Genomic DNA, 121,896 nt, shown 5'->3' with positions numbered 1-121,896 from the left:
TGTTTTTTTGGGTTAGGTGGGAGACGGGGGCCCTGGCCTGTGACTGAACCTGACGCTCTGACAGCTGTTGTTGACCTGAACCCTACCCTCCCCCTCCTCCCAACCAGGGGATTTACCATCCACTGGGGCCGCCACTCCCTGCCTACTGTGGAGGAGTTTGGAAATAAACACATTACCCAGAGAAAAACGAGGGAAAAGGCATCTGTAAGTTTTCAATAGGATTTATTTCACTCAGTGGAGAATAGAAAAATAGGATAAAGACAAAAACATTGATGGGAAATCTAGAGACGATTTTAATTAATTGCTTACATATTTAAAAACAAACAAACAATTTAAAAGATTTGCATAAAGAGCTTTGTGCCTTCTGTTTCCCTGCAACAAAGAGAAAAGTATTGTTCTTTGGGTTCAAGTTAAGGGCAATTTACTTATATTTTGTTGCTCGAACTACGGCAAACAGAAGTCCCTATAAATATTACTTTTTTCCTGATATGCTGAGTGGCCTTTAAGAGTGCGGCTCATGATTATTAAAACTGCAATACACAGCAAACAGAAAAAGCTGAACAAAAAGTACCACCAAGTCAGTCGCCAGTCAAATTTTGTTCAATAAAAATTTAAATTCGTGCAACTACATTTAACAAAACGTACCACTTATTTCATCTTCATTATATTCTCATCTTGAGCATGTTTTTGTACAATTATGGATAACAGTTCCCACAGCAGTAACTGTGACCTCCGTCTATGGACTGGCATTGGGACGGGCATACCAGTACATCCATCTCCGATGCTCCTCCTACACGGTAGTGAAAGTAAAATGGGGCCCAGACATTTGTAAGGTGAGCGGTTGGGTCATTGCTTTGGATGATGGTTTTGGTCACAGGAAGTTTAAGTGCTTTCCACGTCTCTTTGTCTTTTTGAGGTCATTTGTGATCCCACCTCCCTGTATCTGTGTACCTTGTTTCGTCACTGGCAAAATCAATATTTGATCTCCATTAAAAATTCCACATCTAGCCAACCTTTGGCTTTGGACTGGTGGAATGCATAGTTGCACTGGTTAAAACTGCAAATGAGTTCCATCCAGTTCATACTGACTCCTCTTTGGGGGGTTTAGTCTCTCAAAGCTAAACCAACTCACAGGAATTTGAAACAATGGAAGTTGAAGGAGGTGGAGAGAAACCAGGAAAAGAAAATGTCTCTTTCCAAGTCCTGATGGATACCACAAGTTACCACGTCTCATCGAAAGATGCTTTTCTACAGTGTCTGTTTGACCTTGTGCACTAGCTGAATTCTGGCATGCCGTTTAAGAGCAGCTGTCTACTCACGTTCTCCTCTCGCACACTATAATGCTTCCTGTCTCGTCCCCAAGTCCCTATTTGCACATCTTTGGATTTTTTGGCTTCCTCAAAGCCATTGCGAAGGGTGGAGCTGTTTCAGCCCGCATTGTTTCATCACTGTCTCTCTTCATTCGGCACATTTCTCCACACTTTTCCTAAAAAGATTAAGTACCTCTGCATAAAGGTCCTTTTTATTTTGGGAGGGGTATATGGTGGGGTGGCAGGGGAGGATGAGAGGAAGAAAAGAATAGTTCAAAGGGGGCCCCCTTCATGCCTTTTCTCCGTCTTTACCTCCTCCTTGGAGCACTGCCTCTGCCATATGGAGAAGCAGTCAAGAGTTTTAATGGCCAACTCTACGAGGGAGGTTTAGTAGAGTCGTAGGCTCCTGCTGCGGATGGGTTTCCGTTCTCCTGCTTAGGGGAGGCGCGGCAGGCGGGCACACTGAATGGCGAGGAAGTGCTGCCGGTGGAAGGAGGGCGGGTCTCGGCAGGCAGGGGGTCTCTGTCTTTTGGGCGTATAGCAGATGGCGGCAGCGGGAGGGCCAGCGGGAAGCTGGTCATGTAGAATATTCTGCCAATGCGTCGCGCCACCTGAGGAAACAGCCACATGCCAGCGTTATTTCTCACCATACAGTCAACAGGAAATACACAAGGATGTACAGTAACAACGATACAAGATGACTGCTTTCATGTCAGCTCAGACAAATGAATATGCAGAAAAAACTTATACAAAACAGAACTGCAGTTATTTCGAGACCCGCATTTGGAGAATCTAAGCTGTATTTGCCTCTATGGAAAACTTTGATCCATCTTGGGTGATCCGATCACAAGTGGTAAGCCAATACACATTGCTGTTTACACCTTGTGGTAACGCGTCTCCTGTGACCACTTATGATCAGATTTCAGTGGGAGGGTCTCTGATTTAATGACTAAATTTATCACTCGCTACCTCAGTGTGTTACTATGTGTCGATGAAAAATCGCAAAAAAAGAAAGCACAAAAAAATTGCCACACCATTTCTTCCAATTATATTTGAATTTTAAGCACAAATGTTTTGGGAAGAAATCTTCGAATTCCTCCTTGGATGTGTGTGCTTATGTTATCTCTGTCACTGCATGTTGATATCAGGCATACTGAACAAGTTCCATGAAGCCTTTTGCATGTATATGAGGGTGTTAGTTTAACTTTGGGCAATTTCATATCCCAGAGGATGATTTCTGTTAAAACTAACAAATGTTTATTTAACTTTTTTTTTCTTTCTTAAACGAAGGCCACATTAAAATGGGCTTAAATATCATTTATTCATTTATTTTTGGTACTTTAAAAATGCCTTTTATGTGTATATTTGTCTATTTTAGCTTTGTCCCATACACAGACTTTAATATTACACTATTATAAAAGTACAAATTATTACATGTATAAAACTATAAAGAGTGAAATACACAAACCATTTCAATATTTATTGTGTGAAATATTTATTTAAATTTTGAAAATAAAATTGACTTCCACAGCATAATTTTTTGTTTTTTCAATAGTAAGTGTACTTGTTACCCGAGTTTTTAAAAAAGTGTCAGTGAGGAGCATGCTTGAGATGAGAAGAAAAATCAAGGTAAATATCACTTGAGAGCAGAGTATTAATATTGTGTGTCACTGCCGATCAAGCTGATATTTAGCCAAATTATGCAAAAAGTGTGAAAATATTTAGTTGTGTGCATTTATGATACATAAAAATGTTAGCTATGAAATTAACCTTACTAATAGCATGACAAAGGAGGTCTGCCTTTTTATTAAAAAAATGTCATCACCGTCATTTCCTTCATGGGATTCTATTAAACACAATACAGAATCGGAGTAAAAAATTTCATTTCAGCAAAAAATGACAAATCCTCCTGTTATGCATGTACACGCACTCTTGGACATTGTCAGTAGACAAATGAAAAAACTAGTGAGTGTGAATTTTTTTTTAATATTTTATTTTCAACAAATTCACAAGACCAAAAGTGCCCAAAGGTTTTTGTTTTTTTATCATGGTATTTTTTCATTTAATTCCTGAGCAAACTTTACAACCCTTGTTTTAGAGCTGTGGATAATTTACAGGTGCACAGGCGACCCTTCACTGTTTTCTGGGATGCAAGACAAATTACCATTTATACTACATGCATTTTCTACCAACTTCAAATATGGTTTGAGTGATCAAATCACAAAATGTTTGGGACACCTGTATTTAGCGCTGTCCACTTCGGAGAACCCGAAACAGATCTTAATAACAGGTGTAAAGGGGGTCTTGTGTAGCAGGTCATTTATTTACCTGAGAGCGGATCTTGAGTGCAGGCCCCAGTTTCAAACCCATGTTGTTAAGGAGGTGGTCTTCTGTCAGCAATGGAAGAGTCTCGCCATCAATGGCCTGCTCTCTGAACACCTGAAAGAGATGATCTGACCTCAGCTGACATTCATTAACTTTGATCAGTTCACTCTATAGTCACACAATTCACATGACTCTCAATCTATGGGGAGACTCATGCACGCAGCATTTGCAGTGAAATGTGGTGCGCTGTGGTTGATGGTGGGGTTTAGGTGATGCGTTGAGCATGCAACAGACTGGCATCCAGTGTGGTGTGATGTGTGAGACGACAGAGCTGTGAGTGAGAAAGATAAGAGCAGCGCAGAGCGGCCTTCTAACTTTTTAAAGAACACTATAAAAAACTAAAGCAAGCTATTATTTCGGTCTAATGTCATCTACAAATTTGCAGCACTTGTGATCTTCGTTCTGTGCTGTAGATCTCCAATGGCCCCTGTTAAAGGCAGGGGAGAGGAGGGGAGGCGTCCAACGCTCTGCTCCTGCTCTTGTCCTCACCTGTGTGTAATCCCCACAGCCTGCTAGGCTGCTGATGAAGCTGCACACCTCCTCCACACTCCACTTGCTAATGTCCTCGGCTGCTCCCGCCTCTTCTCCGTCCACGAAAAGACCTCCCATGGCGCCTATGGGCCCGGCGGGCAGAGAGGAAGCAGAAATCATTAGAGACAGAAAGCCTGCTGTTCCTGCTTGCACCTGCATCACGCTCTGTTTTTGACCCTGCCTATTACAGAGTTTAGTAAAGGTCAGCGGCAGGGCCCCTTCCTGGGGGAGGTCTCTCAGCTGGAGAGAGATACTGCAGGTAATGAGTTTCAGATAGCTGAAGTTGCTCACTCATTTGAGTTGGGTGGGGACAAACACTTCAGCTACTTGCCTGATGTAACAAGATATTAATGCAGTGTCAAACCTTATGTGCTTCTCTGATATGTTGATATGGCTTGTATTTTGTATTTAGTTAAGGGAGTCATAAATCAAAAGTAATTGTTCGGCCAAAAATAAAAATTCTGTCATCATTTACTCACTCTCATTTTCTTCACAATGCAAATTGTTTCTGTGCAACACTAAATATGTATAAAATATTTAGGTAAATGTTCATGCTGCTCTTTGTCCATCTGACAAAAGTGTATGACAAATGCTGCTGTCCATCAACAAAAAAAAAAAAAAAAAAAGAAAAAACATAAAACTGCTCCACTTGACTTCTGCACTTTATTCCAATATCTCTTAAGTCATACGATAGCTTTGTGTGAGGAACAGACCGAAATGTAAGTAATTCACTGAAAATCTTGCCTTAAATATCATGTTTCCGCACTTCAAAAATGACGAACCAAAGTTTGTGTACAGTTTGTTCTCCTGCTTATTCTCCCCATTCTGTGTGCTCTGCTTGAGTTGCGTGACTGTATGCAAAGAAAGAAGTTCTTGAAGTATCATGAACATGCCAGATATAAACAGGCAGAAGCCAAGGTTTTCAGTAAATAATTACTTAAATGTTGGGCTGTTCCTCACACAAATCATATGGCTTCAGAAGACTTGGAATATAACCCTTGAGTCGTATGGAACAGGTGGTGTTTTATGGTACTTTTTTGTTGCTTGACAGCTGTTACCTTCATAGACTTATGTTTATATGCAAAATAAAAGCCTGGACATTCTGGGTAATACCTCCTTTTATGTCATACAACATGAGGGTGAGTAAATGATGATGGGCAAATATTTATTTTTATGTTATTCTTCAGGTAGGTGTGTTTGTGTGTATATCTGCTCTGCTCTCAGCTGTTCCTTCGGTCTCATCCTGTTATTAGTATAGTTGTACATCTTGTATACTAGTCCATTTATATGTATAAGCCAAAATGTTTTTGTATGTGATGTATATGTTCAGGTTTAGATGAAATGCCTGTGTAGAGTTTATCCAGCCTCTCTCTGAGCTGGTCACTTCCTCATTAGTAGACCCATTTTCCATTAACCGGCTCTTGTCTGTCTCTCTCTCTCTCTCTCTCTCTCTCTCTCTCACTCACTCTCAACAAGGAATAGGCCTACTATTTGAGCTCAGACACATTGTTAAATTTGAAGAGCAGGCACATGGTTGCACTGAGTGTGTTTGTATGTGTGTTTTAAAGGAAAGTTGCAGAACTGGAATTAGAGGAAATATACTTGTGGATATGGAAATGAATGCCTCTAAAATAAAGTCTGGGACTGTGCCTGTGTCTGGAAGCTGAAAAATGTTGTCTTAACAGGCAGTATCTGGAGACTGGAAGTCAACAAGGCACCTCCGAATCCAATGTTTGCGTAACATTCTGTCAATTACGATGTCTTCATCTGGCCCATTTTTTGCAGCATACAGTAGATGTCTATGGTATCTCACATTGTGAGTGTGGTTCAGCATTTGTTTGAAAGAATAAAAATGGTGTCTAAAGGAGCGGTTGAAAGATGTAAATCAGTTTATAAATGTCCATTCTTATTTATCAAGACATAGGCATTTTAGTAACTAAATATTTGCATGGGTATCTCTAAAGCTCACTTGAATTTGTTGAAGATCATTAGACATGACATTATAGTGCCTTGGAAATCAGTCTGAATTCTGAAACTTTAGTCACTACCTTCATATACAAAATACTACCTGTTTCAGTGACTGACTACCTTGGGCTTCGGACATAGCCAGTTAGATCTCCAATGGATAGGATTCGATTTTCTTATCTTATGAATGTTATAGACTGTAAACTCACCGCTGTGAAAGTAAGGGCTGGTATATGGAAAGGTGAAGGGCAGCGTCTGTCCAGGCAGGGTGGGTAAGGTTGGTATAGTTCCTGGTGGCAGATATTTGGCCTCACTCTTGCTCAGTCCTGATGTGAAGAGGTGGTGGGTTGGTGACTCCTGCCCAGTGGAGCTACAAGGGACACTGAGCCTGCCCGACCCCTCTCCCAACTCCTTCGCCCCTTCACTAGACTTGGTCATATCCTTGCCTTGGCACACCTCTGAACTGAGCCCATGTCCATCCACTTTGGAAGTCCTCTCAGGCCTGTCTTCAACCTCTGCATCATTCTCAGAGTCTTTCATGTCCTCATCCTGTCCCTCGTTGTCTTCGTCCCTTGTACAGCCCTCCAACTCTTTATTCTCAGACGACCCCCCATGTTGGTCCCCCCGGAGTGGTCCTCCTTTCCTCAGGCTCTTCCTGTTGCTGAGGTCTTTAGAGGAAGTGCCTGCTGCTGCCCCCTGGTAGTTGAGGGAGAGTAACGGGGTGTTGTTGTGGCGTAAAACCAGCATGGCGTTGCGGCGATTGAGCTCCTCTCGGAGCGGGTGGCCCTCTGGGATTTCCTGAAGGCTGCGCAGAGCAGGGTGTTCGGCGGGTAACCCGGGATGCAAACCCAGCGGGTCAGCCAGCAGTCGCTGCCTGTGTAGGTTCTCTAACTCCTTCTGCCTCAACAACTCAGCAGACATTTCCAACCTGGAGGAACAAATGGCAATCAGAGAGGCACAATGAGGCAGCTTTTGACTAATTGCATAATATCATGAACCAGATCACAGTGTTTGTGCGCATCATTAATTAACTATATCCTGGGTTCCCACGCCTTTTGACCAATTAATTTCCATGACTTTTCCGGACAATTCTGATTACTGGTGAAGGATATTTGATATGACATTCACAAATAAGCAATTTCTAGCTTATTAATTTTTTTAGAACAGAGAATAAAAAAAAAAAAAACATACACTAGTAAAATTAGTAAAATTTTCTATGAATTATCCATTACTTTTCCAGGCCTAGAATGTTCAAATTCCTTGATATTTTCTGTCTTTTTCATGACTAAAGGAACACTGTAACACTGTTCCTTTTGGTTTAATACAAACAGTTGCACATTCTACACTGTGCTAATTTAGTGTAGAATGTGCAATTTAGGGTCTGTTGAGATGCATTTCTCTGTGTCAGAACTGATGGTCAAAGTCGCAGTTCTGTAATAATACATTACCTAGCAAGGTTCTGTTTACGAAGAATCTCTTGTTGACGTGCAAACATCTCTGCCTGAGCAGGCTGCAGGAAACCATAGCCTATCGCACAACACAGAGAGAACATTACATCTTGCAGGACAGGGATATTTCATATATTCATCCGAAATAAAACTATCCTAAAACATATGTACATACTGTAGATAAAGTATGCATCTATACAAATAAACATTGTCTGTTCACAGACACCATACTAATATACACTTACACTTGTATATTATTCATGGTATATGTGATGAACAGTGGCCCCAATGTATGAATGTATTTGCAATATATGAAATATCAAACCAAGTGGCCTCTATTTTAAATAAATCTAGCACAAATACACTATGTCCATAGTTCAGATTGACACCAGTTGGTTAAAAGAAACTGAAAATAAAATAATTAAGAAAACTGAGTTGTGAGAAAAGCTCTAGAATCATATATATATATATATATATATATATATATATATATATACAGTACTATACACTACCAATCCAAGCTGTGGAGACATTGGTACCGTTGCATCTTTGTAACACTGATTTGTATGAATTATATATTTTATTTATTTTTTAAATGTATGTTGCTTATTTTATGTATTGTCTTGTATTTTAATTGGACCCTGAGTCTGTAATAAAGTTTTGAATTTGAATTGAATATATGTATACATACACTGGCAGCCAAAAGTTTGGAATAATGTACAGATTTTCCTGTTTCGGAAGGAAATTGGTACTTTAATTCACCAAAGTGGCATTCAGCTGATCACAAAGTATAGCAGGACATTACTGATGTAAAAAACAGCACCATCACTATTTGAAAAAAGTCATTTTTGATCAAATCTAGACAGGCCCCATTTCCAGCAGCCATCACTCCAACACCTTATCCTTGAGTAATCATGCTAAATTGCTAATTTGGTACTAGAAAATCACTTGCCATTATATCAAACACAGTTGAAAGCTGTTTGGTTTGTTAAATGAAGCTTAACATTGTCTTTGTGATTGTTTTTGAGTTGCCACAGTATGCAATAGACTGGCATGTCTTAAGGTCAATATTATGTCAAAAATGGCAAAAAAAGAAACGGCTTTCTCTAGAAACTCGTCAGTCAATCATTGTTTTGAGGAATGAAGGCTATACAATGCTTGAAATTGCCAAAAAAAACTGAAGATTTCATACAAAGGTGTACACTACAGTCTCTAAAGACAAAGGACAACTGGCTCTAACAAGGACAGAAAGAGATGTGGAAGGCCAGATGTACAACTAAACAAGAGGATAAGTACATCCGAGGCTCTAGTTTGAGAAATAGACGCCTCACATGTCCTCAGCTGACAGCTTCATTGAATTCTACCCGCTCAACACCAGTTTCATGTACAACAGTAAAGAGAAGACTCAGGGGTGCAGGCCTTATGGGAAGAATTGCAAAGAAAAAGCCACTTTTGAAACAGAAAAACAAAAAGAAAAGGTTAGAGTGGGCAAAGAAACACAAACATTGGACAACAGATAATTGGAAAAGAGTGTTATGGATCTTAACCCCATTGAGCTTTTGTGGGATCAGCTAGACTGTAAGGTGCGTGAGAAGTGCCTGACAAGTGCTACAGGAAGCGTGGGGTGAAATGTCACCTGAGTATCTGGACAAACTGACAGCTAGAATGCCAAGGATCTCCAAAGCTGACATTGCTGCACGTGGAGGACTTTTTGATGAGAACTCTTTGAAGTAGTTTAAGTTAATTTTTTCTTGTTTTTTTCTTTCAAATTGTAATAATAATTGTTCATGTTATTAGTGTCCTGACTATACATTGTGATCAGTTGAATGCCACTTTGGTGAATAAAAGTACTAATTTCTTTCCATAAGAGCAAAATCTGTACATAATTCCAAACTCTTGGCCACCAGTATATACTATATATATATATTTTTCTTTTTACAAGCTTAATTAAACCTGAAGTTAATATGAGTGTGTGTTAATGTGGATGTGGCAGAAGTGATGCTCACCTGGGGCTTGGCAGAGGGCAGAAGGCATGCCCAGGAATGGGGGACGCAGATGAGGCCCCAGAGCGATGTGAGGAGCATTCTGCGGGGTCAGCAATGGAGGAGGGTGTGAGATGTCTCTGTGTACACACAAAAACAAACAATTATTAACCAACTGCTACTGTTTTTCTACTGTATACAGATCAACATCTTACAGCACTAGCACTGCAACAGTATTCAGTGTTTGAATACTGTTAACTTCTATTACTGTAGTCACTGGATGTGTATCTTTGGTAACCTGCTTAAAGTCAACATAAACCAGCATTTTACTTCCCATTTACTGTGTAAAGTATTGTGTGGCAATACAGTAATGATACAGGTTTTGTACAGTCTGGTATGGTTGTGTGTTATGTTAATGATAGGTTTTAGTACAGTCTGCTATGTCTATGTTTCATTACAGTAATGATACAGGTTTTGTATAGTCTGGTAAAGTTGTGTGCTGCTATGGTAGTGATAGGATTTGTACAGTCTGCTATGGTTTTTTGGCATTACGGTAATGATGTAAGTTTTGTACAGCCAGGTATGTTTGTGTGGCATTACGGTAATGATGCGATTTGTATAGTCTGGTATGCTGCCCCACATAGGCAAAATACAGTAATTATAGCAACACTGAAACTGAGAAAAAAAAGTCTTCAAAGCTATTTGGTTATAGTGTGGATTTTGTAGTTACTGTAATTTTTACTCTCTGTTTGCTCTGAATATGAGCATAGTTGAGCGAAACCCATCTATCACAGGACAGATCATAATCAAAATGTCGATTATGTGGTGTTATGGTAATGCTGTGTTCCCTTCCATTGGTTATTTTTATCACTTCCTATGGTGTATACAAGCCACAGTAGCCCCTCATCAGTTCTGTCACGCTACGGACAGCAGCACTGTTTGTATCCTGGGCCTCCCCCAATCTCCACCATCATCACCTCTCACTCCTGCTTTCACCACCCTCTTGCTCTCCCTCGCTCTGTGGCCCTGCCACTCTGGTAATGAGGCCTGAATGCACAATCAGAGCATGTCATACTCTGACAGCTGGGGCGGCCCCCCAGCCTCACTCGGGCTACAGGCTGAAGCACCCACTAATTAACACAGTCCTTCCTCTTCCACCCCAACACACACACCCCTCCTTTACCTGTCTCTCTCTGCCATATTCAGCCAATAAAAAGGTGGCGTGTCGCATAGCCTCAAGGACTGGAGCTTTCAAGCTTCAAAAGGATGCAAGATCATCATAAAAGTATGCTATATTTGTTATATTCCAAGTCTTTTGAAACCATACGATAGCTATGACTGAGAAACAGATTGAAATTTTGGTCGTTATTAACTGAAAATTTTGAAACTCTATTTTGTGAGTTCATGAGAGTAGCAATGTCTGTTTTGTGAATGATTTATTTTTATTTTTTTTATTTATTTTTTTTTTATGATTCTTTTTAATGAATCAGTTGATCTGGTTCACAAAAGCAGTCTGAATGATTTGTTCATGAATCAGACTGATCCAGTGATCCAGACACCGCAATTACCAGCTCACTGAAGGGGAAAATTATCAGTGTTTTATGACATACAATTCTGTCTAGTTCTTACACAAAGCTATTGTATGGCTTTAGATGACATAATGTAACACATGAGATTCATGGACCCCTTTTATAATACTTGAATTTGTGCTTCTTTTTGAAGCTTGAAAGCTTCAGTCCACATTTTTGCCAGAGCAAACAGCACATTATTCCATATTTCTCCTTTTGTGTTCCACAGAAGAAAGACATACAGGTTTGCAACGACATGTGGGTAAGTAAATGATAATAGAACTTTCATTTTTGGTTGAACCACAGTATATCCTTAAAGCTTTTTACTGCCGATACAAGCCCTTCCATTTACTGCACGTCTTCACTAAGCCCCCAACACAACTCACACATCCATAAATATATGTGAAACCCTTCATACCTAAAGCAGGCGAAAGAACAGCACGGTTGCTTTGTACTTGCAACTGAGCACCGCTTGCTCCAGGGGGAGAGAGACTGAGCAGCGCAGCAGAACACAAACACATAAACATCCAAACAGAAAAGGCGAAAAACAAAACCATCTGAAACCAAAAGAGAGGAAGAGAAGCCATATTTTGCTGTGCTCTACTAAATAGCCCTTGTGTGTGTTCATCCTTGAACAAAAAAACAAAGAAAAAAATCTAAAGATAGAGGGAGAGAGATGTAAAGAGCATGTGTGTGTGTGTGTGTGTGTGTGTGTGTGTGTGTGTGTGTGTGTGTGTGTGTGTGGGGGGAGGTGGGGGGGTAAGACACAAAGGTTTTGGGAGGGGAGATCATCGATCGATTGTGCCGCTGTTGAAATGTTAATGCTAATCATATAACCGCTTTCCGCCGGTGTCTCGCACTTCTGTGGCAGCTCCAATTAATCTGGAAGAAGGCAGCGCGTGACCTTGGGGCCAGGAGTCGGGCCGGCAGCCCAGCCATGCTTATGTAATTACACTGTGAAGTGTGTAATCACCTGGCCTAATCCCTCAGGCCTCACAATTAGCCCGGGCAGCGTTGGCCAGGCCTGCCAAACTCTGCGCCGCCCTGCGCCGCCCACAGATGAATAACGGTCAATTAAAGCTGCATGACTGGGGCCGCGAGCCGTCCGCTCGATAGTAATTAGCTGTAATCATGGGGAGACATGCCCGGCAGACGTGCTTCTCCTTTTATAGGAAGCAATTTTGGAATGAGGCAAGCATTAACCATTTCAATCTGGGTCTTTGGCCCACAGAAAGAAAAAACTGGGGCCAACAGAGAGAACAAATTAAAATAGGGAGATACGGTGGAGGGCCGAATCTATTTTCAACAACAACAACAAAAATACTAAAAATATACAATTGATAAAAAATTTTTATCTGATGTGCCAATTAATCAAATTAATCACAAATAATCACATATATGTCAATATTTACTGAGAAAGATCCCAAAATAAAGATAATTTATTATATAATATATTAAATAATTATAAACAGAAAATATTGTAAATGTTATAATTAGATAATTCAAATACATTACATCATGTACATATATTGTGGCAGCAGACAAGTTAAGCTTGTCTACAATCCAAAAAGAGGCTTAAAAATCAAATTATTGTTTGTTTTATTATTATCATTGAGCATAACCCTATTATTAATTGTTGATCTATGTACTCGTGCATCAGACGGGCACTTTTGGAGGGTCTCACTTTGGTTGCGCTGCGTTTCACTAGTTTTCAGCATCTTTAGTCGCAAGCTCTGTGTTTTTAGAACACTATGTCAAGTTAATTGCCATTTGAAACATTGACAAATGTGTCTTGAGATCCCTGTATTCTGTTGTGTTCAATCCAGCTGTCTTTAAGTGCAAGAGCGTATTTCTGAAAGGCTCAGCTGCCTGTTGATCTTGTTGGTTTGACGAGGCATGTTGCCTTTACAGCTGGAGCTGACTGCCCCCTACTGCCACATCAAGCTTGAATTGCTCCAATGGTAGGAGCATACCTTATAACAGAATTTATGTAGACATTAGGGGTATGATTGTGTTAATTTTAATGTGTTATTTTTCATATAATTAATCACACTAAACTAAAGCATTACATCGACAGCCCTAATTTAAAGCTACAGTGTGTAATTTACGCTCCACTAGAGGCACCAAACCTGCAAAAATAATTGCTGTTTCCAAGCAGGTTTCTTAAACTCAAACAATATACCATTGTTTGGCCAAATAGATAATCCCAGCCCAAACTCACAGCACTTTTATGACCTTTTCCAGCTAAAAGAACACTGTTTGAGGCTTTACATGATCTTACACATTGTATATTTATTAAGCATAATTGGTGTATTGTAAATATTGTGCCAGTGGTGGGCCTGTTCAAACAAACAGCAATGTAGAAAGTGCCACAGAGCCACAATATTCACACTTTTCAAGGACAATCAACCCAGTAATGGCTTCCTTTTAGTTGTTTCTTTGCATTAATTAGGGAGCATTTTAAAGGCTCAGTTAACTAAAAAATTAAAATTATGTTGTCATTTACTGCACTCATGTTGTTCCAGAATCGTACACATTTATTTCTTCAGTGTAACACAAATGAAGATGTTAGGCAGAATTTTAGCTTCAGTCACTTTTCACTTTCATAGCATCTTTTTTTCCATACAATGAAAATGAATGGTGACTGAGGCTAACATTAACATCTCCATTTGAGTTCCATGTCATCAGGTTTGGATCATCAAGAGGGTGAGTAAATGATCACAGAAATGTTATTTGTGGGTGAAATATTCCTTTGAAATAACACGTTAAAATGTTGCTCCATTTATTTCCGGCACATCAACTGCTTACCGGCTAAATTACCCCTACATCTTTTACAGCACTGCCTTCGTCCCTCTACCCTTAACAGTCTCTAGTTCTCTCTCTATCTGTCGATCTTTCTCTAGCTGTCTCGCAACCTAGCTGGTGGTAGGGCAAGTAGACGGCATTTGTGTTCACTGATGTGTGACGACCTGTCAGAGTGGCAGTGGCGTCACTCCCTGCCTGAAAGCAACAGCCGTGTGGAGTGTGTGTGTGTGTGTGTGAAGGTGGAGGCAAAGCTCTGAACTGGCCAGACGAGAGAGCAGAGCGGAGCTGACAGGATGGCCCTTAATGAGAGGAGCGCGAGGGATTAGCAGCTCGCCACACCGCACCCGCCTCACCTCAACTCGAGGTGGGAACACATTTGCACAGGAAGCACATTAAAATGCATAAGGCTTTTCCTCAACACCCCCCCCCCAAAGACTGCTGTCTGTTGCTAGAGTTGCCCCACATGCCAAACACATTAGGATCTGCCTTGCAGATTCCCTAAATGCAATATGCCATTTAAACCTAGACAAATGGCCGGCCGTGGCTGCAGGACTATTGATCTTGGTAATGATTTGTTTTTAACTATAGCCACTAATGGGCATCAGATAATCAATTATGAAGAGTCGATAGGAAGGTGAGCTTGAGATATGGCTTCCGGCCCACCGTTTTAGCCAGGCAGGCTCTCTGTCGATGCTTATGAGGGGTTAGCAAAGTCACACAAGAGCCAGTGTTAAAAGCTTGTAGCCCATCCAGACCTCCAGGACTGCATTGTTAGGAAGCAGCCCATGAGTTGCTGAAGCAATAAGCCATAAAAGGCTGTGCATTACCATGATTTAACCAAAAGTAAGGCATGTTCTGAGGCATCAAATGAAGTGGATTTCCAAAAAAACCCTTTTCTGTTGTAAAATCACTATAACTCATGGACTCTAGTGGCTTATTGCTTTCATAAAACAGTGGCAACATCAATTTAATAAAAGACACCAATGTTCAATAAACAGTTACATTTATTATTAAAAGTGTAATATTTTTCAATGTCAAAATACCATGTAAATCTCCTATTCCAGCTTAATTTGCAGAGACAACTAAAAGCAAATAATTCATAGGTTGTCTCAATGGCGCTTTCAAAACATTCTTCTGTTTGTTTGAGCATCCCAACCAGCCTGACACAGCAGAAGAAGAAACCTGTCTGGAAACTGTGTAGTGGGGAGGGGAACAGCGTGTGTCGTCCTAGCGACCCATTCTGTCCTGAGCCCTATAAATGCCTCCTGACAAGATCAAATCGAACAGGGATGTAAAGAGGTCATACCCAGAGGTCATACCCACTGGCACATCCCATTAAGTGGATTTTCTAGTCTTTCCATGGCCTTTGCGCCAACTTCTATTTTCCCTCCCTTTTTTTCCTCTTCTGGGAATAATTCAATTTTTTTCTTTTTTTTCAGGTAGTCGCCCACTCCAACACCCATGCAGTATTCATTATAATCGGATGTTGGCTTCATCATTAATGTACAATATTCATGTTATTTTAAAGCGTAGCATTTTTTTGGTATCCGTGGTCTTAGAGTGTGCTTCTGAGGTTTCCACTCAGCAGAGGGACATTTATCAATGAAAACTCACACAGACACTAACAGACACAATAAGATCCAATTTACCATTCCCCACAATCTTGAGTCAAGAAAGCATAACTAGTGATTTCAGTCACTGGTATGGGACAGGTATATGACGTAAAAGTGACAAATGATAATATCTCTTTCATATTAATCTGACTTAACAAGAGACAATTTTTTTTCGGTCACTTGCTTTCTATTTTGCTTTGCACTCGGTAGCTCCACCCACAGTGAAATGCCATTGGTTCTGATTAACATAACCACATGACATATAATACAGAAATAGAGAACAACAGTGACCACCCACTTTTTCAGCAGTTGTGCTTCCGGAAGTATTTTTTCCCCATTCAATTTCTCCGGGTTCCATTCAACATTCTGGGTTCAATACAAGTTAAGCTCAATCCACAGCATTTGTGGCATAATGCTGATTACCACAAAAATTCATTTTGACTTGCCCCTCCTTTAAAAAAGCAAAAAATCTGGGCTACAGTGAGGCACTTACAATGGAAGAGAATGGGGGCCAATTTTTGAATGTTAAAATTTCAAAAGTATAGCCACAAGACATAAACATTATAAGTGTAAACATGATTTTAGTGTTATAAAATCACTTAGTAACTATTTCTGTGTAAAGTTATAGCCAATTTTACAACTTTGTTGCCATGATGATGTAATGTCAACAAACACTAAAACCGTAAAATGACTTTAAAAATGAATATTTAAACAACTTAACAGCTCAAATAATACACAAGAAGAATTAATGTAAGTGCTTTTATTATAACCTGTAATTTTTGCATTATTTAAAGGAGGGACGAGTTGAAATACATTTTTGTGGTTATCAACATTATGCCAAAAATTCTGTCGATTGAGCTTAACTTGTATTGAACCCAGAATATTCCTTTAATTCCTGAATTCTTTAATAAAAAATTTGAAACTATGAGCCAAACAGACATGCTTGGTGTTGGGCAATTATTTCAAAACATGATTAAAAAAAAAAGGAAAAAAAGAAAAAAAATGTATAACACACTGCCTTGTGGCTAATACAGAATAATATACTATTTGTTAGCAACCTCAAAGCTCATGGTAGATTTGTCTAAAATAATGTATACATTATCGCTAAAATCAATTAACCCTTCGCTAAGCTCCGCCCCCTTAGTTACAGTTGCTCGCTCTGACAAGCTCTGCAGAACTCCCCATTGGAATGAATGGGAGTTTGCCGTGAAGGACGCGGTTTTTGGCTAAATATTCTCATAAACGGAATGGATTATATTTTTACGTGGTCTGTTATGAAGAGTGACATTGTAATGCATATTTATCTGAAGTTTTTTGTAAAATAAATTGTTACATTACACAGTAATTTGATTAAAAACTGTGGAGACTGTGAATTAGAATCAAGGCAAACGATTATTACAGTCACTTGAGAAGAGAAAAACATTTAATAACGATTACGCATCTAATAACATTAGCGTAAGTGAACAGAGCTGTTTATAACGTCTCATAACACACTCATTTATATGCTGTGAACTGTTTATTTACTATAGATTTATTATGACTTGAATCAGTACATAAATGAATAAACTTTCAGTTAATAGCTTTAATTTACCTTGGAGCAAATGTAGGTGTTGTTGCAGATGTTATATGTTCATTTGGGAATGAGGGCTGACACAGTTTAATCCAAATCATGCTCTTTTCCAGATTTATTTAAAGATTATTTTGAAAAATGAAAGAAAAACACTGTGTATCTCTGGGTAACTCGAGTCACTATTACAAATGACGCAGCAACAATGTGTTTTAATGTTTTTTTTATTTTTTATAATTTTGTTAAAATCCTGCTTAAAAGTACTCAAACACACATTACTTCCATAGGCTGTCATTGGAAAATAGCAAACACGTGTCCGAGTTATGGCGGCAGGGCAACAGTTGCTAAGAGAGGATTGGTCAGAAGCGCTTTTAAGGCGGGGCTTAGCGAAGGGTCAGTTCCTCTATGGAGAAAATTTATTGGATTTTTACTTTATATTTTACTTTTTTTTTTAAAAGCTCTATTAAACATAAAATATGTTGTGATTGGCTATGATTTTGAAATGTTCAGTGATGACAAAAAATAACCAATGCTTGAAACGTTCATGGATAGTTAGAACAAAGTCTGAAACCAAGTCAGCAGTATGCAGTAAAAGTGTGCATGAGGGTAAAATGTGTAAAAGAGATACTCTATCATTGAGTAAGTTTAAGCTTTGACTGTGTGTGTGCATGTATATATTACCGCTCAGGGAAGTGCGCATCTCTGTGCTGGGGCAGGCCCTGTTTGCGTCGTTGGCTTGAGGAGCTGCCTGCAGTGGGGACGTGGGCGTCCATTCCTCCAGGGTTTCTAACGGCAGCCATGGCTTCCTGACGCACACGCAACAGCTCTATGAATGGAACGAACAGACCAGTTAAATTCAGAAACCTGTTCTGTCTGTGTTGTCAGAGCCAAATCTGTCAGTCTAGCTCAGAACCAACACAGTAAGTCAAAAAGTTCCAGTCCAGTAGTACCAGAGCAGGATCAGTAGGCTGACACACGGGCAAAATTAAAAATTCACCCCAAAATTTGTTCAAGTCGTTTCAGAAAAAGTCCCGAGGATCCTTTACAGAAACAGAGCCGATGTTCATAACACTAAGTGCCCTTGTTCACGTGGTTCCATTGTTAATGAAGCAATAAGGGATGAAAATGAGTGAAAAATATGCAGATGAAGTATATTGTTCATGGTAATTCAGTGTGAAAATGGTGGTTTGGTGGTATAGATAATATGGTAAAATAGAGCCATAATGGATTATTTAAGACAAAAAAGTAACAATAAAGCATATCAAAATAAAACAAGATTTTAACATTTTATGAAGATACGTAGGGACAGTACAGTAGTTGCCTGGGCATTGCCGTGTGGCTGCTAAAGTGTTCTGAAAGGTTTTTAGTGCATTGCAGTTGCTAGGGTGTTCTGGGTGGTAACAAGGTGGCTGCTTATTCACCCAAGTCAAAGTATGAGTATGAAAGTATAAGTAATAGTAATTGAGATGCTTGCTATTGATGATTAGCTCAAATGAAAGCCAATAAAATAAAGCCAAAAACTACCTTACAGGAATTTAGTATGTTTAGTGTTTGTTTGAAATAACACGTTCTCTGTGGGTAAAAATGTGAGCGAGCCGCTGGCCTCTTCCTTGATCCATAGATGTCTGACCAGCCCATTCTATCTCCAACATTACCAAACAAACAGTGTCACAACAGGAAGCACACTCTCTAATGAAAGGGTGTTAAATAGAAAATCCATCCTGCATGCATCCCCTCTTCCTCTCCCTCGCACTCATCTCTCGCTCTCTCTCTCTCTCCTCTGGCCCTTTTTTAATTAGACGGTTCCCCTGGGAGCTGGCGGCCATTTCCGAGGCCAGCGTGTGTGCCTGAGTGATCGGGTCGGAGGCACCGTGACAGATATTAATGTGCACAGCCCCGCTGTATTGATCTGTTTATTGCACTGCCTCGCGGGGGCCCGGACTGACAGCGGACAAACCTCTAACAGCCCGTGCGAGGGAATAAAAGAAAGAGAATTAAAAAAGGAAGAATCTACACTGTGGAAAAGCAGAAATGCTGCTTGTTTGGTCACACGCTCATTCCAGATGACCAGAGAAATTAGCAGTCTGTCTGCAGACATGATACAGCATTATAAAACAGTAAAAAAAGAAAAAACTCAAAGCAGCCCTGAAGCCCCATTTCTTGGTTCTACTCTATTCCTGCTTGGTTCCCAGGGATGAATTATTCTCTTTTACCTGCACCACAGCAAGTTTGCACAGGCTCACCTGGGGCTGCACATATGAGCACACCACTCATCCAAACAGTGACAGCTTGACACCAGTGTTACTGCTTCCCTCCCACACTCACCCTGCGTCCTCTGTCACACCCTGGGTTTGCATAGTCTGAGTTAGTGTTAGCGTGGAATCCTTGATAGAATGTTCTGGCTTAAAAACAAATTAAGCTAAATTAACAGCATAATGTTGATTACCAGATAAAATACTTTTGACCTGCCCCTCGTTTATTAAAAATCAATCAATCAATTTCAGTGACAGTAAGGCACTTAAATAAAAATAAAAGTGAATGGGGCCAGTGCATAAACACTAAAATACTGTTTCAAAAGTATAGTCTCAAGACTTAAACATTATATGTGTTAACATGATTTTAGTGTAATACATTTGCTTACTAAACTTATCTGTGTAAAGATACATCCACAACTGGGTTTGCAGGTTTTTGTCATCATGACAACGAAGTTGTAAAAGGATTTGTAATCCAGATTTGCAATGTAGGATTTAAAAAAAAATTATTTTATAGAGATTACACTCACAAAGAGCAATTTCTAGCGATGAAATATTTAGAGTGGAGTGTAACTAGAAAAATGTACATACACTATAAAAATTTCCATGACTTTTTCAGGCCTCTAAATCACAATTTTAAAATTCCCTGAATTTTCCAGGTTTTCCATGACCGTGGGAACCCTGCATAGATACGCAGTGCTCCCATGGCAAAGCTTTAGCAGGCCTTTGGCCGTATCTACACTGCAGCTAAATATGGTTGTCACTTCTGTTCTGGGTGCTTAATTATGTTCTAAACACACAGAGTTTGGTTATTTATTGGAAGTGACAACCGCATCCTACAACCAAATTCACTCCAGTTTCAGGTTGAAACAACCGAATTTGCACTAAATCCATAGTGTGAACAGAATTAAACTGAACAACTTGTTAATGCACCCATGAAACTTGTACACTATATAGTACAATATAACTTATCAAAGGTGCAATGAAACAAAATGACAGAAACAGATGTACATGTCCTGGGTAACCCAACGATTAACCACCACTAGGGGTAACCTAAACATTTCGGTCAAGAAAGAGCATGCCGTTTAAAAGCAGTCGCTTAATGAACGCTTCTTTTAAAAACACCGTTCTTTTACCAACAGCAGTTTACTAAAAAAGGCCTGCCTTTATTACATCTGTGGTTGCAAATATTTCTTCAAGCAAAAATAGCTAACATCCATAAATAACCCAACTTTCTTGTTTAGAAACGCCAAACCATTGCTATCACTACGCCAACGATTGTGCGTTTAGCAGTGTCTCCTGTATTCAGTACACATACCGAAGCATGATTTAAGGGATTCACTTAGTTGTTATATTCTCAAAACTTTGCAATATGTACATGGCCTTTGAGAAGTTCTGTATTGCACAACAGGTCCGCGTGTGCCAGGAGCCTGTGACAGGCACAGAACTCATTGGGAAGTCTTACAGACTGCCATGGAGGTGTTAAAGTGAAAGACAGATCCAAGGGCAGTGAACTTTGGAGTGGAAGGCAGTATGTTTTCCTTTTTCCTGAGTTCTTAATTCCCTCCCATTCCTTTAATCAAGGAAGAAAAGAGGGATGAGGGGAGAAGGTTATGTGTATGTGTGTGTGTTCAAGCTCCTAGCAACCACATGGCCATAGCTAAAGGTGCACAACACCTTATAGACCCCCTCCAAATGCACAAACTCACACAAACCTATCCATGCCTCCTTCTCGGCCCTTTCATTTCAGGGCCTCCACTTCAAACACATGAAAGGATGCTCTGCAGGGATCCAGGCGAGAAAGAAAGAGGGAGGAAAGAAAGTGAGAATATAAAAGCAGGGCTGTGCGTTGAGAGTTCTGGAGAAGTGTGTGCGTGTGTCTGGGGGGGGATTGGTCAAAGGGGCCCGGCCCTACTCTCTGCCTATGTCAAAGGGCCCTCGAAGTCTCTACTGTATAGAACCCAGCACTGCATCAACACTTCCAGACACACTTCAGAGGCTCGCATAAGAGGGTGGGGCGGGCTCAGTGTTGGTGTATAAAGGAGGAGGCATAAGCAAGGTGCAAAGATAAGAAAAAAGGTGCTGGATAGAAAGAAGGCATCTCAAAGGAGAGAGACAGGGAGAGGGTGTGATGGAGGCACGTGGAGGAAGAGAAGAGAGGTGGAAACACAGCTGGGGTTGACGCTTCCCTGCACCAGAGAGGTTTTGCTGAAAACTCACTCCCGAAAAGTCAAAAACAGCTCTGTGTGAGCCATGTAGCTCAAACAAACAAACAAACTAACAAACAAGAACATAAATTAAAAGCAACTTGAGCACAAAAGGAAAAAACACATTAAGTATGAGAGAGTGAGAAGAGAATGTTTGGGACTGTTTGATTTGGGACAAATTTGTCTCAACGTGAAATTCTGCTTGAAGAATCTGAGCATCTAAGGGCTAAAGAAAAGTATAAGGAAGGTTAAAGAACACGTAAAAGCTTTAAAAAAAAAAAAAGAAAAAGAAACTTTGCAGATGCATACAGTATACCAGTGGTTCCCAAACCAAAAATCGGTCGCAGGCCTATTCTGACAGGGTTGTGGACAGCAGAGGTACAATGGTTAATGCTAAATGCAAACATAATGCAACTAAAAATATAATGGCGCATATTTAATAAGGCAAAATAATCAGGCTTATTAACTTGTAAAAACAGGAGGAAATGCTTCCCATATCTTTTGTTTTACAGTATTGTGGTGCCAAGTCACTTGATAGAAACAAGCCAAATTAGGCAGATGCCAACATGGGCAGGTTGCTTGATTATCCCTTCATCCTCAAAAACCATTAACAAAATTATGCAAGGTAAAAAACAATACAAACCAGATTTTTATTTATTTGATTTAATAAGAGTTCACTTACAGAAAGGAAAAACATGGTTTGAATTAACCACAATTTGTTTGAAGCTGTGTGAATTATTTGCTACAGAGAGCATTAAATCATCGTAGGTCAAGACATATTTAGAGACCAAATTTGTTAATATCATGGTAACAGTTATGTAAATTGTTGGCCCTGTGCAGTTCACTGTAATATTGGTAACTTTCAATGTTTGATTTTACTTTGTTTACATTTGTAAGATAACATTTTTGGTACTGTGTTGGGTCGCCTTGATGTCTAATGTAAAATCTGGTTCTTGAAGAAAAAACAGTTGAAAACCACTGTAGTAGATCATTTGGTGAAAAGGTGAGAGTAGGTATCTGGCTCATCAAAGTCCTGGAAGCCAGACATGTTGGCAGTGGCTGACTGGCACGGCCTTATCGCAGGCTTATGAGCTCAGCGTGCAGGGGCAAGCCAGCACATTTGCATTCCTCAGGGGAAGAACAACACCTTGGCTTGGTGAGTCTGTTTTTAATGGCAACCATTATGAAACCATACACCTGACATATTTCCAGAAAACTGGGGGAGGGACCGATGGTGACCCCACAAATCATGTGGCTGCTGTTTTTCTCACAGAGGGTAAACGCCCAATCTTTTCTTTTCAGATTCAAATTCCTTTCCACAAATAACCACACCTTGGGGTGGGGGGGGGTGGTATGGGGAGAAGAGATGGAGTGAGATTGGAAGTTGAGCTGGGAAAGTGAAAGCAAGTGAGAATGATGAGATGGGAGGAAGATTTTACAGATTTGGAAATGGAATTGGCACCTTGGCGTGCTTTGTGCGTATTTGTCTGCAATGTGCCTCAGTGCAGTTGCAAAAAAACAGAGAAACTATTAGGTGGAGGAGACAGAGAGTGCAACAATAAAATGTAATAAAATACCAGACACTAACGGCACATACAGTGGCACTAATTTCTTACAGATGTAGGAGAGGGGCATTTACATATTTTATAGCATCCAACCCTTGGATTTGCAAGCAGTAATTAAGAATTATTACTGATCAAATAAAATTTGAAGTCGTAGGCTCTTAGATTCTGCAAAAATGTGACGATTAAATTTATGCTACTGAAAAAACATAAAAGCACAGTTAAAATGTAACCAAACAAATAAATTAAAAATATGTTTAGTTTAGATTTCAGTTTTTACATCGTTTTTTTTTTCATGACTTCCTTTTACGTTAACCACGGTACGCTGTCATTTACCGTAAATCTGAAAAGGAAAGAAGAAAAAAGAGAAAAGGAGCAGTTTCCATGGTGTTAGTAATTTAGAGGTTTAGCTTGCAGCTAATCAAAGGGCCAAATCGATCCAGTCAACCTCAGGGCCCAATGGCAGCATTATTTACTGTGTGGCAGCAGTCGCAGATCACCCAATTTGACATCCTACCGTTGGGTGGGCTGAGATCGCAAATAGAATTGTCAGTAATATCAGCAGTAGAGCTCGAGCTGTTTGTGTGGTATCAAGGAATAAGACTACATGGCCAATTAGAGTGGGTACAGAAACAGGCTCGCATACACAAACACTCACCGTGGCTTGGGATGCCCATGTTGTTAGCCAGCTGGTACAGGCGCTGCTGCTGCTCCTCGTAAGAGCCATGCTCATTCAGAGCTGACATCATGCGCCTGTAGTGCTCCTCGGGGGTCATGTGACTGCCTGGCTCCAGTGCAGACGTGTGAGAGTTCTCTGTGGGACGAGAAAAACAAAATTAAATCAGTTGTCCCAAAAAACTACCTCTATGTAAGCTTACAACTGATTGTGCGAGTGTTTTCAATTCAATACAGGAGTTTAAAAATAAGTTTGTTCCATCAGTTCGATCAGTAACTTTCTAAGGAACCGTTAAATCCAATTGTAAGAACAATAGACTGACACTCGGTGATTCAATTCAAACACACAAACCGTCTATTCAAGGCCAAAGTATACTTCGATTTTCTGCGTGCCAGCACAGTACAATCAAACTGTCAGCGTGCAGCCTAGTTTTTTTAGACACATGATCGGTGCATGCACCTGGCATTGACTGTGCTAAAAGAGTATCGCAAAGCAGTCATAGTGCGCATGCTTCAAATGCGCCCATTTGGGTCCACTGTCAAAAGAGTACACTTTGAAAGGCTGAGCTCTTGACCACGCACAATATAGAACAGAGCACGGGAAAAACAAAGTATACCCTAGCCTCAAAGAAGACATCTGTCGCGACTTGTGCGTCTTTTAACAACTTTTACCTTGCAGAAAATGTATTACAAATATCTAGGACAGCAAAAAACAATTCCCAAAAACTCCATGCAGCGACACATATACGTGGAATGTTTCTTGCCTGAAACCACCATAATGATGTATTAGGAGCTAAAACATACCAGGTCTTCTGCATGTGTTTGTGACAGGTGCAGTATCACCGAGAGGCAGAGACTAGCTGCACTGTTTTTTTTTTACTAATATACAACAAAATAGGAAGAAACTGCTAAATAATCCCATTGTCACAAAGACAAAATATATATTTTATATATATAAAAAATATATATATCTGGCCATAAAATTCTTGCAATTTCTCACCATTGGCAAGTGAGTACATTTTGGAGTGTTTGAATATTAATTTATGAGTGAGCGAGTGATTAAGTGGATGAAAGAGAGGGGTGTGGTTCTCTTCTGGAGCAGGTGGCACACTGGGTAGTAACTCAAACCAGCACATGTGTAGAGACTCTTGGGCTAGAGAGGGGTGGAGGAAGAGAGGTGGAAGGAGAGATATTTTAGCCTTCTCATTGAAACCTGAGCCAGGCCCCGGGCAGGCGAACAGGAGCAATGCGGCCCAGCGCAGGGGATGAGGGGAGAGTGTGTTCTGCCAAACAGCAGATAATCCACCCGAGAGGCTTCAGGTTTGTGTGTGTATGTTTGAGCATACTGTAAATGCACGTACATGTGAGATAGTTTATGCTATTAGTGATTTTGACAATGAGCACGTTTACATGCACCATGTAAGGTCATGTAAACGCTTTAAATGTTTTTTCTTTTATAGGGCTAAATCCTTAAACTGATCAGCAAACGCAGAATTTTGCCCATTACCCCAGTTTTGCGCCACATATAAACACCTTTACATGTTTATCCAGTGTACACGTGTAGTGCGCATACCTGTTTACGTTTCGGTGTCAAAAGCAGAGAATAACCTAATTATTTTAAATCTCATGTAAACACAGTTTTAGGTAAATCTGACAAAAAACCTTTAGGGACAATATGAACGGTCCTCAATCTGAAAATGTATTTATAAATAAAGCAAATTCATCCAATACATTTTCTTTTAGGGGTAGGGTTATGGTTTACATGATATACATGAATGTTTGTATCTGGGGTGTAAGGCTGCTTGTGTTGCTACCTGTATCAGTGAACAGTCTGTGTTAAGTCCAGCTTTTGCAGCTTTTCTGTCTGCTTTAGTCATTAAAATTAATACCTGCACCAAGATCAGTGCTGCCCTCCAGCTGTGCGTATGTGTGTGCAATGTGTGCAATTTATGTGGTTATGTGTGTGTTTGGGAGTTAAGACCTTAGACAGCAGCAGCTGCTGAGTTCTCAAACAACACACACACGTGCACACAAAGCTACACATTGCTATGTTGTTTGGGTGTGGTGGTGGATCACAGACACGCAGACACTAGGCATTAGATCAGCGGCGTTCCAAAGCCACGTTAATCCACAGTGGGTGACCGACGCAAGCTAACTGTAATTAACAGGGTTAAAACACACATAACACCCATTTATCATTCTCAGTGCAGAGGCCATGCTGATTGGCTACATGGTGATGATTGAGCAGGTAAAGCCTCAAAATAAAACACTGTCCAAACCACCGAGAGCACAGACTCCTAATCACTGGGTGTGGATGTGTTGTGACATCTACTACACATATAAAAATAATGTACTCGACATAGTACTGTAATATTCTTTTACCATAATATTGAACTGAACAACAAAAGAAGATATTGATGTGTTACCATTTATATTCATTTCTAGCATAAAATAATGCATTCGACTGCCCACTTTTTCCAGATTTAGCTTAAACAAGCATTAAGAAAGACCTCTCTGTAGGGAACATGAACATAATGTTGATGACAATCATTTTAAAACTGAAATCACACATTTTGTTTATTTGAAAAGATTTTTACGATACACAAATGGAGTTATTTTGCACATTCAAATCTGAATACACGTTCCACTATGGCAAGTAAAAACATGTTTTACCAAATACAACAATGACAATTGATCACAAGACAACCAAAAACCAACAGAGTGTGATGTCATGGATGTCAAACCTGGCATTGCGCGCTTTGATGCATCATATTTCAACGAATAATTAACATTTTCATCTGTTATTCACACAACACAATCATACGCCTTCAGAAGACTCTTGAATATATCGCATGAGTCATATGACTACTTTGGATTTTTTTTTTTTTTTTTGTTATTTGTCATGTTTGGAGCTTGAACATAGTACTTTCAAAGTTACATTAGAGAAAACATTGCATCATGGCTCACGGTTACTGGGTCTAATTGTTTAGAGCAACAATAACAAACAAGTAGTCTAATTTCTTGCTCAGATCATGCTCTAGGCTACAACAGGATTGGGCCAAAATTTCATACAAAACTCATCAATTTAAAACAGGCCTAGATCACTGATGCTTTCACCCCATGAACATACTGTAGGATACTTTTTGTACAGTTGTGGGTGAAGGTGAGTGTGTTTGGTTAATGGTTGTGGGTCCCTTTTCCCTTTAAGGTGTCTTCTCTGTCAGTGCCTTGGTGATCCAGCAGACACACAAACAAGACAGCAAATCCAGCCTCAGCAACACTTTCCCTTTATTGATTTTCAACTCTTACTACACCCCCTGAACACCACAACAACTCTCCCTTTCTGAGCGCCGGCACGCAAACATGGAGGTGTATTATCATGAAGTGAAAATGAGAAAAGAAAAAGAGTTAAAAAGGTCAAGTGTGTCATTTCTGCTCCACCAAACCAAATTGCTAAACTGATAGCAAGTTTTCAAATTGTTTTCCCAAACACTTTTTTAGGAAAATTACATGACTTTATGTACTTTATGAAATCTATAGCCAACATTTGGGAAGGGGTCATTTTGACAAGCTTCGCGACTTGGATTGTAATGTGAACATTGGATAATCTCATTTGATGCGCTGCTCAGCATTTTCCTGCACACAGCCGCTATATGGCGCCACAAGTTCATGCATTGCTGACTCAGGCAGCCAATGCAGACTGTTTTAAATGCCGTTTAGTAATCTTTGACTACTAATCACGCACGGGCATATCGCAGTTTCAATTTTAATTCAGCCCATATTACTCCATTAATGGATATCATACCAATGTCTCAGATGTCAACGTTTTCCCTCAACATGAACTGTAAGTGCTGCTTTTACAGTTGTCACGCTGTTTTTTCCACAATAATGTGAAAATGTATGAATGTGACAATGTGGCCTTCCACAACATTTTCTAATGTCTGGACCAATGATATATTATAGATCAGTGGTCTGGACTCTATCTGCAGGGTTTTATGATCATATATACAAATGGTTTGATATACTGGCAATGGACACTAAAGATAAATTTCACGATTTCACTGCTAATATCACATCAGTAACAATCGAATTGCCCCTTAACAATGGCGATTTTTAACTTGTCAGTAAACCCGTTTAATATCCAACCATTTTATTTGTCTTGATGAATTAAAATAAACCTGTCTTACTTCAAAAATCAGGAGCCTCCGTCTCGTGCATTCTCAACAAAGTATGTGCGTGACACAGAATCAGCAGTTTGAGTGAGTGAAAATGTCATAAGATAATACTGTGTGAGAAACTGTTTTTGAACAGATAATCTGCTGTTTTTACTCGTGATCTGTCATAAAATGTAGGTATAGCAATGTGATTTTTTGAACACCAGGTTGCGAACACTCCTCCCACCTTCCATTGGTTGGAAAACAGATCCTCGCCCTCAACTCACACCATTGGTTGATCCAATGTTGCTATGTCAAGCTGGTCGGAATGCTCAAACAAACATGTTACAACCCCAATTCCGAAAAAGTTGGGACAGTATGAAAAATGCTAATAAAACAAAAAGGAGGGATTTGTAAATTATATTCACTCTTTGCTATATTGAAAGCACTACAACTACTTATATTTTTTTTTACACTGTGAATTTCATTTATTTATTTATTTATTTATTTTTTATGTACAGTAATTTCAAATCAGATGTTTGCAACACGCTCCAAAAAAGTTGAGACGGGGCAATTTAACACTAATAACAATTTGACGAGTTAAAATAACAAGGCAATGTGAAACAGGAGATGTTAAACAGGTGAGGCCATTGTGTCATAACACTGTATACTGCATAAGGAGCCTCCAAAAACAGCCTAGTCCTTCAAGATCAAGGATCGTTCAAGACTTGTCAATTTGCCAACAGATGCTTAAGCAAATAATCTAGCACTTTAGAACAATGTTCTCCAAAGAAAAATTGGAAGGGTTTTGGGCATTTCACACTCTACAGTGCACAATATAATTAAAAGATTCAAGGAATCTGGTCAAATCTCGGTGCGTAAAGGGCAAGACGAAAACCATTTCTGAATGAGTGTGATCTCTGATCCCTCAGACATCACTGTCTTAAAAAACATCATTCATCTGTAATGGATATCATGAACATGGGCTTGGGATAACTTTAGTTAACCTTTGTTAGTCAACACCACTCGCCGCAGCGTCCACAGATGCAAGTTAAGACTTTATTATGCAAAGCAGAAGCCCAGAAGCGCTGCCGAATTCTCTGGGCTCGGTCTCATCTTAGAAGGAAAGTATAACAGTGGAACTGTGTTTTTTGTCTGAAGAGACCACATTTCAAAAAGTTATTGAAAAACCAACCCGCTGTGTTATCCAGGCTAAAGAAGAAAAGGGCCATCCAAGCTGTTATTAGCATCAGGTCCAAAAGCCAGTGTCTGTATGGGCCAGGGGTGTGTCAGTGCCCATGGCATGAGTATCTCGCACATCTGTGAGAACACCATGAATGCAGACAGATATGTACAAATTCTGGAGCAACATATGCTGCCATCCAGCACCATCTTTTCCAGGGACATCCCTGCATTTTCCAGCAGGACAACTTCAAACCACATACTGCCTGGATTTCAAGTGCATGGCTGTGTAAGCAGAGAATGCGGGTGCTAGATTGGCCTGTTTGCATGTCTCCAATTGACAATGTGTGGCGTATTATGAAGCACACCATACGGCAATGAAGACCCTATACAATTGTGCAGCTAAAGACCTACACTGGCGGCCAAAAATTTTGAATAATGCACAGATTTTGCTCTTATGGAAAGAAATTGGTACTTTTATTCACCAAAGTGGCATTCGACTGATCACATTGTATAGTCAGGACATTAATAACATGAAAAATTATTATTACAATTTGAAGAAAAATGTCAGCTTTGGAGATTCTTGGCATTCTAGCTGTCAGTTTGTCCAGATACTCAGGTGACATTTCACCCCATGCTTGCTGTAGCACTTGCCATAGACGTGGCTGTGTTGTCGGGCACTTCACATGCACCTTACAGTGTAGCTGATCCCACAAAAGCTCAATGGGGTTAAGATCCATAACACTCTTTTCCAATTATCTGTTGTCCATTGTCTGTGTTTCTTTGCCCACTCTAACCTTTTCTTTTTGTTTTTCTGTTTCAAAAGTGGCTTATTCTTTGCAATTCTTCCCACAAGGCCTGCACCCCTGAGTCTTCTCTTTACTGTTGTACATGAAACTGGTGTTGAGCGGGTAGAATTCAATGAAGCTGTCAGATGAGGACATGTGAGGCGTCTATTTCTCAAACTAGAGCCTCGGATGTACTTATCCTCTTGTTTAGTTGTACATCTGGCCTTCCACATCTCTTTCTGTCCTTGTTAGAGCCAGTTGTCCTTTGTCTTTGAAGACTGTAGTGTACACCTTTGTATGAAATCGTTTTTTGGCAATTTCAAGCATTGTATAGCCTTCATTCCTCAAAACAATGATTGACTAATGAGTTTCTAGAGAAAGCTGTTTCTTTTGCCATTTCTGACATAATATTGACCTTAAGACATGCCAGTCTATTGCATACTTTGGCAACTCAAAAACAAACACAAAGACAATGTTAAGCTTCATTTAACAAACCAAACAGCTTTCAACTGTGTTTGATATAATGGCAAGTGATTTTCTAGTACCAAATTAGCAATTTAGCATTATTACTCAAGGATAAGTTGTTGGAGTGATGGCTGCTGGAAATGGGGCCTGTCTAAATCTGATCAAAAATGACTTTTTTCAAATAGTGATGGTGCTGTTTTTTTACATCAGTAATGTCCTGACTATACTTTGTGATCAGTTGAATGCCACTTTGGTGAATTAAAGTACCAATTGGTTTCCTTCTGAAACGAATAGGGGAAAATTCCACTTTCTAAACTTGCTTAATAAGTGTTATTAGAAGAAATGGTGATGTTTCACAGTGGTAAACACTTGACTGTCCCAACTTGTTTGGAGCGTGTTGCAATCATCTGATTTGAAATGACTGTACATAAAAAAAATAAAATAAAATAAAAATTCACAGGGTAATCATATAATGTGTAGTTGTAGTGCTTTCAATATAGCAAAGGGTGAATACAGTTTACAAAACCTACTTTTTTTTTTTTTCATCCTGTCCCATCTTTTTCGGAATTGGGGTTGTAGATAGCACAGTAGCTGTGTTCCAAACAACACACTATACACTCTGCACTTGCAAAATATACTATGCACTCAGCCATGTAGTGTATACATTTTCAAAGTGTATTATCGTCCCAAATGGAACACTTAACATTTTTTACTACACAGTAAGGTTGCATGGTATACCGGTACTATCGCGATACCAAAAACATTTAAAATGGTACGATAAAATCTTGTTAATTTCGGTACCATATTAATGTATTTGCCATTAGCAAAATGTAATGTAATGTGAGAGTTTTGAGATGAAATCAAAGACCATGTGAAAATAATAATAAAAAAGCCTCTATATGGCCAAGAGTGATCATTAAACAGCAGCAGGATGTCATTTAATTAAATAATATACAGTCACGTGCTGTGCGCCACAGTATGAATAAGAGGCACCTCTCTGCCCTGTCATCTCCTTCACACAAACACACACACACACAGTCACGTACACGAACACACACACACAAACGTAACACACACTACTAATGCTTGATTTTCATGCAGTGTGTCCAATAGTATCCATCTGCAGAGCCACAGATCAGTGTGTTGAGCGTATAAACGGAAGTTCGCGAGTTGCAGGAAGCTTGATATAACGAACTCTTCACAAACAGGAAGAACTTCAAAATCTTTCAAAATAAAAGTCCTGCTGAAATGAGAGCTCTGTTCAACTGACTGCGTGAAATTGAAGACATTATGACAGAAAAATATTACTACTGTATAAAAGTGTAATATTCAAAAGCAGTCGCAATAATGCTCATAGTAACAATAATATAATATTAACTGGTTATATTATTAGTATTATTATCTGTAAGCAATATCACATAAGCAAGTGTACTGAATATCAGCATGTTGTTATTCAGCCATGGCAGCCTTTTGCCTCAGGTAATCAGATTGTTTTCATTTAATGTTTTCATTAATACTGTAAAGCTCTTTTGTGCATCATATATATATATATATATATATATATATATATATATATATATATATATATATATATATATAGTTGAAAAGTATTATATTTTCATTTGATTAAAGCTGTATAATATGTATGTGATTAAACACAATTTGATCATAACATTTAATTAAAACATTTAACATGGAATCCAGAAAAATTTTAACAGAAAAGGCATAATTTGTATCTATAAGACTTTATGCAGTTCTTTTAGACAAGTAATTTTCTGTGTAATTTCATTAAAAAATCTGAGATTTTTCTTTATTTGTTGCCTGAGTTTCGTGTTAGAATCGATACCAAGGTAGCAAGACTGGTATCATACCGAAGCCAAAATTTTGGTATCAGAGGAACCCTACTACACAGAAGTGTTCGCCGTTTGACAGCTAAGCTGACGAAAGTGACGTTTCAAGCGCACGTGATGTGTTGCCGTTAGCTTTAGCGTGTTAGCCAACCTCAGTTCAACACTTGTATCTTAAACAACGTACATATTGGCACAGCTTGGGGTGATGGTAAAGCATTCAACTTACATTTGTAAGGTGCTGTATACACTGACAACTGTTTTGTCAGACCAGCATCGCAGCCAGTTAACTCCGCCCCTTCCGCTATGTACGGCAAGCCGCGTGCATTGAGTGCATGAAGTGTCCAACACTCCACACTCCGTTTTGATGGTTGAAAAAGTGCATCATCTGGGTACTTCAAGTACACTTCTTTTTGCTGCATTTAAAGTGTTAACATACTACTCGCAACATATGGTTTGTTTATAGTTTTCTCTACGAATTAAGCTGGGATAGAAGAAAGTATTTTAAAATCTAAAAAATTACACAGTTCATCTTTAAAGAGAAGAAAAGATGATAAAGAAATTAGTTCTACAGCGTATACTGAAGTCTTTTAAAGAACATACATCTGTACATTTAATCCATGCAAATTAGTGACGCATATCTGCACTTGTGAACTCAAAGTGAGAAGTGTCTGGATAGGTTAAGAGGTGGGGGTGGAGATGTCTTTCTTCCATTGAGCGTGGTTCTCTCCACCATCCTCTTACTATCTGTCCACCCCTTCTCTCCACTCTCACCCAGTCTATTCCCACCTACTCCATCTTATGCGCTAAGGTTAAACAGCTCTGATTGTTCCACATTATCATCTCACACAAGTTTCTCAAGAGGGGTCCCTACCTTTGGGTGACACGCTTCGGGACTTCTTGCTGTCAGATGGGCACTCGCTGCTGCTGTTGGGGGAGTAGACTCTCCTCTTGCCTAGAATGTCATCTTTGGGGGAAAAAAGAGAGAGAAAGGTGTTCAAATACAGTCAGACGGCCCCTAAACCCCTCAGCATGAGGCTCCCGCCTCACTCTGTACCTGCATACATGCTGAAGCTGTGAGAGCAACTGAATATATGATGAGATGAGAAGGCCCTGTGCCAGCGTGGATGACAGATCTGGTTCTTACTCAGCCATGTGCAGAAACGAGAGATTCTTTGCTTGCTCTCTCTCTCTCTCTCTCTCCCTCTCCCTCTTTCTCCTATCTCGCACAAACACACACTCTCTCTCTCTCTTGCACTCACCCTCTTGCGCTCTACCTCTGTTTCTGCTGTTGATTCTTTTTCTATCTCTTGTCTTCTTGACTATCTATCTTTCTATCTATGCATACAAACACTCCTGGTCTTCACACCTGCCTAAAATTCAGTCAAATCTCCCAAAATGACAAGACAGAAAAGTCTGAAAAACAATGTTTAAAATGAAGGGAAATAAAGCAGTCCTCGCTTTCCTTTCTAGCTGTTTTTGCGCTATTACGCCTTTTTTGCTTTTTCTCTCACTCTCACTCTCACTCTCTGTTTGCAGTCCATATAAAGCTCACACCTTTTGCTAATCTCTTCCTTCCTTTTTTTCACTCTTTCTTTCCCTCCCCCTTTCTCTCTCTATCTCTGGAGGCAGTCTGCACAAGTCTAATGCAGCACACTAGTGAGTCGCTGGTGTCTAGTGTACGATTACAGCAGCCCCCCCTCCACACATTTCAAATCAATATCCTGCTAATCACACTGAGAGCATGGTGCTGCATGCATGCAGGAAGGAAGAGACCGTTTGTCATTGCACTCTCCTCTCTCACTCTCTCTCTTTTTGCCCTCATGCACCACATGAAGTAAAAAAGTCAAACCCGCAGAGTTATACTCTTCCTTTTGCCTTGCGTTACTTGTTGCTGTCTGAATCTAGAACAAATGGGACCGTGCAATAAATTGATACACAGATTATCATTGTTTTTGTATATTTTAACTTAAATATTATTTTATGTGGTCTATGCATTTCAAAAGTGTTTAATCTGCCGTTCTATGTAAAACACACAAGTATGGCTGTGTTGGCTATCTGTTGGAACATCTTATGCACATTTTAAAGGTGAAGTGTGTCATTTCTGCACCACTGACATAATTATAAAAATAATGACTATTTTCAAACAAGTTCCAAAAATTATAATTCTCTCATAATTTATTTACGCTCATGCCATCTCAAACTCGTTAGACTTTCTTTCTTCTGTGGAATACAAACAAATATATTTTAAAGGGTGTATCAGGTGTTTTTGTCCAAACAATGTAAGTCAATAGGGTACAAAAAACTTTCAAGCTCCAGCATAAAAGTAATCCATACCACTCGTCTGGTTTAATTTATGTCTTCTAAAGCAATACAATCACTTTGGGTGAGAAACCAACATTTAGGTCAATAAGTCAAGTAAATATATTCAATATATTTTTTATTGCTTCAGAAGACATGGATTAAACCACTCCAGTTGAGTATGGATTACCTTTATGCTGCCTGTATGTCCTTTTTAGAGCTTGAAAGGTTTGGATTCCATTTTCTTACATTGTAAGGACAAAAACACACAATGTATCCTTCAAAATATCTTTGCTTGTGTTCCACAGAAGAGAGAAAGTCATATGAGTTTGAGATGGCATGAGGGTGAGAAAATGATAAAGAATTAAAATTTTGGGTGAACTAACCCTTTAAAGCTAAAGTATGTAAATTCTGTCACCAAACCGCAAAAACAATGATTATTTTCAAAGAGGTTTCTAAAACACTCCCCATCTGTCATCAGCTGGTCAAATAGATAACCCTGCTCCAAACTCAACTGCGTTGGACCAATGTTGCTATGTCAGGCTGGTCAGGATGCTTAAATAAATAATGTTTTGATAGTACTACGGAGCCACGGTGTAAAATTTTTCGGGGATATCAACCTACAAATTGCTTTTTATATTTTATATTTATAGCTGTCTCTGCATATTAAGTTGGGACAGGAGATGGTATTTTAACATCGAAAACAATTACACACATCACCTTTGAAAGGAAGCCATATCTACAAATGACCTAACCTTTCATTGTCAGCCATGAATAAAGCTCTACACATCAAAGAGGGGTGTAAAATGGGAAAATTCTTGCATGGCAACAAAACCGAGAGTGGCTGCACCTTCATATATGTCCAACACAAAAGTACAAACTCCTCTTTCGCACCCCTCCTCTCCTCCTGCCTCTCGACACCAAGTGTTCTGTTCATCCCTCTCTCTGATAAGAGTGCTGGAGAGAGAGAGAAAGAAAGAAATGCAAGCCTGTGCTTGAAAGAGATTTTGGAGTGGCAGTGCTCGGTCTGAGATTCTTTGTGGGGAACAAGATTTACTAATGACGCTGTTTGATGTATTTTCCGAGGGGGGATGGGAGAAGGCTGTCTATCCCACTCCAAAGAGAAAGAGGGGCCTCTCTAATGGGCCCCCATCTCCTCTCCTAACCTCCGCCCAAAGACAACAACAATACTCCCTCCGTCTGTCTCCCTCACCTCTTCTTCTCTTGCCGTTGGTCTTTGAGATGAAGAATCTCCCTTGGCGTATTCAATTATTTTCAACTCTCTATCTTCATGAGGAACTGATATGATTATTGCATAAGAATGAAAATATAACGATTGGCTTCTACCGTCTATGCATGAGCCAATGGGAGCTCTGAACGTGATCAGACAGCGAGAGTTGTTAAAACTTTAGATAAGTGAGAAAATGGTTTTTTGGTTTGGCAATTTGTGTGGGTGAAACTCGTATATATACGCACATTAATGCATGCAAAAAAAAAAAAAAAAAAAAAAAAACAGAAGTACATTTCTGCAACAGTTAAAACAGTCTTTCCTATTTTCATCCCATATATTAAAATAACAGATTCTATATTTTTTAAATGCTACTTGGTGAGTCTGTTTTTCACTAACACACATTGTTTTTAGTTTAAAAGTGAGTCTTCAGGCACTTTTCCATCATCAGGCAGAACGGATACTGTTGTTGAATTATTCTGTTCTGCACTACAGGAACTTCCTATCAAAAGTCAATATCTGAAAAGTTCAAGTTAGGATTCTGAAATCACCATTTTTACTAAACAGATAATATAGGATTATAGGAAGTACCTGTAAAATGGCCACAGTATAATATTAGTTAAAAGTAGTCTGATTAGTTAAAAGGGGTCTGTATCAGGGGAGAGAGTGAAATGTGAAGGTAATTGAGCTTTACTGACGGTGCTGTGGCAGTATTACATTAAAGGTTGGTAAACACTACAATAAACCACAGCACCCCCTGGTTTCTGTAGAAGCTCGCTAGGCTGGCACAGACTGATCCACACTTTCTTCCTCTCTCTATGTCTCTCTTTGACCCTAATCTCTTAGTAGTGTCTTTCCCACAGGGCTCAGCCACACTAGTGCTGCTATCTCCAGCCCAGCCGGTTCTCCAAGCTCCATCGTGTCTTATCAGGCAACCTCCTGCCTGCCAACTCTCCTGAAGCCCTGGGCTTAGTCCAGTTCCTCTTCATCTCTACCTCCATCTCCATCGCTTTGAAATCAACTGTTCCGAACTGTCACTCAGAGTGAAGTGCAGCTCAAACTCACACACCACTCTCTCCCCTGAATCAAACCCCTCAAGTGATTAAACAGAACCTTTACAAACTTTTAAATCCTGATGATGTGATTTGACAGTGCATGACTGAGTGATCTGCAGTACGGAATGCTTTCGTAAGCGATAAGGAGAAGTTTTTCAGCGGGGCAGTGTGCCCGTGGCATCGGTGCAGGGAGAGAGGAAACCTGGCTCCGGACCGCACAGTTTCAGCTGTTAGCACTTTGGCATCTAGCTGAAGTAATGAACTCAACAAAAGAAGAGAAAGTTCAGCCGTTACTCTGCATGGAGGAGCTGGGGGTGGAAAGCGACACTGACTCACTCCGCCAGTTTCTTTTCTCCTTATAAACTTCCACATTAACTATTCACCCACTCTTCTTCTGCTTCCATCCATTTATAGTCCTCTATTGTGTGCCTGCATCAACTTTTTTCATATTTCTTCTCATATTATTTGCTTCTTTTTTTTTCTTTTTTTTTTTTGGACAGCTCCTGAAGTACTGTAAAAGGTCTGAATTTAACTTTCTGGTTGTGTTTGGAGTGTAATACTAGCATACTGCTTACTGCACAATATGTTTACTGCCTACTATTTTTTTTTTTAACTAGGTGATTAAGTATAACATATGCAAAGATTAACTTAAACAGCAGTATGCTACATTGTTGTCACATGTCTTCACTATGTTGCAGGTTTAATTTAGCAAGGGCATTCCAGATATCATCTTGGAAATGAAAACCGTTTTTTGCATTTTTGATCAAATTTTGCGTTTTAATGTCTTAAATCTTGGCAGTCCAATCAAAAATTTCATCAAGAAGGTAATTAAAAACTGCAGTTGATATTACATCCAGGTTATTTGTCACATTGTAAATGAAAGTTCAAGTTAAGTGCAGTGCATTGAGAGGTCCATACAGTATTTCTCACAGTAAGCTCTGTAGTATACTGCACATCTGGATATATCTATGCACACAGACAATTCACATACTGTGCACAGAATGCATACTGCATACTAATAGTAAGGTAGTATACTATTCTAATGTAGCCATTCTGTTTCACATATTCAGTAGGCCATATTCGGTGTATACTGGACAATAAGCATTGGTCTAGGTTAGTCTGAACATAGCCTTTGTCTTTTATACAAAATTTGTAAGGGTAATTTTACCAAAAATATGCTATAAACATTTCAAATACCTCTCACCCTGAAACGTGTGATCACAGAAAAAAATAAATTCCAAAAACAGCTTCAAAGAGTGTTTAAAAATCTACAGCAATAGCGAGAATACTGCACGCTTTTTCTCTCTCTCTCAGCACGCTCAAGGGAGAGGCAGGGTTCAGCAGTGCCTGTCTGCCTCAGGGTCAGAGATTTTAAGGTGGAAAGCCTTTAATACCAATTAAATGTTGCCTCTTAAAGCTGTGCTGCTCACTTTTAACACCAAACAGGGAGGCTCGGAGCTGCCTCGTGCCTAAGCCATTTTCCCAGCGCCTGTCGCCAGTACTGCCGCTAATTCTTTTAAACTCCAGCTCTTATCAAACATTGAGAGATGCCGAGCCGGGCAAGAGTGACGACAGAACTTTCATAAAGGGATAGAGGGATAGACGGACAGAGAAATAGCAGAGCAACTAAATGAGTAGAGAATGAATCTCTTGATTTTCTCCTCCTTTGCTCCCTCTGTCTCTCCCCAGATCCTGACAGGTTGGACAGGCCACATTCCTTAATTCCCTTTTCTTATTCCCTTAATCTGTCATCCTTATCAGGCAGGGGAAGTGGCGGGTGGTGCGGCGGAACTCCAACCTCCAATCAATCTCCACATTACAGCTGACAGAATGGTGCTAATAACTTATTGATTCCCCTGTTTGCGGGGCTCGGCCAGAACTGAAAGGCTGACATTGATTGGCTATGGGGGAGGGGGTGTCTGTTGGAAACAGCGCGGCGCTTCCGCCAGCCCAGGGGATTCAGCATCCCCTCCCTTCTACTGTCGCTCTCCCACTGAGGGCCTTAGGGGATCGAGTGAGAGACAGGAAAACGAGAAGAGAAGGAGAGAAAAAGAGGGAGATCGAAATCATGGGAAAAAGAATGCGAAAACAACAAAACAAGGCAGAGAGAGAGAGCACAATTTGAGGGGAAAATAAAGACAGTGGAATAGTTGACAATTGAATGAGTAGAATGCAGACAGATGCAGAAAAAAACTGACAGAGAGAATTTCTAGGTATGAAAAACAGATAGTAAGCAAAAACATCACAGTGTATTAATGGTAAAGCACAGGTTAATTTGTGGAAAAACTAAACAAACAAAGCTTAAAATTGTTTTTTTGTTTTTAGTTTCTTTTCACTATTCTCCACTGGATATTTCAATGCAAGCTAAACTGCTTTAGGACTGGGTGGTATAATGATAAATACTACGCCAGTTGAGATTCTGCTATAACATCTATACCGTCATACTGTATATCCACAACACGATTTCAAGATATCTGACACCAAGAGGAAAACTATAATCTACTCGTCACAGACGGCAACTTACAAATGTAGACAGATTTGTTGATTATAATGGGAACAGTTTAGTTTTAACGCACTGCACCACGCCAAATATATTTTGTGTAAACACAATGTAAATGCGTAGTTTGTTTATGGTTGTCAAGAAACATGGCTTGGTATTAACAGAATTCAAATGATGGTCTACACTAAATAAAAAGGGAAAATAATGCATTTTTTTTATTATTATTTTAATTATTTAATCCATCAGATTGTCAGAAATAGACATTATTACATGGTTATGTAATATGTTTTAGGGTTGGATTTCCAGCAAAAATACATTTATTTTGATACATACCATTAACGTGAACATACATGAATAAAATGACTCATATCATGACATAATATTTTGGTCATATTGCCCACCCCACACTGCTATATAAAAATGTAAACGGTTAATCTTCAGAGGGAAGCTTTCAATTAAAACATACAAATTCAGGGATTCTACTCCCTTTCTCTGGTCCACACACAGACACATGTAGACTCCTGACTACCTTTAGAAGAGCAAGAGAGCGGCAGAGCGGGAAGAAAAAAAACAAAAACACCTTATATGCCTATTAAGAGTCTCTGGTCTGACCACAAAGCCACGTTTAGGAGTCTACACAGGGAGCCAGACGAGCTGCCGGCGCCCTGCCCTCCCCCCATCCCTTGCTGGGGCCAGCAGGCCGGCCGAACAACCGGAAGGACACAGGGAGGGAGGGGGAGCCGCCTCTCCTCCGTCGCTGACTGGCTGTGGCTGACGCCTGGGTCAGCTCTCATGTCTGTCTCTCAGATTTAATTAACAGGTCTCTCCGGCGTAAAGCAACCCCAGCGCGGCGGCCAGCTTCCTCTTCCCCCGCCTGTCTCGCGACTCCACGCTGCAGTCCACCCTCCCTTGATACCATACAACGCTCTGCTCATTCATTTGTTCTGCACTTTTCCAACCCTTTCTTCTCTTTCTCTCTCGCTCAACCACACACCCAAGGAGTCAGGCTTGAAAGGAAGTAAAAGAGTCTGTGTGACAGAACAAAAAAAATAAAAGCTGTTGGGAGTCTTACAGCTGAACATGGAAAAATGAATTAGGTCCATGTTTCAAGCTTATAAAAGGTCAACATTTTACATATTGGTTGTTCCAGCATCCGGTGATTTTCAATTTTGCAATCAGTTAAGTATATCACACAAGCAAGAATCTGGGTGTACTGAATATCTGCATGGCTTCAAAACAACAGCACAGCACTATTTTGATAATGATATTGCTTTTTATACAAATGTTCTATTAACATGAAGTTAATATTGATTAAATTAAATTTTAGACACAATATGGCCAGTTAATTTGTCTATTTTGGCTCGTATATTACAGATCTGTACATCCACGACCAATTTAGTCCATTGCCACTAGAAAGCATTCTTATTCATTAGAACATGTACTTACAAACAAACTAATATTTTGAGTAAGTTACTAACTATAGGAATAACCCATCACTTTATACTATTTTACACCTGCACACCAAGAAACCAAGGCACTTCAAACTGGGCCTGTTTTACCCCTGTTCGACCCCTAACCCGGCTCAGGGATGGGTTAGGGGTCTAATTTCACTGGCAGACAGAATTAGACGCACGGCCAGATTGGATTGGACTTGTTTACAGACATGAGTCTAGCTGCTTACAGCACCTCTTAAGCCTTTTTTAACTGCTCAAACAGACAGATTTTGGTCATCAGCCGCACTGCAGGTGGCTTCCGCTCTTATTCCTTTGTGTCCTCCTCAATTAAAATTATGATTAAATGAGCATCTTCAACTTAGATTAGGACAGATTACTCTATTTTCTTTTTCCTTTTTTTCTAAAGACAGAATTTACTGTAGCTCTCAAGTCCAATCTAAGGATCCAGCCGAAGGAAGGTGATTTGATCCATCTTTTGGGCAATTAGATCAGAGGGATGTAGAGGAGTGGGACACTGCCTTAAGACTTACAGTGGCTGGGCAAATGCCATTGTAATAGGATTGAGAGGCAAAGGTATATTCACATATTGCCATTTTACCAGAAACTAATAAAAAGATTATCTGGAGTATATACAGTATATGCAGTCTTCCACTATAGACTTTGTTCAACTACTGCCTACACTTAGAAAAACTGACTTACTAAATTTACATACAACTATAAACAAAACTACTGCCAAAGATAACTAAAGTAATTAACTTGCAATAATTACAGGCTTAGTGTAAAGTAGACTGCATACAGAATACTTTATATGAAACTACATTTTCCACATTCTCAAAAAAAAAAAAAAAAAAAAAAATCATCTAAAGTATCTTCATTTGATGATTACTTATTATGAAAAAAAAGCCAAAATAATAAAACATTTAAAAATATATATATATTTTAAGTGTTTAAATATTAATAATTTTATAAACATACATTTTAAAACATATTTATTTTGCAGATAACTTACTAGACAAAAAAATACTACAAGTATAAAAATTATACTTATATATATATATATATATATATATACATAAAAAATAAAATAAAATACAAAATATAAATATTGTAAAATGTGAGTCTATAAATATTAATATAAATTATAAAAAAACATATAGAATTTTTAAGGCAATGACAACAGCACACATGAGTGCTTAAGAGTACCAAAAAGATCAATTTACAGTATTCTGTCTGGTAGTCTGTCTGTTTGGTCTGGGATTAATGACAAATAATTTACTGTGAGTAGTTTTAACAGTGGTTTAAGTTGTGCGTTAAGAGAAGAGAAGACAAGAGCATTAAATAATGGAATGAAGATGGCCACAATGGGATGAGTAATAAGCTTACCATCCTCAATCATGCAAATAATACCCAATTAAAATACCAGCACACAGTCAGTTTAATTGTTCTACATCAATCAAAGGATAAAGCCTGCTAAAACAAAGTACAATGGCAATATAACAGCAAAATTTAGACAGAGAGAGAGAGAGAGAGGATAGCAGCAAATTATATTGAGATAATAAAGATAATATAACGCTATAGGTCAGATACTGTTCATTTCACACATTCGATAAGCGTGCATTATAATCGTTAAAGCCTTTTTCAATGCAATTTTACAGTATTTGTCTGTATGTATCCTTTGGTCTTCTTTTGGCCCTTAAAAGTATAATTTACTCAAAAATGAGAAAATGTGTAATCTTTTACTCACCTTCATTATGTTCCAAACCTACATTACTTACTGTTTTTCGTGGAACACAAAAGGAAATGCTAGTCATAATGTTAGCCTCAGTCACAATTCCCTTTAATTGTATAGGAAAAAGCAGCATACACATTCTTCAAAGATGACATGAGGGTGAGTAAATGATGACAGAATTTTCATTTTTGGATGAATTATCCCTTTAACTCACCTTAACCATAAAGGGCCCTAAACAAATGGATAACAACACACCAAAACATGCATTTTTTTTATCATATTTTGAATAAATGTGTACCTATCCTGGGTGTACTGTCTGTGGGTATGTCTTACCTGAGTGAGCGGAGGCGAGGCTAAGGTCGGAGCAGGGCTGGCCCTCGGGCATGCCGTGCTGTCGGGTGTGGTGCAGGTTGGAGATGATCGTTGAGAGGTCACTGTCACGACTGCAAAAAACAAAACAGAAGAGCGAGAGGAGGGAAAGTGAGAGGGGCAGGGTAAGTATTTCTAGGGATTTCTAATCTCAGATTCATCACACAAAGCAACAGTCAACTCACACATTTATTATCATTGTTTATTGGCCAGTATTGATTATTTCATTGTGGACTTGCATTTTGGACTAGTGCATCCAGCACTAATTTAAAAAGATAGCGATTGTTCACAGCAGAGATAAAACCCTTTAAGAAGGGCTTTACATTTAATAGTAAAATTCTACTAAATTTTACTAAATAGTAAAAGCGCATCTCGAGTTACAGTGCACATGTAAGGATAAGAGAACTGTGTGCATTTATGCACTACTTGCAAAACGTTTAAACAAATTTTACTATCGTTACTGGTACTATTGTTACTTTAAATGTGCAATAAACTTAATTTATCAATCTCTTTTACATTTCACATGTGCATTTAAAACTACTGATTTTATTATAATTTAGACAAAGTGGTATAGATTTTTTTATATCTGCAATCGGATATCGGTTATAATAATAGACCACAATTTTAATATCATGCACTAGTTAAACACAAGTTACACAAATATATCTACAGTCAAACAACTTCTCATACTATCAATACAGTTAGACAGAAATGATCATACTTACCAATGGAACAAAAGACAAATGACATAACAAACATAACATGATTCCAACACAAACAACTTCAACAACGCAAAAAGCCAATCAAACACAGCCAACCTGGTGTACTCCACTATTATTCCTGTCAGGTTTCATCCCTTGAAGCCGAAACATTCAATGCCTTAGGCCAGAGGTGCCCAAAGTTGGCCTGTGATGACCTTTGATTTGGTCCACCTTGCCATAGATGACAAGAAACATGGTATTGATGCAGCTTTTCATTTTTAATTAATCTTTTTGTTTTAACATTTTTTTTTTTTTTTTTTTTTTGGCACATAACAAAAAGTATAGCTTATTTGAAAAGTAGAGAGTATAAGTGATTTGTTTTTTTTAAATGTATATGCATACTTCAGTGACCTTTAAATAAGTGCTGTCTGAAAGTTCGCTCCATTGGCCATCCATTGGCCACCCTAAAATCTTCACTATGATTGGCCAGCTCCAAAATCGGAGGTGGGCATTCAATACCGCCAGACAGAACCTAGTTGGTTTAAAATGGAGAGGGAACTAAAGCAGAGTCAAGAAATGACAGGTAATTAGGTGGACTCACGGAACAGTGCGTACAGTCATCCGATATTAAATATGGCTTGAACGCGCACTATACATTGTGCAGCATTTCATTTCCGCGTGCACGTGACCACTGAAGCGCACCTGTGAAGCGGGCTTGATAAAGTCAGGTGAGAGAGCATTTCAATATAAACAACAGTTCCATTCACTCCAAACACCACACAACATTACGACAAGCACTGTAAGTGAACAGACCAGTACTCTCAAAAATCCCTGTTCTGCCCTGCCAGCTAGACAAAAATGGTAATGCAGTAAACTAATTCTTCATATTTCATCTTCTTTTTCTGACTAAACCCCGTTTTGGGGTGTGTATAACATCTGTGTGCATCATACTGTAATTTGTTTGTCAAACGTGAGGATCTCGTTTACTTGCAACTATCTGCCTAAAAACAGATAGCTGCAAGTTTTTTAATAAAAATAAGATACAATGGCATATTTCGGCAGGTTCTTAATCATAATCATATTTTGGAGTCATCTAAATTAATATGCCTCTCAATTTTTTAATTTGCAGAAATGTGCTTTGTAGCTTTTATTTCCCTTCATAATGTAATGCATTCAGCCTTAATCCATCGCCTCTTTAAGAAAAGAAGCAAAATTCTATTTATTTTTTTATTTTTATTTTTTTAACCAAGTTTTGGTTTTGCAGTATTAATATTTAATTTTAAAATAATACAGTTTGATATATGCAACATTTACATTTGGCCCACTGCCCTCAGTCATGTTTGATTTTTGGCCCTTCATAGGAAAAAGTTTGGGAACCTCTGCCTTAGGCTCTTTAACTCGGCTTCTGCATTCATTGTCTTTTGGATTTTCAGTGTATAATAAGCACTGACAGACTCCTGTATCAAGCAGGTTTGAGTTTCATCCAGTCTCATCTTCCACCTTAAGATGTTCTAATCAACATATTCAACTCATAAGCAGTTTATGAGCTTAAACCCAGGTGATTATGTTTTTTATGATCGCACTGCTGAAATCGTTCAGGGTATGAGTGTATTCTCCAGTGATCTGTCATTTCACAAAGGGAACCTGATAAGTGGTGAATAAAAGGGGCCCATTTACCATTCAATATGAGCGTGTGGCTTTAGAAATTAAAATGGATAATAAAACCTGTAGGTGATACTTGCGATATTTATGGACGCATTTTACGCCCTGGTGTCAAAGTGGCTTTATGAATATATGCAACCTTGTATTGTATAACTGCAACCAGAGAACCATTCATGTCAGCTGTTTTGGACAGGTGAAAAACTGAGTTTTTTGGTGATCAAGTCCAATGCAGCTGGCTAACGAACTGATCCCAGAGCAAGAATGCCATCTGCTATTACACAAAGTAAAGGAATACTAGTAACTGTGTTACATTATCAGGTTACAAAAAAAGGAAACTGTAAACTGTTACAGTTATATTAAAACAAGACGTAATCAGATTTCTGGTGCATCATTAAAAAAAATTGCAGGTTACTATTTTGTATATGTATATATATATATATAAAAAAAAAAAAAATGGGTGCATTCCCCTTTTTTATTCAGGGCAGTTTTCCATTCAGCTCCTTTCACCACATTTCCGAGAATATAAATCTATGTGCTGGAAAACTCCAAAATAATTAAAATTATGAAAGAGATTAAAATAATCAATAAAAGAAACAACTCCAGCTTCTTAATAAATTTCCTTTAAAAATAACAATTGATCACACCTAATATGCTAAACGAAATAATATCAAAGAAAATGTTTCACATAAGCACTTTCACTTACACAGCCCAAGCGATAATAGAAAAATATGTTTAAATCACTTCCAATTTTTAAACCACTGCGTGCATGATCATACTGCCGAGCAGAGGTCAAGTTAATCAAGTTACAAAATAAAATGTGCCACTGCTCGTAATATACATCAATATTGATTTTCTCTAGTCTTGTTTTTTTTTCATAAGTGGCCTTTAGGTATTCCAAAAGTAACTAAAAGTAGTCAGATACCATTGCTTTCATATTGTGGTATATAATTTTCACTGGAATACATATATAACCCTACCAGGCCTGGTTACCCACTTGTCTTCCTCTCTCTGCTTGTCCCTTAAAGGCCAACTAAAGGGTTTACAGATTAGGACTGGACAAGGCCGTTCCCCCCACCCCCCTCCCCCTCTCATCCTTTCTTCACTTATCCACCCCTCCATTAACCCTTGTTAGTCCTGCTTTGGCCATGTTGTCTCTATAGAAATGGATAGAAGAAGTGTGTCATGAAGGTATTTTAATGCAATCTGATTAAAGCTCTGATCGCATTATAACGCAAAATGATTTCAAATACCCGATTAGCCTTTAGCAAATATCAGATGCATATCTCTTCGTGGCTGGCAGTCTGTGGGGTGCACTAATGTCAAGGGAGGTCTGAGGAATGTTTTTACGGGCGGTTCCGGACCACAGTGAGCCCGTCTCGCCTTCTGCTGTGTTGCTGTGGTGGGCCCGTGGCATTGCTGTTTGTGGCAGTTGAAGTGCTAGTTTTACAGTGCATAGATTACAGGCCGAGTCTCAGTAATGTCAGCTTGCCACACTTTAAGTTCAGCTACAAACACAGCACATACAGGAATTTATTCACCATGACCGAACCAGGCTGCAAATTCACTTGTCATTCTGAGAATCCAGAAAACTGGCAAGAATTCCATTGATTAGCTGTACAACACAGCTACAATTGCACAATACCACCTTTACAATGTTGGTAACATTTGTGCAATGTTACTGTGAATTAGTCTATTAAAAGCATTTTTATTTAAAAATATTAATATTCATTAAATAACAATTTACTTAACATGCTTTACTAATCTAGAGCATGATCACAGACCAAGACAACTGATCATTACACTACAGCAAAAGCACAATCACTCACCATATTTCCAGGAATACAAATCTATGATCGGAAAACTCACATTTAATTTGAAGCTGGCAAACACACAGATAATTAAAATAATGAATGAGACTAAAATAATCAATATAAGAAACAAACTGTATCCAGCTACACGCTATATTTCCCCTTAATATTAAAAGTTATTGCATCTAATATCCTAAATGTAATTAAATTATAAGGAAATGTTTAACATAAATGCAATCGCTTACAGAGCTCAAGTTCTAATAGAAAATACATATTAATTACATAATTTATCAAATAAATATTATTCCGAATTTAACGTCTAACCGTTCTTGTTCATTTGGCAGCAGCACTAAACAAAATCAAAAACTCTAATGAATCAATACAATTTGCTTAGTCCAAGATCCATTTAACCTTTATTTAAGAAGCAACTATGCCATTCTCTATGGGTCATCCAAGTTCCCCTTTCCATCCCATTAACAGGGCATCAGTCCAAACAACAGCTCCATCTCTGCAGCTCTCGCTCTGGCAGCAAAGGCAGGCTATTATCTGCAGACGGAGGCTCTGCAGTGAGCCCACTAAGGAAGGACATTGTTAGCAGGTTAATTAGCACACTTTTTCTGGGCTGTCCCTGTGAGGGCCGCTAATGAGGCCTTCCATGACTGGCGGCCAAGGTCATAATCTGCATCAGGGCTGGAGCTAAGACCTGGCCGCCTGAGTCAGCGATCCCGCGCAGGAGAGCACAGGGTGGACCTGACAGCTCTGCTTAGGACAAGAGCTGTAGCTTATCACGCAGTGAAGACGATTAGCATAATCTCCACCTAAACTGGTCAATATCTCTTACGCTTCCCGCCAAGCACACAGACACTTTGCCCCAGATATGACCCAGTGAGAGAGGACACACACTCATCTGTGCATATCAGATTTGTTTTTTTGTTTTTTTAATACATGCAATTTTATAAACTGGAGCTAAGTGTTCGCTACCCAGAAAAATAAAGCTTTACAGTAAGGATAACCAAACTTGAATCCCCTCATTTCAATTTAATACAATTTATGTGAATAATATCAGCATACAACTAGGAAGAAAATGAATCATGTTATATCTGGCATGTTAATTTGCAATTTATAAAATTATACTTTAAGATACTTAATATATTGTAGTTCTGAATCAGAATTTTGTTTGGATGAGCCACGTTCAAAACTGTTATACAATTCTAAACACACACCTATGACTTCTCATTTTATGTTAATGCACCAAGTTACAAACAGCCTAGAGTTTGGATAGATAGCAATATTACCTGCCAGAAGAGTTGTTTATTCCACTAATTAAAATTTAAATTAAACTTTAAAAAATGTTATAAATATTTGTAAATAAGTTCAACTGTTTAAACATTGGTGCCTTTTATTATATTGCTGTTGCAGCCTTTTTTATATATATAAAAGAAATAAGCCACTTGAGTCACTTACAGTGATTTTACCTTGGTAAAGGGACACGTGTTGTTCCTCAAAAACACCCTCTACCCGTGATAACATCGCTGAGCCTCCTGATGCTTATTCCTTTATACATTATCACACATACACATGGGTCTTTTTCATTTTTAAAGACACAGTTCTGCAACAAAATGTCACTGATAAAGGTTAAAGGGATAGTCCACCCAAAACAAAATTATAATTCTATCATCGTTGTATCGCTCTTATGTTGTTCCAAACCCGTATGGCTTTCTTTCTTCATTGGAACCCAAAAGGAAATGTTACAGTAGGTAGACTCTTAGCATCAGTCTTCATTCACTTTCATCGTATGGAAAAAAAAAATGCATTGAAAGTGAAGGGTGACTAAGACTACAGTACATTCTGCCTAACATCTCCTTTTGTGTTACACAGAAGAAAGCAAGTCATACAGGTTTGAAACAACATGAGGCTAAATACATTTATTTTGGGTGTACTATCCCATTGAGTACACCAAACAGTTCTAACTCTATTAGTGGATAATGGCAGAAAAGAACAAAATTGTGGGTGGAGCAAAAGTAGAGCAAATATATGAGATGGATCATTCAGAATCTAACAATACTATCAATACATCGCTGTCTATTGAGCTAAACTCGGTGCTATGGTAGAGATGTTTTCCGTGTAAACCCCCATATTTAACAAGTGCCAAAAAATAAATCAGAACCATTCAGAGCAGCTTCAGTGTCAGTGCTTTACAAAATGAAAATCTGTGATATCACAATGAACAAAGTCTTTCTGATGCCAAAAGATATGGGTTTTTGCATCAACTGTGCTGTTACTGGTAGCAGAAGCACTTCCTCACCACAGCGCTCACATACACAGCTGAAAGCACTTCCATCTGTTCTTGACGTGCGTTTGCTGTAGGAGCACTACGCCTAGGAGTAGGGTTTGCGGTTGAATGTGGAGAAAACCAACTGCACACCTGCATTGAGCTTTGCTTCTCTAAGTCTGTACTGAGAGTCAAATGCTGCTAAAGGAAGAAAATCCTATACATGCAATGTAAAAAGTGTTAATGTGCAGTTGTTACCTTAAGGAGCCATTTCTACCTGATCTAACCCTTAAAAATTACTTTATGTTAGTATAACCTTACATAGTCAGGTTGGTTCAGTGATGTAAAATAATATTTTTGACTTGAATAAAAAGTTCATTTTAGATGTTACCACATGAAGTGTTTTATATTTTTCCTGACAAAATATTTTTACAGTGCAGGTATGTGCTAAAGGATTTGAAGGTATACCTCACCCCAAAATGTTAACTCTATCATGCTTTACTCACCCTCATGTGGTTTCAAAAACCGTATGAAATTCTTTCTTCCTGTGGAACACAAAAGGAGAAATTTTAAAGAATGTTATTGCATGGAAAAGCGTGCCCAGTACAATGAATGGGAACTAGAGCCTTCAATCTTCAACATTTCCCCATTTGTATTCCAAGTAAGAAAGAAAGTCATACGGGTTCGGAACATCATGAGGGTGAGTAAATGTTGTTTTTTTTGTGTGCAAATTATACCTTTAAGACATTTCTTATTTGTTTCTTGCTTATTTGTTATTCGCACATGGCTGTAAATGGCAGGTATTTCACAACTGACTTGAGTTTAAGACAGTGTTGCAGATCCGGAGTTCCTCGTGGCAGGGGAGGCAGATAGTGCCAGCGCAAATGCCCCAGCAGTGACACGAGAGACGAGAGCTGGCGCCAGATATAGAGGTCACACAGAGAGCTGGTAGACCGGGCATCCTGACGCCAGGGCTTACACCATTACTGAACACAGCGCTTAGAGTCTCACCCTGAGACACACACACACACACACACAAAGCTGTGCCAAGCAGAAGGTAGGAGGGCATGTGGAGAACATACCTCCTTTTTACACAAAGTGACAGCTAAATTTTGCAATTTGTAAAAGTGTAGAATGTCTGTTACTTTTACAAAAAATAAATAAATAAGTGTTTAAAGACACTTAAAAAAATTCTTCAACCCACTGAAATTAAAACTAAATTTTTTTTTTTAATTTTAGTTTAATACTGCATTATTTTTTTAAGGAAAATCAAAGTGGTATCAGACACAAACTGCAGGAATGATCATTGCACTTTCTCTACCACTTTGAATGAAATAACTGATGAAGAAAATTTATTTGAAACTCTTAAAATCTCATAAAATGGTTTAAAAAATTATTGTGACAAGTTAAATTGGTGGAAACAAAGGTGTAAAACATAATGATGAAAACATTTTTTACATTGCATTTCTCCCGTGTCCACACACATCATGTAATGAACACTGTATATTTTGAAGTTAAGAAAGTACCCTTTTCTTGAGAAGAAAAATCGAAACTTTGGAGAGAAAAAAATGCCAATATTTCTCTCTGTTTATTTATTTATTTATTTTTAACAAAAAAACATTGTTGTTATTCTGCTCACATTCAGCATGAACAGCCAGGCCTCAGCTAGTGGAGAGGAGCAATAAATAAATACCGAAATAGATAAATAAATAAATGAGAGTGCAGTGTGCTCTCCAGAGCTTTGCCTGTTGTTCCTGCCTTATAAAAGCTGATGGGAGGTCAATAAGACTTTGGAAAAAGTTGAAGTGAAACAATTATTTCGCCACGTTGAACATTGTTTGGCGGTGTCGGATAATTAGAGAATGTAAACCACGGAAAAAGCCTGAGAGCTGTGCGATGTCTAGTGAAACATCCATTTAAAGACAGCTGGACTCTGTAGATGTGACATTAATGACATTGATTAACTCATGAGGTTGATGCAAAACCAATCAAAGAAGATGCTACAAGGAAAACAACACCTGATTAAAACATCCTCACTGTTTTAACTACTTGCACATCATGACAGGCAATGGAACAACATTGAGTTGGTATGCGCATTCAATGCAATACAATTACATTCTTAACAGCTTATAATGCAGGACAGTTTTCAGTAAATCAATTATCATGGATGAAAGAAAACAAAATGCAGGTGCCTTAAAATACATCAAGCTAAATGTCTGATTCACTATATTAGTTCAACGACACTAAAGTAAAAAATATCTGCAAACACATTTTCACACCAAATCTATCACAGTATGTGTAATGCAGAATTTGTATGATTCTCTAAAAACATTTTGGACACCTGAATAAACTGTTAAATTATTTTTATTTTTTTGCCCTATCCAGCATATTAAAAAATTATTATCACAGTACAATATTTCACACTTGGGGCAACGGAGTTCAAAAAGATGCATTGTTTCATTTTAAAATCTAGTTATGCATGTTTTTTTGTGCTGAAAATTTGGGACTTGATGTGACCAGGCTTTAGCTCCAGCCCCATCATTTAGTGTCGATATAGATCAACAAAACTACACAGTTTTCCTGCACAATTGTAGTGCACGTACACGCGTTTGTTCATTTCTAACACAAGGGCTTCAAAGAATCCACATTTTCCTGTAAAGTAGTAAACTGTACGACAGTAAGCCCACAGTTGTTGCTTGGGAAGAGCCCTGGACATTTTAAAAGTTCAAGAACTGGAACCCAACCACTAATTATTGCTTTAAGAAAAGGTTCGTTCCAGGAATCCTACAGCATCACGTCCCTTTCCCAGCAGTGTGTCGTGCAAACGCTCCAGAACTGCACAGGGAAATGCCTTAACAAAACAAAGATGAATGAATGGAGCACATGGTCACATCATTTGAGGTCAACTTTTGAGTACACATCATTTCCTGGAGCAACGGTAGACCACACAAATGTGTTGAATGTGAATGATTCCACTAAACCTGTGTGACTGTTTAAAAACCAACTAACCAAGAACTAGAAAGGTAAGGTATTCTGACCCTCAGTCCATTTCTTGCTAGCTAGGTTTCATCATTTAACCTAGTATACTAAACTAAACCTGATTTTCTGTCATATTTATATAGATATTCTAATGTCTCAAGACCTGATGACCTCAACCTTAACATATGAAATCTGTGAGAAAAAGAATTCTAAACGACCAAGCAAAGGAGCTATGTTTTAGCCTTCTGCGCCACATACTGTATTTGCGAAGTTAGGTTTCGTCATAAACCCAGTGTTTTGGAAAGCGCAACAATAATGTACCTTTATAGTAAAATTCACAGCCTGGAAACTAGTCGTTCCTAGAAAGTGTATTACATGTGGGTCTAGTATGTTTTCTACTGTACTTTCAAATTTCCAAAAATATGGAATGTGTTCACAATAAACACTCAATGCGTCAGACAGATATTGCTTTAATTTTAAAAAACGTTTAACCATCAGATAATAATGCCCTTGACTGTACATACCAGCATTTTAAGACCTTGGCCAGTCACAGCGTGCTAAAGAAGCTGGTTTGGGTTGGCTTCGGTCCTGAGGCTTGGACCAGTTGATTTCCACTTCTGGCTAGCTGAGTGCTTACATTCAGGTCCAGACAGCCACCAGAGGAGATGACGGCATGCCTTGCTGGACAAACGTTCCTAATGCTAAACGCAGACAGGTCAGGCCTTTCTCTGCAGAGGCCACAGAAACACGGGGGAAGACAAGACAGTATTTATATCCAGACAGGTGCAACAGTTGTCTGATTTATTTCCTTTCCCTGTCCCTCGTGCACAAAGGGGAGGGTCCGTCATTCTGGAATCAACTTGCCTCCTCCTCCCCTCCTTCATCTAATCCACTTATGCTTCTACACTTAGTTTTTCCATGAGTGGTAAATAATCAAAATCAACAAAAATTGTGATACATTTAAAAGATGATCAACAGTTAAATGCCAGGCAGCTTTACACAAAAGATCATGTTGGCTTTTTTACATAGCACTAAGTAATATGGGATGGGCAATCTTTTTTGGAGGCTTTTCTTAACAGGCTGTCCTCTGAGTAAGTATACTATCTTATATAATCCATGATGGTTACTCAGTAATTACCCAGACAAGCAGTCAGCACTTCTCAAAGCCCTGGTGTTGACACACCTGACTGCGCACAGGTAGGGTTCAGGAAATGATTGGCATGACCTTGAGGACTAATTCTATGACGAACATGTAATACTTGCAAATTTTATTACTTAAGCGTTAGGCGAAAGTGGTTGTTTTCAGACAGAAGGCGAGCCGACACTTGCCGTTGTCTTTACTGGTTGGGTTTTCAAAAATCTCGCCAAGTTCAATTTATTTTCCAAAGATTATAAAATTAAATCTGATATTCAATGATAGTGATTCCTGTACATGTGTATGTGTACCCCAGGGGGTACTTAAGCAAGTTTCACGGGTACTCCACGGGGGACGATTTCTAAACCTACAGTATGACACAAATATTAAGAAAATATAAGGGCTGTTAATAGAATAAAATAAGTAATTGGGATTAATCTCAGGATTTTTCAGTTCTTTTCTGTTCCAAACAAAATATTTTGCGTAATGTAAGTTTTATAGGTTTGTGTGATTGAAAATAGTAGCAGAATACTTGCTACCTGTAGTCTTTTTTCACACAGTTTGAATGTTTTTTTAAAGGGACTTTAATAATATTAATCAATGCTCAACCTTAATATGAGTTATAGGAATGCATTTAGTGTTTGTGAAACACTGTTCTAGGATATTTATATTGATATTCTACTGTCTCATGGCCCTTACTCTCCAAATACGAAATCACTAAGCGGCAATGTTTCAGCCTATGCACCACATGTTTGCTTAGCAAGAAAGGTCTGTATCCCTACAGAAGGACTGATGACTAATCACAGATAAATCTGCTGGCCATTAACATTAATCTGTTTAAAAGATATAGACAGCCTTCTTTAAGATGTTAAAGTGTACAGGCTTTTCTCACGGCAGGGGAAGGAAATCCCTTGAAAACTGAATGAGCATTTTAGTGTGACAGTATATTCAACAACCTTTTGCAACCATTTGCTATTTTTTTCTCTGATTTTCATTTAAACTGGGGTGAATTAACATAATCTGCTAACTGTTTGTACTTCTGGAATATTTTGACTGTCACCCCAACACTTCAGACCAACAAATTAGACCTCAATCACATGACAACCTACAGAAACTAGAATATACTAATGTTAATATAATTGTTTGTGATGGAGCAAAAACTGTACACATCAGAGTTTAGGTGTCCCACATTATCCAATGTCCCAGATTACCCTAATTCATTATCCACTGGTCAAAATGCTGAATAAAGTATATACGTCTGGACTAAAGAAACACACAGTTCTATCACAACACTAATATAAACTGCAATGATGAGGCGTAAACACGCTCAAACGTAAAAAAGTATTCCCCATCCTTCACCATCCATTGACTAAATCCAATTTGTTAAGACCCCTCCACAACTCACTTACCCAGTCCAGCTCAATGGAAATTGAATTTCATAGATTGAACAACCCATTATCTCTGTCGGTCAGATCCTCATCTAAGTAAAGTAGGGGTGAGGTGAGCGGCCCCAGAACAGAGGAGAGATGTGGCTCCTCACAGTCCGCCGCCTTTAACAGGGTAAAAGCCCTAGATATTAGTCATAAGTGTTCTTTAAATTCATTAGTATCTTAACACATGGGCATCTGAAGTGTTGGGGGTGGGGGGGATCTCTGTAATAAGGTTAGCTGGGCACTGTCACAAAGTAAGAGGCTGCTCGGGTTTGAGTACAGGAAGAGACCAAGAAACTTTTGTAGAATGGCGCAGATGAGGGCTTGGTATGTACCTGGACATTCAGGGCTGATCCACTCCAAGGTAAGAGCTAAGAGCCCTCCTTTATTCAAATAATCATATTCAAGATTTGTTCTAGAAACATCTGGTGTACAGCAAAACCACCCTCAATTTACTACTTGGCCAATGGAGAGTTTGATTATGATGTTTTGATGAGAATCAAAATCCCTAATTTCAAAGATATCTCATGTTAGATTGTTGGGCTTCTCAAAATGGACAGATCTAACTATGACCTCTCTATGCTGGAAGAGAATACCTAAATGTACGTATATATTTGTAATTATAGTCAGCCTAGTCAGTGCTGTGTAATGACCCAAATTTACTACTTAACACCAATGGGCATAAACCCAAGCCTCTTACACTCAAATGACTCAACCATCGGAATTCATTCCGATTCACACAGAGAAAAAAGCACATACAGTGGCCCCAAAAAGTATTTGGACACTTACAAAAAGCCATTTAATGAAATCAAATGATAAAACAATTGTTATATTACTCAAAATTTAGACCCTTTCTGGTTGTTCGACATTAGTAAAACATGTCCATTGTTAATGTGATGAACAACCACTGTGGTTACTCTCCTAGGACACCTGTGTGAACCTACGAGGAAATACAGTACATACATTCACTAAAAAGGTATTGATACCAGTTCATTATCATTAATTGCAAAAATGGATTCAAAAAGTGAAGTTTGTTCTGAGAAAAGCTCTAGCATAAATTGTTTGCAGGTGACACTTGCTTTGATGTTTTGTTATCTAATGCACTGAATTTCTAACATTTTAATTGTGAGTTACAGTAAGTGTCCAAAGGTATCCAAATGCATTTTGAGGCCACTGTACCAAAACAGAAACACCACTAAATAAGTCATATTATCACTATATTAAGTTAGCAGACATTTTTAGCAAAAGCAGAGTTGCTAATGAGAGAAAGAAAATATTGTCTTCTCTTAGTCCTCTCATTAAAAGCGCTGAAGCTTCCTGGATATTTAATTATCCATACCACTGAATCTAGATGGTGCCAAAACAAACTCTCAGTGCAAACACCATTGAAACAGCTGCTGACACTTCATTTCAAAACGTGAATGAAAAATCCCATAAAGATCCTCCAAAGACCGAAAGCAACCTTCTTCAGACAGTCTCAAACCAAAAGCTTGCTTTGAAAGGCATGCTCTAGTGATTAAAGGAAACTTAATAATAGATCAGAACCTCAAGGCCGCTCTTTTCAACAATCTCTTGAGTAGAAAAGCGAGGATGGTTGGACGAAAATGCAGTTCCCCAAACTCACCTGCCAGGGCTGACATCTGCTGGCTAGTTATCACCTTTAATGCATTTAGGCAAAGCGAAAATGCAGGCGGAAAACCCGATCGCTTCAGCCACTGCACTTAGCTCACTGCTGCACTGAACGCAGGGTAATAAGCTTCTTCAGGCTTGTGTGCCTGAGAGGAGGGAGGCCAAACACAGCTCATGAAGATTTAATGAACACTCAGTTCCTTAATTTCCCTTGCAATGATTGGAGATGGAGGTGTGGAACTTGTAGCACATCAACAGACATGTTTGATTTTTGAGGAAGGCAGAAATTGTGTGCTTCTGTTTATGGATCTAGTCTGTCAATATTAAACTGCCATCCAGTTACAGCATAAAACTCATGATGACATGACTTAAAGTATTGTGGTGGTACTATGGTACAGTAATAGCATCAGGTGGCTTTATCATGGTACTTAGATATATACCATTTTTAAACTTCTTTTTTTTTTTTTTTTTGCATAAATTTTATCATCTCATATAAAAATTACCATATAAAACTGGTTGAGCTTGCTAGTCAAGGTTCGAAACCTGGTTTGGACACAAGCACACCAGTATCTACATCTTTTCTGCAGGGATGGTACTTTTTTGTTAGTGGTAGGTCGAAACAAATAGAACCTTTAGAGTAAATAAACTTGAGTCTTTTGCAAAGAAAGGTCACAATATCATGATGTACTGTAGACAGAATTATGCATATTGCTAAGAAGCAGACTTGAATTGATATTTAAGTTTTGCATAACATAATTCTAACTAGAAAGAATACATCAGGTGGTTGTTCTTAAACCGTTCAGAGTCCTGTGGCATTAAGGAAGTGGTCACACGGCTGCAAAAACATAATTAACTATATCAATTCCATACAGCTGGTGAGAAATCCATATGTTTATTTCTGTACTCTGTGGGCTCACAGGCGTTGGTATTTAGAGTTGGCACAACCTGTGTGCATCTGTACAGTGCTAATGAGTGTATTTGGGTGTGTTAGTTTGTATTTGAGTGTGAAAATACGGGGCTATAAGAGTAAAGAGCTGAGATGTCTATAAATCCTCTTTTGTGGTGAACTAATGTCTGATATCCCTGCTAAAAGACCACCTTAGGCCAGCTTTAAGTTCCATAATTAATGCTAGTTTGATGCTGGTCTAGACTGTGGACCAGCATTGCCATGTTGTTCACAAATGAAGCTGCTTGATCTTGGGAGGCTTTTTGGTTAAGTTAGTTAAGAAGCCTGGGTGGGCATCCTATGCTCTGCACCAGCATCCAAAACATGATGACCAGCAAAGCAAGTCTTTTAGCAGGGATAGCCGACCCCTTTCCAGCAGACTAGTGTTGCCTGTCCTGGCACAGAGATTGGCATTCGGCTTTCGCCCACTCACACTGTACACAAGTTCTCACCTCTTTCTCATGATAGAGTAATGCAGCTCTTCCTGTTTGATGTCTGCATGATCTCCACTGGCCCGCTCGCTGCCTTCACTGTCGTCACTGCTGAAAACGGACGCCAGCTCCTTTTTGGGCACCCGTGTTGGCGGCAAGGGAATGGTGCGCTTCTCTGCCAGTCGCCCACGGTTCTGCGGGAGCACAGAGGGGACAGACAGACTGAGACTCTGGGAACAGCTTTAACCAATCTTTCTGGCTTGAGCTGTAGAAAAATAGCTCTTGCTATTAGTAGGATCCTTCACACACTTATCAAACTTTTTACTGTCTTTAAAGGACCAATGAAAATTGCTTGGTGAGCGCAGTTTTCTGTCCTGAGTTGACATAAGTTCTGCACCCTCTTCCTGTTTCAATAGAAAATATTTAAGCACTTTTCCCTTTTTTTAAAATACCCAAATATGCTTAATTTATGTCACAGGCATAAACATTGATTTACTTCTTGCTGGCCGATTTCAGGGGGATAGGCATTCTCATTCTAAAGAGCATCTGAGAGCATTTGATTAGATAAAAATTTGTGAAGAGCAACATGACTCATCAATATTTTTAATCCATTTTACTTGGAGGGACAGACTATACATTTTATATGTGTAGGCTATATCTGCTAAAAGTTAATTTTGTCATCATTTAGGAGTATACAAGCATTTAGTTGGCCACAAAACTCTAATTTGGTTAGACTTAGAGTTTTAACAGAATTAGAGTTGTTTTTACTATGTTTTTGCTTTTGTGTTCATTTTATTTTATTCACGAAAGACTACATTAAGCAACAGTTAGTGCAGCAGAGTACACATAGACATCATAGTTACTAAAAAAGTAGCACTTTCATCAAAAAGTGATACAGGAACAGCCTTATTACAGGGTCTGAAGGTAATAGTTCATGGATCGCCCTTGTTGGGATTCAAACTTTGGTTTGTAACCCAGATCTTCGACCACTCCTCTACACCAACTCACCCAAAAATTCAGCTCTTCTTGATATTGTCTATCAGAGGTTGTAGAAAATGACAATCAAAAAACTATGAGGCTTGCTCATGCCACAGCACAATGCTAGTCCTCCTGACTGTTAGTTTTTCCACTAATTCCAAGAAAGCTGTCATTCCAATTACTCCTGCTGTCATGTGAACCACGCGGTTCAGCCCCACAGGTCACACACATCGCAGGTGCTTCTGAATCAAAAGCCGTCTCATAAATGATGATGAATCATGAATCATGGGTCACGAATCCTGAGGAAGTAATGACAGAATGAAGGGAGGAAATGCACAACATGCTTTCCACTGGAAATAACAGTCAGGGAGAGCCATGCAGAGGGAAAGACCATTGATCCACAAGGCCGAGGATGGAGGATGGGTGAGCGAGCCGTGATAGTGATTCCTTCTCTTACTCTCACATCAGACATCTAAAGAGAGTGAGGGATGAAGGGGATGAGGGGCCCTCAGGGTTTAGTGTGTGAAGCTGGACGACCTTTAATGTGACCTGATGGGGTCAGTGTAGATTTCTGCTGCTCTATCTATATCCATGAGGGAACAGAGACAGAGAGAGGATTTAGAGGGAAAGGCTATGCTCGAAATGGAATACTAGCTTACTATGTACGGAATACTGTGCAGCATTCAGTACTCTGTATACTGCCTACTATTGTTTAAAAATAGTGAGAAATAAGCATTATTCCAGTATAAATGTTTCAAACAGTAGTATGCAACACTGTAATCACATGAACTTAATATGTTTGTCACATGACCTCATTGAGTTGCATGTGTGATTAGGCAAGTGGGTCCAGTTATCAACTTACATCTGTCATAAAATTTGGTATTCCAAAAAAATAAATGTTGCATACGGTGCACAATATACTATAACTAAAATATATAAACACATTATATATACTTTACTGCCCTACAAATCCAACACACAATAACTACAGCAAGACTGGAACTCAGAAAAGTTCTTCTCTGAATCTTAAAAATGTATCTGTCACACGACAGATTATAGTCTAAGACACCCGAATTTGGTCATAACTCAATTTGGACAAAAATGTGTAGTTACTGCTTTCAGAAGGTTCTTATAATACTACATCAATAATAAGAGCAGTATGGTAGTTTGCTATTCTGAACATAGCCTAAGAGAGGAAAAATTGGGAGAAAGAGATAGAAAAACAGTACAGGACTGTTCAGAGATCCAGAGGAATGGATATGGCTTTGAAAACCTTCTGATAAGTGTCTCGGTGCAAATGAGTGGTGTATGCATGTGTGTGAGCATGCCTGCATCTCGGCTCTGTCAAACTTTGCAGAGCCCTGCAGCTATCCTTCCTCCACACCCAAAGCTTGCACGTGCGCATACACATATGCAGAGCATCCCACAAGAGCTGAGGCATGAGTGGCAGGCCAGGGCAGGAGGTAGAGAGACTAGCCAAGAGGCAAACAGGTGCAGCCCTTCTGGATTCTCTCAAGTGGCATACATTAAAAGGAGGGGGAAAAAGGGAGAAAAGATGAAAACATCCCTGAGGATGGGCAGGCTGCACACACATTTTTCTGTGAGCAACTGTCTTTTTTGTTTTCTTTTTTTTTCAGAGAAAGCAGATTTTTCTTTCTATCTCTGCTGTAACCTGGAAAATTGGATCTATGACAGTTTAGCACAACACTGAGGCCTTTTTTACACTGTTTCCATTGCTTGGTCTGAACCAGAGTTTGATTCCGCCCTCCTGCCCCAGCTAGTCTCTTTTCATATTGTATTATTTGATTCTGAACTGCAGTACATTTGCGAGAACAACTGTATCTAGGTAATGACTCAGGAAGAGATGCCAGAATCACTGTTTTACTCATGTTTTGCCCTTTTTACTATTATACTAACACTATTAAAACTTAACTCCCACAAAACGACATTGCACCTTTTCGTCGTGGATACGTTGCAAGAGATGCAAAAGAATGCAACTCACAGAAGGAATTTCAGTGGAGACAAGCAGCAGTGAGAAATGTATAATAATATAACAGGCAAATTATCAATAGTGGTTAACTTTCGCAAGTTGGTTCTCCTAAATAAGCATGTTTACATGCACACCAGTATGCTGATAACACCCAAAAATCAGCTTATTTAAACAGAATCCAACAAAGCAAGAAAAAGAGAAATATTCACATTATTCTCTGCTTTTGAAATCAAACCATGAAGAGGCATGTGCAAAACATGTGCATACATTGGATCAACCAGTAAGAATGACGGTAAAGGTGTTTTCATACAATTCAAAATCAGGGTAATGGACAAAAATGTACCCATGCTGAACAGTTTATTCTTAAAGGGTTAGTTCACCCAAAAATGAAAATTCTCTCACAATTTACACTCATGATATCCCAGGTGTGTATGACTTTCTTTCTTCAGCAGAATACATTCAATAAAATTAGAAAAATATCTTAGCTCAGTAGGTCCTTAAAATGCAAGTGGATCGTGATCTGACATTTGAAGCTCCAACAAGAATGAATAGTCTGCATAAACATCATCCATACGACTCATTTTCATTTTTGGGTGAACTATCCCTTTAAGCCATGTATGACCTTACCCTGATAAAGGAAAGCCGTTTAATGCGTTTACATGACCATGCACGTTGTTGGCTTATTAAGCATAATCGTGTAAGAATGTGAATGTAAGTGCGCTCATTGCGTTCATACCAGTTGGAACTGTACCAAACTCCACATGAACCGTAGCATAAAGCAGACCTCCATTTCAAGCATATGTTTGTTGTAAAGCGATTCGTTGGTGTGTACTCGAGTTTGGAAAACTGCTTTCACGTCAACCAAATGAACATTGGTGGAAAGAGTACTGATTTTTTTTTTTTTACTTAAGTAAAAGTTCTGCTAATGAAGAAATAATTCACTTGAGTACAAGCAGAAGTACTGAGAAATATTATGACTCAAGTAAGAGTAAATAAGTAGTTTGTCAAAAAACTACTCAAGTAAATAAGTTACAAGTTACTTTATGAAAACTGTATTATATATACGCATCCATTTTAGAACACAAGGGCATTTTTGTTCTTGAAAGAAATTGATGCTTCCTTTCACCAAGGATGCATTAAATTGATCAAAAATACCGCCAAAATCATTAATTGCAAATTATTATTATGATTTGAAATAATTGTTTTAAGTGGTATTTATTCCATTTTTTCTTTACCCGTGATGGCAAACATATACTGTGTCACCTATTCCTTACAAAAGCATTCTAAAGTGCTAATTTGGTACTCAATAAAATTTTCTTGTTATTAGAACAATTGTGCTACCATGCGGAAATCACAATACATTGGGTTTTTTCTCCATTTGCTGAGGTATTGATTTCTTACAAGTTGCTTTACACTTGCAAGTCAAATTTTGGTTTTAAAAATAGGAAAAAAGCAACATTTCTCCTGAAATTCTATTTTCTCCTTAAGTCTATTGTTTTAGAGAGATTGAAGGCTATTCCATGCATTACTGTTTTGAAAAAAGAATCTCTAACCAGGCTAGAGAGGGAAGTGGACGGCCCAGATGCACAACAAAAAGACAAGTAAATCACAGTCTCTAGTTTGAGAAACAGACTCCTCACAGGTCCTAAACTAGCAGCTTCTAAATGCCAAAGACCTGCATTGCTGCAAGAGGATTCTTGGACAAACAGAACATTTTAAGAATACAACTTTTATTTAAATAGAAATAGCCATTCTAAATGTCTCTCAATCACCTCTAATTTACATAATGTGCATTGTGACTGAAACGTATTCCTATTTCAGATTTATTCTCATTCACGTATGTCCAAGTATTTTGGCTATTAAGTTAACATACTGTAAAAACTAATATAATGCAATATCATAGAAGAGGAAATGTATCCTCTACAATATTGCAGCAATTATCCAGATATGGGATGAGATTATTAAGCAAACTGTTATCAATTCCTACATGCCAACTGAATAAAATAAGGCAAAAATAAACATTTCACACAGTGTTTAGTGAGAGATATGATTGATTCAAACACTAAAAGTGGTTGTTCTGTATATGTATTATTGTATTGTATATATACAGTTGTGCTCAAAAGTTTGCATACCCTTGGAGAATTGGTAATATATGTATAATATATGTTTTAAAGAAAACATGAGTGAGCAGGCAAAACACATTTCTTTTATTTCTTATGGGATTCATATTCAACTGAATGTTATAACAGAATGACTCAATCATAAAACAAAACATGGCAACAAAGAAAAAAATGAAATGACCCCTGTTCAAAAGTCTGCATACCCTTAGTTCTTAATACTGTGTATTGCCCCCTTTAGCATCAATGACAGCGTGCAGTCTTTTGTAATAGTAGTCTATGAGACCCCAAATTTTTGCAGGTGGTATAGCTGCCCATTCATCTTGGCAAAATGCCTCCAGGTCATGCAAAGTCTTTGGTCGTCCCGCATGAACCGCACGTTTGAGATCTCCCCAGAGTGGCTCGATGATATTAAGGTCAGGAGACTGTGATGGCCACTCCAGAACCTTCACCTTTTTCTGCTGTAGCCACTGGAGGGTCAACTTGGCCTTGTGCTTAGGGTCATTGTCGTGCTGGAAAGTCCAAGAGCATCCCATGCGCAGCTTTCATGCAGAAGAATGCAAATTGTCTGCCAGTATTTTCTGATAACATGCTGCATTCATCTTGCCATCAATTTTCACAAGATTCCCCGTGCCTTTAGAGCTCACACACCCCCAAAACATCAGTGAGCCACCACCATGCTTCACAGTGGGGATGGTATTCTTTTCACTATAGGCCTTGTTGACCCCTCTCCAAACACAGCGCTTATGGTTGTGACCATAAAGCTCTATTTTGGTCTCGTCACTCCAAATTACAGTGTGCCAGAAGCTGTGAGGCGTGTCAAGATGTTGTCGGGCATATTGTAACCGGGCTTTTTTGTGGCATTGGCGCAGTAAAGGCTTCTTTCTGGCAACTCAACCATGCAGCTCATTTTTGTTCAAGTATCATCGTATTTTGCTCCTTGAAACAACCACACCGTCTTTTTCCAGAGCAGCCTGTATTTCTCTTGAGGTTACCTGTGGGTTTTTCTTTGTATCTCAAACAATTCTTCTGGCAGTTGTGGCTGAAATCTTTCATGGTCTACCTGACCTTGGCTTGGTATCAAGAGATCCCCAAATTTTCCACTTCTTAATAAGTGATTGAACAGTACTGACTGGCTTTGGATATCTTTTTATATCCTTTTCCATCTTTATAAAGTTTCATTACCTTGTTACGCAGGTCTTTTGACAGTTCTTTTCTGCTCCCCATGGCTCAGTATCTAGCCTGCTCAGTGCATCCACGTGAGAGCTAACAAACTCATTGAATATTTATACACAGACACTAACTGCAATTTAAAAAGCCACAGATGTGGGAAATTAACCTTTAATTGCCATTTAAACCTGTGTGTGTCACCTTGTGTGTCTGTAACAAGGCCAAACATTCAAGGGTATGTAAACTTTTGATCAGGGCCATTTGGGTGATTTCTGTTATCATTATGATTTAAAAAGGAGCCAAACAACTATGTGATAATAAATGGCTTCATATGATCACTATCCTTAAATAAAAGACAGTTTTATTGCATGATCAGTCATATTTTCAAAATCAATGCCAAAATTTCACAATTTCTGTCAGGGTATGCAATCTTTTGAGCACAACTGTACAGTTGTAATAATAAAATAAATACAATTAATTAACATTATGGTTATTTAACATATTGAGATATTATTCTTAAGTAAATTGTAGCATTTGGTTACATTATGTTTTGTGATTTCTCATACCTTCTTTATATAAGATCCATCCCTTGTGCACTTTTGGCCTCTAGCGGGTGAGGCTTTTCAGACAGAAAAACCGTAGCACAGGGCAGGGATGTACAGTACAGCAACGTGAGCGAGAGTGTTACCCGCTAGGACAGTTTATTTTGAACAAGAGGGGCGAAACGTTACGGAATATAACACGGGAGTACAATACCGAACTGATGTGGACTGATAGAAGCAGAGAACCCATCTGTGCGTGCGATGGTGCGAGGAACCGGATGGCGGGGAAAAAAATTATGTTCAGTCAAAAGTCAAAAAGAGACTGCAATGAATGTAATTGTAACTATATCAGATATTATTATTTATGTTTTTTTATTAACAATTTTTATTGATTCCTTTCAACAAATTAAATAAACATAACAGAAAATGCAGAATCAAATTATATAAAATTAAACCCTCCACCACAAACATTCTTGGATCTAAACACACCACCAAAAAACATGGGTTGTGTCTCCATCTTCTGATTGCCATCGCCAGCAGGTGGGTGTGTCTTTAAGACCAAGCCTATACAATCTAGAGGGGGTCCAATAGAATCGATGTAAAATCTTGAATTGCATAAGACGCACCTTTGCATCTCTAGATGCAGACTTGATGTTTTTTAGAATCCTAGCCCACACTCCCTCCTCCAATACCAAGTTTAAATCTTTCTCCCATAATCTCTTGATAGAAGTTAAAGCTCCGTCCCACAGACTCTGAATTAGCAGGGAGTAATACACTGATGCCTCATGACCTTTTATCAAAAGCTGTAATCACCATTCCCAGAGTATCTCCCATTTTAGTGGGGTGTATGCTACTCCCAAAAATAGTACAGAGCAGGTGGTGCAGCTGTAAATAACTGAGATCTGGGAATCCCAAAATGTTGAACCAAATTTTCAAAAGATCTCAACACTCTGCTCTTATATAGGTCACAGAGTGTATTAACCTCCCTCACAATCCACTCTGACCAGCAGAAAGAGGATTTATTAATACATAATTTTGGGTTCAGCCATATGCTCAAGGCAACATTTAAATAAATGTCCGAATTAAACACTCTGGACACTTTTGTCCATACCGAGTGCAAATGCGAGATAACGGGGTGTTACTTAACTTCTCCGTTTTCTTTAATAGAAAGGCTTTACAATGGTGAAATAGGGGCAAGAACTTCCTGTTCAATATAAAACCAGGAAGGGGCTCTCTCAGGTGGAAGTGACCAATGAGCCAAATATCTGAGACCGAATGCATAATAATAAAACAAATTCTTGGGTAGGCCTAGCCCACATTTGTCAGTCGACTTATGTAATTTACTGAAATGTAATCTGGGACGTTTACCATTCCAAATGAAAGATTTTGCTATGCTATCAAATTGCTTGAAATAAGAGAGGGGGATATCTACAGGGAGAGACTGTAGCAGGTAGTTGAATTTTGGAATACAGTTCATTTTAATAACATTAACCTTTCCAGTCATAGATAAATGTAATGAAGCCCACCTGCCCACATCGCTTGAAAACATTTTTATTAAAGGGTCAAAATTAACTCTAACTAAATCACACAAATGTGTTGAGAATAAAATACCCAAATACTTAATGCCCTGTTTGGACCACTGGAAGGCGCCCGGCTGAAAAGCCGTTACCGGGCAGTACGCTGTTAGAGCCAAAGCTTCGGATTTAGACCAATTGATTCTGTATCCTGAGAATTTAGAAAAGGAATTAATAAATCTGTGGAGGCAAGGAATAGATCTAGTAGGGTCGGAGACAAATAATAAAATATCATCTGCGTAAAGCAAAAGCTTATGCGCCACACCTCCTGCCATCACCCCTGGAAAATCATCCTCCTTTCTTATCATGGCTGCTAATGGTTCCAGGGCAAGACAGAACAATAAGGGGGAAAGAGGGCAACCCTGCCGGGTGCCTGTATCCAGAGTTAAATAATCTGAAATGAATCCATTCGTTTGTACCGCCGCTACCGGGTGTCTATAAAGTCTCTAAATCCATTCAATAAAAGTATTTCCGAACCCATACATTTCCAAAATCTTAAAAAGATAATCCCATTCTACCATATCAAATGCCTTTTCGGCATCAAGTGAGATGGCAGCGACCGGAGTCTGATTGTTTGCCACTGCCCACATGACATTAATGAAACACCTATTGTTATCAAACGAGCTATAGCCCCAAATAAACCCACCTGATCTATATGTATAAGAGATGTCATAACTTTAAAATTTTTGACAACATTTTAACATCTAGCTGGATCAGGGAAATTGGACGGTAACTCTTACACTCGCTTGGATCTTTGTCCCTTTTTTTTTTTTTTTTTTTTTTTTTTATTAACAATTTTTTATTGATTCAAATATTAAACACAGAAAAACAAAACACATATACACAGAATCGATATTTAACCCCCACTATTAACCTTCCTCCTCCCAATCCCCAACTCCACCCTGGCCCTCAACAACATCCCAGTGGTCATACATGATTATAGACAAAAAAACAAAATAAATAATAAACAAAATAATTTTATATATATATATATATATATATATATATATATATATATATATATATATATATATATATATATATATAATCACATATATTAACAACTACACCTCTCTCTCTCTCTCCACTGCCTCTCCCCAAGAGCCCTCCAAAACGCCAGATATCTGCCCCATTTCCCCACAAACGAGTCCAATTTCCCCAGTCTTCTCTTTGTCCTTTTTAAGAATCAGACTGATCCGGGCTTGTGTCATGGTTGGCGGAAGCTTTCCATTCTTTAATGACTCCTTATAAACTTCTGGCAAAAGTGGAGTCAGTTCTGTAGTATAATATCTAAAAAGCTCAGCAGCAAAGCCATCTGGCCCAAGAGCCTTGCCTGTAGGCAAGGCCTTAATTACCTCGCCAAGTTCCCCCAAGTTCAAGAGAATTGTTTTGCTCAGTTGTCAGTTTAGGAAGTTCTAATTGTTCCACAAAGTTTCTAATATCCTCATCAGTAGACGAAGATGTGGAACTATAGAGACCAAGATAGAATTCTTTAAAAGCATTATTAATATCAATGGCTGAGGTAAATATTTCACCACCAGCAGATTTCACTGAGGGAATGGTAGAAAAAGACTCTCTCTGTTTAATATATCTAGCCATATCTAGAATATTTTTGTTAATTTCGGTGGCATTTTTGCCCAGAGTCCCTGTTAATTTCCAACACTATTGGCATTGTATCTTTCTAAGGTATTTAAAGTTTGTTTTAGACATATAGTAGCAAGTAAATAAGATTTTCCCACATATACGCCAAACTACATTGTGTTAATGCTTGACACAGTTAAAACACTGCCTACCTTAAAAACTATTTAAGTTTGATCAGTGGTTAAACATGTGCAGACGGTTCCCTTGTACTGAATGAATGGCTCCTTTCCAGAATAAAATGAAATATGCAGAAAATCACAGTATTTAAGTTCTTGTATAGTGACAGGGCAGAAAGTCTTGAAGAAGCTAGAGAAGAGAGGACATCGGCGGCAGTTTATGCAAGCTGCTGTGTTCATGATGCTGTGCCCTGCGGGCTTCCGTCTTGCCATGCACAGTGCGTATTAGTTTATAAACAGATTTAGCACTTAAAACTTTCTTCTTCCCAAAAATTCAGAAATATTATGTATTTTTTTTTACTTTGTGGTGAAAAATAACTGTAGCGAATTTAAATAATTAATTTTTAATAAACTCTATTATTTTATTTTTGTAATTTATCTATAGTAAAAGTACTATTATTTATTTACTCTTAAAAAAGTAGAAACATTTGAAAAATATAATCAAGTACTCTAAGGAGAGTAGTTGTAATTCGTTACTTTCCACCTCTGCAAATGAACCGTTGTCACACTGGAATCATTTATGAGTTCTTAATTTTTAAGTCACTTTGGATTAAAAAGTCTGCTAAATGAATAAATGTAAATGTACATAGGGGTCTGCACCAAAATTTCTAGTGCCCTAAGTGACAGATTCCAAATATTACTTAAACTTGCATGTTGTTTAACTGCGATAAATCTTGGATAAACAGAACCGCAAACACCCAAACAAACACACTCTATTTTCTTCATTTTCTAACATTTCTTAGTATATTCTAACATATTCTTAGTGTTTTGCAGCTGTTAACAGCCACTGTTAGTCGAATATGGAGTGTGGTGGTTTGAAAGCGGCACTAGTGATGCTTCATCTGATAAAGTTAGCTTTGATAGATGTCTGCTACCCACAAGGCCTCAGCCCAGACAGGCCTCCACACACATTTCCCTGCCCCCATTCGTCCTCTCTGCCTAAGCAACCCCACCCTTCTCAACGTCCTCCCGGAAAGCCCCCGTCCAACCCCCTCGCTTTATTCAGTGCAAATGACGCAGAACCGGGGGCGGCTGTGCACTATTTCCGGTAACACTTCCACACAGAGGGAGGGTGTTTCAAAACAAAAACATAAAAATAACTGGGCTTCAGCTCCCGCCTACATGTACATACACAAATTCACACTCACACACACACTGTCACTCGAGGATGGAAAAAATATTGAATATGAATTTCCTCTAAGCAACATTTCTATGAATAAGCCCTCCCACACTTAATGTCTGTCCTTCAATGAAACAAGCTATATTTACATTCATACAAAACACAAGCACGCACTTGAACTGACATGACTGAGGCATTACATTTGATTGGTTGTTGTCTTAAGCCCCATAAAACTCATGAGTTAATACATTTTGAACTTTTGAGAGATGTTCTCACTGTGTCCTTACTGAAAAGACCTCACAAAAGGTAGCATAGAAACCAATAAGGTACGAGAGGCCTCGCTATAATGTGAATATAATCACGGCTAAAGGGGTTGCAGGCGTTCCACTGCACATGGTGACAAACAACACCCTTTAGCTTTTAAAACAGTTACTACTGTTCATAATACAAATATAAAGGACACTAATGAAAACATTATTTAATCAAGAAAATTTTAAGTGCCATCCTTCCACTGAAATATATAGTCCCTTTTCTGTCAACTATGAATAATAACTGGGCTTTATGATTGTTGTGCTGTGAAATACATGTACACAGTAGCTGTGCCCACATTTGCATACTGTGAAGAGTATGTATTGTACATTTGTACATTTGATGTACATTTGAAGAAGAACATAGTTCTCTGCCATTACAAAATATGCAGGTGAGTAACCATCATACATTCCCACACTTCAAATGGGAACATGGACATTGTCCTGTGACTCAAATATGTGACGTAGTAACAAAAAACCACAAAGATAATTTACTTAAGATAGGTTTTGGTAAAAAAAAAAAAAAAGCACACTTTAACCACAAGAAACAACTTTTTTGGTACATATAGCACTTACAGTTGAAAAGAGCCATCCGAATTGTGGTTCTCCGCTGTTTTTGTTTAATTCAGCATTTTGAATATGATGTCTCCTTAGCTTTGGTGATTTTGTGAGTGTCCAGTGGATGCACATTTCAGATTCTAACCAGATGCAGTAGGTCATCCGGGTTTTTCTCACTTACTGTTTTATGAATACTGAGGATTCTGACATACTACTCAATTCACATTCTGCTTTTGGAATACTATATATTAGGGAGGTATGCATATTCAGACATGGGGTAAATCTAGCTGAAGAAGTATTTCACTTTATTGCTGTTACTATACAGAGCACTTTAGCACGACTAGAACACTGGATTAACCATTCAGTATCAAGGACAAAAACTTCGAAAAATGCACAGACTGACCGACTATCTGGTACGTGGCAAAAACAGACAAGCAGAGTGACACAAACAGTAAAGCATACCAATGATTTTATAATAAATAACAGTATTCTAGGAGCACTGCCTGTCCTCTCAAATTAAAGGAGTGGAAATAAATGTATGTGTCCAATATTATTTCTGGGTTCTCAAGTTTTTATTGTTGGCTCAGGGATGACAGTACGGATGTTACGGAAAAACCGAGAGACGTTTTCTTGGCACAGTGTTTTCTGAAAGGTGCGCTGGCCTTCTGCTGACGTACACACACACACACACACACACACACACACACAAACACACAGCAGTAGCAACTCGTGACATTCCTGCAGCTGTGGCGCACTCCCCCAGCACTGTCCCTGGGGGACGAATGCCTAATGAGTCACGCATCTGTCTGCTCTGACCTCTGTATTTATGTGTGTCTGTGTGTGTGTGTGTGTGTGTGTGTGTGTGTATGATGCAACCATGATGTGCGTAAGTGTGGAGGCGGGACGCTGGGCAGACTTAGCACAAGCTGGAGTGGGTGCATGAGGGGGATGTACCTACGTAAATGTATTGGCACATTCAATAACAGAAAAGGAGAAAGATAAATACTATGTGCAAACTTCTGTGGACGTCCATGCATATCTTCTTCTGGACTGCCACAAATTAGCCAAGGTCTCTTGTTACAATCATGTGACTGAATATAATCGACTTTTTTTTATGTTTACAGTTGTCAAACAATGCCAGAGCTAAACACCCCCCACCCCCATATAAACCAACCCAGTATGTTAAAGCTGCCAATAAAAAGCCTAATATGGCTGCAAGGCCGCATTAAGATACTCTGAGGCCCCAGGGCTTACCGTTTCACTGGGCCCTGCCAGTCGTCAGACCGTTGTCACTCTATGACCTTGCACTACACAGACAGGTTTAGCTGTTGCGCACCATCTCTGTATTTATATCAGCATCTCCCGCTGAACGAGTTTACATACACGTCCTCCTGCGAGAGTAGACTGGGGAGAATACGGTGGCCCCGGTAAGCCTGTGCGGTAATACAGCCCTGCATGGTTGGACCTTCATATAGATAGTGAAGTAAGTGAGAGCTGAAATGCAATACCTTTCCAACCTCAACCCAGAAAACCCCCCACCAACTTCCTCCCCAACCCACACGGTGAGCGGTCCGTGTCAGTCAAGTGAAGCGTTCACCAGCGTGGTGAGGTCAGTGACAGTATAGCCATGCATGTCAAGATATCTCTGCCTGTGTTTGGAGACCCCCCTCCCCTCAAAAAAAGACAGTCACAGGAGAGCTTTATGGACAAGTACTGACACCACCGCACTCCCAAGAGACCAAAAAATAGGAGCTGGAACCAAGACCGAATGAACGAGGTGTGGAGAAAGTAAGAGAAAGAGAGAACTTTACAGGACACATTTAAGATAGCAAGCCAAAGCTTACTTTAAATATTAATTGTCATCTCAAGACCTGTGTTCAGCTATATTTGTGGCGCTGTGTCTAGCTTTTTTTAAGAACAGGGACACATTCAGTGTGAACGGCCCCTAACATGGACATAACATTTTTCTTAACATTGCGATTTTAGGTTAAAATTATTTTAGCGTGTATTTTAAAATGTATAATTTAGATGCTGTCCCCATTTCTGTAACTTGTCACCTTTCAGACTTTTTTGTAGTTCACTAGAATCCATTAATGGATTCGTTAATGGAACCTTTAAGGAAAAATTTGAATCATTAAAATGTTTTACAATTTATTTATTTATTTTTACATTTTATGCATTTGGCAGACGCTTTTATCCAAAGTCCTGTACCTTTCCCACCAACACCCACATAGACACACCCAGCTCTGATACCAGTATACACACATACACCCTTCCCCCACCTGCCTGTAAAACTTTTCTGCATCATGTTTCCCTAACCGACTCCTCAAATTTCAGTGACTGTACATTTCCTGATGAATTTCTCCACATGATCTGACAGATATGTGACACTTTTACTATGCTACACAAACTAAATTAGAAACTAATGTTTCACCTGTTTGTTTTTAGGGGAAAAAACAGCAGAGGGTAGTACTCTTCAAAACGTTCATCTCTGCGGCAGCGCAATCACAGTTTGAAGCGAAAATGGCTAATAAAATCAACGGAAAAAGCCTGTTGTGAGTTCGGTGAGGTTTTCTGGTTGGCTCTAATTTGCTTTAATTCATGAATGCGACACACTGCAGAGTCTGCCTGGCTGCTCGCTGCTGTCCTGAGGAGGGATCCTGCCGTTGCCATAGCAGCATAGCTTCGGCTCCATGTGTGGGATACAAACACACCGCTACACAAACCCTCATACCATGTACATGCACACATTCAGTCTAACCCCCCACAGTGAGGGAGCTGTTGTGAGACTGTGTGGCGTCAGCCCCCATTCTTAACCGTACCCAGCCCTCCAGCAACGCTTTGCCAAATGAGCGTCGGCCTACACTGACAAACCTCAGCTAATACCACACGCTCTACAGTGAAAATATCACAGTCTAATTATGCTGCCGACAGTGAATTTGAATCATACAATCAACACCTGAATTACTTGCATAAACAAGCTGTTTTTACAAACGCACTATTATGTCATCATGCATTTAGTATAGTAGATCTGGAATGTCTGGAATAGAAATGTGGCATGTCAATAAAACTTTAATATATCCTCTCTGGCCAACTCATTACGCAGTAGGGGTAGGAATAAACAGGGCGATACAATAATATGTTAATATCTCAGTCACGATACGATAATATTGCGACTTTTATGTTTAATGTGTAATTATTCAAAATTGATGTATTGCAATCTTTTGTGAGGTAAAATATTGCAGACTTGCAGTACTTTGAAATATCTATTTTTTCCCCCAACTCCAACTTTACAGTGGATCTATTTAGTTTATCAGGGGGGAAAATTCAGTTTCTTCTTGCTTCTGCAAGTTAGTAGCTGTACAATGAATATATCAACAACGGCTAAGATTGTTCGCTTCGAAGGCCCAACTTTGAAATGCTTAGACTGCAACATCACTATCCTCCATGTTTTTTAACCAGCCGTATTCCCAACCCCCCAGTGACAACTTTTTCATGACCCAGGACACAGTGGGGGAAGCCCTGATTCAAAGAGATATTTACGAGATGGAGCGGAGTGTAATTTCCTGCCAGCCTCCACTAGTTCCACTGAAAAAAACAGGGGAGAGGAAGCACATTTCTCTTGGGAGACAACAGCCAGACCAACTGAGTGGATCTAACACTTAAACACATCATCATCTATCCGTCCACACTGAAACATACAAAGAATGGTTCTATGATATCAAGCACTCTTCGTTAGGGTATTTATAAATATAATCTGTTAGAGGAAGGTTATAAAGAACTCCACATTAGTTCACAGCCTGTAAGCTAAATGGTATGAGGAACTCAGAGTGGAGCCAAGGAAAATTTGATTGACATTTCACCATAGGACAGACATATCCTGCCTCTGATATGACTCATGAGGGGTAAAAAGCTGCTGAATGTGGTTACAGAGAATTGAGAGGTGAGCGAAGAAAGGAACTGAGCTCTTTAGAATGATTCAAAGTCTTGGTAGGTCATTAAACATCATAAGAAGAAAGCTGTCATCCCCGTCAAAGATCATGAACACCAAAATGGAGCACGTTGCCATGTTTATTTGTATTTAAGACTACAAATGCAAAGAAGCGTGACAGGGCCTGTTATTTTTTTTACATGTTTTGTCTTGTGTAAGCTATGGATGCAAATTCCCAAAGAAGCACTAAAAAGAGCCATTTAAAATGTACAAATTCAAAATGGCTTAAATCCAACCCACAATATACTTATTAGTGTAATTTATACTCTGTGGTAATTATTTTGAGCTCTTCCCTTCGATGCCAACAAATTTATTATTTTACTAATCTACTGAAATTAAAGGCTGCCATAAGAAACTTATGATACAAGGTGCAAATCAGCCTTTTAAGATCACTTTGGAAGTATTCAAACTACTATTTTAAGTTCTTGACTGACTTTGTGTACAGTAAAAGGTAAAGTGTGTGTACATTAAAAAGTGTGAGTGAACAAACTAATACAGGGGTGTTAATTGTATTCTTAATGTTCATTATTACTATACAGAAACATTAATATGTGTTAAGATTTATGTATTGTGTGAAAGTTAAGCTATGAGAAAGTGACTATGTACTGTAAGTGTTTGTCTGGTAAGAGATTGTCAGATTCTGCCAACACACTCTCACAGCGAAATCGTCAGGATTCAAACGACTTTTCTAAATTTGGCTAATTCATATGATATCGTGTGACTGCACTTGTTTGAATCCCTACGACTTTCACTACAGCCAATGACGTCGCTTGACATCGTTTCTATCTAATACGTGACAAATACTTGCTTCTGTCACACACAACAACTTCCTATCATGTTTACACACTCTACTGATTGGTTAAGTTTAGATAAGGGGTTTGGGTTAGGGCATAATATTAATAAGTATGTCCTTAATGCCTCGTGCCCCGAACTCGTGCTTACTTCCACATTAGACATCCGGGAATTTGCACGTGATGAAGACGTACGAGTTTATGCAAACAACTCGTACGTAATAAATCAATTTAAAACATGATTTATTATTTGATTCCAAATGACTTTGCCCAATGCACATGTGTATGTGTGCTGTGTATTTTCCCTGTCGGGGTTGTGATAGGTTAAGATATGTCCATGCACGTCAGCTGCGTTTATTGTCAGTGTTTAGTTTCAGTTTTGTTAGCAATCTGCATCAAATAAATGAAGAAAAAAAGTTCTGTCTCTCCTACAACGTGCATCTGTTTCTTAATTTGGTATTATTTTATTGCTTGACGTGAGTCCTATGCAAATACTCGGTAGTAGCTGTTATGTTTCTCTTTTTCACATGCTGAAGTAGTGCTGTTTGGGCAGAGTTAAGTTTTCATATGTAGTTTGAACAGCCAGATGCATTTATACTTGACCGAGTTTCGTTTGGAATGTATCTCAAATCACCTCCGTCTTGAAGGGCATTTACATGTATTCTTTTCATGATTAGATGGCTATCCGATCAGTAAAAATGCATGAAGTGCCAAAGTGCAAATACCCCCTAGAAGTACTCCATTTTGTTTAGGCAACCCGACATGGCAAAAGTGATTCAATCAATGGCATTGAGTTTGGGGGTGGGGCTACCTGTTTGTCCAACCAATGTCCAGACCTGTTTGACAACAGTCATTAGCTTTAAAATGTAGGAGCTCCTCCATGGCTACATATTAAAGAGAAGTTTTTCGGTGTTAAAATATTCTCAAAAACTGTAAACATTGTATCTCTGTGGTACTATAAAAATTCTTCTGTTTGTTTTGAGTGACCTGTCCAGCCCGACACAACAACATGTACTCAACCAGTGGCTTGAGTCTGTTTGTTTGATCAATGGAAGACAAGGGGCATTTTTGGACGGCTGTTTGAAAACAAGGTTTAATTTCGCAATTCCGTATAGTAGCACAGCTTACAAGGGACAGTTCAACCAAAAATGAAAACATGTTGCTAGCCTCAACCACCATTCACTTTCATTGTATGGAAAAAAGATGCAACTGAAGTGAATGTTGAGTGAGGCTAACATTCTGCCTAATGTCCTTGTTTTCCATTGAAGAAAAAAAATCATACAGGTCTGAAACAACATGAGGGTGATTGAATGATGACAGAATTACTTTTGGAGTGAACTATTTCTTCCACATTACACTGTATAAATGATGTATTAATACTTTTCGTGTTCAGTGATAGATCAAAGAGCAAAAACAAAATCACGTAAATAGTGCAAGCAGAGGATAAAATACAAATCCTCTTAACAAAGTAGTAAAATCTGAAACACTGCAGATCAAGTCACAGCACTTAAAATGTAAATGTTTCAAAGTAAAACATTCAGAGTTCCGAAAGAAGTTTACGTGCAATTCTAAATAATCAGATGCCAGATAGCAGCTGAACCAATTAAAGTAAGAAATTAGGGTTTGATTCATCTCAGCATTATCAGATGATGAGGCAGCACAGTACATTGGATAACACATTCACTTTGTAAATGATAAGATAATCATCAGACCAAACCAGTGAAAACCATCCTTAACTTCATCTCCAAAATCAGCTTGTATGAGATTCTAATGCCCTCAAATAGAGGTACTATAAGGGCCCCAAACAACTAAGCCATTAGGTTTTCATCTCCTCTAGCTCTGGCTCAAGCCCTCCTCAGTAGTTTACCTCCATCCCTCAAACAACTCCAGCTTATCTGAAGTGGCTTCACTTTGCATGCCGCTGCCTCAGTAATCACCAGTCGCTATGTTCAGTAGCTCAGTAAGCTTCTTACGTCCTTCCCCTCCAGATTAACCGGTAGAGGCGGCAACAGACGCGCACAGTTTAGATAAAAACACAGCACCTGTGTGGACAAATTCAGCAACCAGACAACCAATAGCCTACTTGGTGTGCACACATACACACACACTGCACAATGCTGATTGTTCTATTAGAGGTGGGAGATGCAGTAGAGTGGTAATAATAAAGAGACATGAAAATCCATATATCAGCTATTAATATTACTGATTAACTTAGAACATGCTCCCTGTCCATGACATTGCCATATTGTAATATGCAAGCCAAAGAAACAGAGCAAAACATCACTAAAATGCCCTCTAGTATGGATGAAAGTTCCCTCAATTTAATTGTGTAATGGAGTCTCCAGAACTTGTGTAATTAAGCTCACTTAACTTGGTGTTCATATTGAATGAACTTAACTATTTAAGTTAAGGTAACTAGTTGCAAGTAGAGTTAACTCAGAGTTGCTATTTAAATGTTGTTGCTTCAGCTTAACAATTTTAATGTAATGGACTCAAATTTAGGTCATACAATCACACAGTTTAAATAATATTAATATTAATAATATTAATCATTAAATAAACTTATTTCCAGGGGTGTAAAGTATACTTGAGTAATTATACATCATTACTATACTTAAGTATTATTTTGGGGGATTTGTACTTTACTCGAGTGCAATTTAAACAGAATACCCTTTTACTTAATTACATTTTTAAAGAACTTTTTTTAAAGAAAATTTTATTTAGACTTGAAAAGTACTCGTTACATTTTGCAGATCATTTTCTTCCATCTTAACTTAATACCAACAAACCAATCTAATTGCACTGATGCACAGTTTAAGTTAAATGTTGTTTGACCACCAATTAGATGCATTTTAACATACAATGTAATTGGCCACAACGTGGTCATTGGTCACTGAGAAGCGACATAACATCTCATCAATTGCCACAACGCACAGCACCTTGACCTGTGCCTGATACAAATTATAACAATTACTGGTAGAAGAAGATGGATGAACCTGACACAGCTGCAAGCACGGTCCAAGCTCAGTCACCGGAGCAAGAGCACCCGTGCCCCTACTAGGGCTGGGCAAATTTTTTTAATTTTTTTTGTCAATTCGATATCAATTCTCAAAAGCCATGGATCGATCTTTTACTCTATGTGAAACCCTCCACTACAATGAGAAGAAATCACTCACATTTGCAACCAAATTTTGCGCTATATCACAAAAAATTTATATATTTGGCAACTGGCTGGTAAATGTTTACATTTCACTCACCAGTGAATGAATTGTGGCGTATAGTGGTGGAGTATTCAGCAGCGAAATCCTTTCACTGCGTGTTGAGAGTAAAAGTTGTTCTGTGTGTCCAAAGATGAGATCCACACAACATATTTGTCAATACATAATCTTTTAATACTCTTTCTGTTCTTTACAGTCAGTTGTTGATCAAAAACACAAAAAATAAACATTTAATTCTAATCAGGCTTAGCACAAATGAGATAAAGCTGTTTGTGTCTCTCGTTAACTTGCGCTCATTTACAGATGCTGTTTACAGAAATGCAGGGTTTCCTTAAAAAGTCAGTACCGTTTTTTAGCACGTGTTCAAAAACTCAACGTAAATACCTGTGAATAGTACAAATTATGCAATTAAACAATAAATATGTAACAAAATATAATATATGCAATATAGTATCAGATTTATTGATTAAATACATTGATTTGTTCAGTTTTAAAAAGCTAAAATGGACAAATTATGAAAAACTAATAAAATATCATTAGAACAAATATATATTTTCATAATGTACCTAGTTAGAAGGTCCCCTGTATAATTCACAGCATTATCTGAGAGATTATTTATTTCATATGTAAGCAAAAGGGACATTATAACTGAAATATACACATATGAATCGATATTGAATCAAAATCGAATCGAGCGCTTGTGAATTGAAATCGAATCGGGAAATCTGTATCAATACCCAACCCTAGGCCCTACCTTAGTGAATTATTAGTTAGTAAGGATTCATACAAGATGAAATGTCTCCTTTGTCTTCCACTCACCAAGGAAATGTTCAAAAATTTGCCATCAAATCTGTTTTCATTCTTGCTATGTTACTTTTACTTTTCAATACTTAAGTACAATATAATGTGGTACTTTTTACTTTCACTCAATTATGTTTATGGCTAGATACTTGGACTTTTAATTCAGTAAAATTTTCTCAATATCCATACTTTCACTTAAGTATAATTTTCGAGTACTTTTTTCACCCCTGTTTATTTCTCCACAGAAATGCATATGTCTGTACTTCAATTGCACATGCACAAGGAGAGCAAAGATAGTGTTAACAGGGTCCAACTTGACCAAAGATGACACAGATCATCCTAATAGCGACATCATACAAAACAACTATTTGCAACAAAACAACATAAATAAAACTATAAAAGAGCAGCAAAAACCTCTATTAATTTTTAAGAACAACTATTTAAATGCCCCCATATGTTCCTCTTTGAGCAAAAAATAAAATAAAATAAAATAAAATAAAAACATAATTAAATAATTCAAGCACAAGACATTGTGGGTATCCCTCACAGCCTCAATTTTGTACTCAACAGTTTGAGATACTAACACTTAAAATCTTAAGTCTATGGATTTTTAAGAAGAAAAAAAATAGTTCAAGGAACTTAGATCTTTGAGTTAAGAGCCCAAAACTTGCAATTTCAAGTAAAGACAGCTTGGTTTTTCCAGTGATGACAACACTAGGGTTTACAGTGAAGGAACGTGGAATATTTTGCTTGAACATCTACTACAGACAATCTATATGACCTTACATTGCAGCCAAAACAATCAATTCCAAACATTTCACATTTCCTTGTACTTGGTCCGTATTTACTTTCTGAGAAACAACCCTGACAGCACAAATAGCAAGTCACTGTCTTTCTGAACAACTTTAATATAATTAATTTTCAAAGAAAAAGCATCAAACCGCATAATTCATAAGCAGCAGGCAGTCATCCACTGCTTGACTTTCCATTGAGTAACTTTCACATGCTTTATGTGAGTAACATTTTTAACTTGCAGACTCTGTCATCCTGTAATGTACTGTGTAGAGCACTTAAAGTGACAGACTGATAAATAACAAATTATTGGCATATTTAAAATACACATTCAACAGCTAAATCAGTGCACACAACCCATCAGAAGCAATATGGACCATACTGAATTGTTTGAACTGAACTGAACACTCACCACAGGAGATGAAATTCTACAACCAGGGCAGTCACAGATTGGAGGATGTACCTGTAAGATTCCTTTGGACATAAGTGTCTTCAGACTTTTCCCTACAAATACAGAAATACAGCTTTTAAACCTCCAGGAAATGAATGCGCACATGCAAAAAGTACCGTAAATAATAATCCAATAGCCTAACCACCGACAGAAAGCAAGAGAGGGAGAGAAGAAAATGTTATTCAGATGTACAATTCACTTGACCACTCCTTTTGGCATCATGCAATAAACTCTGTTTTTCAAATGAGTCATTCAGTAATGGACTTTCCTACTGATTTTCATTCAAAAAAATGCCAAATCCACCTCTTCAGTGACTCGCCTGCTGTTAAACGCATCCGTCCAAAACGCGACACTAGGCAAGACAATTTTGCAGCCAAAAAAACAAAAAGTGACTAAAAAAGAAAATTCCTCTCGTGCAAGTGACCAAGAGCGATACCCAGAGCCAACTTCACTCTTTACTGGCACAGAGTTACCTGAGTACACGCGTACAAAATTAGTCTGTTAACGAAAATAAACAATCGTCCGAAAGGAGACTTGAAACCCACGAAAATAAACTCACGTAACCTTACAAAAACGCACCATGTCACCATTTACATTACGGTAACACCTACAAATCTTGTGTTTCTACCAAAGAAATGTTTCGAATGAAATCCAGCAGTATAATAAAACTGGCTGATTATATGCCGCAACTTTATGTTGACATGTATTTCAGTTTGAGAAGTTTTTATTTAATTTTTTTTATTTAAAGTAAAAAATAAATAAATAAATTATATATGTATATATTTGAGGGAATATCTCATATGCATGTACAATATATATGAAAATGGCCACATTAAGCGCAACGACTTATTACTTTTCCAACAGTGTGAATCTCGGACCCTCGTTTGGGTAGAGAAGCGCACAGCCAAGGAAAAGTGTGCTCTTCTCATTATCACTGAGTTTCCAAAACACTGTAAACAACAACGCAACAAAATGATAGTCCCTAAAATAACCAGCATTTCATATCGTTCATAAATAACCCTAATTCATAACCAGAAATGTGCATGAGGCGCATGGTTTTGCCCCGACTTACCTTTGTGCCTTATGCTCCGTTTCCAGTCTTTGGCTGTCTCTCTTCCACTCACAAACTGGAACTCGTTTGGGGTGAGCCACTCACCCCGGTATTTGATGGAGGGCCCTTTGCTGCCCTGGCATAGTTTGTTAATGTACAGTAGTGCTTTGTTTTCCCCGCATTCCACTTCGATAAAAGGTTCCCCGTTGTCGAAAAACGGCTGAAAGTCCGGGATAGAGGAGAACCTCTCCAGCATGAAGTCGTCCGGGTGATGGTGAAGGTGCTGTTGATGCAGCGCGCTGTCGTGAAGCCCCAAGTACGCGCGGTGATGATGGGCGAAAATGTGGTCGTACGGCGGCGGATGAGGGGTCACCACGGGGATAGCGGTGGCATTTAAAGGGGCCAGGTATTCGGGCTGGTTGAAGGCGGCTAATGCCATTTCTTCTCCATCCAATCTCTCCTTTTTGATGGCAGGCATGTTACCCGAAGCGTAGCGCCGGTAACGATTGATTAGCAGTTCATGCGTCCCAACTTGTGTCCCTGTTTGCGGAGTTGGCGAGTTCGAGACTTCCACGCGCACCGGTGTGCTTTGCGCGCGACTCCCGCGTCGCTGGCTGACAGCAGAGCGCTTAAGTTCAGCGACAAATTGCCATTCACCACTTCACTGTTCTCTATAGCACTACCCGCGTGACGGGTCTCGCCGCGCTCCTGCCCACCACATCAAATCGGACTAATACCCGACAACACCTCCACCAGATATTAACGGTGAACATGGTTTAATGATTGTTAATCCTTCCCTTCAGATTGCTTTCAAATAATCGCAATCAATGATGCGTATGTTAACTTCGCTGTTAATTTCCTCGATCAGATCTGAGCCAGTTCTAAGTTGCTTTCTGTCTATAAAGTAATGAGGGCATCGTGAAACTAGCATATTTTAATACATAATAAACGATGCATGTGTGGTGTAGCCCACATACAAGTTCAGAAGTACATGCACCCAGGGGTTTGAGCCAGACTGGCTCGGAGCATTTTCATATCTTACGAAGATAGGAAATAATTATCCTTTCTCTGTTCTCCGTATTCATTTGAAATGTTGTTCGATTGCAACTGATGGGACTTTTGTTGTTGTTTTTTTCCTCGCTCTCTCTGTCTCTCGTTCTTGTAACCCCTAATAAGTCGTTAAAGTCACTCTTTAGTTCACAGACCCAGACCAAACAAGATTCGCACTCTCAGCCGCTTCTCAAACTTGGCCCATTTTAACAGCGGAGGCAGAGCGAGCGCCAGCACATGAAGGGGGTCCGCGACGGACGAGGTTGCGTCACAATTTCCAGTCACTGCATAAAGTTCAGAGAAAACATATAGCTGTATTTTATTTTCCATTCTTACACAGTTATGTGGTAACTTTTGTTCAGCTATATGGTTAGTGAATACATTTTTATGAAAAGATAAGTTGTTACCTTATATACTGTGTGTATATATATATATATATATATATATATATATATATATATATATATATATATATATATATATATACAGGCTATAATTAGGTTGCCATTGTTTATTTTAAAATATATGTACACAAAATCTGAATCAGGGGTTTTCAAATTGAGGTCCAGGGAACCCCAGGGGCCTACAAGGAAGTGCTAGGGGGTCTGCAGAAAATTTCAGAAAAATAAATATAGAAATAACATTTACTAGGCCTAGTAAATTTGACATTATTACTATTCATTCTGAAATCATGAGATTAATCATGATTATTTATTGTATTGACAGCCATTGTTTTTGGAATAATGCTTTGGAATAATATTTATTGTAAAAAGCACTATACAAATAAATTATAATTTTTATACATTTATTCCAATAGTGAGTTTAAAACAGATACACTGTCAACTTAATAACAAGTAAATATTTTCCTAATAATATTTGTATAATTTGCTGGGGTTAGCACAATGAAAATATAAAAGCCAATTATTAAATTTAGCAAACAACATGTTGTCTATCATGCTTACTTTTCTCATACAGTCTGAATGGGTTTTTATACATTAAAATACATACTGTAGCTGCTTAATATTTTAGGAAGGGGGGCCCTCGCAAGGGGACCATCAGATTGGGGGGCCCTTGGCATCAATAAGTTTGAAAACACCTGCTTTATTCTGTCAAACAAAATCAACTTGAGATGTAATGCAACATTAAATGGATTGCTTTCTAAAGTTATGTCAGGAATTTAGGTAACATGAAAGTTGATACATTATTTCTGTAAAATATCTACAGTATCTAAAAATAAAAGTACAACATTATAAAAGATTAATCGTACAGTACAACCTTTCACCCTCTTTAATTAATGCAAACATCTCTAATAAAACGGAATACGTTATTTACATATTTATAACTACATCATTTATTTACATGTTTACAAGGTTTACTTTCAATTGTTTTTCTTTAATGGTACATATATATTTATACAGTAAATATATATATATATATATATATATATATATATATATATATATATATATATATATATATATATATATATATAATTGTATTTTATGTAATTATATGATGCAGCCATGAGGAGAGTTTATACATATGATGAAATTATTATCTTGGTGTAGTTGAACACTCCATAGTATGGAGGTGAACAAGCATGGCTTCCCAATGCAGTGGTATCATGAAAGTTAGAAACTAGTTGAGAATGTGTATTATCATTTTAAAACATCATTTAAATCAACAGAATATTTAATATACTGCATTAATATTTTAAGGCAAAGAATGTTATGATTTTTGCTATTGTTGATAAACTTAGCCAACCTTTGAGGAAAACAAGCAGAGCTTAGTATCGGAAAAAAGAAAGAAGCTTGCTTACTAATCACAATACACAGCTTAGTTCAGAATGAGACCGTTTGATGCCCAATTACATTACCCAACAACCATGCAGGTTGATGTGGCAATGTCTTTATCATATCTGTGATACATTGCTGTCTGACTATAGTCTTTGATACACCAAGACTTTCTGTGCACTATTAAAATCTAGAAATAAAAATCGCCCCCACAAAGACATATCACAGGAAAACAGGAAATAATCAAAATGTCAAAGTTTCTATGAGACCTCAGGAGCTCCCTTAAACCCCAAGTGTGAGGATCCCCCTCGGGGATACCCTGCCCCCTCACACCTACTATCTTCTACATTATAGCCATCAGTGAGTCATGAGTGACTGAAAGTGCAGTATTTAGGAAGGAGGGGTTCCCCTAAATTTACAGATGACAACGTTGCATTCAGCCCACAGTTTGGGTTCAGGATGGCTTCCCCTGAACTTTCAGCCCCCACATTATCGAAACTTCAGCAGAACAAGTACTGCGGCATCCTTCTCTTGCTCATCAAAATGAAAGTGCCACCCACTAACACAGTGCATGTAATAGTTTCATATTTCACAACATTTCATTTGAAGCTACTTCTGCTTATTATTATGTAAATTTTGGGTCATCTATTTCTTATAGGGAAATAACTACATAGCAAAATTCATAAAGTTGTCAATACAGTAAGATAACAATTATAAATCTGTGTGTCCTAGATGTTGTGTAAAAGAGCCTTATAAAAACAAGTGTAGTTATTAATATTATCACAATTAGGGATGAACATTTTGGACATTTTGTCTACTCGAGTACTCAGTGTAATTACTCGAGTACTTGTCGAGTACTCGGGGGGTGGGGGGTGACATGTACATATATGTGATACGTACATATATGTAATATGTCGTTGTTCCGGTGTCTCACCTATTCAGTATTATAGGCTGTTATAACATAGTCTGTTTCACTAAGTACAAAAGATGGCATAATCAAAATATAATGCATCATATTTTGTCATTATGTAAAGACTCGCTGGCCAATTCAATGAAACAATGATCAGAACGCGCGTCTGTTTTTCCTTCAGGTTACTGTAATAAGCTTAGTAAGTGTGCACCACTGTTTCTGAATTGTGTATCTGCAAACCGCGGTTGGTGTGACTGGAGATGCCATTACCATCACGTTTTTAAAACACTGTGTTAAGTTGAAAATAGTTTTGAAGACCCTACATTCTGTCACATTCAGCTGCACTCCAGCTGTTTGAAAGAAAGATTTCGCCTTGTGTGTGCGCACACTTCTCCAGAGTGTGAGTGCTGTCTTTGCCCTAGACAGATGGAGTTGCTGTGTTACTGTGATGATTTTTGCTGCCTCCCATTTAACTCTGAATTTCAAACATCCTACTGGGAAAATTGCAATGGAACACCACTTTATATCGAACTTACAAACTCGTGTGGAAATCTTTAGCTCTGATTTCACCGAGATGCAGGTGTGTGACTTCACGCAAACATGTCGGCACCGAGGGAGATTTACAGTCAATGATAAACTTTTATTAAACAATATACACTAATGAGTTAAAGTTTCTACATTACAAGATAAAACTTGTTCAGCAAACATTTGCAGAGACAGGTGTTCAAAACATGGCAAAATAAACTTTCTTTTGATTATTGTAAACCTGTAGAATAAATGCTAGCATTGTAGCATCGTTTATCATGTTGGTTGCTATGAGACGTCTCTGTTGACAATCAAGGTACTGCTTAAAATCACAAAAATCACTTGTAATCAATCTCAAAATTAAAAACTAGGCCCTTCTTTGACACGTTTGTGTTTAGTTGTTACTGAATTTTGAATTTAGTGAAAAGTCACATCACGCATTTTCATTATCGATCATTGCTGTCACTTCCGAGTACTCGGGTACTTGAGTACTCATGCCCATCCCTAATCACATTATATTGGAGATGATATTTATAAACAGCACACTGTATTCTTAAATGCAGTGATGGTAATGTTATGGCAATGATTACTTAGGCAGGAGATGATGGAGCTGACATGGAGGTTAGGAGCTGGTAAATGTTGTGGCTCAAAGAACTGATTTTCAATCTTCTTGGTCGTTAAGGACTGAAACCCTATTATGCCTTTACAAGAAAAGAAAATGATAAGGAAATTGTAAGATGGAGTAGTACATTCAAGGCAAAGTAGTAAAAGTGTAAATACTTCTATTTATTCATACAAGAATAAACAGTTTTGGTTTATGACCTATGCATATAGCATTATGCCAACATTTCTAGCAAAACCTGTGCATATATGTTACAGAAACCTGAATACTGAAGATTATACTGTAATAGATTTGACTATAATGTAGTTTAAAAATGTAGTTCAGTAATGTAGTGGTAATAATATAGCTCAAGTATTTCTTTATATAATATTGGCCTTCGTCGACTCTACTTTGGTGTCTAAAGCTTTTAGTTTCAATTAATATTTAAAAGGCCTTTCATTGTTATCAAATTATTAACTAACAAAACAAAAAAAGTATATTCTTTACATGAGCGGTTCTCAACCATTTTGACTCCAAGGCCTCTCCTTGTCCCAGATAATATTTTAAGGCCGATTAAGGAGTGTCAATAGATTAAAATAATGAATTGCATTTAATTGTGATTCAGGAACTGTCCGTTTATATGCTGTGGGCCTCTTGATTTCGATTTTTTTTAGTTTATTTTAATATAATTTTGAGTCATCCTGAGGCCCCTATGTTCCAGAAGTTTATTTGATATTTGGATCAGCAATATGAGGCACTTGACAATATGATCAACAAAGTAGGGTATTTTTTTAATTTTATTTTTTATTTATTTGTGAAAATATTTCAATAACCATTTGGTTAAAGTTGTTTCTCTACCAGCAAAAAAAACAAAAACAAAAAAAACAAAAAAAACAAAAAAAAAAACTCACAACGTAAAACATTTCTTTTGGTTTGATTTTTATTAAAAATCCTCCTTGTATAATGTTTCAAACAACCTGCTTTCTCTATATTGTCTCGATGTCCGCAGTTATGTCGGCTGTTGAGAACCCCCTTGTAATTGTCCCCGCCTCCGCGCCGTCGCTGGCAGCGGCCCCGGAGCCACAGCGCTGTCGGCGGGGGAGAGAGGTAATAAATAACCCGGGGAGAGGAGAACAGCGGAGACCGCCGGGCGGTGCACAGTCTGACCTGACAAATACTCACTGGAAAACCATCAGAGAATGAGAGCCCACCCCTAATGCTTGGAGCCAGCCTTTCAGACATGAGCTGAAAAATATATAGGCCTGCCCATATTGGGGGAAAAAACGGCGTCTCTCTCTCCGCCGCCGTTCCCTTAACAGTCAAGAAGGCAGCAAGATTAATTAACTCCTTAGTGAAATGATAGAATTGTCTTTTATTCATTAACTGTTATAAAAAGAGATCCACATTTTTCCTTTAAAGACTGTTAGTTATTACATGCACAACTTTTACATTAAATTATTATAGTTTTATTTTTATTTTTTTATTATAATAATCTATAATTATGCCACTATGCCTTTATAAAAGTAAATATAATAATGTAGAATCAAATGTCTAGTCTTTATCTGGACTTTCTACTCGTTCTAATAAAAGGAGGCTTCTATTGGGTTTTAAATGCACTCTCCAAATGGACTTTCAGGACCACAGTTGCCTGCTCCTCAGTAAAGTGATGCTGTGTAATGTAAAACTGTGAGCCTCTCCTCAGGTTTGTGCTATCGTGCCGGTGCTCTCCGCTGCTCTCTGGAGATCTAAGAGGGCTGGGAGGCAGTCTGTGATCCCAACCGGCGTCCCTATACCACAAGGTATTTATTTCCTTGCTGGACAGGCGGCCGGCCTGGGAGGATACTGATTTTAGACCAGCATCTATAGCTGTCAGTGGTGACAAAAGCAACCCTGCCTCATTCTTTTGCCCTTCCTAAACACTTTTCTTTACTCTTTCTTGTAGACAAGTACAAATACTACACATGCACACATACACATAAACACCAGCTCTGTTTTCAAGGTTGGGACTATTATTGCCTAGCACTACCCTATTGTATGTCAAGGCATTTCAATCCATTTAAATGAGCTGTATGCATGAGGTCATATGCATAAGGTCTTCACTTGTGAATGTGATATTTACATTGAAACAGTGTATAAATACTCACAGATTATGTCATGTGTTAATGTCCAGTACCAACAGTATTAGGTCAATGATAGCCAAAGGTTTGCATGCATGGCTTGAATATACATCTCTGGCTTTGATAATTGGCCTTGTGCTGGAAAAGACTATGCAACAAAGAGAGTTTGTGGGAGTTATTGACAAAAGTTTCATACTGTGCTTGTGCAAAGCTGTGATAGGAACATACAGTAACTTATTCCTTATCTCATCTGTAACTGCAATCCATTTTTCAAATGGTTCAACAATATTTGGAAGGTCTCAAAGAAAAGCCAACAGTTACAATTGCCCTCCACAAAATTGCATTTATGAGCCATTTATTTAAGTCACGCAAACAGAAATGTTCAGGATTACTATGAGATAACAAGTAGGGCAACACTTATTAAGGTGTCTGTTGCCGTTTTCACGATATCTAAGGAGAAAATCCAACTTCAGATTAAAAACTTTATTGAAAAATATAATGAAAATACAGTGGGAAAAAAAGCATGTCATGCAAGACATTGCACTATTTTTATTGAAAACTGCCTTTGCTCATACACATACTGTAAGGCCTGGTTTCATATCATATGTAAAAGCACAACAGTTCGAAAAGCATTTTAATATTTCTATGCTACAAAACATTTCTTAAAAAACAAGATAGGCCTACACTTTATGTTTTTAAGGACAGAAAAGGTCTCTGAAATGTTCAATTGTGGCGATTCACGTAGCACTATTTTTTAAAGCACATAACACTGGCTGGCTCATCTGTGTGCCATCTAAGGCAACAGTTAAACCTGCAAAGAGTAGTTCCTGATATTGATTTTTCCCTGAGTGATCTGAAACCAGCAATCAGCGTTGTGGTTTGAAATAGCCCTGAAACAAGAGCCAAGACGTCAATGAGTCGCCGACACGTTTCAATTATCGTATTGCCCTGGCCAATTTGTCCCCCGGGGCACATTGGCTCCACAGGCTGGTCACGCCAGGAGATATGCTCTGTATGAGTACATGATATTGGGAAATATCAGCAAGGGTAATGCAGGTAAATTAATTCACAATGTGTGCGAGGCAGGGGAGTAACTAGAGGGAGGGCAGGGTGGGCAGCCACCCTAGGACCCGGGGTGAGAGGGGGCCTACAACGGTCGACCAAAAGAAACCAGAAAATTTACCACGGCCCCGAGGGGGTGATGAAAAATGACCAAGGCCCCACAAGGAGGGGGCCCGCAAGATCCAAGTAACGCCACTGGTGCGAGTATATGTCTCAGTCTTGCCATTGAAATGAGGGTGAGATAATTTGGTTTCTAGACAACTCAATAATTTCTCTCTCTTTAATTACATTTCTGAAGAGGGTAATGGAGGAATAACAGACTCTACAATACAGACTTGTAAGGTATGAGAAGTCTCCACCAGGGACTAAAATGGTTCAAGGAATGAAAACAAAAACCAACAACAAACAAAATACAATTTTTGTTAAAGGAACAAAACCGAAAACAGGAAGGCCGTTTCAGTTGGAGTGAAAATGTTATTTTTAAATGCTGGTTACAAAATAATTTTTTCATAAAACCAAAGATCAAAGTAAATCACAGTACTTTTTCTGAATAACACCATATCCTGTTGCCCAAAAAAAATAGGCTTCTCTCTTATTAGTAGAACATAAGCATGTGTTTTGATTCTGAAGGAAACCTCTTAATTTAAAGTAAAAAAAAAAAAATTATAATATTTCAGCCCACATAAGGTGACGTTTAATCCAAATGCATTCAGGAGAGAGATTTAGGTTAATAATTGATTTTAGATGGCCGTATATTAGAAATATTTTAAATATTTTTGGGGATATACTAAATATTAAGAATATATTTACTGAAAAGACATTACTTTTTGAAGTCTACTGTATATTATGCTTATGTTTTCTATGCTGATAATTCCCCCACATTTTGGGTGAGTCAAGACCCTTTTTTTATGCTTGTTTTTCCAAACCAAATTCCTTGTTTCTCTTGTGATATCTGGCAACACTGCAACTGGTATATCACCAATAGCACAGAGTACTGTCTTTGAAAAAATATGATATTAACCTTTTTTTTTACTTTTATTTTTTCTATTCTAACCGGTCACCATATGGGATGGAGGCTGCAGAAACAGTACAGTTTCTGCTCAGTAAGAATCAAACTAAACACTTTGTTGTTAGTCCCTAGTCTCTATACGCAAAAAAAAAAAAAAAAAAAAAAAAAAAAACACTTTAAAAAGGTCTATCATGCATAATGATTTCATAACACCATATTGTATCAATCCAAGAAATGCACTGAGTAATATTAGCTATAATCTTGAGGTTTAAGGGAGCTTATTGTCTTTGAAAAAAAATAATAAAGGGCTTTTCAGACACACCAGTGTGTCCTGTGTAATGGAGCCTGAATCAAAATACACCACAACAATTAATGATTAGCATGAACAGTCAAATTACTATATACAACACACTTCATTACTAGTCATTCCCCTGACTTCTGCTACCATAAAATTAAAAATAATAATAATTTATTTGCATGCTATGAACATTTATTATGGTTTGATTTCACAAAAGACTGGTGTTGAGCACTGAATAACAAAAAAATAAATAACAAAAAATTAAATAAAAATTGAGGTACAGGCACAAATAGCATTGTTGACTGCTGACAGCAAGTCTGTGGAATACAGATAATGTATTAATAATATTTTACAAAACATATATGTTTATAAATAATACAATATACAAATATATATATATTATAAATTATGTAAAAAATACATTAATAAAATATAGAAATGTATAAAAATGTTGTTTCAAAATAATTTATATTTAAATATAGATATATAGTATTTTAAACTTTAAAATTGTTAGGAAAAATTATCTACAACATAAATTAATGGTATTGAGTTGGGTTGTTGGTGCGGGGGATGGGGTTATGATTGGTTAATCCAAAATGTTCCTTTAACATCTATTGTGTGAGGAATAAAAAGAGTCATATCTAAAGACCCAAGTTGGGTTCTAGTGTGTGTGTTTGTGTGTGTGTTTGTATTTTCTGGTGTCAGGCTGCCATGTGTGAGTGTGTAGGCACAACATCTCTAAGGTCAGCCGTTTCTCTGACCTTCAGCCACTAAGCTCCGCTCCGACAATTCTCATCAGCAACACTACACTGCACACTCTAAAGCCCTGTGGAAGTAGACAAGAGCAACAGAGAGAGAGGAGAGGGGGCTGGTGCCCCCCACATCCCTCTTCATCTGCCCTTAGAGGTCTACAGCTCTCTGTCTTCAGCAGCTCCGCCTTACTTTCACCGCAGGACAGTCTCCCCACAGAACCCGATCGATAGAGCTCTTCTTTCATCTGACCAGGTTTGTGGAGCTGCACTTCCTGAAGAAACTCCAGTCCAGCCTTGTGTGAGCTGGTTATGGTTCTCTCACAGACTGCCTGCCAGACTTCACTCATGAGAACAGAGAGTGGCATAGTTTATTCATTTATTTTACTTTTTGTCAAGTTTATAGAAACAGATAGTGGTGGGAGGACAGGAACGGAACTGGGAATTGTAGCCTATTCGAACTTGGGTTGCCTACATGAGCACCATGGCTTAAGGTGTTAGACCATGTACGCTAATCAATAGGCCATGGCTCTTACATTTGGTGTTTGCTTTGAATCTAAACCTAACACTAGGATACACAGAGACTGTTCTTCCCAATATTTTAAAGTCTTGGTATTGGGTGCTGGGTGAGAAGACTTTTAAAAAGGGTTTCTTTGTGTGTTCCACAGTAAAACGAAAGTCATACAAGTTTGAAGCGACATTAAGACGAGTAAATACTGTAATTACAGAATTTTCATTTTTGTGTGAACTATTCCTTTAACATTGGAAGGAATTGAAAGGTTTTAGCTCAGATTTAGACTCAACTAATTAGCATCTAAACCCCTGGTTTAGGTGATATATACTTGATCCAACTGTAAATGTTCCAAAATCTTTTGCCAAGAAAAAAAAATAAAAATAAACAGGTGTCTGTAGCCAAAAGTTCACTGGAATCTATTTTGTTGATTTAGGTTGAGCAATATATCGGAAAGAAGAGGCAGTTTGGCAAGTAAGGTAACAGAAAGTTCCAGTAAAAAATTATTTTGAATATTTAGTATTTAACTTCATTTTGGAAGATGATCCAAGGTCTTCGTAGTCATAAATTTAGTGCGCCTCTTTTTCTCCCATCTGTGAAACGGCAAACATTAGCATGCTTGAATTTACCTTAAAGGATTCCCATAACTTTATTTTGAGTAAATCTATCCAGTGGCAAATGACTCGGGTTACACCGACACTCTTTTAATGTTTAGTTACTAATGTTGGTTGAAGCCCAATCCTTTTCCCACAACAACCAAAACAGGGCAATCAAAATGTTGTCCAAATAGACTTTTAAATCTTATTTTAAATTTTAAATCTTTCCACAGCATTTTTTTTAAATTTTTTAATCAGCCTTTTCTGGAAAGTGTTGGGGTGCCGGCAAATGTGTACACAGTTTCCACTTTTCACATGACGTTTGAGACAGGATGGCAGTGGGAGAGCACGGCAGGATCCGGCTGCAGCTGCCAAGCCGTGGGGACAAGCCTGAACTCTGTAAACAGAGCACTGTCAGTGGCAGCTCAGCTCAGCTACACTTGTCCTGAAATGGCACCCTTTCACATATTTAGACAACGTCTGAGCCTTTGACTCACCCTGAAATACGGAGGAGGAAGCACTGACATAAAAAGAGACAGCGTCTTTAACATTTCCAGACAATCCAAAATAGGTGCAGTTTGTACCAGACTGATTGTAACCAAATGGTGAGTTAAGAGAGGTTTGCACTTTGCAGTCAGTTTTCAGTGTACAATAACAAGATCTTCAGTATTTATGAGGCAAAGCAAATGGTAAAACCTTATAAATATGTAATGAAGTTGTTTATTGGATGGCTACGGAATTGGAAAAGGGAATTTTGTGCGTATCTTGTGAAAGGAGACATCTATGAAAGTACGTAGCATGTACATGACCAAGCTGATATGTGTCTATGTGTGCGTGCCATTTGGAGCAGCCCCAGTACATTCATAAATGTAGCTCCATAAACATTCTGTGTGCCAGTTTTAGTGTTTACAAAAGTGAGCTCAACAGGACAAAATTAATCAGCTGTACATTTTGGCCTAACTAGTCCACTGTATCAAATTAAAGGAATAGTTCACCCAAAAATGAATATTTACCCTCAGGTCATCCAAGATGTATCGGAGTTTCTTTCTTCATCAAAACAGAATTTAAGATTTTTAGGATTTCATTGAAGGCCTCCTCCTTCAAACAATGCAAGTGAATGTACTCCATTTTTTGATGGTCCAAAATGCATATTTAGGGTGCATCAAAATAATCCACACGACTCCAGTTGACAAATAAAGTTCTTCTGAACGCAAACGATTTATTATTTTTAGAAACAAAACAATACTTATATACTTTTTAACTACAAATGTTCGCTTCCGTACATCTCTGTGAAATGTGCTCATGAGAGGGATGACATAAGCTTGTTTGAAAGGTCACGTGGCACGTGGAGGAGGCAGGAAGCACATCATTGTTTACAAGAGAAACTTGCACAGAGCACAGACCAAGCGCTGTTCACAAACCAAAACAGTCCAAAACAATTTCAAAACAATATTAAATAAAATAAAAAATCATTTCCAAATAATAATAATAAAAATAAAAACATAACTGCAGTAAATAACCATCCTTTATTTCAGAGCAATGATGTTGTGTTAGCTACTTGTGCTTTTTCTTTAGCAGAAATATATAGGCTATATGACTGTCAGGAATTCAAGCCACACAAGTTGTAGTTAGCGAAACCAAGTGCGAGAGCATTTACAGAGATTCACAGGATTTACAGGGTTTACACAGTGAGATCAATGGTACAGGTGTTATCACACAGAAGAGAAGCTTCACAAACTTATTTATGCAGGCAGTGATGAGCGAGTGAATTGAGTGCAGGTGCGGTGAATTAGAAATCAAGTGATGAGGAACGGAGCGCTGAGGGAGGCGTGACAATGACAAAGTTTTCACACATACCTGAGTTTGCTGGAAAAACAGCACGGGAACAGCCGATGAATTCAGATATCGACCCTTTGTTTCTTTCGATGGTCTGAAATCCTCAGGGTTAAAATGTTCACTGCACACCCTCCAATATTTGAGAGAATGTAGGGATGTACTGATATCCAGGTTCAGCGCGATAAGCAAGAGAGTTTCAGTCGCTCATGATCATGTATAGGCAATCGATGAAAAGTTAATATTTTTCCCGGCGTGCATTTTCTTTGGGGTTTCTGAAGGTTGAAGCATCCAGGATACACACGCCAAACGACCATTTTTAACAATACACTTATACAAATACAAATCTACAGCAAAGACAATTAAACTTTTGTACAGCGCTCCTTCTCTTGTAAACAATGACACGCTTCCTGACTCCTCCACGTGACGCGTGACCTTACCAACGAGCTTACGTCATCCCTCTCTTGAGCACGCGTCACAGAGATGTACGTGAACATCTGTAGTTAAAAAGTATATAAGTATTGTTTTGTTTCTAAAAAGAATCAATTGTTTGGGTTCAGAAGAACTTTATTTGTTGACTGGAGTCATGTGGATTATTTTGATGCACCCTATATATGCATTTTGGACTGTCAAAAAAATGGAGTACATTCACTTGCATTGTTTGAAGGAGGCTTGAAATGAAATCCTAAAAGTCTTAAATTCTGTATTGATGAAGAAAGAAACTCAGATACATCTGGGATGGCCTGAGGGTGAGTAAATTATCAGCAAATTTTCATTTTTGGGTGAACTATTCCTTTAAGTTCAAATCTCCTCCAGACCGAGGTATGAGGGAAGTGAGGAACCACATCACGTTAGCATTCCACAAGTTAGCATTGTTGTGAGTAAATGTGGAAAGATGGAGTGTGAATTAAGGATACTAATATTCCCTGTGGTCTCAGGAGCTGCTGGTGGGCGATAATGCGGAGGAATGCTCGGCGGAGCAATCCCGATTGTCAGGTAGATGAACTGCAGATCATACGGACAGGCAAGTGGTGATTAATGGGAGTGGGAAGGCGCTGGAAAGAAAACAATGCTATAAATCAACTTCGCTACAATGGTAATTGTAATTGAAATGAATTTGTCTGCCTGGAGCCAGGCATTGCAATTGATATTGACAAAAGCCCTGGTGGTCCATAGAAAATGAAATTGAGAAAATGTATTCAGAATATCCACTGTAAGGTCTATACATCACTGTTTGACACAATCATCTCATTGTGGACCAATCAGAATGGGGGCAAGCTAGTGCCAGGATTGCGTATCAGATGCTAATGAGCCATTGTATTCTCAGTGGCAAACACTGCCACACTGGGGGTGCGCTTTAAATAAAAAATTATTCCAATCAGCCATGCTTTTTTTCCAAGTCATTTGCTCAACCTGGGACAAAGCGTAGAGGATAGCTAGCTAACATCATAAAAAAAAAAAAACACAAATAAAAAACAATAAAAATGTCTACTGAAAGACATTCTATTTTACTACTAACTATTAATTGAAATGTACAGGGCAAAAAAGGGCTAGCGTTAAATGTATGAAAACATTGTTTGGTTTGCTTTTTGGAATTTGTTTTTGGAACTGGAATTTTAACTTTCTATCTGGTGGATACCAAATGTAACATTTTAACCTGGTCTCATGACAAGTCGTAATAATTAGTATGAGATGTCAAAATGGTAACAAATCATATAAAAACGCAGACTGATCTCACAGTGAAATCGTAAACAGTAGGTTCACTTTTCTTTAGCTAAAATTGGTCTGTGCTAAAATAAAGTCTTGGATAGAAGGTTAGATAAAGTTGTACAATATCTTACGATTTTTTTCATTTTGTACAATTTATTATTGTCATGTGACCAGGGTTGGGGAGTAACGGAATACATGTAACGGGATTACGTATTTAAAATATAGAATATTAGAAACTGTATTCCACTACAATTACATTTTAAATCATTGGTAATTAGAATACAGTTGCATTCAAAAAGTATTTTGATTACCGAAGAGATTACTTTGCATTTTATTGTCATTTGTTTCATTTAATGTTTAGACTATTCAGTTGGAAAACATTTATCCATATAAACGATGCAATCTGAGGAGATTTTGAACAGCAGTGAAACACTTAAGATGTGTTACATTCATTCAATTTCATACTGTGGTGTGTGAAAAGGTGGATATGACGTCATTGAGGAATTTTCCCTTGGAAGCTTAACAGAGGAGCTAAAGCACGTTTCAACAGCTTAACAAGAAAACAGTTAAAAACGCTTTGACAGATGAATCAAATCCAATAAATACACAATTACATGCCTTGTCAATGTTTTTTATGAGGTTAGGGTATTTTTACAAGAAATAGCCTTTAACATCGTATAGAAAGCTACAACCAATATATCTATGACAAAAATGCACGTTGGAGCATAAAAGACCTTTGATATTAGAGCTAAGATGTACTGCAAAAATCTTATTCTTAATGAGAATTTAATATAGTTTTTCTGTAAAAATATTTAAAAAATCCTTAAAACAAGATAAATTTAAGTGAATTTTCTTACTTTATTTACTTGTTTATTGTCAAAACAAGTGAAAAATTTGCCAGTACTGAAGAAGTAATCCAAAGTATTTCGAATACGTTACTGACCTTGAGTAATCTAATGAAATACGTTACAAATTACATTTTACAGCATGTATTCTGTAATATGTAGCGGAATACTTTTTAAAAGTAACCTTCCCAACCCTGCATGTGACTATGTTGAACATTAAAACTGTACATTGTCCACACTTTATTTTCTTCCTACCCTCCGTTGGACATTGTCATCATTCACATTACATCATATAGATAAGATTGTATAAATAGATTAATCTCCTATGCTGTTACAAAATATTCAGATTCCTGGTCTAAGGAGAGGCTCAGAGGAATAGGCAATCTGCTCTCATAGTAAAAATGTGAATCTAAATACATGTTTGCAAACTTGTTATATGTGTCTCCAGGTACAATTCTCTGCAGTTTCCAGGTGAAATTAACACAGGCGCTACAACAACTGTGTTTTATTCATTTTCACTCAAATCATGACTTTAATGGCTGATTATGACTTCATAAATACGTACTTTTCTCTCTATTACTCAGACCCTGCTATTTTATGATTTCGACACTCTTTTACTCTATGGCATCTTTTGATAAACTTTACATTTTAATGCTTGTATTACAAACCCACCTAAACATATATACACTTATTCCAACATGATTAGCTTGTGCGGTAGTTCACCTGATAGGGTGTTGGACTTAGAGTCAGAGGAATGGTTCAAAGGTGAAATGCTGACATGTGACAATACAGAGTCATAGAACCAGCATGACATGATTTGGTTGGTTCAGAAAATGAGATTTTTCATTTTGCTTCTGCATTTTAAAACACTAATGGTTAGGTTTAGGCACTGATAAGGTAAAAATGTCTTCTTTTTAACATCTCATTTATATTTTAAAACACTGATGGTTAGGTTTAGGCACTGATTTGATAAAGATGTCTTTTTTAAACATCTCATTTATATTTTAAAACACTATTGGTTAGGTTAAGGCAAAAGTTTTACGTTAGGGAGGTATGTTTTAAAAACATTCATCTAAAACTCACCTTAAAACCTCATCTGAATATGACACCATTTTACTCACCATAATACAGCATGTAAATTTTGAATTGCAAAAATGAGATCAAGCTGGGAATAGACCTTATTCATGCTAGCACCATCTTTGATTTTTAATAGGAATGACAATGAGGCTGTGAGGGATAGACTTACAGTCTCTTCAATGGGCTGTACTGCAGTTTAAAGTGTTTTTAGATCATTCCATGGACAAAACATTGATAAAATATCTGAACAAGTACATTCAGTATACAAAGAACTCCAGACAACATGAGTTGTGGAAAATCAGATGCAATCTAGGAGCTTTATATAGCTTTATACTGTTCATGCCATTTAAGAGATGGTCTATCCCTCACAGCCTTGCTGTCATTCCCATTAAAAATCAAAGATGGCACTAGCATGAATAAGGTCTATAGCACGGCTGGAGGGGTCCATGGAGGAACACCCTGTTGAACACAGATTGGGATAAGATACCAGCTATAGTTCCCCATTGTGAATCAAGCCAGACTAATGGTACCACACAATTACACTAGTTTACAATAATGTCTGTGTTGCTTCTTATAATTTGTGCAGCAGAGTTATGTGCAAGCAATGTGTATAGTGCAGCGATGCTTGGTTTCTGACATAAACCTCATACTAACCATTCCGGAGATTTTTGTGTGCACTTTTTTTTTTTTTTTTTGTGAAAAAATCTATATTTCATAAGTGTGCTGTGTAGCTACAGCACCCAATTATCAGCAGATAAGACAGAGGGAAGCCCTGGAGTGCCAGGCCAGATATTTAGACCGAGGGAAGGAGACATGAAGGAACCAAAACCCCAGGGGCACTACAGCCTCATCTGGGATTGTTTTTCCAGGCTTTTTGCTTCCTTCGACTGCCTCCCTCCATCCTTACTTCACCTACAGGGATCAATTAGCGCTGGCAGCAGCTCGCACCATGAGCCTGTAGCAGGGAACAAGGTGAGTCTAAATCACCACACCATACTAGAGGCCTGTTGCTGCTGAACACACGCAAGAACACACTAACATTAGAAACACTCATCTGTTAACAAATGAGCACCAGGGCTTGCACGAATTCTATTTTTTACTAGTCGTTTAAAAAAAGTAGTCAACTAGTTGGTATGTCAATGACTCAACAATATACACAGTTTTAGCGGTCTTTGCTGTTTCTGGCAAGAGTGTGTGTGAGTGGAGAGAATGTCTGCGCAGCTGAGATGATGCGAGTGAGAAAGGAAAGCATGGATTTCTCTATTGCCATATTTAGGCGGCTTGCATTGTCATAAACTGTCATAAAATTATCGATAAACTATCCTACCCCCACTCGATTCTAGTTTCTGTCAGTCTTTTGCTTACACTTGAGTTTTGGTGTGGTTTGCAAAAAATTTGGCTTGTGTGTGAACACTTTAAATGAACATCAGATAGATAGGGAACAGATAGGAAACCGAGAACCATTTTTTAAAAATTTTATTCGGAACCAGATGTTTGGCATGACTTTCAGAGTTTCAGTGGCACTACAACCAGGGTCAGATTGGAAGACCCAATTTTACCAGGAATTTGCAGCCCACTGAACATAGGTTTCACCAAGATATCTCATTTATTCATTATTATTATGACTAATAGTAGTAGTAGTAATATTTATTATTGATTTATATATGGGTGTTGCACATAAATAAAATAGACAGATCCATGCTATTACCCATGCACTGACTGATGTAATTGATGAAGCATTGAAATTGCTGTAACATGATACACAACCTCATTTACTCTCTGGTGCTTATCTTTATGCAGCTGGATGGTAAATAGCTTAATAGCAATAATGAAAATATGTTTAATTATTTTGGAAACCAAAAAGTTGGAGTCACGTGATGCCATGCGAGGATCGGACGTGTGAACGGCAAGCTCTCCGCACTTTGCTAGTTTTAATACTTTTTATGACATAAACCGGTGAGATTCGATACACTCTGTTCCATAACTGTTCTAGGATGACAATATGTCAAAGAATTCAAAATCCTCGGGCTCTGGAGACATTAAAAGACACTTACGTGCTCAAGCTGACGCCCCCGAGCAGGCCACAGGCCTGGGAGTCGAATTGGTCGGGGAAGTGCGGGAAATGCGGCGGGAGATTCTGAACATGTCGGCAATGCTGACGAAGGTCTTTGCTGACTTGGAGGATCTTGCTGTGATACGTCAATCGATCACCGCCATGGAGGCGAAGTTCACTGATGTGGTTACAAGAGTGGGGGATGTCGAGAAATGGATCGATTACCTGGAGTCATCGGAGAGGGAATTATCTGCTAATCTGCTAGCAACCAAGGTGGATTTAGAGCGTGTCTGGGGGACATGGAAAACCGTAGCCGGTGGAATAACGTCCATATTGTAGGAGTCCTGGAAGGAGTAGAGGGACAGGATATGGTGAAATTCCTGGATGGGCTCTTTCCGAATCTGCTTGACATAGCAGGCCATAAGTTGGAAATCGAACGAGCTCACAGGGTTCCTGCTCGGCGATCCACGGAGGGAGACAGGCCCCGATCAATTCTGGCCAAATTTCTGAGATCATCAGATAAAGATGCGAGGCGAGGAGTAAAGGAAGGCTTTCTTGGAAGAACCACAGCATTTTCTAGTTTCCAGACTTTGCGAACTCGACAAGAGAGAAACGTGATCGATTCAAGGAATGCAAGAATCTTTTACACAACGGAAGGTCGCTTTTGCACTGATATTCCCGGCCAAAATGAGAATAAATGCTAAGGATGGCCGTAAAACATTCACATGCCACCAGCAATGTCTCTCATAAAGTCAATGGAGTAAGTCATCTTGTTGTACTCACGTTGTAGCCGAGTGGACGGCTCTCTGCATGCTTTTTTTGTGCTGGCTCCACCTAGCGGCTGGAGTTTGTTTTGTGGAGTAACACACCTTCAGGACAGTTTTATGGATGAATATATACGCTCTTTGTGCTTAGTCCGCCTATCGGCTGGAGTTTATTTTGTAGAGTAACACACCTTCAGGACAGTTTTATGGATGAATCTACACACTCTTTGTGTTTATTCCACCTATTGGCTGGAGTTTGTTTTATAGATTATCTTTTGCTGTGTAATTCTGTCTAACAAAATTTGTATAGAAACACTGCACTTGAGCAATCCGACAGCAAGGCTGTCGCAGGGGCTCTCGTAGGCGTGCATGGACTGTTTGAGTTTGGAGGGATGGACGCCATTTGGCGCTGTCCTGCGTGGGGTTAATGCGCACATTTTTCTTTTTTCTGTTTGTTTGATGGTTGCACCAATGTTGGAATGTGGTCTTTATAATCTTGTTTTTGACACACGATCTCTTTTTTCTTATATGTAAAAATGTAAAATGTTAATATGAATGGATTGTCTCTCTCCACATGAAATGTAACTGGGTTGGGGCACCCCATAAAAAGAAGGTTATTTCTCTTGTTAAGCGTAAGAAATATGATATAGTGTTTCATGAAGAAACGCACCTTTCTCCACAGGAAGCTGAAAAATTTGGAAAGATATGGGTGCATTTTTTTATAGTGCTGGCTCGAGTAAGAGCAGCAATATGTCTCAAACAGAGTAAAAATAAATTAGGAAGAATCATTATTGTTTTAGCTGAAATTCAGGGACAAAGTCTTATTTTGGCTAATATTTACGCATCTAACGTTGATGATCAGGGCTTTTTTATAGATCTTGAAGGGATGTTGCAAGCCACTGGCACCCCTCATGATATAATATTGGGAGGAGACTTGAATCTTTTGATGGACTTTTGACTTTTGCTTCACAGGATGTTTAAAAATCTTGGTCTTACAGATATTATGAGACTTTTGAACCGATTTGGGTGGGACTATACATTTTTTTCATCAGTCCATAAGATTTACTCTAGAACAGATTTATATATATATATATATATATATATATATATATAAGTCCCTCATTTCATCTGTTGTTGATTGCTCAATCAGAAACATTTTAGTCTCAGATTAAGCCCTGGTGTGATTAGAGGTGTTGCTACATATGGAGAAAAGGAAATCATATAGTTGTTGCTTTAATGTATCCCTTTTGCAAAACCCTGAATTCCAACAAATGTTAAAGGCTGAAATCAATGTCTATATGGAGACCAACTGGTCCTCAGTATCCTCTGTGGGCGTGGCTTGGGAGGCACTTAAGGCAGTTCTTATGGGCCGGATCATACAGTATGCCGCATTCACCAAAAAATCCAAAGCACAAGAACTCGTGGAATTGGAAGGGAATATTAAAAGCACTGAGGCAGAGCTGAAGCTCTGAATGTTGTCTAATGGCCTCAGGGACCCGATTGAAATACAGATATAATAATATTTTGTCGTGGAAGGTGGAGTTTGGCTATTCAGGGCAAGACAGTCATACTTTGAGTCGGGGGACAAGGCAGGGAAACCGCTGGCTAGATATATAAAAAAGAGAGAGTCTTTTTCTACCATTCCTTCAGTGAAATCTGCTGGAGGTGAAATATTTACCTCAGACATTGATATTAATAATGCTTTTAAAGAATTCTATATTTATATCTATAGTTCCACGTCTTCGTCTACTGATGAGGATATTAGAAACTTTGTGGAACAATTAGAACTTCCTAAACTGAAAAAAAAATTTATCTTGATTCTGAGATAACCTTGGAGGAGCTTGGCGAGGTAATTAAGGACTTACCTACAGGCAAGGCACTGGAGCCAGACGGCTTTGCCGCTGAATTTTTTAGATCTTATGCTACAGAACTGGCTCCACATTTGCTAGAAGTTTATACAGAATCATTAAAGAATGGAAAGCTTCCGCCAACCATGACGCAAGCCAGAATCAGTCTGATTCTTAAAAAGGACAAAGATCCAAGCGAGAGTAAGAGTTACCGTCCAATTTCCCTGATCCAGCTAGACGTTAAAATATAGTCAAAAATTTTGGCTAATCGATTAAGTAAAGTTATGACATCTCTTATACATATAGATCAGGTGGGGTTTATTCATGGCCGTAACTTCTGATAACATTAAGTGTTTCATGTGGGCAGTGGCAAACGATCAGACTCTGGTCGCTGCCATCTTGCTTGATGCCAAAAAGGCGTTTGATATGGTAGAATGGGATTATATTTTTAAGATTTTGGAAATGTATGGGTTCGGGAATACTTTTATCAGGTGGATTAAGTTACTTTATAGACACCCGGTAGCGGCGGTTCAAACGAATGGATTAATTTCAGATTCTTTTATTCTGGACAGGGGCACCCGGCAGAGTTGCCCTCTTTCCCCCTTATTGTTATGTCTTGCCCTGGAACCATTAGCAGCCGCAATAAAAAAGGAGGATGATTTTCCAGGGGTGGTGGCGGGAGGTGTGGCGTATAAGCTTTTGCTTTACGCAGATGATATTTTATTATTTGTCTCTGACCCTACTAGATCTATGCCTTGCCTCCACAGAATTATTGATTCCTTTTCTAAGTTCTCAGGATACAAAGTCAACTGGGCTAAATCCGAAGCTTTGGCTCTAACAGCGTACTGCCCGGTAACGGCTTTTCAGCCGGGCGCCTTCCAGTGGCCCAAACAGGGCATTAAGTATTTGGGTATTTTATTCCCAGCAAATTTGTGTGATTTAGTTAGAGTTCATTTTGGCCCTTTAATAAAATTGTTTTCGAGCGATGTGGGCAGGTGGGCTTCATTACATTTATCTATGACTGGGAAGGTTAATGTTATTAAAATGAACTGTATTCCAAAATTCAACTACCTGCTACAATCTCTCCCTGTAGATGTCCCCCTCTCTTATTTCAAGCAATTTGATAGCATAGCGAAATCTTTCATTTGGAATGGTAAACGTCCCAGATTACATTTCAGTAAGTTACATAAGCCAATTGACAAATGTGGGCTAGGCCTACCCAAGAATTTGTTTTATTATTATGCATTCGGTCATTGGTCGCTTGCACCTGAGAGAGCCCCTCCCTGGTTTTGTATTGAACAGGAAGTTCTTGCCCCTATTTCGCCATTGCAAAGCCTTTCTATCAAACTAACCGGAGAAGTTAAGTTACACCCCGTTATCTTGCATTTGCACGCGGTATGGACAAAAGTGTCCATAGTGTTTAATTCAGACATTTATTTAAATGTTGCTTTGAGTATATGGCTGAACCACAAATTATGTATTAATATGTCCACTTTCTGCTGGACAGAGTGGATTGTGAGGGAGATTAATACGCACGGTGACCTATATGAGAGTGGAGTGTTGAGATCCTTTGAAAACATGGTTCAGCTTTTGGGATTCCCAGGTCTCAATTCTTCAGGTATTTACAGCTGTGCAACCTGCTCTTTTTTTTATTTTTGGGAGTAGCATACACCCCCCTAGAGCGGCAGATACTCTGGGAGGGGTGATTACTGCTTTTGGAAAAGGTCATGAGGCATCAGTGTATTACTCCCTGCTAATTCAGAGTCTGTGGGACAGAGCTTCAACTTCACTCAAGAGATTATGGGAGAAAGATTTAAACTTGGTATTGGAGGAGGGAGTGTGGGCTAAGATTCTAAAAAACGTCAAGTCTACATCTAGAAATGCGAGGGTGCGCCTTATGCAATTTAAGATTTTACATCGATTCTCTTGGACCGCTTCTAGATTGTACAGGCTTGGTCTCTAAGACACACCCACTGGGAACACAACCCATGTTTTTTGGTGGTGTGGTGTGTTAAGATGTAACTCTGAGGGTTCAGAGTTTTATGTGTGATGTATTGGGCACTCAAATTTCCTTTTGCCCCAGACTCTGTATTTTAGGCAATGGGGCGGTCATTAATACAGGGGATAATTACATAAAAATTGGGTCCTAGCCAGTGTTATGATTGGCAGACAGGTCATTCTTAGGGGATGTAAGTCAGCTGGAGCACTCTAATTTCAAGAGTGGTACACAGAAATGGGCAGGGTAGCGGCATTCGAAGGGATGTCATGTAGAAGGCTCGGAAACTTGGATTTGTTTAATAGGAAGTGGGGCAGCTATTGGGCCTTTTTGGAAGGCTCTCGGGGAGGGGCAATGGAGAAATTTGTGTAGTATTATATTTGTGTGATTATTATTTTTTTAAATATTTATTTTATTTTATTTATTTATTTATTTTGCGTGAATACTATAGCTTTGACCACAGGGATTTTTGTTGAGGGTCAGGGTGGGGTTGGGGATTGGGAGGGGGAAATATATACATATTCTGTGTATATGTGTTTTGCTTTTCTGTTCATTTATGTGAATCAATAAAAAGTGTTAATCGGAAAAAGAATGTACAGTTTTGCCGTCAGATAAGTACGTCCTTCATCAAATATAGGACATACTGTGACAGTACGTAGTTTCGGATGCAGGGTATATCTGCAGTGTTTTAATTCATTCCCCAGATTATTCTTGAGAAAAAGTGAAAAGCCCTATGCTTTGACAAGCACTGTTTCTGCTATCCTTTAAACAAAGTAAGCCTCAAAGTCTCAAATAGCCACAAAGTTATATTTTTCATATTTTCATATTTTGCATTATTCAGCGAGCCGCACTTCAGCTCCCTGTGGTATGAATAAATTATGCAAATGACTATGTACTGATCATAGCTTTACTGTTTGCAGATTTTATATATACTGCTGTTATTGTATTTGTTGTAACTTGCAGTTATTTGTCATTTTGTGATTGTAACGGGTTTAGGATGGGCAAGGAGGAAGCAGGAACCGGCAGAACAGTCAAGATAACTTTAATGACATAAAAGAACTGAACATAACATAAAACACATAGACGCGCACACACACACAGCAGCCACGTGTGTCTCTCTTTCTCTCTAACTGATGCCCATGGCTCATCTTTATCCCCCTCCCAGCTGATTAGGTGACTCAGCACCAGCCGTGCACCCTCATTGCCCGGCCACGCCCTCCTCCTCATCACACTCCTCCACTGCCTGATTCAGGCCGTGGAAACCTCCGGCATGACGTACTCTCCTCCCCTTCCTTCCTGGAGGGGAGGTGTTGCCCTTCCAGTCGTCCTTCTGCCAGCAGGTCTTCCCTGCCTCTCTGGAGCCCTGGGAGAGATGAGGGGAGGGACAGGGGAGAGGGAAAGAGCGAGGGGGAGAGGGAGAGAGGGAGAGAGAGAGAGAGAGAGAGAGAGAGAGAGAGAGAGAAACTTGCATGCCGGTCCCCGGACACACAGTCGCCTGGTCCTCAGCCACTCCTCCCCTGGTGGACGGCAACGAGTCCTCCGACCCCTGGTGGACAGAATGGCTCCTCCCCTTCCTGGCAGATGGCAGCAGTTCCTCCGACTCCCAGCGGCCGGCAGCGACGACTCCGTCCCCTGGCAGAAGGCAGTGGCGAGGACTCCACAACAGCGCATCCCTCCTGCTTCCTGGGTTTCGGCACCAGTGTAACAGGTTCAGGATGGGCAAGGAGGTGGTGGGAACTGGCAGAACAGTCAACATAACTTTAATGATATAAAAGAACTGAATATAACATAAAACACATAGACGCACACACACACAGCAGCCGCGTGTGTCTCTCTCTCTCTCGAACTTGCGCCCCCGGCTCGTCTTTATCACTCTCCCGGCTGATTAGGTGACTCAGCGCCAGCCATGCACCCTCACGGCCTGGCCACGCCCTTCTCCTCGTCACAGTGATTATTCAGAGCTCATCTTATTCTTAATATGTTGTCTTTGGTTGTCACCATTATTGTGATTTGTATGTCAAATAATGAGGTCCACACGAGATATGGTGTTATTGCGCACATGCAGAAATACACTGCGATGTGTAAGTAGTTTCAAAATAAAAGCCATTTCAGTTTATAAAATAAAAGTCAGTCTATTAGATTGACTTCACAGAGTCTTTTGAATATTCACTCTGTAATTGTGTCCACGCAGGCATATTAGAACCCAGGGCAGCCTTCTATATTGCCTGTAGGACAGGCCGTTACTTGCGCAGCAATGGGCTGGCCAAAATTACTCAGCGGCCCACCGGGAAAATGCCCGGTGCTCCTGACAGCCAGTCCGCCCCTGTATGAAACTAATAAAATAACTATTACACTGGGATGCAGTCTGTAGACAAGAGCAATTTTCCTCCTGCTGTCACCATAGTACAAGTGCAACTGAGAATCATGTGACCCATGACTAGTCAACACAGACCAATTGTGTCAACTAGTGGAAGAACTAATTGACTAATCGAATAATTCTCTACCAAATAAACACACAGACGCTAAACAAAACTGAACACCAAAGTGTCTAAATATTTTTTTTTATCCCTGCCTTGACACCATAACTGTTCTCTTACTTTCTCATTTATACAGCCTTGAACAGTGATTATCATTTCAAACCCAGGGAGATACAGTCTGAAAAATCATATTAGTCCCATTTTATCATCGTTACATTGGCTACCTGTTTAATTTCATATTAATTAAAACATTTTGTTAACTATGTACAAAGCTTTGAACGGTCTAGCTCCACAGTACTTAAGTGACCTTCTACCACGCTATATTCCATCACATTCATCCCAAAATTCTGGCCTGTTAATAATTCCTAGACTATCAAAATCCACAAAAGGAGGTAGATCCTTTTCCTATTTGGCTCCTAAACTATGGAATAGTCTCCCTAACACTGCTCTGGACGCAGACACACTCACTCAGTTTAAGTCTAGACTAAAGACTCATCTACTTAGCCAGGCATACACCTAATTTATCCATCAACTCACAATTAGGCTGCTTCAGTTAGGTCTGCCGGAACCAGAAACATTTCTCATAATCTATAACTCTGCAAAAAATGTAATGGCATCTACGCCAGTATAATTCTGTTTCCCTGTCTCAACCTCGGGATTCATATCCGGATCCAGCTCTGTTCCTGCTTGGTGTCGGACTCCTCTGCTACATGTCTCTGAGTGATGATGACTAAATGCTTTCAGTGCCAGCCAGACATCAGTCTATTACGATGGACTTCAGGGGATGAACTGATGGGATACTTCATATGCCACTGCCTGAACCTTGGATTTAGGATAGACCTCACCGAAATGACCTGCCGGTTGAACTGCAGTGCACCTCACTGATCTCTGCCTGCATCACCTTGGTCTAATGATGTACTACACTCTTAAAGTGGAATACATAGAGTATCAATTAATTGTCAGAAAAAGCCTTGATCAGTCAACTAACAGTGGGCAATGCATCTATGTGAACTTCTGCAGTTAATCCAGGATGGATTTCAAAGACATTAGTCATTCATCTTCCAGTTCATAAAAAATCTTTGTTTAAACATTGGCCCTAAACACCTACTTAGTTTACTAATTTTAAATCATGACTTGCACTACACACACAAAAAACTAATATTGGCATTATATTCATGCTGTTTAGCCAGAACTGGCCCCCACAGTGAGCCTGGTTTCTCCCAAGGTTATTTTTCTCCATTAACCAACATTTTATGGATTTTTGTTCCTTGCCACAGTCGCCTTCAGCTTCCTCACTGGGGTTCTAAATACAATTATTATTTAATTATTTATTTTTATATACAATTTACAATCATATTTAATCAAACTACACAATGATCACTCTAAGACTTTATAGATATTACAGTTTCATTTTCTGTTAATGCATGCTTTTCTGTAAAGCTGCTTTGAAACAATGTGTGTTGTGAAAAGCACTATACAAATAAAAATGACTTAACTTTACTTGACTTGAATAATTGTTGGATTTAGCTGCAGGTCTGGTGTAGGGTGGTACAGCTATCACCACAGTAGCAATATACTGTACCACCCCCAAACCCCTCCCTCTCCTCCTCTTCTCTATCATTGGTGCTTGGCCCAGCCAAATGCCCCTGAACTGCCAGAACAACGTTAATTTTTTTCCAAAAGTTTGCTCAATTTCACTTGGCTTAGCACCATAACATGCAGCCTTCTCTGGACAACCCTGCTCACCATACTCCACCAGCCAGAACTGCTGCACTTTTACACACACAGACACAAACATGTAATTTTACTTTGACCTGTAAACAGACCAAGCCAACCAAGAAAGTTCCCAGTTCCATAAATGTAATGAATCCAGCTTCAACACACAGGAAGGTCATTTACAGGTCAGCCATAGCTCATGGTAGGCAGATGAATATCGATCTAGAGTGACCAGGGACTGAAGCATTCCACAGGGCAGTCGGCCCACAGATCAGCCTTGGGCAGAGGAAAAAGGAGACAGAGGTCATGAAGCATTTGTCTGAAAGAGTGGGGCCAGAGAGAGCATAGTTCATTCATACACTGAACTTTTAACACCTCAAGAAACTCTACAGGGTTAACTCACTGACAAAACCTATACTATACATTTTAATACATGTTTTGCAAAGCTGTACAGCTGTACACACCACCCACAATCAAACACACAAGGTCACAAACAGTACAATAATTAAGAGAATTGAGTCCTTAGGAACACCCTTACAAAAATAGATTCTGCCAGTTACTGTATTCGTTCCATATAAAAACAAAATACATTCAAACGAGCCTCCTCCCAACAGTGTAAGGGTGTGTTCACACTTGTAGTTCAGTTCTCTTGGTCCTCTTGTCCGGACCAAAAAAGAAAATGATACATTTAGTCCTGGTTCGCTTAGCGTTCACGCTGGCATTTTTAACATCGAACCTAAAGATACGAAACAAAAGGCATCAGGAAAAAGTCACAACCTGACAGCTTTTATGACATATATTTTGCGATGGAACTTGCCGAACATCCAAAGCAATGCTGGCTGCTGGGCTAAATGTGCTCGTTGGATTTATATATGTATATACGGTGGTATTTTTACCAGCTGAGAACAAACAAAGAGCTAATAACATGTGTAAAGGAGTCAAAACAGCACCAGGAACGAAGATATGCTGCAAGGATGGCTGACGGCGGTTCCGACGCCTGTACCGAACTGTAATGGGCAACATAGCTCCTATGATGAGAAGAACCAGGTATGCTTGAGGTCAGTATTAGGCAAATTACTTCCTGTTTTTGGCCCGTTTAGACGTCTTTGGTCCATGTTGCTTTCATATATCAATCGAACCGCACCAGAGTTCATTTGGAAGCGGACCGAGACCCACTATTCAGGCGGTCTCGGTCCGCTTGTTTGGTGCGCACCAAGGTTCGGATGGCAGCGTTCACACTTGTTCAAATGAACCGCACTAACAGAACAATCGCAAAAGAGTTCGTTTTAATCGAACCAAACCTGCCAAGTGTGAATACACCCTAAGGGGCCAAGTGTTTCAAGACCTGCTTTTAAAAGTTTCAAAAGTTGAAACAACAACAAATGGACAGGACCAGTGTTAATCTCGTCAATGAAATTACTAATGAAAATGTTAGTTGATGAAGAGTTTTTTTTTATTTTGTCAATGATAATGAATACAAGATGAAAAAGTCTGTGTGCATCATTGGTGCATGCACCTCTGTTGGCTGTACTAAAAGAGTATCACAAAGCAGTTGTAGTGGGCATGCATCGAATTAATTTGTATTAGCTCGTGGTAAGAAGAGTATACTTTAAAAGGTAACGCGGTCGAACGGATGCGATCTGATCTGGAATGCAGGCCTTTAAGCCAAAAGTATATATAAATTTCATCATCAGCAACACTGAATGCGTCAGGGGCAGTTTTTTTAACAGTGAGTTCTTTTAACACGCAGAATGCGCATGTACCTGGAACTATTTGCACTAATTACTGGGTCCACAAAGTAGCAACACTCACAATTGAGCTGTTGCTTTCACAAACAAGTGCAAGAAGATGTAATCACCAGAAAACAACAGGAGACGTAGGTAGATGTGCAACAACAGTGGATGTGTACATAAAGAGCACGTGTGAGAAGGTCAGGAGATACCTGCATTTATATAACTCAAGTCTGAAGTAATATAAAGACACATTTATGGGTCTAAACTCCTGAAAATAAAAATAGTCCGGTATCTCATAGCAGTCATATTGCGCATGTGCCAACTGTCTGTGTATGCGCAAATGAAGTATACATTGAAAGGCTGAGCGTTCGACTGTACGCAGACGGTAAGCTTTCATGTAAAAACTGAAGTATACTTTGGGCTTTACACAGATGTGCTTTTGTGCTTAAAGTCAGGTTTAAAAGACACTTTTTGTATTGTCTAAATGCTTTACTTGTCTATTGCCACAATATATATACATAAGTTCAAACCAATAAAAGATTGCAGTGGGTTTAAATATCATGTTTTATGATATGTTTTTTGCTTGTAATTATGCTCCCCTCCACAGATGATCTCCTCTTGATAACTAGGCTACTGTTGTGTTATATGATATCATTCTGTTATGTGTCCTATTATTTGTATGTCTATTTATACTCTTACCTGGTTGTGATGAAAAGGAGGGTGTGGCCGGGCCATGATGGTGCATGGCCGGCGCTGAATCAGCTGATCAGCGGGAGAGCGAGATAAAGGGGAGCCGGAAGCACAAGTTCGAGGGAGAGAGAGACACACATGGCCGCGTTGCATGTGTGTCTGTTTGTTTTAAGTTTGACATTAAAACTTTATGTTTACTGTTAAGCCGGTTCCCACCTCCTCCTTGCCCATCCTTTACCTGTTACACTGGTTTTATATTCTGTGTCTCTCTGTAATGTTCTGTGTGCAACTGTTTCTCCTCTCACCAAAAAAAATTCCTTGTGTACATGAGAACACTTGGCAATAAAGCTCTTTCTGATTCTGATATAATCTTTACAATCACCAACTCAACACTTGTCAATACAACAAATGAATGGAACAAATGACACAGCACCAGTTACAGACTACGATCAATGCAAACATTTATAAATTAATAGATGGCCCCATTCTATGTAGTAGCTAACATCTACTCACCTTATACAGTATGTGTAAATGAACTCCACCCTCCACAGCTTCATTGAGTAGAATTTATATACAGTTGTGCTCAAAAGTTTGCATACCCTTGAAGAATTGGTAATATATGTACCATATGTACCAAGAAAACATGAGTGAGCAGGCAAAACACATTTCTTTTATTTCTTATGGGGTTCATATTCAACTGTAGGTTATAACAGAATTGAACAATCATAAAACAAAACATGGCAACAATGAAAAAAATGAAATGACCCCTGTTCAAAAGTCTGCATATCCTTAGTTCTTAATACTGTGTATTGCCCCCTTTAGCATCAATGACAGCGTGCAGTCTTTTGTAATAGTTGTCTATGAGGCCCCAAATTCTTGCAGGTGGTATAGCTGCCCATTCGTCTTGGCAAAATGCCTCCAGGTCATGCAAAGTCTTCGGTTGTCTTGCATGAACCGCACGTTTGAGATCTCCCCAGAGTGGCTCGATGATATTAAGGTCAGGAGATTGTGATGGCCACTCCAGAACCTTCACCTTTTTCTGCTGTAACCACTGGAGGGTCAACTTGGCCTTGTGCTTAGGGTCATTGTCATGCTGGAAAGTCCAAGAGTGTTCGTGCAGAAGAATGCAAATTGTCTGCCAGTATTTTCTGATAACATGCTGCATTCATATTGCCATCAATTTTCACAAGATTCCCCGTGCCTTTAGAGCTCACACACCCCCAAAACATCAGTGAGCCACCACCATGCTTCACAGTGGGGATGGTATTCTTTTCATTATAGGCCTTGTTGACCCCTCTCCAAACATGGCGCTTATGGTTGTGACCATAAAGCTCTATTTTGGTCTCGTCACTCCAAATTACAATGTGCCAGAAGCTGTGAGGCTTGTCAAGGTGTTGTCAGGCATATTGTAACCAGGCTTTTATGTGGCATTGGCGCAGTAAAGGCTTCTTTCTGGCAGCTCGACCATGCAGCTCATTTTTGTTCAAGTATCGTCGTATTGTGCTCCTTGAAACAACCACACCATCTTTTTCCAGAGCAGCCTGTATTTCTCCTGAGGTTACCTGTGGGTTTTTCTTTGTATCCCGAACAATTCTTCTGGCAGTTGTGGCTGAAATCTTTCTTGGTCTTCCTGACCTTGGCTTGGTATCAAGAGATCACCGAATTTTCCACTTCTTATTAAGTGACTGAACAGTACTGACTGACATTTTCAAGGCTTTGGATATCTTTTTATATCCTTTTCCATCTTTATAAAGTTCCATTACCTTGTTACGCAGGTCTTTTGACAGTTCTTTTCTGCTCCCCATGGCTCAGTATCTAGCCTGCTCAGTGCATCCACGTGAGAGCTAACAAACTCATTGACTATTTACACACAGACACTAATTGCAATTTTAAAAGCCACAGGTGTGGGAAATTAACCTTTAATTGCCATTTAAACCTGTGTGTGTCACCTTGTGAGTCTGTAACAAGGCCAAACATTCAAGGGTATGTAAACTTTTGATCAGGGCCATTTGGGTGATTTCTGTTATCATTGTGATTTAAAAAGGAGCAAAGCAACTATGTGCTAATAAATGGCTTCATATGATCACTATCCTTAAATAAAAGACAGTTTTTTTTTGCATGATCTGTCATATTTTCAAAATCAATTCCAAAATTTCACAATTTCTGCCAGGGTATGCAAACTTTTGAGCACAACTGTATAATCCTGTTCAGTCTTTCACATGTTTATAGATCTTCCAATAACTTTTATTCCATTGATATTTTGGCATATTTTAAAATGTTTCTCTTCACCTGTCGCGTTAACCACAAGTAGACTTGATAAAGCATAAACGTGATACTGAAAGCTGATTGGCTTGAATGGTTTCTCCTGATCATAGTTGGTTATGAACATAGAAAATTTCATTTTGCCTCTGCTTGGCCTTTTTCGGACACTGGCTGAGCTGGAATTGCATACTACTCATAGCACTCCTACAACTTCTACCAAATCAGTCTATGGCAGGAACAGTAAGAGTAGTATGGTAGTATGCAATTCCGAACTCTGCCGCTGTTTCAATGGAACCAGATGATTTTTTGTTTGGTCAGTTAATGACAGGAGGCTTTATGCCATCAGCCTCCTCTGGCATCCATACCGAATCATACAGTAATTTAAACTCACCTGGCTACTGTGCATAAATGTTTTTTTGTTTTTTTTAAATCACATTTTTTTCATTAAAGGCATCTGAGTTGTGTATGTTAATAGGTAAACTGATTTAAACAATTGTTAATTTTATCACTTTTGTTGTTACGTTATTTTGAATACATTTTTGAGGAGGCTCAGCCTCTTCTGCCACCTATGATGAGCCGTGACTGAATGTAATACATTTGAATTATCTGAATTATAATACTTACAGTATTTATTATATTTATAATAATTGTAATTATTATATTCTAAATTACATTTATTTAGGGGCATTTTGTAGTAAATATTGATGTAATAATCATGTAAATAATTTGATTATAATGTATCATCGTTTGACAGCCCTAGATTTGATTATTAAATGTTTATACATTTGTCTGAATATTTCTTGAATATTTAATTAAAGTTAATTCTGCTATAGTTTGATACATTTTTGTCGTCATTTTTTACATTATCATTAACTAAAATATGTTATATTCATTGACTAAAATTATATGCCATTTTTGTAACACTGACTAAAATGAATGAATATGATGTGACAATTTTCATCAAAAGATTTAAACTATGACTAAAGCAAAAAACTGTTAAAATTAACACTGGACATAGCACAACGGTCAAAGACATCCATATAGCACATTTTTGCATTAAAATCAATGGAAAAACAGTGCAGATGGACAATGATGACAATCCTGACAATAATCCTAATTGGCTTATGGCACCACAAGAAGTCACGCACACAGTCCCAGGCCCTTCACGAGCAACTGTTCTACCAGTGCATGCACTGTGAAGTCAAAGGCAGCAGACAGAGAAAAATCAATTTCACGCTTTTAAGAGCCCTCCAAAAAAATCTGCCACCGGTAACATGTCTGCTGTAATATAATGTAATATTTGCGATATACATGTGGTTTGCTAACTATTTTATTTCATCAGAATACAGAGTTATTTTAAATGCTGGTCAACAGAGAAACATGCTTATTGCCCACAAAATGGTGTTGTTACGGCATCTATCAGCAAGGGTCAAGTGCCCATATTAATCAGCCAAACCTTGACCCCTGGCAAAAACTATGGTTGCAAGATTAGGTTCCTTTTAGATTTTAAAATAATATTTTGCTTTTAAACATTCTTTTGAGGACACAAAATGTATATATATATATATATACTTTATATACAATATATGATTCTGAATGTCTTGTCCAAGGTTAAATTTAAAATATTCACAGAACAAATAACAATCTTTGTGTTGAGATGCAAATTTTCCTGGTGGCCTTAATTCTGGGAAACGGCATTGCGGGACATTAGAGAAGCTAAGGGAGGTTGGCAGCATGTTGATGCTGAAACCAAGGACACAGTTGGCAGCATGCCTGCGTGCGGCCGTGTATGCAGTCAGGCGGAGTGGAGGCAGGGCATGCCTTGGGGCACTGAGAGGAGGCCAATTCACTGCTTGACTAGCTAGGCCCACAGAGAGACAGCAATGAAGAAATTAAAACTCGAAGAAAACCTCCAAACGTCTAAAAAAGCAAGGGAAATTACATAATGTGGAGTGACTGAGTACAGAAAGTAAAGACAAAAATAATCATTAAAAAAAAAAAATCAATCATGTCTGATCTATTCCTCTAGCCATCCTCTCTCACACTCTCTAGTCGGTGTGTCTTCAAATTATAGAGGATAAATAATTAAAATCAAGTTCCAGGTCCAGGTGCATATGGTCCATCACTGAGAAGACTGAGAATTTTCCTTATTTTTTTCAAGTTCCCTAGTTTCCAGGGGAACAAAGTTGCAGTCTGTCCTTCAGCTGACTGTTCCTGCATGGTTTCATTCTCCCTTACTCAATCCAAGGAATCTATAAGCATTTTTCCATCATTGGGCTGAACAGTTCCAAGCATGGTGAGTAATGGTTCCAGTAGCATTTCCTCTTGATCACCATTCGGTATGGTACGATTACAAACCGTTCCTGGCCTGGATGTCTCAACACGGTTAGCTAACCGTACTCAGGATAGAGAACCATGCTGGTGGAATGGCTTTAGTTACATATGTGGCGACTCATGATTGGTCATTTGCTCAATCCAGATTTTTAGCACCACAGTGAAAAAAAGACACAATAGCCATGCCAACGAGCCCGGAATGAGAACTGTTCTGTCGGATGGTGGAAAAGTGGCTAATATTTAATTAGTAATAATAACTGGAGAAAGCTATCTGTTAACTTTTCCATTCATCTCAATAACAATTGCTCAGGTGCCCACTTGAACCATAAATGCCATGTGACTAATTACTCTGGAAATAAATAAACATTAAATATAGAGCCCTTAAAACATGATCACAAGTAAAACATCTATCATAATATACTGAAAGATTAATGATACAGTACATTTGTTGCTTGCAAACTAATTATTTTGACAGAATACACTGGTCATTTTGAATGGAGAAAGCTGATTTTGCCCACATAATGGTGTAGTTATGACATCGACCAGCAGCTGGACTAAGCTAAATGGACCAGCTAAACCTTCACCCCTTTATTCCATCTTGCTTCATCTCTCTCTCCCTATCATCGAATCTAGATTGTGGTGGTGACGGCAAAGCTTCTAGTGATCAGTCAGCACCCAAACAAGCAGGGTCTTTGATTCTTACAAAGAAAAAGAAAAAGAGAGCGAGCGAGGAGGAGAGAGAAGTTTCCTTTTGACGAGCATGTTCCATTGTGAGAATCCCCAGCAGCCACTGACATCTGGTTCCAGTTAGCACCATGACGTGCTTCCTGCCTGCCAGGGCCACGGTTCACAAGTCAAACGGCGCACAAGAAAGATTGATAAGAAAAACACAAATACACATGCAGCACTTGCTCTAATATCATCTTCATTTGCATGTGGTTAAGAGGTCTGAAACACCTGTGAAGATAACTCTTGTTTATTCCCAAGACTACTGCAAAATTTAATCACAGCAGAAAGGCTTTACCGTAAACGTTGGACTGCAGAACATCTCACTTTAGAATGGCACATAGCAAATCACTTATAATACTTCAAGAAAAAAAAACAGATTCCCTTACAAGGTATAGTTCACCCAAAAATGAAATTTAGGTCATAATTTACTCACCCTTATATTGTTCCAAACCCATTTCACTTTTTTTTTTATTTATTTATTTTTTTTTACTAATGTGGAACCATTCACTTTCACTTCATCTTTTTTTCATACACTGAAAGTGAACAGTGACTGAGGCTAACATTCTGACTAACACCTCCTTTTGTGCTCCAAGGGAGACATAAAGTCATATGGGTTTGGAAAAACATGAGGGTGAGTAAATGATGACAGAATTTTCATTTTGGGGGGAACTATCCCTTTATTTACAGTACTTGTTAATATCACATAAAATTTTATTTTTAGTACTCAGTTAAAATGTGTTATGGTAGCACTATTTGTATTGTGCTCTCCCTTGGTTTATCACTTCTGCTTGTATAAAAGTGTCTACAGTAATACCTGAATACATGTTAAAAATAAAAAAAAATTTAAAAAAAAGAGGACTTCGCTGGTCTTTCTCTTAAGATTAGTGAATGTAAAAGCCATGTTTAACGCCTCTCTTTATTTTTGAGCGAAGAGCATTTGCACTCGGTGGATGTTGCAACCACAGTTGTTGTAATTGAGCAATCACACTTCTGCGCGAAGAGTTACCCAGGCGATAAGCAGTGGAAAAGTGTGGAATGCAAAATGTGCGCTGCATCTACACACACTCTGGAGGGAAACCCTACAGTCTGTGGGTGCGTTTACAGACACACACACATTATAAACATGTACCATGACTGAGGCTTGTGGGTAACGAAAGTGAGAATGAGGAGGAGAGATGAGCGTAAAAGTGAAAATGTCAGGAGTGTGAATATAGGCCACAGAAGGGCTTGCCTGCGTTGGTGGCGATGTTTAAACACCCCCACGTATGCATTGCACTCTCCTTTGATCGCTTAGGAGCCAGTTTGTCTGCCCCACAGCTTGCTGAAGCCTACTGCTGAAGCGAGGAGTCGTTTTATCATACACACACACAGATCTTCATCGGTGCATGGAAAATCAGCTTGCAACCCACACCTACATCAGCACTGCAATAAAGGACAAAACAAAGAATAAAAACACTCACAAATAACACAATGGCCACATAGACCATTCTCATACTGTATGAGCCTCCCACTGATCCATGTGATTTCCACCACAATCAATATTTTAGAGCTATTAGTACATAGAGAGCGGACTTAAAGTCTACTCTGCATTTAAAGAGCTATATTCTTTTACTGCCATAGTCCAGGGATTGTCAGTTTTTTCGGACTCAGAGAAACTCAACCACCACCCAAACTTTTCTCAGTAACACTACAGAACAGGACTATTCAACTGCCGATTCATTTGAAATTTTCAGTTGCCTATGTGAGCTTGTCAGGTTGTTATTTCTCTTAGACTTCATTCCTTCTGTGCTAAGAGCTTGTACCAAGTGCTGTGTTGTGGGTTCTTGACTTTTTGTTTTTATTCTTCTCTTTCAATGTGATCTAACAGTCTTGTGATCTTGTCAACCATTTAATGAATAGTATTCAATGTATTATTCCACTGGACAACACTTTACATCTTTTGTTTCCTTCTCCAAATCCTGACTCCTGTCTGTTTTCTCTGGGGTGATTTAAAATGTCATGTTCTCACCTTTTCTTCACTTCAAATCCCTAACATCCATTAGAGTAGAGATGTTTCAAAAGTAAAGAAATAGACCAAATACACTGTTTTTCTAGCTGTCAAAATGAAGGAAGGTTTGTCAGTGTTTTTGAAATTCTGTTAACAAAAAAAAAAAAAAAAAAAAAATTCAGTTCCAATGAAGAAAAAAGTTCAGACAAGAATGGACTGTCAAGTACAAACCCAATTCTGAAAAAGTTTGGACAGTATGGAAAATACTAATAAAAACAAAAAGGAGTGATTTGTAAATTCTGTTCACCCTCTGCTATTTTGAAAGCAATACAAAACACATTATTAGGGGGGCCAAGCACCGAAAGTATTTGTACTGATTTTCAGGTTTTTCGTATGATTATTTTTCTGCCCTAAAAGTATCTAGGCAGCAAAAACCGTATGTCCTAGAGAACCCAAACTTGGCTGGATGGTTCCAAATGCGCACCACTACACAGGCATATGTACACACCTCCATTTGAACCTAGGTGGCACTATAAAAAGTACTTATACATTTTCGCTAATAACTCAGGAACCATATGGGCTAGAATCAAAACATTTTCCACCGATTCCTTGTGTCAAGCCATACAAACACGTATATCTCTGCCTCAAAACATTTTACACCATTTTGCATTTTATGTCAAACCTACTTTTTCGAACTCCTCCTTGGCTGTTAGTCCGATTCGCTCAAATTTGTATTCATGATCTACAGACCCTCCTGACAAAAAGTTATCAAAAGAATTTCAATACATCAAATTGTTCCGAAGATATTAGCGATAAAATTCCTTCGGTTGAACGCACTTTGATTTATTGATCAGTATCTACTAACACAAAGTCCAAATGTAACGAAACCCGGTAGGCTACACATAGTCAACAGACCATGTTGAGGATGCATGCAAAAATTCTACAAAATAATTATGATTCATTTAGTCGTTCTGAGGATAAAAGTGAAAACGTTTTTGGGTGTGGCCTGTAATTACTAATTGGCCTTTATCTTGTGAGTGAAAACTTAAAACTTAACAAAACTTAAAATACATGGACAAGAGGGGGCCTGGGTAGCTCAGTGGTAAAAGACACTGGCTACTACCCCTGGAGTTCGCTAGCTCGCTAGTTCGAATCCCAGGGCGTGCTGAGTGACACCAGCCAGGCCTCCTGAGCAACCAAATTGGCCAGTTGCTAGGGAGAGTAGAGTCACATGGGGTAACCTCCTCACAGTCGCCATAATGTGGTTCGTTCTCAGTAGGGTGCGCGGTGAGTTGAGCGTGGATGCCGCAGTGAATGGCGTGAAGCCTCCACACGCGCTATGTCTCCATAGCAATGCACTCAACAAACCATGTGATAAGATTTGTGGGTTGATGGTCTCAGATGCAGAGGCAACTGGGATTCATCCTCCACCACCTGGATCAAGGTGAATCACTACATGACCACAAGGACTTAAAAGCACACTGGGAATTGGGCATTCCAAACTGGGTGAAAAAAACAAACAAACAAACAAAAAACACATGGACAAGAGAACGTTCTGAGGTCACACGCAAAATGTATTTCATTTTTGATGCTGGGGGCACTATAACTTAAGAGAATCCAATTTGTGCTAATGTGATTAAGGCAGTTAGGGTTTTGGTTTGATTTAGGGTTAGGGTTTGAGTTAGTCACATACATAATTTGATAAATTTTTGATGCTAGGGGGCACTGTAACTTAAGAAAATCCTATTTGTGCTACTGTGATTAAGGCAATTAGGGTTCGATTTAGGTTTAGGGTTCCACAGGATCTTTTTTGGTCAAATCTGATTATTGTTGGCATTTTTCCATAAGTGCTTGGCCCCCGATAATTGCCGCTTGCGGCTTTAGTTTGATATTTTCTTTGTTTGACCTTTATATATATATATATATATATATATATATATATATATATATATACACAGTACATTCATTTCAAATCAAAGTAGATACAGTTGAGTGTTTACCACTGTGTAACATCACCAATTCTTCTATTAACTATATAACTATTATTAATGCCCTGTTTGGGCATTAAAGACTTAAGTTTAGCAAGCAGAATTTTCCCCATCCATCCATTATGTAGGTCTTCAGCTGCGCAATTGTACATTGTTCGTTGTTGTTTTATTGTGCGCCATGCATTCTCAACTGGAGACAGGTTAGGACTGCAGGCAGGCCAATCTAGCACCCGCACTCTCAGTTTACGCAGCCATGCACTTGTAATCTGGGCAGTATGTGGTTTGGCGTTGTCCTGCTGGAAAAAGCAGGGATGTCCCTGGAAAAGATGATGTCTGGATGGCAGTTTATGTTGCTTAAAAATCTTTATGCATAAATGTTGCCCTCACAGATGGGCACTGACACACCCCCATACCATGACAGACACTGGCTTTTGGACCTGACGCTGATAACAGCTTAGATGGTCCTTTTCCTCTTTTGCCTGAAGAACAAGCTGGCTTTTCTTTTTTCCAAAAACTATTTGAAATGTGGACCACAAAACACAATTCCACTGTTCTACTTTCCATCTCAGATGAAACAGAGCCCAGTGAAGTCGGCGGCGCTTCTGGACAGTGCTGATGTATAGCTTCTGCTTTGCATAGTGAAGCCTTAACTTGCATCTGTGGATGCAGTGGAAAATGGTGTTGACTGAGAGGTTTACCGAAGTATTTCTGCGCCCATGTCATGATATCCTTTACAGACTAATAAAGACTTGCACTGTTTTTGAGACAGCAACGTGACATGAGGTATCTGAGATCACATGCATTCAGAAGTGGTTTTCCAGCAGGACAGCACCAAACCACATACTATACTACCTGGATTACAAGTGCATGGCTGTGTAAGCAGAGAGTGCAGGTGCTAGACTGGTCTGCCTGCAGTACTTGATCTTTCTCCAGTTGAGAATGTGCAGCACATTATTGCGCACAAAATGGCAATGAAGGCCTGTACAATGCAATTAAAAAATTACTTCTACATCTCTTCTCTTCTATTTAGACAAAAATAGAACTGAAAACAAACCGACTAGGAAAACTAAATCAAACAGGAAACAAAAACTGACTAGGGAGAAAAAAAACAAGACAAAAGGAACCAAGAATGAACTGACTGGATAACAGGACAGGATACAAACAACACGACCGGAACTGGAGACTGAATATAACACAACGATCTGATGGGGAAGAAAAGACAAAGGAGAGAATATAAAGAGGAAGGGAAGATTGAACACAGGTGCTGCCAATAATCAAAAGCAGCGTGAATCAGCGTTGCCATGACAATGCTGCTGAGCAGCACCTGTGGGAAACATAAGAGAAAGAAGAAAACAAAAGCACATGGACAACCTGAGAGAGAGGTGGAGGAACCTGTCACAATCCTGCCACATCACGAATTGAAACCAGAC

The 121,896-nt window shown here is 38.7% G+C and overlaps 1 protein-coding gene across 3 annotated transcripts; it reads right to left on the bottom strand.

Annotated features, from left to right (window-relative positions):
- Nucleotides 1–205: 205 nt before the first annotated feature.
- On the bottom strand, nucleotides 206–82,443 carry LOC127418994 (sterile alpha motif domain-containing protein 11-like). 3 transcript variants are annotated; one of them, XM_051659998.1, is made up of 13 exons: nucleotides 81,226–82,443; nucleotides 80,115–80,206; nucleotides 57,957–58,129; nucleotides 42,907–43,016; nucleotides 33,181–33,273; nucleotides 23,854–24,009; nucleotides 17,856–18,000; nucleotides 9,646–9,761; nucleotides 7,640–7,718; nucleotides 6,401–7,119; nucleotides 4,233–4,309; nucleotides 3,639–3,749; nucleotides 206–1,921 (listed from the first exon to the last, which is right to left on the bottom strand). In XM_051659998.1, the coding sequence occupies exons 1-13, from the start codon at nucleotides 81,680–81,682 to the stop codon at nucleotides 1,685–1,687; spliced, it is 2,565 nt and encodes an 854-aa protein (XP_051515958.1). In that variant the 5' UTR covers nucleotides 81,683–82,443; the 3' UTR covers nucleotides 206–1,684. The 3 variants fall into 3 exon arrangements, with proteins under 3 accessions (XP_051515958.1, XP_051515957.1, XP_051515959.1); XM_051659997.1 differs by having other exon boundaries at nucleotides 4,185–4,309; nucleotides 81,226–82,442; XM_051659999.1 differs by lacking the exon at nucleotides 81,226–82,443 and adding an exon at nucleotides 80,457–80,671 and having other exon boundaries at nucleotides 4,185–4,309.
- Between the last annotated feature and the right edge of the window lie 39,453 nt (nucleotides 82,444–121,896).

The sequence above is a fragment of the Myxocyprinus asiaticus genome, chromosome 28 (genome assembly GCF_019703515.2).
Source record: "Myxocyprinus asiaticus isolate MX2 ecotype Aquarium Trade chromosome 28, UBuf_Myxa_2, whole genome shotgun sequence".
NCBI lineage: Eukaryota > Metazoa > Chordata > Actinopteri > Cypriniformes > Catostomidae > Myxocyprinus > Myxocyprinus asiaticus.
Note: the sequence above shows the minus strand (reverse complement) of the source record. Positions and strands in the feature narration are given on the sequence as shown.

Bases quoted from the DNA above. Each gene is read 5' to 3' on its own strand.
- LOC127418994 (XM_051659997.1), bottom strand. From the start codon at position 81,682: ATGCCTGCCATCAAAAAGGAGAGATTGGATGGAGAAGAAATGGCATTA. The intron at 9,762-17,855 runs GTAATATATACA...GTGTGTACACAG, and splicing joins GATGCGCACTTCCCTGAGCG to AGACATCTCACACCCTCCTC. The intron at 4,310-6,400 runs GTGAGTTTACAG...CCGGGCCCATAG, and splicing joins CAGCCCTTACTTTCACAGCG to GCGCCATGGGAGGTCTTTTC.